This window comes from Tursiops truncatus, chromosome 10, assembly GCF_011762595.2.
Source record: "Tursiops truncatus isolate mTurTru1 chromosome 10, mTurTru1.mat.Y, whole genome shotgun sequence".
Taxonomy (NCBI): Eukaryota; Metazoa; Chordata; class Mammalia; order Artiodactyla; family Delphinidae; genus Tursiops; species Tursiops truncatus.
In genome coordinates this window covers 21,808,561-21,913,287 of record NC_047043.1, presented here as the reverse complement: position 1 = coordinate 21,913,287, position 104,727 = coordinate 21,808,561, and the positions used below count along the sequence as shown (strand labels likewise).

The 104,727-nt window shown below is 42.6% G+C and overlaps 7 protein-coding genes and 2 non-coding genes across 21 annotated transcripts; 3 read left to right on the top strand and 6 right to left on the bottom strand.

Moving 5' to 3' along the window:
- The first annotated feature begins 6,876 nt into the window (after window positions 1–6,876).
- On the top strand, window positions 6,877–19,299 carry ZSCAN31 (zinc finger and SCAN domain containing 31). 2 transcript variants are annotated; one of them, XM_033863601.2, is made up of 4 exons: window positions 6,877–6,995; window positions 15,317–15,790; window positions 16,602–16,752; window positions 17,272–19,299. In XM_033863601.2, exons 2-4 carry the CDS (start codon window positions 15,410–15,412, stop codon window positions 18,045–18,047), a joined length of 1,308 nt encoding a protein of 435 aa, XP_033719492.1. In that variant the 5' UTR covers window positions 6,877–6,995; window positions 15,317–15,409; the 3' UTR covers window positions 18,048–19,299. The 2 variants fall into 2 exon arrangements, with proteins under 2 accessions (XP_033719492.1, XP_019800436.2); XM_019944877.3 differs by lacking the exon at window positions 6,877–6,995 and adding an exon at window positions 13,662–13,799.
- Window positions 19,300–26,498: 7,199 nt separating this feature from the next.
- Window positions 26,499–26,571, bottom strand: TRNAD-GUC (transfer RNA aspartic acid (anticodon GUC)). The gene has a single exon. It is a non-coding gene; the product is annotated as a tRNA-Asp (tRNA).
- Window positions 26,572–37,296: 10,725 nt separating this feature from the next.
- Window positions 37,297–57,242, bottom strand: PGBD1 (piggyBac transposable element derived 1). 7 transcript variants are annotated; one of them, XM_073810486.1, is made up of 9 exons: window positions 57,079–57,242; window positions 52,845–52,917; window positions 52,163–52,314; window positions 50,594–51,003; window positions 48,855–49,011; window positions 45,223–45,311; window positions 43,143–43,272; window positions 42,417–42,513; window positions 37,297–39,240 (listed from the first exon to the last, which is right to left on the bottom strand). In XM_073810486.1, exons 4-9 carry the CDS (start codon window positions 50,987–50,989, stop codon window positions 37,683–37,685), a joined length of 2,427 nt encoding a protein of 808 aa, XP_073666587.1. In that variant the 5' UTR covers window positions 50,990–51,003; window positions 52,163–52,314; window positions 52,845–52,917; window positions 57,079–57,242; the 3' UTR covers window positions 37,297–37,682. The 7 variants fall into 7 exon arrangements, with proteins under 7 accessions (XP_073666587.1, XP_033719476.1, XP_019800411.2 ...); XM_033863585.2 differs by lacking the exons at window positions 52,163–52,314; window positions 57,079–57,242 and adding an exon at window positions 52,503–52,647 and having other exon boundaries at window positions 52,845–53,482; XM_019944852.3 differs by lacking the exon at window positions 52,163–52,314 and having other exon boundaries at window positions 37,298–39,240; window positions 56,244–57,241.
- On the bottom strand, window positions 53,635–67,580 carry ZSCAN26 (zinc finger and SCAN domain containing 26). The gene is made up of 4 exons (XM_019944876.3): window positions 67,442–67,580; window positions 62,052–62,537; window positions 61,619–61,736; window positions 53,635–58,184 (listed from the first exon to the last, which is right to left on the bottom strand). Exons 2-4 carry the CDS (start codon window positions 62,469–62,471, stop codon window positions 57,283–57,285), a joined length of 1,440 nt encoding a protein of 479 aa, XP_019800435.1. The 5' UTR covers window positions 62,472–62,537; window positions 67,442–67,580; the 3' UTR covers window positions 53,635–57,282.
- LOC109551479 (protein BEX3-like) lies at window positions 63,611–67,449 on the top strand. Its single transcript, XM_019944844.3, has 3 exons — window positions 63,611–63,622; window positions 64,364–65,968; window positions 66,333–67,449. Exons 1-2 carry the CDS (start codon window positions 63,611–63,613, stop codon window positions 64,685–64,687), a joined length of 336 nt encoding a protein of 111 aa, XP_019800403.2. The 3' UTR covers window positions 64,688–65,968; window positions 66,333–67,449.
- LOC117314008 (U7 small nuclear RNA) lies at window positions 65,404–65,465 on the top strand. The gene has a single exon (XR_004528699.1). It is a non-coding gene; the product is annotated as a U7 small nuclear RNA (small nuclear RNA).
- Window positions 67,581–71,749: 4,169 nt separating the features above from the next.
- On the bottom strand, window positions 71,750–73,132 carry LOC101336845 (NKAP-like protein). The gene is given in 4 exon segments (XM_073810496.1): window positions 71,750–71,813; window positions 71,815–72,152; window positions 72,154–72,867; window positions 72,869–73,132. Coding segments are annotated over 4 exon segments (1,365 nt in total). The 5' UTR covers window positions 73,118–73,132.
- A 1,247-nt stretch (window positions 73,133–74,379) lies between these two features.
- ZKSCAN4 (zinc finger with KRAB and SCAN domains 4) lies at window positions 74,380–93,097 on the bottom strand. Of its 3 annotated transcripts, XR_004528295.2 has the most exons (6): window positions 85,808–88,681; window positions 84,274–84,421; window positions 82,562–82,644; window positions 81,466–81,589; window positions 79,411–80,445; window positions 74,380–78,145 (listed from the first exon to the last, which is right to left on the bottom strand). XR_004528295.2 is itself a non-coding variant. In XM_073810494.1 (5 exons), the coding sequence occupies exons 1-5, from the start codon at window positions 93,027–93,029 to the stop codon at window positions 79,583–79,585; spliced, it is 1,227 nt and encodes a 408-aa protein (XP_073666595.1). In that variant the 5' UTR covers window positions 93,030–93,097; the 3' UTR covers window positions 74,380–79,582. The 3 variants fall into 3 exon arrangements, 2 of the variants coding, with proteins under 2 accessions (XP_073666595.1, XP_019800458.2); XM_073810494.1 differs by lacking the exon at window positions 85,808–88,681 and adding an exon at window positions 93,021–93,097 and having other exon boundaries at window positions 74,380–80,445; XM_019944899.3 differs by having other exon boundaries at window positions 74,380–80,445.
- Window positions 92,165–102,890, bottom strand: ZSCAN9 (zinc finger and SCAN domain containing 9). Of its 4 annotated transcripts, none has more exons than XM_019944878.3 (6): window positions 102,751–102,890; window positions 100,652–101,141; window positions 100,322–100,469; window positions 97,558–97,656; window positions 95,708–96,371; window positions 92,165–93,113 (listed from the first exon to the last, which is right to left on the bottom strand). In XM_019944878.3, exons 2-5 carry the CDS (start codon window positions 101,066–101,068, stop codon window positions 95,755–95,757), a joined length of 1,281 nt encoding a protein of 426 aa, XP_019800437.1. In that variant the 5' UTR covers window positions 101,069–101,141; window positions 102,751–102,890; the 3' UTR covers window positions 92,165–93,113; window positions 95,708–95,754. The 4 variants fall into 4 exon arrangements, with proteins under 4 accessions (XP_019800437.1, XP_019800438.1, XP_033719493.1 ...); XM_019944879.3 differs by having other exon boundaries at window positions 97,570–97,656; XM_033863602.2 differs by having other exon boundaries at window positions 102,756–102,877.
- Between the last annotated feature and the right edge of the window lie 1,837 nt (window positions 102,891–104,727).

Here is a 104,727-nt window from a genome sequence, read left to right as displayed (position 1 = left end):
GCCTGAAGCTAAGAGACTTGAAATCACTTCTCAGTGTTACAGGGTGCAATAGATCCCAGTGGTCTTTTGGTGACCTTGGTCTTTTGGTCACTGGTTAGAAGGCTCTGGCTACACATCCTCTGAAGGAACATTCACAAGGACACAAAATAATGCGAAGAGGAAACAATCTCATAATACAGGCAAGAAGATGCCAGTAAAATCAACCCATTTTCTGTGATCCATGGGCTCCTTTCCAAGTGGTCCATGAACCTGGATGGAAAAAACTATTTTAATTTTTACTAGCCTCCAGGAGAAGTTTAGCATTTCCTTCCACTATAAATGGGAGCAAAAACCACAATATGGAATAAGCATATCCCAGACTTCGTCAGCAATAGAAGCTGCAGATGTTTTCACATCACATTACATTACCACCAGGCAAATATTGTCAGAGTCATTCGTGCTTAGAGCAACTTTGAAATTGCCAGTTATTAGGCCTGTCCCTAGGTCTTATTATTTAGTGCACCAATAAAAAAGCATATATAAATTTATCACAAATTTGTTTAATGTGATTCCTGGTGATATCATTAGCCCCATTTTACAAAGCAGTAAAATGAGGCACAGAGAGGTTAAGATGCTGGCCAAAAGTCACACAGCAAATAAGTGGCAGGAATAAGGCAGGAGTTGAACGAGGCAGTCTGACTCCAAAATCCAGGCTCTTGTCCAGTACCACAGAGTAATTTAAAGACCGTGGTACTGACCTGATCTCCAGGCAGAGCAAAAATGTAACGACTCCCATTTTCAAGGCTCGTCTGTGAAAGCAACCCAAGAATCCTGTCTTCAGATGCCCTGAGGCACGGACCCAGGCTCCCAGAAACAGCCCTAGACAAGAGATACGGGAGTGGGACCTAGGTGGGGAGCCCTACACCACAGCAGAGCACCCTTCGGTCGGTTCCACACAGCCTCTCCCAGGGTCTCTTCCAGGGACTGCAGGGGACTGGTGAGGAACGGGCTTCTCTACACACACAGGTAACACAGAAGAACAGTGGGTGTGCCAGAGGAGAGCCTGGAAAGGAGACCTAAACCTGCACTGGGGTGTGGGTGCCCAGCGGGCATACCCCGCTCACCCCACACTCACCACGTGTCCAAACTAGCAAACCACCGCTACCAGGCCTCTGTAGCTACCTCCACCTCCCAGACAGACACTCAGTCTTTTACTAGCTCCCTGCCCCATCAGTTCCCCTCCCCTCTGGCTACTGAAGAGGCTTTTAGTAAATGACTTTTTCAGTTGTAACAAAGGGAGGAAAGAAAGGTGCAGGTCTCTGTCTATAGTTTGCTACATTTGTGAATTGAAGTGTGAAATAAAATTCATACTTTATGGCAAGACAAGAAAAATTTTAACATAAAAAATTTTCTCTGCCCTTTGGCCTCCTCTCTCTCCTCCACTGTGCATTGTGTACCCGCATGATGCATCGACCAAAGCGGCTCAACCATATAGAGCAACGTTCTCCCAGCACCAAGACAACTCCTTAAAAGATAGCATTCCTTCTTAATCTTGTAAGGGACTGCAATGACTCATGACCCACTACTGGCTAGATTGTATAAACTGTCAATAATATGTCATTTAATGTACAGCCCTCTGTCTCAAACACTTACACGACTGCTTTGACCTATAATGGGAGAACAGTTCTTGGAGCTTTCTGAGAGGCTGTTCCCAGGTTATAATTCTCAGTTTGGCTCGAATAAAATTTCCCATTTCTTTCTTAGATCATCTGATTAATTTTTCATCGATTGTATAGTCAGAAAGAAACTCTGGAAAAACACATAAGAAAATTAATAATAGTGGTTGCCTGTAAGAGGTGAATGGTGTCAACTACAAACTGGCACTAGCCATCTACCTCTACAAGGATTAAATTATGACCTTCAACACCCCCTGAAAGGAGTTCAGGGTAGAGATCAGGAATGAGGCACTCTGGACTCTGGGGAAAACTGGCGGAACAAGTCTTCAGACAGTTAAATATTTTCAGGAGAAGATTTTACGAGCCCAATTCTTGCATCTCCTCATATCTAGAAAAGCACTAAAATCCTTCATGGTGACGTCTGCTCCTCATGACTAGTAGCAACCTTCTGCAAAAAGTATGTGCTTGATTGCATGTACTTCCTCTTCACCAAAATCACATATATATTGACCTTCCCCCCTACCTCTTTGGAGCAGTTTCTCAGAGCTATCTGAAATGCTGTCTCCCGGCCATTTTGCCCCAAATAAAACTTAACTCATGACTCTCATGTTGTGCATTTTTTTTTCCAGTCAACGATGGTTAGAAACTCAGTGAAAAGGAGGACAAGTGTGAGAAGAAGAGTGTTACTCTAAGTATTTTAAATATATTGTAAATTTTAGAGCTGATCATATTACCTAATTAAAACATTAATTATAAATATTGTTGACTGAGAGAAAAACACATAATGTAAAAGGTGTGAGTTAAGCTTTATTTAGGGACCTGAGGACTAGGGCCTGGGGAACCAGCCTCTCAGTAGTAGGGAAGGTAGAGGAGGAGCCAGTATATATGATTTCCCCCCCCCCCCGGGAAATACAAGTAGTCAACATACATTTTGGTAAAAGATCACTGCTAATCACGAAGAATAAGTGTCTCAAGTTAATGATTTTAGTGCTTTTCTATGCACAGGAAGATGCAAGAATCTGGGGGATCATTGAAATTCTTCCTTAGATTTGCATCTTAACTATCTAGGGGCTCCTTTATCCAAAGCCCAGAATCTTCATTCTGTGGGCAACTGCAGTGGGTTGTGACTTAACCCTTTGTATAACTGGATGATGAGCAACACTCCTTGTTCTTTTTTACAGTGCATGACTTTTATAAGGAACATGCTGAATTGTTTAAGGAGAAAGTCCAAGATAATTGAACACTCAAATTATGATGATTAATAAAAGAGTTTAGCAAGCTTGTAGAATTTTTAAAAATTCATATTCATAATTGCATGTCCCATCACCAGCACAAGTTAAAAATGTAATTTTTAAGACAGAAATTACAGGAGCAAAGAAATACAGTACTTGAATGGAAACATACATGTTTCCTTGGAGATATATACCATGGAGATACCGTGTCTCTGTATGGGAGAACTCAAACTCATAAAGTTGTTTGCTGCCTCTTCCATGACGTATGTTCTATGAAGGGCTTTAACTTGTAGTACAATGATCTTCAGACTTTCTGCTCACTCTCAAAATTCCATCCAGACGCCTTCCTCAGACCTCGTTTTTGATTTTTCAAACTTTTTCTTTCCACTCCCCCACAAACTAGCCATGACATTCATCATTGCCCTGAATGTATGTGACCTTATTTGGAGATAGAGTCACTGTAGATGTAATTAGTTAAGATGAAGTCATACTGGGGTACGTTTGGCCCCTAATCCAGTATGAGTAAAAGAGGGAAATTTGGACACAGAGACAAGCACACAGGAAGAACACCAGGAGAAGATGAAGGCAGAGATCAACAAGCCAAGGAATGCCAAAGACTGCCAGCAAACCACCACAAGCTAGGAGATATACTTGGAAGATTCTTCCCTCACCAGAAGAATCCAGAAGAAACCAACCCTGTTAGCACCTTGATCTGGGACCTCCACAACTGTGAGACAATATGTTTCTGTAGGTTAAGCCACCTAGTTTGTGGTATCATGCCTAGAAAACTAATATTCCTACTGTCAGCCCTGGTCTCCAGCAGACACTCACCACAGACCTCAGTGATGCTGGTACATCTTTCATCAGCATATTCTTATCAGTTTGGTTAATAGAGGATTCTTCATCAACCCCACAGAATGTAGTCAGCTTATGGGCTTTCTAGCTTTACGTGCTGTGTCCAGTCTGGCGCGCACACTTCTCTGAACTGTTTGATCCCTGCCTCCACTGTTTGCAGTAGCAGTTCTGCATTTCTACTTCACTTGCTGTGAACCTTTGCTCCTTTCCCCTAACATTCTATTGTGAACACCTTCAAACATTCAGAAAGTTTGAAAAATTTTACAGTGCATATGATATTTGTCCACAACTGAGATTCTACAATTATCATCTTACTATATTTGCTTTTCCACATCTCTATTCCCGTATTCATTTTTCTTAATATGTTTATATTTTCTTAATATATCAAAGTAAATTGCAAACATCAAGCAGTATACTTCCCCCTAAATATAATACTTCAGTGTGCATGTCATTAGCTAGATTTCAATATTTGTTTATAGCTCTTTTCTTCTGAGGTAAAATTATGTATAATAAAATATATTATTTTAATTGTACATTCTTTGAGTTTTCATAAATGCATGTTCCTGTGTAATCCAAACCTCTATCGAGGTTAGAAATAAGTCATTTTATCTGCAGTTTGGAAAGACATTTTGATATGATTTAAGGAACAAATGATAAATTTTGAAATAAAGATTATTTATTAAAGAACAGAGAAAATTCAAATTAAAAGGATGTAATGTGAGAAACAAAAGGAATAAAGATATTGAATGAAATAAACAGATTTTTGTTCTGATATAAAGAAGCAAGTTATAACAAACAAATTTCAGATTACATGAAAACAGTAATTCAATAAGAAGAAAGCTAAATATTAAATAAAATAATAAATCAGCTCTTGAATTGTTCAATAATCTAGTTAATGAAGAACAGTGTATCTCTGAACACGGTGAAAAGAGATTTAAATTTCTTGCACATTTGACATAAAATACTGACACTGACGATGTCTGCTACTGACAATGAGGACATCAAAACAATCTAGTTAATGTGTCATCGATATGAGATTCTCCGATTAGTCCTCAAAAAACTTAAAACATCCTAAAATCTTGTAGCTCAAAATTGAAAGAAATTTGGGCTTCCCTGGTGGTGCAGTGGTTGAGAATCTGCCTGCCAATGCAGGGCACACGGGTTCGAGCTCTGGTCGGGGAAGATCCCAGAATGCCACGGAGTAACTAGGCCCGTAAGCCACAACTACTGAGCCTGCGCCTCTGGAGCTTGCGCTCTGAAACACGAGAGGCCGCGACAGTGAGAGGCCCGCGTACCGCGATGAAGAGAGGCCCCCGCTTGCCACAACTAGAGAAAGCCCTCGCACAGAAACGAAGACCCAACACAGCCATAAATAAATAAATAAGCTTTCATTTAAAAAAAAGAAAGAAACTTGATAGAGGTTTACCCAAATAACAATTTAAAATGTTTTTTTAATTAATTAATTAAGTTTTGGCTGCGTTGGTTCTTCATTGCTGCATGCGGGCTTTTCTCTAGTTGTGGCGAGCAGGGACTACTCTTCGTTGCGGTGTGCGGGCTTCTCATTGCGGTGGCTTCTCTTGTTGTGGAGCACAGGCTCTAGGCGCGTTGGCTTCAGTAGTTGTGGCTCGCGGGCTTAGTTGCTCTGCGGCATGTGGGATCTTCCCGGACCAGGGCTCGAACCCATGTTCGCTGTATTGGCAGGCGGATTCTCAACCACTGCGCCACCAGGGAAGCCCTAAAACGTTTTTGATGAGTTATGCTAGAGGATAGATTTTGCTACATTATCTTTTCATTCTTTTTAGAAAAATTTAAATTACAAAATTAACATTAAAAGACAGTCTAAGACTATAAGGACACCAATTTAGGAGAAAATTATTATAGAAGTGCATCAGGCAGTTAATTAATAAAAATATTTTATTATTTTTCTGACTTTCATGTTTGTGATGCTTTTAAGACTTTAAAATTTGTAATATGTGATTTTCCATTCCAAATCTCCATTTTCATACCTATGTTTCACCCAAATTATATATATTAGATCTCGCACTGTCTGTATTTCTCTTTTAAGCTTCTTGAGGGTCAAGATCTGTGTTCATTATTATTATATCCAGTCCTTAGAGGAAACCCTTGGCACAAAGAATGCATTCAAAGAGAATTTGTTAAATGAATGGATAAAAAAATAAATTCAACTTCTTAACATATATTATCTATCCCCTTCTCTCCACTACTGTGGCTACTGCCTTGATTCAGGCCCTCACTATATCTACCCTGGATTCTTGCAGTTGTCTCCTAACTGGTCTACCTGCCTGTAATCTCAAATCCTTCCAGTCTACTCTCCACACTGCTGCCATTGTAACATTTCTAGGGACAAATCTGATCATTATCAGCCCAAACTCTCTGGTTAGGGATCCAGGAACAGTAACTGCAGGTGCCCCCTGCTGTATATTCTCTTCTCCAGCCATCGTGATTTGCCCAATTTTCTGGATGACCAAAGTATCTCACCCCATTTCTGATTTTATTCTTTTATTCCATCTCCGGAAATTCCTTTCTCTTGTTCTATTTCCCTTGTATTAAATACAAGGGCAAACTCCTACAGTTTCCTGATCTGCTCCATTAGTTTTCCTCTTTGGCCTAATACATACATTTATCTTCTAAATACTTACACGGCATTTACTATGGTCCAGGGACTATCCTAATCTATTTACAAACATTTACTTCATTTTTATTTCATTTCACATACAAATCAGCTGTATATAGTTACTTGTTTCTGTGCCCGTGTCTCCTTCTAGACTGCGATTCTAGAAAACAGAGGTTGAGAGTTAAAAATGAACAAACAAAAACCCCCAACCACAACTACCATCTCTCCTTTGTGGTGTCAAAGGGACCAGAGTTAGGAGAGCGCCTCAGGAAGCAATGGGCGGTAAGTACCAGACTAGAGGAACTATGAAGTCCCTTTCGGCCCTAACATTTTGCATTGCTATGACCATCTGATTCCCAGATGCCGGGAGCCACTCCGTACAGAAATCTCGCTGGGTTTCCCCGCCTCGGGCTGGATTTCTGGTTCCGAGCCTTGTAATGAGGCAGTCATAAAGTGCATCAACCTCCGGAGCTCCTAGAGAGAACAAGATCGCGGAAAGGGCTGCTCGGCTTCAGCAACGGGGCTCAGAACGATGACGCACTTCCGGCCTTTGTGGTTTGTGGGTTCTACGGGCGGTGCTGCCCTCGCCACGGATCCGAAGCTCCCGGGACCCCGAAGGTGAGTCCCAGGCCCCTCGTCCCGATCCTCCCGCCCCGGGAAGATTAAAGTCGGTGACTTGGGGGTAGACCGGGAGGGGACGTCTGCGTGGGCGTAGCCTTGTCATCCTCTCGCCGTCGCCTCGACACAGGGCTGATGCCCCAGTGGAGTAGAAGGAGGTCCCGCCCCTGCCCAGGCGGGGCTTTGTGGGCTTGAGCGGATGTGGGGAGGTGGAGATGGAGCGTCCGACTGGGAGCCTCGCTCTCTGTCAAAAGCCCGACTCCGTATATACCCATCACTTTTATTTAACAAGTGTTAACATTATACAGTATTTATCGGATCTATTTTTTCTTTAAATGTTTCGAAATAAATTACAAGCATCATGACTTGTCACCCCTAAATAGTTTCGTATGTGCATCTCTGAAAATTAAGGACATTTTACATACATAAATCATAACCCCAATATCAACACACCCAACTAAACCTAAGCGCATTCCCTAGTATTACCTGACACCTACTTCATATTCAGATTTCCCCTCGTTGTCCTACAAATGTTTTTTGCAGTTGGTTTGTACCAACTAGGATCCAATTAAAGACCATTCGAAGCATGTAGTTAAGTCTCTTAATTTAAAACAGTCCTATCCTTCCCCTACCTTCTTCCCATCCTATTGCCTGGTTGAAGGACTTGCCAGTCGTCCCGTAGAGTATCTTAATTTCCGGATTTGCCTATTGTGGTATTTAAGTTGTTCCTCTTTTCCTTGCCTTTGTGATCAGTTTTCCTTTGGAATTTATTTTGCGACACAGGTGGTTTATGATTTTCATTATCTCTTCGTTGTGCTGATATGCTAATATGCTGAAGTTAATAAGAAAAACGCTCGGGAATTCCCTGGCAGTCCAGTGTTTAGGACTCCGCGCTTCCATCGCAGGGGTCGCGGGTTCAATCCCTGGTCAGGGAACTAAGATTCCGCAAACCGCGGGGCCCTGCCGGGGAAAGAAAGGAAAACGCTCTTTACGCCACGTCATGTTTTAATTTTTTTAGTTCAATTAGGGAGATGAGAACACATCAAATTCTTCAATTGTATCACTCTTTTATCATGTATTTGCTGCCTGACACGTGATAGGCACTTAGTAAATATTTTTGAAGTGAATTCCTTTGCGGGTTACAGGTAATGCACTGAATTTAGGATGAGTTGTCCTACTTCCTCCAGGAGTGTACTTTATGCACATCTTCGAGATTATGGCTTTTATTTCATTCTATTATAATTTTATCTCCATGAGTTATAAACTCCTGTGTATACCCAGCTCTTAGCACAGCTCCATAAATATCTGTCCAAAGACTGAAGCACTTTTTTCAAACAAAAGTTAAGCTGTTTTGCCTTTCAGTTTTATTTTTCAAAGTTAAATTAATTTGATGAATACATTAACATTATACCTAAGTGGCAGTCTTTTGGATCCAGTTCAATAGCCTCCACCACCACGCTTTCAACTTTTGCCTTTTCTGCTTCCACTCTCTTGCCTCCACCTTCATTCCCTCAGCTCGCCTACCATACAGTAGCAGAGCTTCTTAAAACGTAAACCCAGTCTTGTCACTTACCTTCCTAAAAGCCTTCAGTGGCTTTTCAGTGTAATTAGAATTAAAAAATAAACTCCTATGCCCTGCATGATCTGCCTTATCTTACCAGCCTAATTTTCTTCTTTCTTTCTTTTTTTGCGGTATGCGGGCCTCTCACTGCTGTGGCCTCTCTCGTTGCGGAACACAGGCTCCGGACGCACAGGCTGAGCGGCCATGGCTCATGCGCCCAGCCGCTCCGCGGAATGTGGGATCTTCCCGGACTGGGGCACGAACCCGTGTCCCCTACATCGGCAGGCGGACTCTCAACCACTGCCCCACCAGGGAAGCCCCCAGCCTAATTTTTGCCACTCTCCTCTCACATGGCTGTAGGCACTCTGCCTCCTTTCATTGTTTTGACCACACCATGCCCTGCCTCAGGGCTTTTGAACGGGGCTCACTCCTTTTTGTTCTTAAGGGCTCACCTCTCACCATCCTATCTTAATAGGTCCTCCATTTATTTGATAACTCAGTGTCTTCCCCATTAGAATGAAAGCTCTAGCAACACAGAGACTGGTTCTCTTTGGAACACAGCCAGGAGGCAGGACAGCAGAGGAAATCAAATAGGAAATCTTTGGTTAATATAAATGGCACTAAATTTACTGACTGTGTTTTAAAAATACAAGAGTCTTAAACCATTTATAGAATTTAATTTCTTTCAGTTGTAGAACTGAAGTCCCTGGTAGAACCAAGGTCTCCCTTTCCTTGCTGGCTGCCACTGTGGGACTGGTCTCAGCTTCTTGAGGCTGCCTGCATTCCTTTACTGGTGGCTCCCTCCATCAGCAAGTCAGCAATTGTGTATCTAATCCTCATGCTTCAAATCTCTGACTTCGTCTTCTGCTACCAGCCAGAGAAAACTCTGCTGTTAAAGGAGTTATGTAGTAGGTTAGGCCCACCTAGAGATCTCCTAAGGTCAACTGATTGGTACCTTAATTACATCTTAATTACACCTTTTATCATGTAAACTAACAATCTTAAGTGACATGATGACAATCATAGAGGACGGAGATCATGTGGCGATCTTAGAATTCTGCCTACCACAGTTCCACTGTTTGTTTATCCTGCAGTTGATGGACATTTGGGTTGTTTTTAATTTGGAGCTATTTTGAATAAAGCTGCTCTGAACATTCCTGTAGTTTTAGCTTTTAGTGGACGAAAGCACTTGTTTCTTTGGGGTACATATCCGGGAGTGGAATTACTAGGTCATGGTGTACACATATGTTCAGCTTGTCAAAGAATGATGAGACCATCACTCAATATCTGAAATGAAAAGAGAGCTGGAGAGATCCTGACTAGGAACACCTCACTAGGTACAGAAGAGATTGCTGCTCTTACACAGGCATTTTGAGAAGCATGGAGTTCGGTGGGCTGACATCATCTCTGGGGGCTTGGTTTCATGGCACAAACTGTTGTTGATTAGTTGGCTCTCAGAGCTGTGTTTATTGGAACAAGTCATTACAGATTGGCTGATTTTCAAAAGCTATGGGTTGCCACTAATTGATGGACTTACAAAAACATGTTCTCTGAAGTGAATTGTTGATTGATTGAACAGACCAGTTCAGGGCTATTTTTTTAAATTAATTTTTATTGGAGTATAGTTGCTTTACAATGTTGTGTTAGTTTCTCCTGTGCAGCAAAATGAATCAGCTGTACGTATACATATATCCCCTCTTTTTTGGATTTCCTTCCCATTTAGGTCAGTTCTGGGCTACTTGATACCACAGCTGCAGAACTTTTTTTATTCTCAAGCTTTAAGAGATAGTTCTAAAGAATTTTCCAAAGTGGTTGTACCCATTAAACTATCATATTAATGTATGAGAGTTCCATTTGCTCCAATTCCTTGCTGATTTACCCTTAAATTATAAGATGTGTATTTACTTTTAGAATTTTTTAAAATGAGGTCTGTTCAGTATTTCTATTCTCCTGACAACAAGGGCCTTAATACACTCTTTCTACTGAACTGACCATCTACCACATCTTGTTATTATAAAGAATTTTAGTTTTATATTCTTCCCCTTTTGCGTAGTAAAACATTCTCATGTAAAAAAATGTAATAGGGGTTATCCATTGAAAAATTCCACATCATGCCTGCTCCCTCTGGGATGTTTCCCATCCCCAGAGACAGGTAATGTTGCTTGGGTATCCAATATATATATATTTTTTTTTCCCTTTTTTAAATACAACTGATAATATTTTTCACAGTGGTTCTTCACCATGCTTTTTTCACTAAATGTATCTTGCCAGTGCTTTCATATCTGTACATAAAGAGCTTCCTCATTTTTAAAAACTGCATAGTAGTAGTCCAATATATGGATTACTCTAATTTATTTAACCAGTCCCATATTGGTGGACATTTAGGTTGTTTCCAACCTTTTGCCTCACAAACAGTGCTACAGTAAATAACCTTTTATGTACATCATTTTACATGTGAATGAATATATTACTTTACAGGAGGTTTTTTTTCCATAATCATTTAAATTTATTGCCATGTTTTGTCAGTTTTTGGACTTATGTTGTTTCCTCTGTTTCATACCTTCTCTCTGAGTTCACTTTTGTTTGCTGAACTACATCCTTCAGTTACTCTCTTAGGAAGGGTTCGTGGGTTGTAAATGGCTTCAGTTTGCTCTATTTATTTATATTTGGCAGGGAGTAAATTCTGTGTTCACAGTCATTTCCCCACTCTGATTGCCTTCTGGACTCCATTAATGAGCACTTTGCTGTGTTTCCTTTGTAGGTAATCTGTCTCTTTTCCTCTGGCAGGTTTTAAGATTGTCTCTTTATCCTCAATAGGCTGCAGTTTCACTATATTATGTCTAGGTGTGCACTCTTGATCTGAGAAGTCAGGCCTTCATTTCTGGAAAATTCTTAATTTATTTTCTCAACTATTATTTCTCAGTCATTCACTACATTCTCATCTTCTGAAGCTCCTGTATATTAATGTTGTATTTTCTTAACATTTTATATATATAGTATATATATATATTTATTATATATGTGTATATATATGAAAGAGCAGTTAAGAAGATATATATATATATGAAATATTCTCTCTTTCTTCTTAACTGCTCTTTCATATTTTTTTTTTTTTTATTTTATTTTTTTTTTTTTTTTTTTTTTTTTTTGCTCTTTCATATTTTTCATCTCTGCTGCATTCAGAGTAAAGCCTTCAGTATTGTCTTAAAAATCACTATTGTTCTTCAGCTGTGTCCGTTCTGTTGTTTATCCTCTAATGCATTTTAAATGTCAAAGTTTTTTCTTAAATCCTAAAATTTCTCATTAGTCCTTTTTTATATCTACCCAATGTTGCATTGTTTGCCTGTTTTGGTTTCATTATCTCATGTATTTCTCAAAATCACTTATTTAAAAAACTCCTTGGACTATAAAATGAATTTTATAGTCCAAGTGAATTTCTATTCTGATTTGTTGATTATTTTTCTTAGGGTTAGAGTTATTCATGCATTTTGGAATTTAGTTTGTAGGTTTATTTTGTGTGGGCAGCTTTCTGTTTTAGATTTCTCTCTCTTCTTCATTCAGCATTATATTTATTATATTTAAGACCCTTTCTGGGACTTACACCCAGTGTTTGAGTGTTGCTGCCCCAAGAAGTTCTTAGGGCGGGCAGACCTAGTATGGGGCCAGCAGCTTCAGGGCTTAGTTACTGCAGATGAGACTGGTCCTGTCCCTTGGCCCCTGGGTCCATAGTTTCTGATAAAGCCGTAGCCTGAGTCAGTAGCCTACAGTCTTTTTTTTTTCCTATCCCCTTTCATGAGTGTGGAAGTCCACTGAAGCCTCTAGCATCAGAAAATATTTCTTCCAAGATTTTCAATTGTCTACTGAATTTGGCCTGTGAATTCAATGGTTTATTTTGTAGGGTCTATTTCCTTTATAAAAAGAGGATATTCAACTTATTAGTACTGCTTTGCTAATAATACCTGGTAGTTTTTTAATGTTTAGCAATTGCTATGGGCCAGGTACCATGCTAAGCTTTTTATATGCATTACCTTATATAATTATCACAGTTCTGTGAGAGGGGTGCTTTGGTCAGTCCCATTTTAGAGAGGCCACATGATTTGAACATTAGTCTCTACCTTGCAGTGCTTCTCTAAAGATGATTTTTAAAAACTCAGTCCATTCAGTTTATCAGAGGTGTATCAAGTACAAGAGGCGTCTGGGATCTGTAGCAGGTTGGGACATGGGTGGGAGAGGAGACAGGAAACAAGGGAGGACTAGCTGGTAACATAGGGTAACACATACAGATCCTGGGAGCAGTGGTGGCATAGGGGAGAATACGAAGAATGCATTTTCTCTGCCTTCTCCCTTCCCTGCCCTTGCCATGGCTTGATGAAAGGAAAAGGGACGTAGATAGGGAGAATTCACTTATTTATCCAGAAAACAGGGATAAAGACAGAGTTCATGGTGGCACAAGATCAGGAGGTAAATCCTAAGTCCACCAACTGTGGGGAGAGCAGCACAGCAAATGCAGAGGCTGCCCCACCTGGGGCTTTGGGTCTGTGAGGGGTTGCCTGTGGTACTCAAGAGAAAAACCTGATCACCATGGTTTCTCAGTAGCGTTCAGGTTCAGAGCCTATAGTCACAGAACAATTTTTGCCACATTTTTAGTAATAGTGGAATCCAATGTAAATTCATAAGAATTCTCAGGCTTACAAATCTTCCTGGACTGAAGATTCAACAAACCTGATACCCAGATGTTGCAGTAAGGAGTAAAAAATTAGGGTTGATGCTGGACGTGGACAAAGAATAAGACCCACAATCTTTGTAACGCTCTCTATTCTTAACACTACAACGTAAGTTGATGTGAATATTGTACTAAAGTCTGTCTCTCCCACTGCAAATCCCATAAAGGCAAGGACCAGGTCTGTTCCCTTTCACTGCTTTGACCTAAGTGCCCACACTATGCCAGGCATTTAGTAGGCACATGATATTTGAATGAATGGGATAAATACATTTTCCCCCAATAAAGTATAACTGAGAAACTTTTCTCAGTTCTCTCAGACCTTAATGATTCTATTAAAACAGGACTAAAGGGCTTCCCTGGTGGCGCGGTGGTTGAGAGTCCGCCTGCCGATGCAGGAGACGTGGGTTCGTGCCCCGGTCCGGGAAGATCCCACACGCCGCGGAGCGGCTGGGCTCGTGAGCCATGGCCGCTGAGCCTGCGCGTCCGGAGCCTGTGCTCCGCAACGGGAGAGGCCACAACGGTGAGAGGCCCGTGTACTGCAAAAAATAAACAAACAAAAAACAGGACTAAAGTCATATATAAAACTTAAATTCCACCGCTAAAGTAAACATTGTATCAGTGTAACCACCATTAAACCTGCCAACTTAAACTGCCACAACCCTACAGCATATTCTTACCATTTCCCTCCTGAATCTTACTCAATATGCCTTTAAAATACAGCTCTAACTCTATGACAGTGGAATAAAAACCTTGATGACCCTCGGTTTTCCATATCGTAAAGTCTAAACATCTTAGCCTGGAGTTCAGGGTTGTTCTCTATTCCGATGAAATGCATCTTTCCAACCTTATCTCTTGTCATGCATTTTCTCCCCACACGCTATACTCTGTAGTTCAGCCACCAGGACCCCCTGCCTGTCCTTAGAGTCACTGTGCCGTGTAACCTTAAATACCTTTGATTCTGTTGTTTGCTTGGACTGTCATGTTGAATCTCCTCCCATGACCCTTTCTCTGCCTGACAACTTTCTGTTCACTATTTTAGGCCTAATTCAAATGTACTTGCCCCTAAGCCACATTCTTTCACTGCTCCATACCCTGTCAGAATTATGTTTTTCCTGCTCATCACTCCCTAGATATTCTGTTGAAGCCTCTATATAGCACTCATCATTTGATATTATGGCTAGTTTTCTATGTCCTGTTCTTCCCCTAAAGCTACCATATATTGACTATGAGGCTTTTAAATCACTACAATTTATTTATTTGTTTATTTTCTTGGAATAAGTACTTTATTTGAAATGGCTCAACAATCAGAAAAAATACAGACAGTATTATTTTCCTTCCTGTCTTATTCTGAGTTACCTAGTTCCCTCCCCAGAGGCCACCCCTCTGTATTAGTTTTTCATTGGTGTAATAATGTGGTGTAACAATTACAAATCTTTGGCAGCATATAGCAATAAACATTTATTCAGCACATGAGTCTGGGGTTCAGCTGATAGGGGTAGGGCTTACTTGTATATCTGCAGTCAGCTGTGAATCCTCCAGGCAGCTCTGCAAATCTCAGCTAGGCTCACTTACATGTCTGGGGATTAGCTGGCAGTTAGCTGACCTAGGATGGTCTCATCTGCCCCTCTGGGGGTGATTTGGCTCTGTTCTGCATGTTTCTTATCATCTGAAAGCCAGCATATCCTCCTAATAATTATAGCAGGCAAGGGCAGGCAAGCCCAATCACACAAGTAGTTTTCAAGTCTAGCTTGTATCACACTTGCTAGTAACACACTGGCCAAGTCAAGTCACATGGCTGAGCCCAGAATCACAGTGGGAGGGCACAACAAAGTACATGTCTACAGGGAAGGGTGAAGAATTGGGGTCAGTAATGTATTCTGCCATATGCCTTTTCTTCCAATTTCTAAACGTACAGAAGTAAAATACTATGTATACCTTTTATTAACATAAATGATAGCATAATATTTATTGTTCTTATACTTTGTTTTTTTTCCCCATTACTTTTTAATTTCCATTAAGACATATTTTTCTCATCAGGTACATCCTCCTAAAGAAGGTTAAATCAGGGGATCTTAAATCAGTTACCCCTCTGCCTCAGGCTGGAGTGAGCCCTTCTAAATTAATCCCAGAATGGCTTCAACAGGGGAACAGGATGGACTTAAGATTGTGAAGGTGGAGGAAGACCCTATCTGGGACCAAGGAACCTACCTTAAGAAGAACAGCTTCTCTGGCCAGGAGGCCTCCCGCCAACTTTTTAGGCACTTTTGTTACCAAGAGACTCCTGGTCCCCGAGAAGCACTGAGCCGGCTCCGGGAACTCTGTCATCAGTGGCTGAGGCCAGACACACATACCAAGGAGCAAATCCTGGAGCTCCTGGTGCTGGAGCAGTTCCTGACCATCCTGCCCGAGGAGCTCCAGGCCTGGGTGCAGAAGCACCATCCCGAGAGTGGGGAGGAGGCGGTGGCTGCAGTTGAAGATCTGGAGCGAGAGCTAAGTGAGCCAGAGAACCAGGTGAGAGGAGGAAGATAGGCTCCTGGACACAGAATATTAAACGAAGGGTGAAGTTTGGTGACCCAGGTTGGTTGGCCATAGCCTCATGTATTAGTTCTCTGTTGCTGGGTAACAAGTTACCCGCCTCCCTAAGCTTTAATGGCTTGAAAAAACAAATATTATCTCCCAGTTTCTGAGTCAGGGTTTTGGGAGCCACTTAGGAGGACCTCTCATGAGGTTGCTGTGAAGATGTCAACCAAGACTGTAGTCCTCTGAAGACCTGACTACGGCTGGTGGACCCACTTCCAAGATGGCTCACTCCCATGGTTGTTGGTAGGGGGCCTCGGTTCTTCACTGGCTGTTGGCGGGAGGTCTTTACCATATGGGTTTCTCCTTAGGGCTCATTGAGTGTCCTCACAACATATCAGTTGGCTTCCCCAAGAGACAGACAGAGAAATAGAGAAAGAGAGAATAAGGATGAAACCACATCCTTTTTACTACTTGGTCTCAGAAGTTATATACCGTCACTTCTGCCTTACATTCTATTCAGTAGAAATGAGTCATTTTAAGTACAGCTCTCACTCAAGGAGAGAGGAGTTAATGGAAGGAGCATCAAAGAACTTATAAACATATTTTAAACCACCATATCACATTGGGCCACTCTTGTTCTCCCCCTTCTGCTTTTGGGTGTGGATTTAAACTCTGGGTCTTCCACTGTGCCATTGCTCTACAAAATGTCTCATATGGTTCCATATGATCTCTTTCATTGAGTATTAGCCTGGATTCCTCTAATCCTCCTCTTATGAACCCAAATATACCTACCTGCCTTCAGGCCCCAGACTGTGAATATGGACATTCTGAAGTGCTCTCAGGGGATGCAGTGCATTTGAAGGCCAAGCAGGAATCAACAGCTCTCCAGGTTCAGTCCATGGTGACACAGCTCAAATGTGAATCTTTTGGGTCCCACAAATTTGGAGAACAAGGTAAGGACTTTCACAGGTCCATTCAGGGGATCTCTGGTGGTTCAGTATAGGGTAGTAAAGACTGTGGACTCTGGCACCAAATTGCCTGGGTTGGAATTTAAGCACTGCCACTTAGAAGCTGTGTGACATCGGGCAGGTCAAGTAACCTTCCTGTGCCTTCAGTTTATGCATTTGTAAAAACGGAGATAATCATAGTATGGAGTCAAAGAGTCATTTGAAGATTTAATAAATTAGTATACATAAAACACTTAGAACAGTTCCTGCTTCCTAGTAAGCATTCCACAGTGCCTGCTTGAGCACATCCTCTCTGGAAGCCTCGCCTTCTCTGGGTGACCCCCTCCAGCCATTTCAGCAGGTGCTGATGACCCCTTACTCTGTTGGTCTCAATATCTCCATTTAGGTCTTCTTTGGATTCCTAGAATATGTGTGCTTGATATGGATTTTCCTGTTCCCCATCCTGTGGTTATACTCTTTCATAAAAGAAAGAGATGACATTGTTTGATCTATTTATTATTCTAGATGGTGAAACTGTACTTGAAAACCAGGATTTGGCATCGAAACAAGAAGTCTTAAAAGAAATGGGACATTTTGAGAATAGCAGACTCCAAAGAGATGTTCCTTTAGATTCTAAGTACAGAGAAACTTGTAAACGTGAGAGCAAGGTAGAAAAGCAGAGGGGACATCCCACTGGAGAGAGACGTCACAGGTGCAATGAATGTGGGAAAAGCTTTACTCAGAGTTCAGTTCTCATTCAGCACCAGAGAATCCACACTGGGGAGAAGCCATATGAATGTGAAGAATGTGGAAAGACCTTCAGCCAGAGGTCAGGCCTGGTTGAACATCAGCGGAGCCACTCTGGAGAGAAACCCTATCAATGTAAGGATTGTGGGAAAGCCTTCAGTGCCAGCAATGGCCTCATTAGACACAGAAGGATCCACACAGGGGAAAAACCATATGAATGTGAAGAGTGTGGGAGAGCCTTCCGCCTGAGCTCATACCTTGTTCAGCATCAGAGGATACACACTGGAGAGAAGCGCTATCGCTGTAACGAGTGTGGTAAAGCCTTCAGCCAGAATGCGGGGCTTTTCCAGCACCTCCGAATCCACACTGGTGAGAAACCCTATCAATGCAGTCAGTGTAGTAAAAGCTTTAGTAGGCGAACACTCCTTATAAAACATCAGAGAAGCCACACTGGAGAGAGACCGTATGAGTGTGATGAGTGTGGAAAAGCCTTCAGTCATCATTGCAACCTCATTAGGCATTTTAGAATCCATACTGTTGCCAAACTGGACTAATCCCATGAACCACCAGGGCCCCTAAATGAGGTGATCTTGGAAAGTAAGATTTTCAAGTGGCTAATTTTGCTCTTGTGAAATTTATTTTGCTTTGGAGTGTGTGGCTTTTCTGCAGACCAAGTGCTGCTGTCTCCTGGGTGGATGACTGTTGGCAGTTGCTTGGCAACCTCCTTCTTCCCTATCCGTTGGTTTATTTCTAACAATTTCTCTTAAAGGGACCAAATCTTACCTGGAGATAAATTGGTATGGATGGGCCGTTATTGAGTAATATTTAATATTGAATAACTCTAAATGACTAGCAATTGTGTATACTTTTTTTTTAAGATTGGGTACATTCAAAAGATATTCAGAGATGAGCCTTTTTTTTTTGTAAAAGTGACATTTTAAACACAATTAAGATTTGGGGGAATAAGAGTCATTCCCATTCCCATAGGAAATCATTGCCACAGTCTCCCCAGGGATTTAATGGATGATTTCTTTGTTGCTTTCATCGGAATGGGTGGCAAACTCATTTATTAAGCAGCATTACCCATGGTGTGAAACCTATAGATTTGATGGTTTAGAAATCCATGTCCCATTTTGATATCTAACTCCAAATTCCCAGTGCAGGTCATTACCATATTAAGGTTTCCATTTTTGTTATAAACAACGAATAAGATGATACTTTAAAACCTTTGCAGTGTGCCGGTTTTATTCATAGCCTTTTCTGCCACTGCCTTTTGAAGGCTAGTCAGCAACTTGGAGGGCCATTGCGAGCAGCATCATTGAGACTCTATCAAGAAAAGGAGCCTCTGACCTCGGGCAGATTGCTGCTTAACTGGGGAGTCCAGCTTTCTCAGGCCATTTACTGTCAGGGTTAAACACACAAATCTGGCACCACACTGTGTAGGTTCATTACCTGCCTTTCCATCTGTGAGCTATGTGACTTCAGGCAGTTTAATTAAATGCCCCTATGCTACAGTCTCCCTGTCTGTAAGATAGGGGATAAGAGTACCTTTCTCATAGGGAACATAAGAATAAATTAATACAAACTTGTAAAGCACTGAAAACATAACTCTCAATAAACGTGCACTATGATTTACATAAAGAAATAATACCATCTAATGAATGTAGGTGGAATTGTAAGTATCATGCTTGAACGAAATAGAATGTTAAACGCCTCTGCTGACAGTCTCATTATACTTTTCTCCACAGTCAAAATCTGAATCAGAATTTCAAAAGAAAGGAAATAAAAGTTCAACCTAAAATATACTGTACTAAATATGTCTTCAAAGTCTATTTTTAAAAAGTTAAAGAAGTCTATATATGTGTGCATATATGTATATGCATATGTATATACATTTGGTTTTCCTTATAGCTTAGGGACCATAACAACAACCAAAAAACTCTAAAATTCCTTGACCCTTTCATTTGTAAATAGAACAGTGGCTAAATGCAGACTACCTAGAATAGTGCTTATTGAATTTGTTTTGTTTTGTTTTGTTTTTTGGCTGCACTGCGTGACATGTGCGATCTTAGTTCCCCAGCCAGGAATCAAACCCGTGCACCCTTCAGTGGAAGTATGGAGTCTTAACCACTGGACCACCAGGGAAGGCCCTAGAATAGTGCTTACTGAATTTTAGAGTATCTACAAATCACCCGAGATCTTGTTAAAATACAGATTCTAATTCAGAAGGTAGCCCAGGAATCTGCATTTTCAGTACGTTCCCAGTGATGCTGATGCTGTTGGTTCATGGAACACACTTTGAGTATCAAGGCCCCAGACAGTCCTGATGGTCCTTGTAATCAGTTAGAGGTGCCAGCAAATCCATTTCCTTCCCATCCTTCTTCCACCTGCAACCTCTGCCTCAGCATGTTGCCCCTATACCTGTGCTCCCCACTGCCTACCCCACCCTCAGAGGAGTGAGATGCCCCAGAAGTGCAATGGGCAGGTGGGCTGAGGTGGGTTTGGGAAACCAGGCAGTGTTCTCTCCTCTAGCATAGGCAGATTCAGCCAAATCTTTATCTGGGAAGTCTAAGCAATTCCTGTAAACGTTTGCTTTAGGAAAAAGCCGCTACTACAGAGCTTCTGCTCTGCCTCCTCCCTCCCCTTCACGTGAGCTCCCAGGGTGAGGGGAAAGCAGCTGTTGCATGTTTAGAGCACAGTGCAGACCTGCAGTCCTCCCTGTGCTCCCTGAGCATCTCAGGACACAGGGACAAAGTCTCAGCCGCCGTGTCCTTATCTAGGCTGCTACTACAGACCACACTCACCTTCAACCCTGAATTTCAGTTTGGTCTCTCTGAGACTCCAACCCCAGTGCTCAGACAGCCCCTTCCTCTCTCACCTACCCAGAAAGGCAAAGAAAAGCTCACAGAGGAGAAAGCAGTCACAAAAGAGGCCCAAGGAGTAAAGGAGAAAAGCAAAGGGGAGGAGAGGCCTCGAGACGGGAAGGGAGAGACGGGGGAGAAGAGAGGGCCTGATAGGGTAAGCCTGCAGCAAAGAGAAAGTTGAAGGGAGAATTTGGGAATGTTGCAGGTTTTTTTCAGTTTCTCTTTCATCAATCTAGACCAAAGTGTTGTAGGCGCTGATACCACTCCCCTCCATTCAGTCTCATTGACAGTGTCATGAAGGATTTTCAGTGCCTGTGATCAGCGGAGCACCTAGAGAAGAAGGGAAGTTCAGGCAGTGAACAGGGCACTCAGCCACTCGGCAGGGGTTTGGGACACAGCAGAGAACCCTGCCTGAGAAAAACAGTAAGTATAATACGTAAACGATATAGTGTAATATATAGGTGATACAGTGCTTTGGAAACAGAAGAAAGTGGAGCAGGTTAAAGGAGTGAGGTTTCATTATCTAGGGTGGTCAGGGGCGGCTTCCTTAAGAGGCATTTGAGCTAAGATACAGAGCAGATGAGGGAGTCAGCTCAGTGCTACCTGGGAGGGTAATCCAGGAAGTGGGACCAGCTGGTGAAAAGGCCTCAAGGTATAGACTAAAAAGCTTTCCCATGGGGTTTCTCAGATGCTCCTCACAATCACCCAGAGAAGAGCAAGGCGTGGGTATTTACCATTCACACTTACAGTTGAGTAAACTGAGCTTGGTGACATGAAGTGATTGCCCAACGTCGCATGCCTGGGAGGTGACAGTTGTCTGTATTTGAGACTGACTCTCTGTCTAGTGCTCTTTCCTATTAAGCATCCAGAAACTTTGTTTCCCTACCTGGAAAGTTATTATTCTTCCTTATCTAGAAAACATAGGTGTTGCCACATAACTAGTTGTCAAGTAATTATTTTGTGTGACTAGCTGTGTCCTGAAAGTATTGGGAGAGGGGGTGGTGCACATACCCTTTTGGTGCACAAGAGGAAGAAATGGAGAGACTCCTGGAGGTCAGGTGATGTTAATGTGGGGTGGGAGACACGGGGCGTGAGGGTGGCCAGGTGCAGGCACTCCGCAGGCAGCTAGAGCCTGATGGGAAGGAAGGGCGGGGAAAGCCGCGGGGTGGGAGATTGAGTGTCTTGGTAGCAGGGCGCTGCTGTGGTTTGTCCCTGTCCACTAGTGTTGCTGTGGACGAGTTACTTCACCTCTCTGTGCCCAAGTGGAAAGACAAGAAGGCCAGGCGGGTGTGTGGAGCTCTCAGGGGTAAGGCAATGCAGGCGACCCTTTCTCTGGGTCTCTCGGTGCTGCTCCTCAGATGGCCAAATGAAATTCACTTGTGGGGCAAGTCGGGGGCAGGATGGGGTGGGGCTACGAAATGGAAGGGAAGAGCCAGGCTTGTATGGAACAGGAACAGGAGGTCCCAGGATTTGGGGGCAGCGGGGGAAGGGGGACAGTTTCCTATTGGCCTCTTTGCACTGGATGGGCCCAAAGCGTGGAGGCCGACAACATGAAACAGCTTCCGAGCGGCCTAAAGAGACAGCGGAAGTGTCAGCCTAGCGGAGCGGAGAGAGGGTCCGCGGTGCTCCTTCGGCCCAAGTCCCAAGGCCCCACCGGCGTTTCAAGAGTCTCGGTCGCGGGTCGGCCGGGTTCAGGTGAGTCCCTGGGCGAGCGGGATGGGCGGGGGCGGTGCATCGGGCTCCAGGCTAAAATCCAGGAAAGAGGGCGCGCAGTGCGGGTTGCGCCAAGAACGAAGGCCGGCCTTCCAGGAATAGATATACCACGACTACTAATAGATACTTCTGTAGCGCTCACCACGAGCCTGGCACTGTTCTAATCGCTTAACAGGTAGTAACTCATTTAATCGTCAAAAAATGGTCTGTATACGGGAATTCTCTGGCGGTCCAGTGGTTAGGACTCCGCACTTTCACTGCCGAAGGCCTGGGTTCAATCCCTGGTCGGGAAACTAAAATCCCGCAAACCAAGGGGCGTGGCCCCCCCCCCCAAAATCTATATGATTATTATCAACTCCATGTTAAAGAGGGTGAAACTGAGGCACGGAGAGGTAAGGTCACACAGCTTGAAGGCCCCCTTTGTGCTCTTGACCCCATTTCAGTAAGAAGCTATAAAGTATTACATCAGTGCTGTCAAGGCTGTACTGGATTCCGTTTTAACTGCTACCCTATTTAGAATTGAGAGCCCCGTTTCTTTAGCAGTTCTACTGATAGACATTGAGGTTGTGTCCTGTTTTCACTATTAGGAACAACACTGCAGTGCCAGGTCGTGCACTTGCTTCCTTGAGCACAAGTGTTAAGTGCAGAACCATAGCATATGCACATGTTTTAAAAGCTTTTTTTTTTTTTAATTACAAAGAATTTAAAACGTTGACAAAGACTGAAAGAATAATATAATGAACCCTTACATGCTCACCCACCTTCAACAGTTAGCAGCTCTTGACCAGTCTTGTATCATGTGTGTCCCCATCCACCCACTCCCTTCCCTTGTTATTTTGAAGCAAAAACATACTGTTTTACCTGTAAATATTCCAGTATGTATCTCTAACAAATACTTTTTAAAACATAGGCATAATACCTTTATCTCATAAAAGCTTAATAGTTATTCCTTATGTCATTACATATCCAGTAAGTGCTTACATTCCAATTTTTATTATCGTATATATATGTTTAGTTAAATATATATCATATATCATATATATATGTTATATATGTATCATATATGTATATATGTATGTATCATATATCATATATATGTATATATCATATGTATCATATATCATATATCATATATATATATGTTAAATATATATATCATATATCATATATATATATGTTCAACTAAATGTTTAGTTGAATCAGGTTCCCCATTATGTCTACAAAATGTGTTTGACTGGTAGGTCTTGTCTATTTTTTTGTTTGTTTTTGGCTGCGTTGGGTCTTGGTTGCTACCAGCGGGCTTTCTCTAGCTGCGGCGGGCGGGGCTACTCTTTGTTGCGGTGGGTGGGCTTATTGCGGTGGCTTCTCTTGTTGTGGAGCACGGGCTCTAGACGCGCAGGCTTCACTAGTTGCGGCGTGTGGGCTCGGTAGTTGTGGCTCGCGGGCTTAGTTGCTTCACGGCATGTGGGATCTTCCCGGATCAGGGCTCGAACCTGTGTCCCCTGCATTGGCAGGCGGATTCTTAACCACTGCGCCACCAGGGAAATCCCTCTTGTCTCTTTTAATTGGATTTCTGCTCCATTTCTTTCTTCCCATTGCATTGTATTTCCTGGGCATGGGGGTTGTTTATCCTGTAGTTGCCCCCCAGTATGCATTTTGATAAATGCTTCCCTGTAGTGTACTTTCACACCTTTCTCTGTTTCTACTTCCTGGGAGTTGGTAGTTCAGTCTGAAGGCTTGAACGTATTCAGGTTCAGCCTTTCTGGCAAGACCACTTAATCCTGGTGTCACTTTCTTCCATCAAGAAAGAATGTCTGGTTTCTCTTTGTGATGTTAGCAACCACTGATGAATAGTGTCTCTATCCACTAATTCATAATTGGTGGCAAAATCACAATATTCTAATTATATCATTCCTTCTTTATTCACTCGAAGAATACTTTTTTTTTTTGGCTGCGTGGCCTGGCTTGCGGGAGTTTTCAGTTCCCGAACCAGTGATCGAACCCGGGACCTTGGCAGGGAAAGCACAGAGTCCTAACCACTGGACCGTCAGGGAATTCCCTAGAAGAATACATTTATTAAAAGAAACTTTTTCTTATCATCTATTTGGTTACCAAGTGTTATAATTCACATGGAAAAGGCAGGATAAATCCTTGATTGTTTCCTTTTATTTACCAGTTTTCAGGATAGTTAGTTGGTGACCAATCCAGTTTTTTAAAATAAGAGTAATTATGAATTCATGGATGTAAACATCCTTAAAGTGTTTCAATCCACTGCTGTCATTATCTTTACTGATGCTCAAATTTTCCCATCTTCAAGTGGGAAGTTCTTCAAGTTGGCTTCTGACATTAGACCCTCATAGTCAGGAACTTCCTTGCTTTATGGTGACAAGATGTTTCAGGCTTATGTCATATAATTCCTGCCTCAGATCTGTATTCAGCCATTTCTCCAAGGAGCCTTGGTTTCTTCTTGGGGAAACAGAATTTCAAGACCACAAATTGGATGCCAGGGGATGTTCACTGTTTCTAAGCCTTTTTAGTAGAAAGACCTAAGGCATCTATATTTTATTGATACTTCCAATTAAAATTCAGGACTATAGGGTGTTTACTTCTCTTACATTTGTATCTACTTTTGTGTTAGTTATTTCTATTTCAAAACTTAGTAGTTTAAAACAACACACATTATCTCATAGTTTTCATGTGTCAGGAATCCAGGTATGGCTCAACTGGGTCCTCTGCTTCAGAGTCTCTCAAGACTGAAATCAAGGTGTTAAACAGGGCTAGTGTCTCATCAGAAGGCTTGACTGGGGAAGGATCTGCTTCCAAGTTCACGTGGTTGTTGACAGGATTCTGTTCCTTGAGGGTTCTTGGACTGAGGGCCTTATTTACTCAGTTACTTGCTGGCTGTTGACAAGAGGGCCATGTAGGCCTCTTTAACATGACTGCCTTTATATACTTTAAAATTTTTATTGAAGTATAGTTGATTTATAATGTGTTAATTTTTGCTGTACAGCAAAGTGATTCGGTTATATATATATATATTCTTTTTCATATTCTTTTCCATTATGCTTTATCAGAGGATATTGAATATAGTTCCCTGTGCTATAAATAGGACTTTGTTTCTGGGTTGTTGTTGTTTATTGTTTTATTTTTATTTATTTATTTTTAGATTTCAGTTCCTATGGATTTTTAAAAAATTTTTATTTTATATTGGAGTATAGTTGATTAACAATGTTGTGTTGGTTTTAGGTGTACAGCAATGTGATTCAGTTATACATATACATGTATCTATTCTTTTTCAAATTCTTTTCCCATTTAGTTTATTACAGAGTATTGAGCAGAGTTCCTTTTGCTATATGGTAGGTCCTTGTTGGTTATTTTAAATATAACAGTGTGTACATGTATATCTCCAAACTCCCAGTCTATCCTTCCCCCCCACCCATCCCCCCAGTAACCATAAGTTCATTCTCTAAGTCTGTGACTCTATTTCCGTTTTATAAATGAGTTCATATGTATCAATTTTTTTTTAGATTCTGCATATCAGTGATATCGTATGATGTTTGTTTTTCTCTGACTTCACTTAGTATGATAATCTACAAGTCTATCCATGTTGCTGCAAATGGCATTATTTCATTCTCTTTAATGGCTGAGTAATATTCCATTGTATATATGTACCACATCTTGTTTATCCATCCATCTGTTGATGGACATTTAGGTTGTTTCCATGACCTGACTATTGTAAATAGTGCTGCAATGAACACTGGGGTGCATGTATCCTTTTGAACCATGTTTTTCTCCAGATATATGCCCAGGATTGGGATTGCAGGATCATATGATAGTTCTATTTTTAGTTTCTTAAGGAACCTCCATACTGTTCTCCACAGTAGCTGTACCAATTTACATTCCCACCAACAGCATAGGAGGGTTCCCTTTTCTCCACACCCTCTCCAGCATTTATTGTTTGTAGACTTTTTGATGATGGCCATTCTGACTGGTGTGAGGTGATATCTCATAGTTTTTTGGGTTTTTTTTCTGGCCATGCTGTGCAGCTTGCAGGATCTTAGTTCCCCAACCAGGGATGGAACCCGGGCCCCCAGCATTGGAAGCACGGAGTCCTAACCACTGGACCACCAGGGAATTCCCTCATTGTAGTTTCTTTTTTTTTTTTAATATTTATTTATTTATTTGGCTATGCTGGGTCTTAGTTGCGGTACATGGGATCTTTTTTAGTTGTGGCATGTGGGATCTTTAGCTGCAGCATGCAAACTCTTAGTTGCAGCATGTGGGATCTAGTTCCCTGACCAGCGATCGAACCCTGGCCCCCTGCATTGGGAGCATGGAGTCCCAGACACTGGATCAAAGGGAAGTCCCTCTCATTGTAGTTTTTTGTTTATTTTGTTTTGTTTTGCCGTGCAGCCTGCAGGATCTTAGTTCCCCAACCAGGGATTGAACCTGGGCCCTCAGCAGTGACAGCGTGTAGTCCTAACCACTGGACCACCAGGGAATTCCCTCATTGTAGTTTTGATTTGCATTTCTCTAATAATTAGCGATGTTGAGCATCTTTTCAGGTACCCCTTGGCCATCTGTATGTCTTCTTTGGAGAAATGTCTATTTAGGTCTTTTGCCATTTTTTGATTGGGTTGTTGTTTATTTTTTCATATTGAGGCACATGAGCTGTTTGTAAATTTTAGAGATTAATCCCTTGTCTGTCACACTGTTTGCAAATATTTTCTCCCATTCTGTGGGTTGTCATTTCATTTTGTTTATGATTTCCTTTGCTATACACAAGCTTTTGAGTTTAATTAGGTCCCATTTGTTTATTTTTGGTTTTATTTCCATTACTCTAGGAGATGGATCAAAAAAGATATTGCTTTGATTTATATGAAAGAGTGCTCTGCTTATGTTTTCCTCTAAGAGTTTTACAGTATCCAGTCTTACATTTAGGTCTTTAACCCATTTTGAGTTTATTTTTGTCTATGGTGTTTAAGAATGTTCTAATTTTATTTTTTTACATATAGCTGTCCAGTTTTCTCAGAGCCATTTATTGAAGAGACTGACTTTTCTCCATTGTATAGTCTTGCCTCCTTTGTCATAGATTAATTGACCATAGGTGCATGGGTTTATTTCTGGGCTTTCTGTCCTGTTCCAGTGATCTATATTTCTGTTTTTGTGCCAGTACCATACTGTTTTGATGACTGTAGCTTTTTAGTGTAGTCTGAAGTCCGGGAGCTTGATTCCTCCAGCTCCATTTTTCTTTCTCAATATTGCTTTGGCTATTCGGGGTCTTTTGTGTCTCCATACAAATTTTAAGATTTTTTTGTTCTAGTTTTGTGAAAAATGCCATTGATAATTTGATAGGGATTGCACTGAATCTGTAGATTGCCTTGGATAGTAAAGTCATTTCGATAATACTGATTCTTCCAATCTAAGAACATGGTATATCTTTCCATCTATTTGTGTCATCTTCCATTTCTTTCATCAGCGTCTTATAGTTTTCGGAGTACAGGTCTTTTGCCTCCTTAGGTAGGTTTATTCCTAGGTATTTTATTCTTTTTGATGCGATGGCAAATGGGATTGTTTCTTTAATTTGTTTCTGAACTTTCATTGTTATTGTATAGAAATGCGACAGATTTCTGTGTATTAATTTTGTATCCTGCAACTTTACTGAATTCATTGATGAGCTCTAGCAGTTTTCTGGTAGCATCTTTAGGGTTTTCCATGTATAGTATCATGTCATCTGCAAACAGTGACAGTTTTTGTTTTTTCTTTTTAATTTTATTATTATTTGGCTGCGTCGGGTCTAGTTGTGGCATGTGGGATCTTTGTTGTAGCATACAGGATCTTCGTTGCAGTATGCGGGATCTATTGTTGTGGTGCGTGGGCTTCTCTAGTTGCGGTGCGCAGGCTTCTCTCTGGTTGTGGTGCACAGGCTAAGTAGTTGTGGTGCATGGGCTCTCTAGTTGCAGCATGTGGGCTTCTCTCTAGTTGTGGCACGCGGGCTTCAGAGCATGCGGGCTCAGTAGTTGCAGTGTATGGGCTCACTAATTGTGGCATGTGGGCTCTATAGCACGTGAGCTTAGTTGCCCCGCAGCATGTGGGATCTTAGTTCCCTGACCAGGGATTGAACCTGCGTCTCCTGCATTGGAAGGCGGATTCTTAACCATGGGACCACCAGGGAAGTCCCAAATAGTGACAGTTTTACTTATTCTTTTCCAAATTGGAATTCCCTTTATTTCTTTTTCTTCTCTGCCATGGCTAGGACTGCCAAAACTATGTTGCATAATAGCATTGAGAGTGGACATCCTTGTCTTTTTCCTGATCTTAAAGGAAATGCTTTCACCTTTTCACTGTTGAGTATGATGTTAGCTGTAGGTTTATCATTTATGGCCTTAATTATGTTGAGGTATGTTCACTGTATGCCCACTTTCTGGAGAGTTTTTGTCATAATTGGATGTTGAATTTTGTCAAAAGCTTTTTCTGCATCTATTGAATGATCATATAGTTTTTATTCTTCAATTTGTTGATGTGGTGTATCACACTGATTGATTTGCAGATACTGAAAAATCCTTGCATCCCTAGGATATGTCCCAGTTGGTCATGGCGTATGATCCATTTGAAGTATTGTTGGATTCAGTTTGCTAGTATTTTGTTGAGCATTTTTGCATCTATGTTCATCAGTGATATTAGCCTGTAATTTTCTTTTTTTCCTTCCTTCCTTCCTTTGGTATCCTTTTCTGGTTTTGATATCAGGGTGATGGTGGCCTCATAGAATGAGTTTGGGAGTGTTCCTTCCTCTGCAATTTTTGGGAATAGTTTCAGAAGGATAGGTGTTAACTCTTCTCTAAATGTTTGATAGGATTCACCTGTGAAGACATCTGGTCCTGGACTTTTGTTTGTTAGGAGTTTTTTTTTTTTTAATTTATTTTTGGCTGCATTGGGTCTTCGTTGTTGTGCGTGGGCTTTCTCTAGTTGCAGTGAGCAGGGCTACTCTTCCTTGCAGTGCACAGGCTTCTAGTTGCGGTGGTTTCTCTTGTTGTGGAGCATGGGGTCTAGGTGCGCAGGCTTCAGTAGTTGTAGCATGTGGGCTCAGCAGTTGTGGCTCATGGGCTCTAGAGTGCAGGCTTAGTAGTTGTGGTGCATGGGCTTAGTTGCTCCATGGCCTGTGGGATCTTCCTGGACCAGGGCTCGAACCTGTGTCCCCTGCATTGGCAGGTGGAACCCCAACCACTGCACCACCAGGGAAACCCCTGTTAGGAGTTTTTAAATCATATTTTCAACTTCAGTACTTGTGATTGGTCTGTTCATATTTTCCATTTCTTCTCTTCATATTTTCCGTTTTTTCCTGGTTCAGTCTTGGGAGATTGTACCTTTCTAAAAAATTGTTCATTTCTTCTACGTTTTCCATTTTATCAGCATACAGTTGCTTGTAGTAGTCTCTCGTGATCCTTTGTATTCCTCTGGTGTCCATTGTTGTAACTTCTCCTTTTTCATTTCTAATTTTATTGAGTTGAGCCCCCTCTCTCTTTTTCTTGTTGAGTCTGGATAAAGGTTTATCCATTTTGTTTATCTTTTCAAAGAACCCAGCTTTTAGTTTCATTGATCTTTTGTGTTGTTTTCTTCATCTCTATTTCATTTATTTCTGCTCTAAGCTTTATGGTTTCTTTCCTTCTACTAACTTTGGGGTTTGTTTGTTGTTCTTTCTCTAGTTCCTTTAGGTGTAAGTTTAGGTTATTTATTTGAGATTTGTCTTGTTTCTTGAGGTAAGATTGTATTGCTATATATTTCCCTTTTAGAACTGCTTTTGCTGCATCCAGAAGGTTTTGGATCATCATGCTTTCATTTTCATTTGTCTCTAGGTATGTTTTTATTTCCTCTTTGATTTCTTCAGTGATCCATTGGTTGGTTAGTAACATATTGTTTAGCCCCCACATGTTTGTGTTTTTTAGTTATTTTCCTATAGTTGATTTCTAGTCTCATTACATTGTAGTCAGAAAAGTTGCTTGATATGATTTCAATTTTCTTAAATTTACTGAGGCTGTCTTTGTGGCCCAGCATGTGATCAATCCTGGAGAATGTTTAGGTGCACTTGAGAAGAACGTGTATTCTGCTGCTTTTGGATGGAATGCTCTATAAATATCAATTAAGTCCATCTGATCTAATGTGTTATTTAAGGCCTGTGTTTCCTTATTGATTTTCTGTCTGGATGATCTGTTCATGATGAAAGTGGGGTGTTAAACTCCCCACTGTTATTGTGTTTCTGTCTATTTCTCCTTTTATGGCTGTTGGTATTTGCCTTATCTATTGAGGTGCTTCTATGTTGGGTGCATATATATTTACAATTGTTACATCTTCTTCTTGGATTGCTCCCTTGATCATTATGTAGTGTCCTTCTTTGTCTCTTGTAACAGTCTTTATTCTAAAGTCTATTTTGGGGACTTCCCTGGAGGTCCAATGGTTAAAACTCCACACTTCCATTGCAGGGGTCATGGGTTTAATCCCTGGTTGGGCATCTAAGATCCCGCATGCTGCATGGTGCGGCCAAAAAAAAGAAGCCCGTTTTGTCTGATATGAGTATTGTTACTCCAGCTTTCTTTTGATTTCCATTTGTATGGAATTCCTTTTTCCATCTGCCCACTTTCAGTCTGTATGTATCGCTAGATCTGAAGTGGGTCTCTTATACAGAACATATATATGGGTCTTGTTTTTTTAATCCATTCAGTGAGTCTGTTTCTTTTGGCTGGAGCATTTAATCCGCTTGCATTTAAGGTAATTACCAATATATATGTTTGTATGGCCATTTTGGATTTGCTTTTATAGGTGGTTTTTTTTCCCCTTCCTCTTTTGTTCTCTTCTCTTGTGATTTGATGACTAACTTTAGTGTTGTGTTTGGATTCCTTTTTCTTTTTTGTGTGTGTATCTATAGTAGATTTTTGTTCATGGTTACAATGAGGTTTTGGTATAGCAGACTATATATAAACAAGATTGTTTTAAGTTGCTGGTCTTTTAATTTCAAATGCATTTCTAATATCCTGCATTTGTGCTCTCCTCTTCTCACAGATGCTGGTTTTGATGTCATATTTGTGTGCAGATGATTTCCACCTTTACTGTATGTTTGCCTTTACCAGTGAGCTTTTCTATTCATAATTTTCTTGTTTCTAGTGGTGGCCTTTTCTTTTCTGCCTAGAGAAGTTCCTTTAGCATTTGCTGCAAACCTGGTCTGGTGGTGCTGAATTCTCTTAGCTTTTGCTTGTCTGTAAATCTTTTGATTTCTCTGTCAAATCTGAATTAGAGCCTTGCTGGGTACAGTATTCTTGGTTGTAGGTTCTTCTTCCCTTTCATCACTTTAAATATATTGTGCCATTCCCTTCTGGCCTGCAGAGATACTGCTGAGAAATCAGCTGATAACCTTATGGGAGTTCCCTTGTGTGTTATTTGTTGCTTTTCCCTCATTGCTTTTAATTTTTTTTCTTAGTCTTTAATTTTTGTCAATTTGATTACTATGTGTCTCAGCATGTTCCTCCTTGGGTTTATCCTGCCTGGGACTCTCTGCACTTCCTGGACTCGGGTGACTGTTTCCTTTTCCATGTTGAGGAAGTTTTCAGCTATTATCTCTTCAAATATTTTCTCAGATCCTTTCTCTCTCTCTTCTCCCTCTGGGACCCCTGTAATGTGAATGTTGGCACATTTAATGTTGTCCCAGAGTTCTCTCATACTGTTCTTATTTCTTTTCATTCTTTTTTCTTTATTCTGTTCCATGGAAGTGATTTCCACCATTGTCTTCCAGCTCACTTATCTGTTCTTCTGCCTCAGTTGTCCTGCTATTGATTCCTTCTAGTGTATTTTTCATTTCAGTTATTGTATTGTTCACCTCTGTTTGTTCATTCTTTAGTTCTTATAGGTCTTTGTTAAACATTTCTTGTATCTTCTTGATCTGTGCCTCCATTCTGTTTTGAGATCTTGGCTCATCTTTACTCTCATTATTCTGAATTCTTTTTCAGGTAGATTGCCTATCTCCAATTCACTTAGTTTTTCTTCTTGGGTTTTTATCTTGGTCCTTCATCTGGGACATATTCCTCTGCCATCTCATTTTGTCTAACTTTCTGTGATTGTGATTTCCATTCTGCAGGATTGTAGTTCTTCTTGCTTCTGCTCTCTGCTCCCTGGTGGATGAGGCTGTCTAAGAGGCTTGTGCAGGCTTCCTGGTGGGAGGGACTGGTTCCTGCCCACTGGTATGTGGAGCTGGGTCTTGTACCTCTGGTGGGCAGGGCCCTGCCAGGGAGTGTGTTTATCAGGAATCTGTGTGCTCAGGAAGACTTTAAGCAGCCCGTCTACTGATGGCTGGGGTTGTGTTCTCGCCCTGTTGGTTGTCTGGCCTGAGGCATCCCATCACTGGAGCCTACAGGCTGTTGGGTGGGGCCACATCTTGGTGAGAAGATGGTGCCCTCCAGGTGGGCTCATACCAATGAGTACTCCCTAGAACTGCTGCCACCAGTGTCCCTGTCCCTGCAGTGAGCCACAGCTACCCCCTGCCTCTTCAGGAGACCCTCCAATACTAGCAGGTTAAGTCTGGCCCAGTCTTTTATGAGGTCACCGCTTTTTCCCCTGGATCCTGGTGCACACAAGACCCTGTGTGTGCCCTCTAAGAGTGGACTTTCTGTTTTCCCCAGTCCTGTGGAATTCCTGTGATCAAACCCCACTGGCTTTCAAAGCCAGATTCTCTGGGGGCTCCTCCTCCCATTGCCAGACCCCCAGGCTGGGGAGCCTGATGTGAGGCTCAGAGGTTTCACTCCTGTGGGAGAACTTCTGTGGTATAATTAGTTTCCAGTTTGTGGGTCGCCTACCCGGCATGCATGGGACTTGATTTTATCATGATTGTACCCCTCCTACTGTCTTGTTGTGGCTTCTTCTTTATCTTTGGACGTAGGGTATCTTTTTTGTAGGTTCCAGCATTTTTTTGTTGATGGTTGTTCAGTAGTTAGTTGTAATTTTGGTGTTTATGTAAGAGGTGAGCTCACGTCCTTCTACTCTGCTGTCTTGTCTCCCAGTCAAGATTAGGTTTTCCCCACAACTGAGTTGCAGAGTTTTGAGGACATTGTTGTTTATCTGTTCTATACATAATAGTCTGCATCTGCTAATCCCAAACTCCCAATACTTCCCTCCATCCCTCCTCCCGCAACCACAAGTCTGTTCTGTATATCTGTGTGTCTGTTTCTGTTTTGTAGATACGTTCATTTGTGTTGTATTTTAGATTCCATATATAAGTGATATCATATGGTATTTGTCTTTCTCTTTCTGACTTACTACACTTAGTATGATAATTTCTAGGTCCACGTTGCTGCAAATGGCATTATTTCATTTTTATGGCTCAGTAATATTCCATTGTATATATATACACCACATCTTCTTTTTCCATTCATCTGTTGATGGACATTTAAGCTATTTCCATGTTTTGGCTCTTGTAGTAGTGCTACTATGAACATAGGGGTACATGTATCTTTTTGAATTATAGTTTTGTTTGGATATATGCCCAGGAGTGGGATTGCTGTATCATATGGCAACTCTAGTTTTTTGAGGAACCTCCCTACTGTTTTCCATAGTGGCTGCTCCAATTTACATTCCCACTAACAGTGTAGGAGGGTTCCCTTTTCTCCACACCCTCTCCAGCATTTGTTATTTGTAGACTTTTTAATGATGGCCATTCTGACTGGTGTGAGGTGGTACCTCATTGTAGTTTTGATTTGTATTTCTCTGGTAATTAGTGATGATGAGCACTTTTTCGTGTGCCTTTTGACTATCTGTATGCTTTGGAGATATGTCTATTCAGATCTTTGGCCCATTTTTTGATTGGGTTGTTTGGGCTTTTGTTGTGGTTGTGTTATTTAGTTGTATGAGCTGTTTGTATATTTTGGAAATTAAGCCCTTATCGGTCACATCATTTGCAAATATTTTTCTCCCAGTCCATAAGTTGTCATTTCGTTTTGTTTAAAACATGATTGCTTGCTTCATCTAAATCCCCAGAGAAGAGCATCAGCTATCAAGCAAAAATCACAGTTTAGCAAAATAATTTTTAGCCTATTCACAGAGGTTACATCCCCTCAACATTACTGTATTCTATTGGTTAGAAGCAAGCTATTTAAAGGGGGTGAGGGATTATATAAGGCTTTGAATACTGGGAACTGCGATCATTGGAGGACATCTTACAGCCTGCCTACCACACTTTTCTCCCATGTCAAGAATTCTAGTTACCAAGGACAGTGGGATGATAAAATTAAAATATCACATCGGGCTTCCCTGGTGGCGCAGTGGTTGAGAGTCCACCTGCCGATGCAGGGGACACGGGCTCATGCCCTGGTCTGGGAAGATCCCACATGCCGCGGAGCGGCTGGGCCTGTGAGCCGTGGCCACTGAGCCTGCGCGTCCGGAGCCTGTGCTCCGCAACAGGAGAGGCCACAACAGTGAGAGGCCCGCATACCGCAAAAAAAAAAAAGACATCATTTATGCATTTAAAATTTTAATAGATACTAAAGTAACTCCAGATTGGCTTTGCCAGTTTACATCCCATATCCCATATCCTTGCCAATATTAATCAAACTTTTAAATAGTTGCCAATCTCTTAGGTGTGTAATGGTGTGTTGTTTTTATTTTTAATCTCCAAATACTAATAGAATTATGATCTTTTTATATGCTTATTGGCCATTTGCATTTCTTCCTTTTTGAATTCCTTATTCATATCCTTTGTCCAGCTTCTTTTTGGGCTTTTTAACTTTTCCTTATTGATTGGCAGAAATTCTTTATAGTCTGTATATTAACCCCTTAATTAATATGGATTAGTTAATCCATATTAATATGTGTGTGCAGTTATGTGTGTATATACACACACACACGTGTCATTAAAAAAATAGGACTACCTCTGAAGCCAAGATGCTAAATTGGAGTCCTGCTGAATCCCAGGCTCCAGGCAGAGTGAACCTGCTACTGAATTATCTGGACTATCTGGAGAAGCAAGAGAAGTCCCAGTTGTGGCCATGCCAGTTCCCTCCAGAACAAAAAAGGGCTACAGGAACCAAGGTGGAGAAAAACAGCTTCACATAGAATCAGGAATCTAGCCTGCTAGGAAAGAGTCCTTTACACCAGGAAATCTGCAGATAGCACTTCTGCTACCAGGATTTCCTTGGGCCTTGGCTCTGAGCCATCTCTGCGAGATCTGGAAGTAACAAAGACCCAACCCCTCCCTCCTCCCAGTAGCAGTGACTTCACCAAGATATGTTTATGTCCTCACATGTAAATTTTGGAGGGAGGCAATTTCCAGGGCTCTATTCCAGCCTTTAGGGAACCAGGTTCCTTCTAGCTTATTACTCCATCACTTCCTGAGCAGGTACTGGTGTGTATAGAGCACCTGGGCCAGTTCTGCTCTAGTCTTCCCTGTGCTATACAGTAGGACCTTGTTGTTTACCTACTTTATATACAGTAGTGTGTATCTGCTAATCCCAAACTCCTAATTTACCCCTTCCCCACCCTCTCCCCTTTGGTAACCATAAGTTTTCTCTATCTATGTTTCTGTTCTGTAAATAAGTTTATTTGTAGCCTATTTTAGATTCCACTTATAAGTGATATCATATTTGTCTTTTTCGGTGTGACTTACTTCACTTAGTATGATAATCTCTAGGTCCATCCATGTTGCTGCAAATGGCATTATTTCATTCTTTTTTATGGCTGAGTAGTATTTCATTGTATATATGTACCACATCTTCTTCGCCATGCATCTGTCAATAGACATTTAGGTTGCTTCTGTGTCTTGGCTATTATAAATAGTGCTGCTATGAATACTGGGGTGCATGTATCTTTTCGAATTAGTTTTTTCTCCAAATATATCCCCAGGAGTGGGATTGCTAGATCATATGGTAGCTATATTTTTAGTTTTTCTAAGGAATCTCCATACTGTTCTCCACAGTGGCTGCACCAATTTACATTCCCACCAACAGTGCAGGAGGGCTCCCTTTTCCCCACATCCTCTCCAACATTTGTTATTTGTAGACTTTTTAATGATGGCCATTCTGACTGGTGTGAGGTGATACCTCATTGTAGTTTTGATTTGCATTTCTCTAATAATTAGCAATGTTGAGCATCTTTTTATTGTAGTTTTGATTTGCATTTCTCTAATAGCAATGTTGAGCATCTTTTCATGTGCCTTTTGGCCATCTGTATGTCGTCTTTGGAGAAATGTCTATTTAGGTCTTCTCATTTTTTGATTGGGTTTTTTGTTGTTATTGATTTGTATGAGCTGTTTGTCTATTTTGGAAATTAAGCCCTTGTCACATCATTTGCAAATATTTTCTCCCTGTCCATAAGTTGTCTTTTTGCCTTATTGTTCCCTTTGCTGTGCAAAAGCTTGTAAGTTTGATTAGGTCCCATTTGTTTATTTTTGCTTTTATTTCTATTGCCTTGGGAAACTGACCTAAGAAAACATGGCTATGATTTACGTCAGAGAATGTTCTGCCTAGGTCCTCTTCTAGAAGTTTTATGGTGTCATGCCTTATATTTAAGTCTTTAAGCCATTTTATTTTTGTGTATGGTGTGAGGGTGTGTTCTAACTTCATTGATTTACATGCAGTTGTCCAACTCTTCCATCACCACTTGCTGGAGAGTGTCTTTTCTCCATTGTATATTCTTGCCTCCTTTGTCGAAGATTAACTGACCATAGGTGTAGGTTTATTTCTGGACTTTCTGTTCTGTTCCATTGATGCATGTGTCTGCTTTTGCGCCAGTATGACACTGTTTTGATTACTGTAGCTTTGTAGTATTGTCTGAAGTCTGGGAGGGTTATGCCTCCAACTTTGTTTTTTTTCCTCAGCATTGCTTTGGTAATTCTGGGTCTTTTATGATTCCATATAAATTTTAGGTTTATTTATTCTAGTTCTGTGAAAAGTGTTAATGGGTAATTTGATAGGGATGGCATTAAATTCTGCCTGCATTTTAAAATGGCATTCCCGGGGCTTCCCTCGTGGTGCAGTGGTTAAGAATCCACCTGCCAATGCAGGTGACACAGGTTCAAGCCCTGGTCTGGGAAGATCCCACATGCTGTGGAGCAACTAAGCCCATGTGCCACAACTACTGAAGCCTGTGTGCCTAGAGCCCGTGCTCCACAACAAGAGAAGCCACCGCAATGAGAAGCCCACACACCATAATGAAGAGTAGCTCCCACTCGCCGCAACTAGAGCAAGTCCCTGCACAGCAACGAAGACCCAACGCAGCCAAAAAAAGAAAAAAAAAAGGCATTCCCCAGAGAAAACTACCAGGAAAAAAAGAAAAGGAGGCAGGATTTCATTCTTTAAATGCACAAATTAATCAATTCAATTCAACTAATAAAGGAGTTCCCAAGTTTGATATCAAAATTAGACCTAGAAAAAGATACCAATAGATTTCAACATTTTTACAGATCATTAACATTGTTATAACAGTTTTTGAAACTCTACATAGATTTTTTAAAAGAAATATTAGTCATTTAATTAATAATTTCATTGTATACATACATCAGGTTTGTTTTGGGTACAATCTGATGTAGTTTTGATTTTTCTGTGTCTTACTAATGTCTGCATTGTATCTGTTTTACCTGCCTTAATCTGACATATTTGCATTATGTGCCAAGTAGAAATGGGCAACATCTCTCCGAAAATCCCCAAGTTCTAGAGAGGCACCTGGGTTACAGGCTCTGTGCAGGTGCCATGCATTGCTCATGGCTACATCAATCATGTAGCTCACCAAAACTGAGTACCATTTCTTGCCTCTTATTCTCACCCTATATTTGGAAATGATCTGTTCCATTTTAGCTACGCCTTCCCTGCATTCATCATACAGTTTCACTATGGAAGGCTGACTTATCTGAGGGATCTCCTTGTCATCGGCAAAACAACATATCTCATTGACTGGCTCTATGCCAACAGCGTTGGAGCACAGACTGATAATACCATCACCATGCCAATGACACAGAATTATCTCATCATTTTCTTCTACTCGGAAATCGAAATACCCCTTCTGCATTTTTTTCATATGTTCTGCACTCATCAGGGGACATTTTTCAGTCCTGTTCTCACGAATTGTTCCTGTTGCCCTCACCCCTTTCTTCTTCAAGGCTGACATCAATTTGACACTTGTAAAGAAGCTATCAAAACACAGGTGATAGGGATAGTGACCTCTCTCTAAAAGAACATCAGCAAAATTCATCACTAGATTTCCACCTAAACCAAGATCAAGATCCTTACCTGCCATCACAGTTGACTCTTCTTGATAGGGCTCAAACCAAACCAGATAACCCTGTGCGGTTGTACCACACCAGACTTTATAGCCAATTCTAATAGGTTTCCCATTCAGGAATTGGTCACTATCAAAGCACTCACACATTGTCTTATCAAAACAATAGTATTCTTCAAGGGGAGCGTACAGGAGAAAATTTTTATTCATTTGCTTTATGAGAGGCCTCAATTTTGTAAACTTATCATTTTGATCTAGGTGGCTATTATCTGCAAAATGCAGGTATGAGAAAATCAATTCAAATCTGTCCCTTCTGATTGAATCTCTAACCAGGTTCTGATCGGCATCAGACATTTCCCAATACATTCCCCTTTTGGGACGCCTCACAAGGCCACTCAAAAGCAGGACACCAAGCACACACCTCATTTCCTGAACTGTGACTTCCAAGTTGACATTTTTCTGAGAAGCATAATTATTGGTTTCACTGACAATCAAGTTGAATGTTTCATCATCAAAAAATAACTCAAAGAGCTCCACTGGGTTCAACTTTTCACTCTTGAGATTCAAAAGTCCAGAATCCAGTGCTGACCAGCTTGGAAAGTTGGGTTTAATGTCTCTTTTAGTCCAGTTCTTCTCTGGGACGCTTGACACCTTTGGTCTTTTTGGAGCAGGCTGAGTCTCAGGCTCGTCATCCTCTTCCACATCTGAATCACCAGAAAATGCGAGGCCTTGGAGCAGTTCACTCACTCGAGCTTTGTCTTTTTTTCTCCCTTTTCGGGTAATGTCTCCTGCAGCATATTCCAGGGATGAGATGTGCATCCGAGCCCACAAGTCAGCAGGGTGACGGTCCTTCAGAGTGTTCAAATGTGCAACTGTTCTTTCAGCAGGAACAGGGGTACTACAAGGGGCCTGGGGTACCCAATCTCTGGGAAAGAAAAAAGAACGTATGCTATAAAAATTCTGTCTCATTCACTGATACAGGATAAATCCACTGACGCCTAAGGATTCTTTTGTGGGGAATACTTCCTTCTCACTCCTCATGTTTCCATGGGGAAGGCTTTGGCCAGACTGAACATTTCTGGCCTCTTCCCACTTCCCACTCACTCCTCATGACTTAACTAATTGTTGAATCTGGGAGAAAGAACTGGGCTGTCCTCTTCAGAAGCCAGTTGCAGACATTCCATGTTCCTTTTTCCCCCAAGATGCATCAGGAAGGCCTATGCGCGGGGCCTATGCTGTCACTATGCGGCCACTTAGCTCTGCCTCTGAGTGGCTTTATCAGTCTAGCTTCTGTCAGTCATAAAGCAGAGGTTTCCAGAATCATCTGTTTTACTGCTGTGTCTCTATCAATTGGTTCTGAATTTGGACAAGGAAATGGGTTGTTATTTACTGAGCCCCCTCACCTCTCACAGAATTTCTGAACATGGAACAACTTAGCCTCCCCTAGTTCTGCATTCATCTGGTGGACGCACTGTTTCTGGGGAGAAACAAAAGAGAAACTCAAACTTATTGCCCTTGGACTGATTTTTATGCAGTTTTCAAGGAAATAAGCTGAAGTTACTAAGATGGAAATTATTATTTTACACAAACTTCTTTAATTCTAGAAATATGCATGTCATTTACAAATGTCCTGTTGGTACATTAAATTAGACCAATTTAAGAAGACGTAAGGGAGGAAAAAGCAGTGAAAAGAGTATGTTGTAATATAATTTACACTATATATACTTGTTTGCTTAGAGCATTTATCATCCTGGGTGTCTTTAATGTCTGCATGTATGATCCATTCAGTAGATCCATCTTAGAGTTCCCTGACATCTTCAACTTCAGGGGCCCTGCTTGAATCCTGTCACTACACTGAACTTTCCACTGGTGAAAACTGAACTCCAAGAGCTCACTCTGTAGCCAATTCCTTTTCACTCTAGCCTCCTTGCACTCTTGTCCCACAACACCTGTTCTTCCATCTCACTCTGTAGCCAATTCCTTTTCACTCTAGCCTCCTTGCACTCTTGTCCCACAACACCTGTTCTTCCATCTCACTCTGACTCCTCCGTTTCCTCCTGCTTTTACCTCCCTTCCTATTCTGTCTAGACCTCGTGATCCATCACCACCTTAGTCCTTCTCTTGCCAGGATCATCAATCACCCTGGCCCAGTGTCCTTCTGTAGTGGTGGGCCAGCAAAACTCAGCACCAGATCAACCCCATCCTTAGTCGTCTCTGTTCCTCACCCAGGAGAGAGTAGTGCCAGAGAAATCAAACAACGAGGTAGACTGACACTGCTAAATATGATGGTCTCCAAAACTCACCTAGTTACTCAACACTGCCCAGAAATCCTTCTCATGCCCTCTCGTCCCTTTCTTCCCTGTTCCCCACAACAGGTGTTTCATCACTCTTCTCAAAGCTACCAGTCTATCTCCAAACATGACTTCCTTTCCTACTCCAAAGAGGACCCAGAATTTTTCAAGCAGAAACTTGCTCTTTAAAATGATCCTCTGGGACGTCCCTAGTGGTCCAGCGGTTAAGACTCTGCAGTCCCAATGCAGGGGGGGCCCGGGTTCGATCCCTGGTCAGGGAACTAGATCCCGCATGCCGTAACTAAAAGATCCTGCATGCGGCAATGAAGATCCTGCATGCCGCAGCTAAGACCCAGCGCGGCTAAATAAATAAAATAATAAAATGATCTTCTGTGGCTCCTGTAACTCTTCTCTCCTAGTCTTCTCCTGTCCTCTCTAGGCATTTGCATTTTCTTTCTCTGCCTCTCTCTGATCCACCTCCTCTTTAGCTGGTAAATTCCTGCTTACTCATCAGGGCCTGTTTCAAATGTTACCTCTTCTGGGAGGTCTTCTCCAGTATCCAGATCTCTGTTGGGTCCTCTCCTGCAAGCTCTATCATAGCTACAGGGCACGTCATCATACTGCATTGTGTTCTGTGTTTTCTCATCTGCTGTACCCTCATGTGACTTATTGAAGGTAGGGTCTCTGTCTTATACATGACTGAATATGAGTGATAAAATGCTTGCTGAATGAGTGGGGAGGTTGCTGGGGGTGCGGTGGGGGGGTACACTCAGTCTCTGACATCATGATGGAACACCAAACCTAGAACATCCTACCCCTTCAGACTTCTTGTCACGTGAAACAGTAAGGTATCTTGATTCTCGGAGGCACTGTGAGTGATGGTTTCAGGTAAACGTACCTGACAGACACAACAGCAGGTTCCTATTCTCCAGTTACAACTCTGAGCTAAGTCACAGTGTTCTTTCTCTTACTTTAGTGCAGCTTGGCTCGGAGTTCACCAGCTTTATGAAAGATCTTACTTCTCTTCTTAGGCTTCAAGACATTTCTCTTTTAACTGAGATTTAGCTCCCTGTTTCCCTAAGATGAACAAATGTCAATAAGGAGAATCCTCATCCCCTGCCCTACTCTTCAGTGTAATTATCGCACGCTGTTTCCTTTTTCTTCTTTCCTCACGTCTCCAAGGAGTTAATGGCCTCACCAGAACCCAACCTTTGCTCATGATCCAGTCCCTCTCTTTCTGCTTTAGGAGCACCTATGCTAGACAGTCATTCCACAACCAACACTCATTAAGCACCCACTACTATCTTTAATTTGTCCTTTGTCATCAGCTACTCTCCTTTTAATCCTTGCTCAGGATTCTCCTAATGGAGGTCGAAGATACCCTACCTGTCTTCCCAAGTCCTCTTCCAGGTCTGATGATATTTCTTTCTTAACCATCATGGCAACAAACCTTACCTGCAGACCTCACTCTCTTGTCTAAATCCTCTGCTTCTCTATCTTCTTTTCTTTCTGGCTTCAGTATCTGTAGCCCCACAACATAAGGGAGCCAGGGGAAGAGTGATCAGGCAAGGTAAACTGAGTCAGAGAGGATTCTTGGAGGCAACCGTGTACCAAATAGAAGTTTTGTATAATTATGATATACTGACAGGTCACCTCCTTGGCGTGGGACCTCCTATGATCACAGAAGTGAGCATTACTCTTTCTGTATTATTCCAGGGAAGCAGGCTTTTACCAACTGGTTTCTCTAGTTTCATTTCAATTTCTTCTCACATCTATAGGATTTGTTCTACTTAGGACCATGGACACTCACCTGTTGGGTATTCCTGAGACCTCAGCACCTCGTTCCATTTCTTCAGAAGTTTCTTGCTTTGTGTTAAACAATCCATCTTTAGTTACAACTTCTTCAGCTAAAATAATATGTTAATAATTTAAATGTCATTTGTTGCCTGAATCTAGAAAAACAATCTCTAGGCTAAGGAATAGGATGTTCCAAATTAAAACAAACAAAAAATCAACAGGTGTACCAGGAGTGCAGTCACAACAGTCCTAAACATGTGGCAGAGTATGGGAAGATAATAAGAAAGGTCAATTTGCAGGGGAGAGTATCTAACAGGGCAAAGCATATTACATATGGACAGTAGTGCTCACAGAGAGTGAAGAAAACTTCCTCTGAGGTAAAGAAGGGATCAGGCAGAGGTGTTTGTGGAACTTTCAGGTATTAAGGGATGTCTGAAAATGACAAATTATATGGGACCCTTGAAAAGGGAAGAAAAAAGGGAGCAGAGGAGAAGATGTTGAGGGAATCATGATCAGAGAAGATAACAGCAAGAATCAGTAGTGAGTAGCAACAGAAGAAGATAAGGGGACTGGGCGGGATTCAAAATGGCAGGGGCTGAGAGAAGTGTGGAAGCAGAGGCCAGAAGAAGGGGAAGGAAGGGTGAGGGCATGTAGGAAATGTGGGTTCACAAGGGCCGAGTCAGGGTTAATGATGGGAAAGGTGAGCACAGCTGGGGACCAGCCAGAGGCCTGTCCTTACGCATCAGACTGATGTTTGTAACCTTCTCCTGAGCCGAGTTTCCACAGAGGTTCCTCTGGGCCAGACTCAGATGTGGCCACTGCTCTGGGACAAGGCCCTGGGCTGCTGCTTCCTCAGTCTTCACTGATGTCTAAAAAGGCAAAAAATGGCCTCTCAGTCTTCACTGTGGTAAGGATAAGGGGTCTAGGTGTGAAGGGTGTTGAATACCACACTGCAGACCAGTCGAACCAAGCCAACCAGCAGGGCCCTGCTCTCTCCGAAGGTCTACGGGACGACTGTCCTGCCTCTCTCAGCTTCTGGGGGTTGTCAGCAGTCCTGAGTGTTCCTTGGCTGGTAGATGCATCACTCCAGTCTCTGCCTCTGCCGTCACATGGCCTCCTCCCTGTGTGTCTCCCTGTCTTCACATGGCCTTCTTATAAGGACATCGACCGTCGGATGCTGGGCCCACCCTCCTCCAGTAGAACCTCACCTTAACTTGATTACATCTACAAAGAATCTATTTCTAAATCAGATCACAGTGATAGGTACCTGGGGTTAGGACTTCAATATATCTTTTCGGGACACAATACAAGCCATAACTTCATCTTAGGTCTACTTCAATTAATGTTATTTTTCTCTTTCTCTGGCTGGTCTTTCATTCGACTCAATGCTAGTTTCATTCTACTGTCCACCCACATCTCTGCCCTTTCATTTTCCTAGCCTTTTGATCTTCTTATTCCTCCTTAATTCAAACCTAATGATTACACATCAGTGCAAACGTTTAACTACTTTGTTATTTCTTGGTGTGATCATGTCCAAACATTTGCTTTTTTTTTTTTTTTTTTTTTTTTCAGTACGCGGGCCTCTCACTGTTGTGACTTCTCCCGTTGCAGAGCACAGGCTCCAGACGCGCAGGCTCAGCGGCCATGGCTCACAGGCCCAGCCGCTCCGCGGCATGTGGGACCTTCCCAGACCGGGGCATGAACCCACTTCCCCTGTATCGGCAGGCGGACTCTCAGCCACTGCGCCACCAGGGAAGCCCTACATTTTTGAAATACTTTTTTTTTTAATAAATTGCTTTTTGTTTCTCCATTATATAGCATTTTAGATAATTATATTGATTTAAATATACATATAGGTAAGTTTTACTTGCTATACATTTCTTTTCAAGAAGGTGAAGTATTTGTTAAGAACAGGAGGCACTGGGTCTGATAGGATTAAGAACAAATTAAAAGTCACAGAGTGGGGCTTCCCTGGTGGCGCAGTGGTTGGGAGTCCGCCTGCCGATGCGGGGGCTGCGGGTTCGTGCCCCGGTCTGGGAAGATCCCACATGCTGCGGAGCGGCTGGGCCCGTGAGCCATGGCTGCTGAGCCTGCGCGTCCGGAGCCTGTGCTGCACAGCAGGAGAGGCCACAACAGTGAGAGACCCACATACCACAAAAAAAAAAAAAAAGTCACAGAGTGAGGAAAGGACTCCATGAAGACCCTGTTCTTGAGGAAACTGACTCAGCAGCAGAGGACTTAAATAGGAGACTTAAATATTTTTTAACTAAATGACTAGGAAAATGATTGGACCACTAAGAGAATAAGGGGGAAAAAAAACCAAGAGTCTATTTTGTGAAGATGTGAAGTTTTTGCCTTGGATACACAGAATTTCCATTATCATCACCAAATATTAATTGGGTATGTGCAGAACACTGGGACTATAAGGTAACATGAGGAAGAGTACTGCCTCTCAGACTGGGGAGAGAAACCAGAGACCCCCTCAAAAGATAAAACATCAGTCACTGAGCATCAGATGAGTAGAGGCACTTTCTGAAACCAAGGGCCTAACTCTGCCCCTTATTCTCATACCTTGAGATCTGATGTGCCTCCTACATACGGTATGGAATGAGGCCACTGCATAATCTATGTGATCTATGTGAGCTCCCCGGATGAGGCATAAGTGGTCTGTGATATTCTGTGACAAGGTGAAGGCAGAGGGACGGTGCCACCTGGAAGGCTCCAGGGTGAGCAGTGTGAGCCGAGAAAAGGGCAGGGACAGGTGGTCGAGGGAAGCAGGGCTGCGACTGAGGTTCGCATAGCCCGGGCACCGTGCTCACCTGGGACCTGGCTGAGTTAAACCCCGGTACTGCTGCCTGGTCTCTGGGATTCTCTTCCTGGGGAGGGGCTGGTCCCTGGGGAGCAGGCCCTGTGGAAGGAGGAGACAAGAGTCCTGAATGAGACACAATGGCTTTTAGGAGAGAGCCCTTTGTGGGCGACCCAGACCCCAACTCTTCTTATGTTTGTTAAACATCCAGGAACTAAGATACAGATCTTACGCTAGAACATCATATCTGCTTTCATTCTTTCAGAATTCTAAAACTTTAGGGTCCCTACCCACAAAATAAGTGGTGTTTATGAACTCATGAGGTGCTCTACAGTGATGCACTTTCACATTCATAAAGAAAAATTAGAAATCATTGATGAAAATAAGGAGAGGGAAGGCAGAACTTGGTGATAAAGGAAACATTAACCAGAGAACAAAGAAGAAAGAAAAGAAGTGGAGAACAGAGAGAGAAGGCAAAGGGGAAACAGGAAAGCAGATAAGAGGAAGATGAAAAGAGAAAATAAAGATACAAAAAATAGAGTTGATAGTGGGGGAGGCAACGTATGGGGGGAGGCAGGGGGTAGATGGGAAATCTCTGTACCTTTCTTCCAATTTTGCTTAACATAAAACTGCTCTAAAAAAATAAAGTCATACATGTACACCTGAAACTAACACAACATTGTAAATCAACTGTACATCAGTAAAAAAAAGTCACACACACACAAAAACAGTCATACATACATACACAGAAGAGATGCTAACCCTGAGCTAGGAGAACTTTTGAGAATCTGCCACACTGGAAACTGTAACAATAATTCAGACAGTCATAATGATTGCAAGGTGCCAGGCACTGCACTGTTACTTAAAAAGATTCTTTCCAATTCCTTATCTGTACAATGGGGAGAACATAGTCTACTTTACAAGGTTAATGAAGATTGAGGTAACATAAAAACTCTCTGTAAAAGCCCTCTGTAAGTTGTAAGACCCCACACAAGGTAATGTATCATTATTTTTCAAGATGGCAACAATATAAGGAGCCCAAAATTACTAAATGAAGAGCACAGGGGATAATTCTAACCCAAAATATAACACAGAACATAGTACCACTTTTCCTTGCTCCAGACACAGTGGATCACTGTGTAATCTTTCTGTTGCTGTTGTTTCGTATCTAGAGCAAATAAGGCTTGCTAGGACAATAAAATAGCCTTGCCCCTGATTCACTGTTACTACCTTACCTCCCCACAACGCATATATGCCAAACAACCAACAGCTTAAAAAGCGCAGTGTAAAGCAGGTCTGCTGTCAGAGAAAGGGCTAAGCTGAGGAAGGGCAGGATGGCAAGAGAGAATGGAAGGGGGCAACGGTATAATGCAGTGAGGAAAGAGAGCAACAGCAATGGGAAATTTGAGAGAGCAAAGGTCAGATCAGACTCTGTGTTTGCCTCTTATAATCCTCCTGAGGTGGAAAAGCATTAGGGTTAAGCCTGGGAAGAAGGCGGAGGAATGTTTTCAAACATATTAAAGTTCACTACAAATACCACACTGATCTGTTGCTCTGTATCTCTGCCAAAGACAGAACAAGAGAAAATGGGCTTAAGTTGCAATGAATAAAATGATCTCAAGGTCTTTTCTACTTCTCCATCAACATATCGAAAATTTACCAATGTGTCTGACCCTAAGAATCGATCACATTTGAGCATTAAGAGACTGGCAAAAATAAAGTACTCAATAGTTTTCATTTTAAATCTAGTGTTCCACGACAGGTGAGAATGAAATACTATATACACACAAATAACACAGTCACTATAAATCATAGTTTTGATTTTAAAAAAGGGCTTCAGTGGCACCCAACTTTTTAATGATAAAGTCCAAACCTCCTGGCCCCAACTGACCTTCCCATTCCCCCCACCCACTCTTTCCCCTAAACAGACCCCACCATCCTGTCATGCTGGTTGACTTAGTACCCCATTGAAAATACTAGCAGGAGAGGAGGGAATGCAGGTAGCCTGGGAAACTGATCTTCAGTTCATTTGGTCGCAGGTATCCTGGAGAAATGTGCTTGGGTTATGACTAGTAAGCAGGGAGGCCCTTAGCCAGTCTCCAGAATATTTGGGAGGGCCTTAGAGGGTATAAAAAGCCCTTGAGAATGACAGGGTGTGCTTCCTAAAGGACAACAGAGCAACCTGATTACACACACCACAGCAGTGGCGCATCGCACGGGGACCTAGAGAACCAAAGAAGCCCCCCCTCCGCCCAGTAGATGCTGCTGGAGTCCAGTTCTGAGAGCCAGCTCATGCTCACACGAAAGAATCTTATATCCTATGACCGCTGTTATCTTTCTGTCAATTATCATCACCAATCTGACAAGTACCTCCATTCTTCATTACCCCCTCCCCCTCCACAGTCAAAGTGAGATGAAACTGATTTCAGCAGATGCATGTTCATCATCTCACAGGTAGATGGGAATACTCACCCTATGCCTGCTCCAATGCAAATCCTCATGTATCAAGGCTCAATGCAAGCTCATGACTCCAGGAAAGCTTTCCCAACCCCAGGGCCGTAAGGCTCCCTACCACGTCTAAACTTCTTCACGTAAAACATTTGGGCTTCATGTCATGGTGGTTTTTAATAACCAAAGAAATAAGACAGAACTATCAATCAAGTAAGTAGGGAAATATCAAGTTCTATTTATGCTCCAATGGGTAAATATCACAAGTAATCTGAGCCTCATACATTTTCTTTTATCTCCCTTGAATGTTTTTAAATCATTTATTATATGAACCATTTATTCTGCACTTAATATCAAAATATCAGTATTCACAGATCACCAATGTGGTGACTGTAAACCAATGTGGTAAATCATGAAGTTGTGTGTGTCATTTTGTATGCCTTTTCTAGGGAAGAGAGTTAATCCTTTTCAATAAATTCTGGGGGAAAATGATAGCATCCCTCACCACAAAGGTTAAAAAACATTGCACTACGGAGTTCTGAGGTCTCCTTTTTGAACGATCTGTATACTTCTGTGTGTTCTCAAACCATCTGCAAACTGCAGGCCGCAGACTTTGCCTTCTTTGCACGGCCTATCTTACTGCACACAGCTGAAATATAACCAGTAGCTGGGATGGATACGGAAAGTGAGAGAGCCGTGCACACAGGAGGGTACACTCCAAGTGCAGGAAGGAGAGAACCTGTTTAAACCTAAAGCTGTATGTAAATTACTGAAAGATTAGAAGCAGGGAGGCTACTGAAGAAAATGTTACCATGGGGAAAAGACAAATTTATGGAAAGCTACCAAGTAAATATTTAAAATATTCACAAGTGTAGAATTAGAAATGTGGAATAGAGATATATAGTAAAGAGAGAATCTTGGTCAGAAGGTCACGTGACTTAACTCTGCCTCTGTTGACCCTGGTCAAGTCACTTAAACTCTGAGTTTTGGTTTTCCTAACTATTAAGGGTGTTGGATAAGAATATCTTAGACTTCTAACATTTTACAATTCCAAATGTTTTTAAAAGTTTGCTTAGGTATAGGGCTAACAACAACAACAAAAAAACCCCACAGATAAACAAGCTTTACTTAGAAGGCCATGCACCTGCCAGCGGCCTGCTCCCAGTGTCCTTACTAAACTCACCCTCCGGCACTCACCACTCACTTCTTGGGCGACCTCTTGGTGGGGCTCTGGGGGTTCACACTTCAAGGTGGTTACCCCAGGCAGTAGCTGGGGCCTCTGACACCCCAAAGAGGTTCCTTGATATTCTGTCACCGGTAGGTGCATATCCTGTCCCTGAGTGTAGACAGAAGCCTGGGGACAAAAGGTTCACTTTGAAAAGGAGGGAGACACAAGAGGGAGGAGATATGGGGGTATATGTATACATATAGCTGATTCACTTTGTTATACAGCAGCAACTAACACAACATTGAAAAGCAATTATACTCCAATAAAGATATTAAAAAAGAAAAGAAAAGAAAAGGCATCCTGGTGGGAACTGGACCCAACAGCAGTTAGGGATATCCTCAAGGGAACACCAGAGAAGCTCCATTTAATCCTTAAGCAGCAGCAAGTAAGACAGAGTAGCAAGACAGAGACTTGCTTCACTCATTTGGCGAATATGGGCTGAATGCCTACTAAAAGCCAGGCTCTGTTCTATGTGCTGGGGATATAGTGCCAAAGAAGAGACACAAGACAGGCAAAAATCCCTGCCTAGAAAAACAAAACAAAAACCCAGATGGTTGCTTAACTAGTGGGTGGAAGTTCAATGAGAAATAGGATATGTACACTGTCTCAAAATGTCTCCCACAAATTTCTTATTAATTACAAAGGGGAAAATGGTAACTTTATAGTAGAGAAATCTGACAGATACCACCTTGACCTCATCAGTAATGGGACAATCCATCACCATGTGCCTCCTGATGTGATGCACTGAGGAGACCACAATGTCACTTCTGTGGTATTCTAGCCAAAATGCACAACCTGGGTCTTATCATGAGAAAATACAAGGCAAACCCAAATTGAGGGGCATTCCAAAAAATAACTGGTCTGTACTCTTCAAAAATGTCATTGTTGGGCTTCCCTGGTGGCGCAGTGGTTGAGAGTCCGCCTGCCGATGCAGGGGACATGGGTTCGTGCCCCGGTCCGGGAAGATCCCACATGCCGCGAAGCGGCTGGGCCCGTGAGCCATGGCTGCTGAGCCTGCGCGTCCAGAGCCTGTGCTCCGCAACCGGAGAGGCCACAGCAGTGAGAGGCCCGCGTACCGCAAAAAAAAAAAAAAAAAAAATGTCATTGTTATGACAAAGGAAGACTGAACAACCTTTCCAGATCTAAGAAGACTGAAGAGACGGCAACTAAATGTAATGTGTGATGCCAGCACATCCTGTATCCTGCATTGGGGCAAAATTGTCATAAAGAATCCTACTGGGCTATCATGGATGTATCTAAACAAGGACTACTGTTGAGGTGATAGTATCATAAAAATTTTAATTTCCCAAAACTTGATAGTATGTATTCTGGTTATACAAGAGAATATCTTTCTTCTTCAGAAATACACACTGAAGTGTTTAGAGATAAAGGGGTATGGTATCTCCAACTAACTCCAATCTCAAATGGTTCAAGAAAAAAAATGTGTGAGCCTGTGTGTGTGTGTGTGTACACATATATGTACATATACAGAGAGAGAGAGGGAGCATGTGCTCACACACGAGAGGGGCACATCCTGTAACAAGTGTTAACAACTGGTGAATCTGGGTGAAGAGTACACAGTAGTTCTCTGTACTACTCTCCCAAAACTTCTATAAGTTGTAAATTACTTCAAAGTAAAAAGTTAAAACTTAACAGACAAATGTTCGCCATTACATCTCCCAGGCCACCACGCACATTCTCTTCCCACCTGCTGTCCTGAGGCTCCTGTGTCTTTCTCTAGATTCTCCAGCACTGTCACTGCATCTTCCCCGCTCTCCAGAGGATACACCTGCACCCAGGCCTGGAGCTCCTGGGGCAGGATGGTCAGGAACTGCTCCAGCACCAGCAGCTCCAGGATCTGCTCCTTGGTGTGGGTCTCCGGCCGCAGCCATTGATGGCAAAGTTCTTGGAGCTGGGCCAGAGCCTCCCGGGGCCCGGTTACCTCCTGGTAGCAAAACCGCCGGAAGCGCAGGCGGCAAAGCTCCAGAGTGTGGGAGCTGCTGTCCTGTGAGCTGCACATCTGCTCCCATGTGGGATCTTCCTCCTTCACTTTCACAAGGCTGTCTCCATTCTCAGGAGCGGGGCCTGGCGAAGCTTCATCCATGTTGACCTTAAAGGCTAGAAAAAGGTTCACTTAGCTGAGGTCTATGCTCCAGAAATGTTTTTCCAAATGTACATCTGAAGCATAAGAATTGATCAGTAACATAAAAATTATAAGAGCTTCAAAACTCTATGTAACATACTTATATTTTTGTCCCCACTCTAAGTGATGCTCAAAAACTGAGCCTGCTTGTCAATATTATCAGTGAAATTAATGAGAAGTCTACCTTGAATCCTAAGGGAGCTGAGCCCAGAGGCAAGGGATGTAAGGTAAGGGACACCAGGGAAGAAGGGTTAACAATAAGAATGCTTGAGCAGCTTATACTTTAGATGGAGGGAAGGGATAATTTGATCCATGGAGGAGCCAGATGGCTGCCTTTATGGACAGATTAATATACCCTTAAAGTTCATCTATCTCTGCATATTTCTCACAGAATACTCCACCTTAAATGTAGGTGAGGTAGACTGTTTCCAAAGCCTCCATCCCCTAAAACCTGTTATGATGAGATTTTGTCACTTTTCTCATCATGAGGTGGAGTCTACTTTTCCTTCCCTTGAGTCTGTGCTGACCTGTGACTTGTTTTAACCAATAGAATATGGCAGAAATGACAATGTAAGAGGAAGTGCTCTTGTAGTGCCAGACACACAGCCATGAGACTTCCATGCTGTGAGAAAGCCCAAGCTAGCCATGCAGAGGTCACGTGGAAGAGAACCACGGAGCCCCAGCTGGGCCCAGTCCCCAGCTGATTGACCAGCAGCCACATGAGTAACTCCAGTAATACTGCCCAGTCAACCCATAGAATCATAAGAATAAGCTGAGGTTGTTTTAAGCCACTAAGTTTGGGGCTTTATTTTTTTATGTAACAATAGATAACAAACAGTAGAAACACTTCAACTTCTGTTTCTCTTCTCACCTGTTCCTTTTGTGATCTCAATCAAAATTCAATATGTCTCTATTCTAAGAACACTTTAATCTCTGTCTGGCTCTGACTTGCCTTTCGTATTCCAAACTCACATCTTGGGCCTCTCCTGCACTGTAATTTCAACACATCCCAAACTGAAATCAGAGTCCCCTCAAAGCTGCACTCACTCTGTATTTTCCAGTTTCTACTGGCATCACCACCACCTTCCATGCATTCAGGCTCAAAACCAGCTTACATATATTATATATAATCACCCTGAGTCCAGTCAATTCTTCCTCCACAACGCCTCTTGCAGCCACTCCTTCCTTTTTACTCCTGCTTTACGATTTACATTCACTATTACAATAATTTTCTGTGTGGTATTCCTGCCGCACCACACACTCCATCATCACTGGATTGATATTTCCTAAAGCACAATTCGAAACATATTCGACACACCTGTCCCACCAAAAAGCGGGTTGAACTAAATTCAAACTCCCCAGGATCTGATCTTAACTGAGTTTGACTTGTGTGTTTGTCACTCGATAAACATTTATCAAGCACGTCATTTTCCAAGCATAACGCTAACCCCATAATAAAAGACATAGACCCTACCTCCAAGAAAGCCATCGTCTTCCCAAATGCCTCGTAACACTGCCAGCCGATACTCAGATTTGTTCCACCAACCTTGTAGTTTACGGCCACGACCAGTCTTCTAACAGTATATTCCCAAGGCTCCGTGCAAATGCCACCCCCAAACCTAATGTACAGACAGTCTTCTGTCCTCTGAGCCACTCAGGTGGAGGGTGTTCCCATGGAAGTGAGCCCAAACCTGCCTCACCAACCCATTTCCCTCTCCAACCCGCATTACGGATCACACCCCGCACCACCGCCACCACCCCTGCCCCTTGAGGACAGGGGTTTATCTTTGCATGACCTCAGCGAGCCCAGGCTTACCTGGTATTCAACAAATACTGGCGGACGTCTTGCCGGAGGCACGTAGATGTACTGGGATGTCGGTAGCCGGGACCTGCGACGGGCCCAGAACGCATCTTACTGCGATTGCCCCCCAGCTCCTAGCGTTTGGCATATAGCGGGCACTCGGTAAGTGAGTGTCTAATTGCTGGTTAACGGACCAAAAGTTCAAGGAACATGCACAACGAAGACATGGCCGACCCAGTGAAAAGCCCCACCGGAGGGCGGAGGCCCGGCTCTCCACAGTCGGGATGAGCCAGTCGCCTGTCCCCGCAGGGCCCGGGCGTCTGCCGCTTCCGGCCGTCGGACCCGGGGTCAGATTTCCCCTCCTGCCGCGCGAGCAGCCGAACCTCAGCCCGGCCCGCTCCATGCCTCTCTAGGAATGCGGCCGCACGTCTCACTGGTGCGCTTGGCGGACCCCCGCAGCCCCCGCCCGCCCTGCTCAGTTGCTGAGTCCCCACCAGGCCATGGGGATGTTCCCAGCCTGCCCCTCATTTTTGCAATCATTTCAATTAAAAACCAACTCGATGATGAAGACAAAACTGAGTTTCTGTCTTTAGAGTCCTCACAGGCTGCTGGGGGAACAGATTAATAACGATTACAATACAGCAAGCAGCACAAATTTTAAAAACTTAAATATACAGATCATATATGTACAATTAAAACACAAGGTGCATAGAAACTATAAAATGAAAAGTATCCCACTCCCCATTTAACCATTGTTAATATTTTGTGTATATCTTCCCAGGACGCTAACAGCCACACAGTAGCGCTCATTAAACATCTGTTTAATAAGTATGTATTTTAAAACACCTCTGGCATCACAATGTAATTTTGCACCTTATCTTTTTCAGTTAAGAAAGCTTGGAGCTCTTTCCATACCACTTTATCTTTTAACAGCTAATTAGTATTCCATTGTATGGGTTAATTTACTTAACTATTCCTACTATATTTTTTCTTTGTTAAGTAGAGAACACCATTGAATATCTTTACATGGTTTTATGAGTGTATTTCTAGGGTAAATACTACACACTGAAATTTATTTGTCAAAGGGCATGTGCATTTAAATTTTGATATACAGCTCCCTTATTTAATTTTTCAGGGCACTGCTGTTTAAGAGTAAAAGGAGAATCTAATAGAATAATTCAGCCAAGGTGAACATGGCGGTTCAAAATCAGAATTAACATGTTACTTACCAACCAATTAACATGTGAAAAGACTTTCAATTTTGACAGTAAAACTATTCTTTAAAAACTCTTTAAAAAGCAAACCCAGGGGGCTTCCCTGGTGGCGCAGTGTTTGGGAGTCCGCCTGCCGATGCAGCGGATGCCGGTTCGTGCCCCGGTCTGGGAGGATCCCACGTACCGCGGAGCAGCTGGGCCTATGACCCATGGCCGCTGGGCCTGCGCGTCTGGAGTCTTGCTCCGCAACGGGAGAGGCCCGCGTACCGCAAAAAAAAAAAAAAAAAAAAGCAGACCCAGGGACCTCCCTGGTGGCGCAGTGGTTAAGAATCTGCCTGATAATGCAGGGGACCCGGAAGATCCCACATGCCTCGGAGCAACTAAGCCTGTGCTCCACAACTGCTGAGCCTGCGCTCTAGAGCCTGTGAGCCACAACTACTGAGACCACATGCCACAACTACTGAAGCCCATGTGCCTAGAACCCATGCTCTGCAACCAGAGAAGCCACCGCAATGAGAAGCCCGCACACCGCAAGGGCAACGAAGAGTAGCCCCCGCTCGCCACAACTAGAGAAAGCCCACGCGCAGCAACGAAGACCAACGCAGCCAATAAGTAATTAATTAATTAAAAAAAAAAAAAGACCCAAACAGAAATGGCTGACCAGTAGAAGATACTGCTGCAATACAGTTAGTCTTCCTGGACTTCTGCTCTCTGAAAAGATTTTTAACTGCCTTTTAGGGTGTCTAGGATGTCTTACATTGCAAGCAAAACCCCAGTCAAGATCTGTTATAACATTTGCCCTTTGTTCAACGTTTCTATAATTTTCAGGAATAAATAAGGAAAACATGTTATTTAAATATATCTGTATCCAAAATTTTGCCCAGGTGGTTATGGATCTGCCCCAGGGTACAGATGAGAACACCATTTCCTTTGGAACCATAAGGAAGAATTAGGTTAAGGTGTCAATGAACTTAGAATGCTTATAATACCTATACTATGGAATCATCATGAAAAGAGAAAGCCAAAATAAATTTTCCATATATTTAAGGTATATATCAATTGTTCATACTTTGAATCTTTTAATTATCTTTGCTTTTTAATGAGAATAATAAAGATATTCCATGTTCTTTCCTTAAACTGAACAGAATCAAATAGATTTAAACTATGACATGGAGCTAAATGTTTAGGTACAAACCTCAGCACACCCATCAAAACTCTTGGAAAATCCCTGTTATCAACTTAATTTTACTCATAAAGGCAGAATAAAGACACATACCTTTATGGTTTCCTAAGCAATGGAACATGACTGACTTTCCATGAAATTCTTTAATTTCTCAAAAAATTACAGCTGCTTCTCCTGCTGATTTGGTCCTCCTCCAGATAATGGTATTAACTGTTGCTCTGCTCAGCTTGCATCCACTCAGATCCGAGTGGGAAGTGGGCCAAAGACTCCTAAGTGCCAGGCACCTCCCCGGTGACGCAGTGCTTAAGAATCTGCCTGTCAATGCAGGGGACCCTGGTTTGATCCCTGGTCCAGGAAGATCCCACATGCCGTGGAGCAACTAAGCGCACGCCTAGAGCCCATGTTCCGCAGCAAGAGAAGCCACCACAATGAGAAGCTCACCACAACAAAGAGTAGCCCCCTCTCCTCAACTAGAGGAAGCCCGCGTGCAGCAATGGAAGACCCCACGCAGCCAAAAATAATAAAAAAAAATATCTATATAAAAGGCCCCCAAATGCCTATTTCAGCCTTCACTCTCCCCTTTACTCTTAGTGACAGAAGACTGATTTTCAGCTGGGCATTCTGCAACCCAGAATAAGACACACTTTCCAGCTTCCCTTTTCTAAGATTTGGCCTATGATACAACCGCTGAAGTGATTTACAGGAAGGCTGCTTAAAGGGAACTGACTGACCAGGAGGAGTCTCTTTTGTCCTTCTGCCTTTTGTCCACATTTTGCATGTGATGGCTGGAGCTTCAGCAGCCATCAAGGATGATGACCTTAAGGAATGATGGCATGAAAGGCAGAAGCTGGGTTCCCTAGTGATGTCATGAAACCACCTTACCAGTGCTGGACTGCTGTCTCTGGCCTTTTCTATTTAAGAGAAAAACGAACTTTTATTACATCATTCCCACTTTTTTTTGTTGTTTTTAAACTATACTCAGCTGAACAGAAACCTCAGCAAAATATGAGGACTCACCAGTCTTCCCACTCACGTGACAGAGTGAGAAGTACCCCAAGCAGCTACCACCAATCAGCAAGTGATGTTTATCATCCTGGTGATATATTCAGAAGTGGACTTCCCTAAGCTTAATATTCTTCATCATTACCATGACATTTTGGCATTCACAACATGAAGATCATGATCTCTTCCAAGCTGTTTTTCTGATTTGACTTTCAAGATTCCAGAACAAGCAGCATTTTAAAATTCTGTCCTCAGTATTAAAGGAAAAAAGTCCAATTTCTTTCCCCATTTTTTGAAGTTTCTATGCAGCAGCCACTATACTGACACTGGAGTTATGAAGTAAGACAGTTGCTACTTGGATTAATTCAGCCCAGTTCATTCAAATGGCTTATGAAATCTCTTCCATAGTCTAAATAAAACCTTACTCTCTAACTTGAATCAATGAGGTATTATGGCAGGGATGGGGCTGCGAAAGGTAAAATTAGATCATCTTTGCTTTCCAAAATGCTGATTGGGGGTAGGGAAGGAGAGGATAATGCTAGGGGCAGGCAGGGTAATAAAACCAGTGGGCGAAAATGTTTACCATTAACCTGTGCTTTAAGATACCTTTGAGTGTCATATATTTCCAAACGTCATTGGTTTTATTGTATAGGAGTCTGTTGCTGTAGCATATGCGAAAATATCAACCTGCTCTTTTTCTGTTTAAGCCTGTAAATCTGTGGACACTTGATTCATTGCTGACTTAAAGCCCTCACTCAATCATGAGGCTCTCTACTACTTGGAGATGCATAGCTATGCATTTAGCATGCTAAAGGCTCTGAGAAGTCCTGCAGTAAAGAATGCTATTTACCTTTGATCCCCCAGGGTCTAGGGTGAAAATTACTGTGGCCCAAAGCTGACAACAAGGAAAACGAAGGAAAGAGAGAGGAGGCAGATAGCCTCCAACTTGGTCCCCAAGAGTTCTCTGCCAGAGTTGGCTAGAGTGCCTTTCCTGAAGTGCCGGCTTGCTTGTTAATGTACTGTCTCTGATGGTCCGTAAGGAGAGGACACCTCATCAAGCCTGTTTGTCTTTGTGGTGATATCTCTGATGTTGAAAAAGACCTGACCTCTGTCTGAAGGCTTCTCCACATTCATTACACTCGTACGGTTTTTCCTCGTTGTGGATTCTCACGTGCTGAGTAAGGTGTGAGTTTAGTCGGAAGGCTTTCTGGCATATGGTACACTTGAAAGGTTTTTCTCCAGTGTGAATCCTGTGGTGTCGAATAAGGTCTGAGGTCAAACTGAAGGCTTTCCCACACTCGTTACACTGATGGCTTTTGGAGTGGCTGTGGATTCTCTGATGGTGGGTGAGGAGTAGGGCCTGACTAAAGGTTTTCCCACACTCCTTGCACTCACAGGGCTCCTCCTGACTGTGAATTCTCTGGTGTCGATTAAGGTGAGAGCTGCGCCGAAAGTTCTTTCCACAGTGGATACACAGGTAAGGTTTCTCTCCAGTATGGATTCTGAGATGTTCCAAAAGGCCTGCATTCTGGCTAAAGACTTTTTCACACTCCTTGCACTGATAAGGCTTCTCGCCAAGATGGATTTTCTGATGTCTGACAAGGTGTGAACTTCTCTGAAAGGTTTTCCCACACTCATGACACTGATGACCCTTCTCTCTAGAGTGGATTTTCTGATGTCCAGTAAGACTAGAACTCTGACACACTTCAGATTCACAGAGCTTTTCTCCCCTGTGTGAACCTTCATGCTTAATCAGGTCTGAGTGCTGGATGAACCCCTCCCCACATTCTGAGCATTTATAGTCAGTCTTCTCCTTGGCCTTGGCCTGCTGCCTATCCAAGTTAGAGTCCTCATAATAAGCCTCTTTGGGTTCAGATATTTTCCCAGATGATTCCACTCCTCCACAGGAGTCTGTCTCTACAACCAGCTTCCCATTCTCAATCCTTGTCTCCTCACCTGAAACATTAAATATATACCACCAGTTACTTGTTTTTTGGTGCTTAGGGAAAGGAATCTACAATTAGGAGGAAAAAAATTGAATCAAGCCATGTGTGCAAAGTGGAAATGTTGTGGGTGCTGGTGTTTGCATAGAACATACATGGAATGATACATAAGAAACTGTTTAACAGTGGCTGCCTTTGGGGGATTATGGTGAGAGGCAACTTATTTTAAATGGTTTGAGGTTTATCATGTGATACGCACATCTATACATACATACACACAAACAGAAATTAGCAAGCAAGCAAACTGTCATAAAGGGCATGGCTGTATGTTCTTGATAATGGCCTCATGTGGAAAATTAGAAAGCTAGGTCAACTGAGTACCCTGGGGCCAATAAGAAAGGGCTAGCACCAGAAATGAAGAAATAAACTGGAAATGAAGACATGCAGACGTGGTGCCAATTTTATCATGATTAACTGCGTAATCTTAGGTAATTCCTCTGGGCTCAGTCTCCTCACTAATAAATCAAAAACACTGGGCCACAAGGCCTTGAGGGTAACATGAAGTCCACAAAAATGTCTTAGCCTTTCCTGATCTCCTTGGATGGCAGTAACTGCTTTCCTGTGTGGTTCAATGGAGCTATTATATCTCAGTGCTGTAATAATTTGCTTATATGTCTGGAACATAAGACATATAAGCAAATTATAACAATGTGTGCTGAATAAAACCTTAGCTCAGACACACAGGGAAGAGGGTGAGAGGGAAGAGTAGATAGGATAAGTCTTTTAAGTCCAGGAGCCTGAAAGGGGATGCAAAGTCAGAATGAGAGAGGAAAAGGGGAGATGGATGGAGAAAACAGAAGAGGGAGCATCTAAGCAGCACTCATAACAAGCAAATGAGGGTTACCCCGTGTAAGCAAGATAAAGGCAGCAGATCATTTAATGAGTGAGAGTAGATGAGAAAGTGAAGGGTGTAGGAAGGAGACATCAGGGAAAGTAAAAGCACATGTGGGAGAGGGAAGATTAAAAACATGTACTATGTGTAAAGGCCTTTTGCAAGAGGATGAAGTAGGCTCCATGGGGGAGGGAGTGAGAGTTAAGGGATGAGAACAAGAGAAGTTCTTTTCCAGTGATTTTATAATGACATACACAACTAAAAGGGGAGGCAGGGGCCTCCAAAACTGAAAAACAACCTGAACTTGAATATAAAATAATAGGGCTTCCCTAGTGGCGCAGTGGTTAAGAATCTGCCTGCCAATGCAGGGGACATGGGTTTGAGTCCTGGTCCGGGAAGATCCCACATGCCATGGAGCAACTAAGCCCGTGCACCACAACTACTGAGCCTGCACTCTAGAGCCCACAAGCCACAACTACTGAGCCTGCACACCACAACTACTGAAGCCCGCGCACCTAGAGCCTGTGCTCCGCAACAAGAGAAGCCACCGCGATGAGAAGCCCGTGCACCGTAACGAAGAGTAGCCCCCACTCGCCACAACTAGAGAAAGCCCGCATGCTGCAACGAAGACCCAACGCAGCCAAAAGTAAATAAATAAATAAAAGAAGAATATAAAATAACATTTTCAACAGATCTAGAGGGTAAGGAACAGTTTCAAGAATCTACTATTGCTAAATCTACTTTTCATACTTAAACACCCATCACTGATTACACGGCATAAATTCATTTCTGCAAGGCTGTTTAGAAAAGGTAGGCCTCTCTCTTTCAGTGACTTTACTCAGAAAGCTTCCAGAAGAAGAGGACTTTTGAAGCAGACTCAGAAATTGAGCAGGGGGAGTAGGTAGTAGGTAAAAGGAGCCTTTAGAATTGAAATCAGCCATTCATCAAATAGACATTTACTGAAGGTCTACTCTAGTCCAGGGACAGTAGCAGACTCAGGAAACAAAACAAAGCCCATGCCCTTTTGGTCTGGTGGGAGAAAAAGAGAAGTAAACCAGCAACTCTAATATAATACGATCAGTTCCGTGGTAGGAGAAAACTTGGAGCTCTAGCAGCAGAGGTGGGGAAACTGATCCAGACTTGGAGAAATTAGGGAAGGACAAAGAAAGTGATATCTGAGCTAGGTCCTGAAGGATGAGGAGGAATTAGCCAGGGAGAGTGAGGAAAAAGTATTCCAGACAGAAGAGGAGCAAATGGGAAATGGAATTCAACTCAACATGAGGGGAACACACAGTGTGATCAGGTGGGACAAAGGGTGATTAATTAGCCCAATGTGTCTAGGACTGAGGGGTTTCCCAGCACATGCAACAGCTGGAGCTAAAAGTCGCAAGCAAATCGGAGCAAGCTGGTGATGCTAGTGGACATGGGGCTGCAAGGTCTGCAAATGCCAGAACATGCCGTGTGAGGCCTTTGTTAAAGGCTATTGGGAGTCACTGAAGGTGGTGGGTTGGTTTTTATTTTTTACTTTTTATTATGGAATTTTTCAAACATCAAAAAAAATTGAAAGAATAACATTACTTAGCTCACTGAAGGGCTTTAACGAGGAGAGCAACATTAATGAATGTGTTTAAATGACAGAGAATGAACAGGAGGTAATTTAACTTCAGTGGAAGCACTAAAATGACAGACAGTAAAACAAAAAGAGAAGCAGGGCTTGTATCAGACTGGAAAGAGGAGAAAATGAAAGGGATAGAAATTAGAAAGAGAAATTCAGAGTCAACGAAAATATGGTAGAGCAAAATAAAATAATTCAGGTAACATTTAGAAGTAAAAGACAGTAGTCGTTTACAGTAATTTGAATGTGGTAAGAAAAAATGAGTAATGAATCATGTGGCTGGAATTCTTTGCCTTGGGTAAGAAACTAGCACTCCTTTTTTAATTCACCCCGACAGTAATGGGGAGAAGAGGAAGGTGAACGTCTACACAGGAGAAGCATTCAGTTTTAACTGAACAAAAAAAAAACCCCAGGGCTTCCCTGGTGGCGCAGTGGTTGAGAGTCCGCCTGCCGATGCAGGGGACACGGGTTCGTGCCCCGGTCTGGGAAGATCCCACATGCCGCGGAGCGGCTGGGCCCGTGAGCTATGGCCGCTGAGCCTGCGCGTCCGGAGCCTGTGCTCCAGCAACAGGAGAGGCCACAACAGTGAGAGGCCCACGTACCGCAAAAACAAAACAAAACAAAAAACACCCAAACTAGAAACATCCAAAAACAGAAAGAAGGATTAGGGGAAAAGGAAATGTCTGGGGTGATGGAAACTTTTATATCTTGATTGTGGTGATCATTAGACAAGTACAATTATTTCATGTTTGTGAAAAGTCATTGGCCTGTACACTTACAAAGAGTGAATTTTACTGCATGTAATTTACACCTCAGTAAACCTGACTCAAAACAAGAATAAGACGCAAAATGCCAAGTGTGCTGAGCAGGGCCTTGGGTGCGGGGGGGACCATGAAGCCCACCACATCTCACATGCAGGAAGATGCAGTCTACTTCTTACCCTTCTGTCTCTTGGGCTTGGGAATTTCACCCTCAGGCTGGACCTGCTGCTTCAGCACTGCTTTCAGAGGGGCCGTCTCCTCCACAAGCATTTTCTGTTTCTTTGCCTGGTTTGGGTCCTAGGGATGATTAGGTACACGTGGGTTTAGGAGGAAACTGCTGTTCAGAAAAACACTTCTATGTTAGAAAAGAGAGCGAAGAGAAACCACAGAAGGGCAAAGAAAAGAGGCTGGAGAAGCTGGAGCACATTCAGTTTCCTCCCACCAGAGACGGGTAAGGCTGAGGTAAGACCTTCAGCAATGAACAGCCAGACTGAAAAGAAAGCTTAGCTGAACCAAAGCTTAGCGATTCTCCCACTGGTGAGCTCATGGCCACCGCTCTGGCCAGAGGTCTCAATTCCTGCTTTCCTACAAAAGAGCACATCTGACCCTTACCACCTGTTGTTCTGTTCCTCTCAGTTCTGGCTGCAAATCCTCCAGTACAACAACCACATCTTCCCCACTCTCTGGGTGATGCTCCCGCACCCGGGCCTGCAGCTCCTCGGGCAGGATGGTCAGGAGCTGCTCCAGCACCAGCAGCTCCAGGATCTGCTCCTTGGTGTGGGCGTCGGGCCGCAGCCACTGTCGGCAGAGCTCCCGGAGCCGGCTCAGCGCTTCTCGAGGTCCTGTGGTCTCTTCATAGCGCAACTGCCTGAACTGTTTGCACAGTGGCTCCTGCCCGAGGCCTGCGCCGTTTCCTTGCAGCTTGGCCCCCTGTTCCCGAGGAGAGCGGTTATCCTCCTTCACTAAGTGAAGTCCCTCCTTCTTCAGATTCAGAGGAGCCGGGGAAGGAGTGGTTACCAATACTGTTGCCATCCCCAGCTTCAGACTGCTCTCTCTGTTCTGGAGAACTTTCTTTTGACTGCCTCCTCAGGGATACCTCTGAAAATGTAATAACAAGAATCACAGAAACAGTAATAGTATAGTAGTAGTAATGATAATAACAACAATAGCAACACCCCTTTGTTGGGTTTATACATTTCCAATAATTACTATCCTTTTTTTTTTTCTCTCTGAAACAACCATACAAAATGAGAAGACTCTGTTTTACAGAAGACTACCAGCTAACATAGCAGGAATAACAGATTTGAAAAAATCACCATTTTGTAGCCCTTGAGGAAATAACTGTTTCAATCAAGGACCACAAATGGGTGAAATCATTGGGTGACAGGAGTAGGGGGAAAGGACAAGCTTATAGTCTCAGAGAATCACCACACTGATTGCTTATGAATTACAAGGGGAAGAGTGGAGCTATCTGGCAGTCACAAACTTAATCAAATGAAACCTAGTAACACCAACAGCAAGACAACTGAGCTTGTGCCTTATCACTTAGGTAGCATTTTTACTAAAAGTGTTTAACATGAATCTAACAATGAGGAAACTTTCAGATAAATCCAGAATGTCCAGAATGCAGCTTCTCTACAATAGGCATGTACTCTTCCAAACAATCAATATCGTGAAAATAAAAAGAAGGTGTGGGGAAGGTATTTTTCTAGATTAAAGAGATACAGCAAAATGCAATGTGTGAAATTTGCTCTTAAGTTAAAAAAAAGATACAAATATGTTTTGAAGAATTCAGAAATCTGAATATGAATAATATATATATATGCAAACTATGGCCCAGCCGACCAAATAGGGCCCAAAGGCTGTTTTTGTACATAAAACTTTACTGGAATACAGCCAAACCCATTTGTTTAGATAGTGTTTACATCTGCTTTCACAATACACTGCAGGACTGAGTACTTGAACAATGGCGCACTGACCCCTGTGTAGTCAAAAATCCGTATACTACTTACTATTTCTGCCTCAAACACAAAAGGAACTGGTAGATGACCAAGGGTAGGAAGCTGAAACAGCTTGGATAGGATCAGGATTCAAACTCTAGTTCTTTTGACTCCACATATTGTGATCTCTAATCAAACACAAACTTTTCCCCACACTTAAAGATCTATAAAATGAAAACACAGGTATTGATACTATTGATATATTTATTGAAAAAATCCGCACATAAGTGGACCCATGCAGTTCAAACCCTTCTGTTCAAGGGTCAACTGTAGTTGCCATAGAGATCGTATCACCTGCAAAGCTCAAAACATTTACCATCTGGCCCTTTACAGAAAAAGTGTGTAGATCTTAAGAGTTTTCTCAGGTGGTCACGTAAGAGAATATCCTTATTCTCAGGAGATGGTACTAAAACTTATTTTCAAATGTTTTGGGGAGGGGGGATTATGGGGGGCGGTGTGTGGAGAGAGAGAGAGAACACAAATGTAGCAGGAAGTTCACAGCTGCTGCTATATGAGGGGTATATTGTATTAATTATACTACTCTTTCAAATTTTCAGTAGATTTGAAAATTCTCCAAATGTTGAGAGGGGAAAAAAGACACAAAATGAGTAAAACTGCTTGTAGGTTCATTAATTAAAGCCAGTTTCAGAATTAACTAAAAGAATATATGGATATTCATAACTCATCTCATTTACAGATTGTCTACAATGTGCCAGACTCTCTTAGTTGCTGAGACACAGAGATAAAAGAACTCCTTGGCCTTTACAGCTCTCTGCTCTGTAAGAAATCTCAAGTGAATTAGCAGGTCAGAAAAGGCTTTCTGAAGCCCCCTGCCCCCACCCCGGCCCCTTGCAGGTCTGCGGGACTAAGCGTCTAGGAGGCGCACTCGTGGCAAGAATCAAGAGCAGGAGGCAGCGAGGATAGGTCCAGGAAAACGGAGAAGTGGAGCAGCCTGTGCAGAATGCAGAGCAAGACCGCCCTTTGGGAGGGGGCGAAGGCCACCAGCCAGCAGGAAATAATAGACAGGGACAGGCTCGCCGACTTGCCCCTAATTTCCCATGGGCCATACCCAAGAGGCAGGTCAACGATGGGATGGGTGGAGATGGAGATGATATGGAAATGTTCATGGAGATGAGAGAAATCAGGAGAAAACTTAGGGAGCTGCAGTTGAGGAACTGTCTGCGTATCCTTATGGGGGAGCTCTCTAATCACCATGACCATCATGATGAATTTTGCCTTATGCCTTGACTCCTGCCATTTTCCACGAGATTAATACTGTGATTCCCATTTTCATTCTCCTTTTCCTTACATTTTCCTGATATGCCTTTACTGATCCGTTTGCTGTGAACCTTATGTAATTTCCATGTGTCAGGTGGGTTCTGTGTTACCAGCTTCTCACTGGAGGTTGCCTGGGCACCCAATCTAAGTTTCTGTCAACAGTAGAGTTTCACCCATTTGCATGGGAAAATGTAAAGCTAATAAAGCAATTAAATAGCAAAAAAAAAAAAAAAAAGAAAGAAAAGGTTTTCTGGAGGTGAGTCCTTCTGACTCTTACAAGACAAGTGAAAGTTAGGCAAGAAAATCGGGAAAGGGTTTTTCAGACAGAAAAGTCTGAGCACAGAACTGTTGGAAAACCTCACATGTTCAGGGTAGTTGTTAGTTACGGCTGGGAAAAGGCTAAGTGGGCTGGAACCCTGGGAAACACCTACATGTAAGGAAGAGAAGTAAGAAGGAACAACTGCAGAGGTAGGAAAACAAGGATAGTAGTATCTAGAAGGCCAAGGGGATCTGTTTCTGTAAGTGTGGAGTGATGGAAAGAGCCTGGGCCTCAGACAGGCCTGGGTTCTAGTCTAGCTCTGTCACTTACACTGTTTGTTTACTCATTTGTAAAATGAAGGTAATATCTAATTCACAGAGATGTTTTGAGGTAAATGAGATAATAATTGTAAAGAATAGTAACTAAATAGTGGTACAGCTCTTTTAGAATTTGTTTAGCAGGTTTTCTGGTCCGCACTGGAACATCCCCCCACCCCCAGAAAAAGAATAGCAACTGACTGATTTATAACTGGAATTATAAAGAGGCAGTGTTCGAGAGTGAAATGTTATAGGAAGGTGCGTTCACCTACGAACTGACATATGCACTTAATTAAAAAACAAAGAGGTCATTGTGACCTCTGTGAAGGCAATTCTGGTCATGGGATAGGGAGGACAGTCACCTTGCCACAGGAGAATGAGAAAATGGCAAGAGTAAGCAAAAATTACTTTCAAAAAATAGGACATTGAAAGGAAGGAGAGAAATAGGACATAAGATAGGAGGGGGTAATGTAGAGGACAGGTATGTCTGTAAGTTCAATTACTATCTTTATGCTGATGACTTCTTTATTTTTCAGCCCAGATACATCAAGAGTGCCAGATCTATATTTCCTTCTGGCTATCTGGTTTCTGGATACCTTACAAAAGCCTTTCAAACCCAACATGTCAAAACTGAACTCAGAGAATTCCACCATCGTCCTTTGAAACAGGCTCTTGGTATGTGTAGAGTCAGCATTCTTGATTTTGACAACTCTTGAGTGACTCTAGAAATCAGTGACTAGTGTCTGCCAATTGCTGGCACACACTTCTGAACCAATATGCGTGAGGCTCAGTTAGTGGCTGTGGCCAGTTAGGTTCCAAATTCCAAATATATAACAGCTAGCTGAAAAATATCACCCAGCTGTTATATATTCCTGGATGTGTATTAGAGTAGCACTCCCAGCTGATATTTTTCTGTCAAAAATGGACTTATAATTCAAAAAGCCAATCCTGCTGCAGTTGACCCTTGAACAACACAAGTTTGAACTGCGCAGGTCCACTTATACTGATACATGGATTTTTTTTTTTTTCCAATAAATAGGCTGAATCTGCAGTTGGCTGAATCTGCGATGCGGCCTTGTGAATACAGAGGACTGACTGTAAAGTTATACTCAGATTTTCGACTGCACTGGGGGTAGGAGCCCTTAACCCCGGCATTGTTCAAGGGGCAATGGAACTCTTAATGAAACTGAAAAAAAAAGTCTGCGAAAGTAATGATTCTTAGACAGAAAATAAAAATGGTTAATTTTATGTGACAACTTGACTGGGCCACCGAGTACCCAGATATTTGGCCAAACATTACTCTCGTGTTTCTGTAAAGGCGTTTTTGGATGAGATTAACATTTAAATCAGTCGACTGAGTAAAGCAGATCGCTCTCATTAATGTGAGTGGGCTTCATCCAATCAGCTGAAGGCCATAATAGAGGAAAAAAAAAAAAAATGCTGACTTTCCCCTAGTAAGAGAGAATTCTCCCTGCCTGACAGCCTTCAAACTGGGACCGGCTTTTTTCCTGCCTTCCTACAGTCTGTTCTCATCATGAGTTCCCAGCTGTAGATGCTTTAAAACATGTCAGCTGTTTTTCCTTTGCTTAAAATTTTCCGACAACTCTTCACGCCAAGAAATGACCAAATTCCTTACACAATACAATGCTCACTTTTTCTACAGGCCTCCTCCCACCCCCCAATCTTTCTGATATCATCTTCTACACACTTCCCCCTTGTTCACTGCGCTCCAACCACGCTGGTCTCCCTGCTATTCCTCGAACATGTTAAGCAAGCTCCCGCTTTAGGGCCTTTGCACTTGCTGTTCCCCCCTGCTTAGAAAATTCGTACCCCCAAAGGCCACACAGATCTTTTAACCTCCCTCAGGTTTCTGCTCAAATGTTACCAAGGTTTACCTTTAATAGGTATTTAAAATTGAGCTCAGTGGATGAAAAATATGCAGCAGAAGGTTGTGCCCCAATAACTAGATCCACAGCATCATTCCCCTCCTAGGGCCCAGGATTGACACCTCTCGCCCGCCCCCGCCCCAAGTCCACACGGCCTCTCTGTCGGGTAAGGCTTCCCTGCACTTCCACCCTCAGGGAATCAGTTAATCCCCAGCCCACGGGCTGCAGTTCCTCCCCAAGCTGGGGCACAGTCACCACTCACCGCTCCAACGACCGGCAGGAAGGGCCAAACGCTGTCAAGCCCCGTCTTAGCTCTTTGCTGATCTCCGACTCTCGCTCCGCGGTTCACTTTAGCGTCGCTCTAGGACTGCGGGAGGACCGCGGCTCGATGGCCTTCTGCTCCCGCCTCGCAGGAGGCGGCCAAGCTCCCAACGGTTGGCTGAACGTTCTCCAAGCCCCGCAGCTGAGAGGGGCGTCCCGTTGTGCGCTTACTGTTTTTTCATTTTTTAAGCCGAAATTTATTTTATTCATGTAAAAAACGGGCCAGCTCACTTTACTGTTATCACAAGCAGCTGGCGTTCCACTTTGCTTACTCACGTAATTAAAACACGGACACATATATTACCATGTCTTCCCAATTTAAAAAGTCATCAAATACAGTGGAAAAAATAAATGTCGAAGTATTTTGAAGATTAAATTTAACAATGAACGTATATTTGTATTGAAGGGTTTAAGGTAATAAAAAATTCAGAATTGTTACAAAACGCAAGTTCGTGAGCTGGACGAACAGTGAGGCCAAACCAACCAAAACGTCGGAGTCTGGAACAGAGAAAGGTTTATTGCAGGACCAAGCAAGGAGAACGCGTGGTCCGTGCTCAAAACACCCCCAACTCGCCAAAGGTTTTCAGCAAAGCATTTTTTTTTAAAGCCAGGTGACGGTGGTCAAGCTCCTGCACACTTCTCTGATTGGTTGGTGTTGCGGTAACAAGGCGGTTAACATTATCAGTTCTTAGGCGCCTGTAGGTCTGGGGGCTCATGATCATCAAGTAGTTAATTTCTTCCATTTGGTGGTAATTTTAGCATCTGTAAAACAACTCAGGAAGAATGCATCAGATACTATTATCTATGTATCTATACTTCAGAGAGGAGCCACAGCAGAGGATATGGGGGAGGTGTCTGTCCTGGGGAGGCCCCATAGGGTCCTGCTCAGTTACAGTCTATTACTACGGGAGAGAATAATCAACGATTATTCTCTGCAATGTATGGGGGTGAGGGGGTGGTGCAGGGGATCATATATCACTACAAAAATAAATTCTGCAGAAGAAAACAAATATTCCCTCTCTTGCCCACCTCATCACAGACTGTATTTTTATAGTCTGTGAACAAAATAAACCCTTTAAAAAACCTGAACAAACTTTGGTTTCATCGATAATTTTGAAACAAATATCATACTAACCATGGTTTTATGACATAATTCATATTGTTTCCAGCCTGAAATTTTCGTAACAGGAAAGAAAAAAAAATTCTATCATCAGGAGAGTTATCTTCTCCTTGAGGGTCAGAGCTCGAAAATATCTTTTAAAAGTTAAAGTAGGGCTTCCCTGGTGGCACATGCCGCGGAGCGGCTGGGCCCGTGAGCCATGGCCTCTGAGCCGGCGCGTCCGGAGCCTGTTCTCCGCAACGGGAGAGGCCACAACAGTGAGAGGCCCGCGTACCGCAAAAAAAAAAAAAAAAAAAAAAAAAAAAAAAAATTTAAGTAAAATATATTTACTTAAAAGCTTTTCCTGGGTTTCCCTGGTGGCGCAGTGGTTGCGAGTCCGCCTGCCGATGCAGAAGACACGGGTTCGTGACGCGGTCCGCAACGATCCCACATGCCGCGGAGAGGCTGGGCCCGTGAGTCACGGCCGCTGAGCCTGCGCATCCGGAGCCTGTGCTGCGCAACGGGAGAGGCCACAACAGTGAGAGGCCCGCGTACCACACACAAAAAACAAACTTTTCCTTAGGCTAACAAATCTAGTCAATGCAAATATTTTACTAATTAGAAGTTAATATTCTGTCCTGAAGGGAAAACATACAACTGATTTTTCAAATTTATAAATTAGTGCTTTCCCCCCCCAAAATTATGCAAGGAGTAAACATAAATTTTAATTTTAAAAGGGAGTAAATGTATTCTAATTCATTTACCCGCTTTCAAACTCCCTACCATGGCTGGCTTCTTAAATGTCACTCATATTATCAAGGCTGAGATTATTGGCATTGCGTTGTTTATCCCATGAAAATAAATACACTTAATGTCGCTTGACAAACAAGAGTTTTTCAACAAAAATTCAAGGTGTGCATTTTTATGTAGTCTGTTTGTATCTTTTGGAAGGGGTAGAGGTAGAAAAGGTGAGAACAAATCAAAATGCAATTTTTACCAGGACAGAGCTACATTTCACTAATAATACGAATCAATTTTCGAACTTGAGATTTTCATTTTCCAGGATTATCCTCATTTTTGTAAACAAAACTGTCGTCTATATGTTTCCATCAGGTCCATTCATAGGATATTTAAAATAAAAGCTTCCTTTTCTATATGATCAGAGGCACTGTTGCATTACAGCCATGAGTTACAAGTATCCCAGTAGCATGTAAAATTCTTTGACGGCAGGGATCAAGCCTAACTTGCTGTTTGGTCTATCCCTAATATCTGCTATAGTGCCTAGCACATAGAAAGCACTTATAAATATCTTCCCTTTGATTCAATAATTCCACTTCTAGATGGCCATTTTTAGATGACCCAAAGGACTTTTGACCCAATAATTAATTCTATTTCTAGATGAGTATGATACAGATAATACTCTCATACATCCACAAAGATTTTCACTGCAAGTATTGTATAATACCAAAATACAGAAAACATCTTAAACATTGGATAAAACATGGTTCTTCCATACAATAGAATATTATAAAGTCATTAAAAAGAGATAGATTTACATGCATTGATATAAAATATCTCCAATATATATTGTTTAGTGAAAAAAGCAAGGTATAGATCCATCTGTATAGTGTGGTACGGTTTGTTTCTAAAAATGGAAATATACATATGTAACAAGGCGGCTTTCACCCAACTCTCTTTGGGGAAAATCTCAAGCTAGTGTGGTCCAGTGTCAATCAAGTCACATACTGGGGTAAAAGTGCCCTTCTACATCACTCTGCCCTGCCAGATTCTAGAACTGCACTCCTTCTCCTTCAGCTCTGTGGGGTTACCAGGGTCTGGAGCCTTGAAAAGGGGCTTATCCAAATTAGCTTGGTTAGCGCTGAAGTCTCAGAGTTCAGGAAGATGTCACTGGATGACAACAAAAGCCTTACCACAGAACATGAGTGGAGCTCACTCTAAAAGTCTTTTCCAGCATTGGTGCTAGCCAGTCTCTCAATGCTAACTCTCTTGCCCACCTGGTCCCACCTGATCTGATCTCCTTTTCATGAGCTCCTCCTTTATTCTCATTCTGTTCTTTCTCCTCCTAGTCTAGCTGGTGCCTAATCTCCTCTTTGGAATACTCAAGCACTCTGGATCGTTATCTTTTTTATGTCTATTTTTATGGATAAATCCTATCACCCCTTCAATCAGGTACTCGGCTTCTAAGTCAAAGCCAAGCTTTTCTTCAAGAAAACTTTGGCTTTCAGCACCTGTACTCTCTAGTCTATATTTAAAAAAAAATCATTCAAAACTGTAGTGGGCATTTGTTGGTTGCCTACCCCCCCTTCCCAACATTACTCTGATTTTCACTCAGGTATCCATTCCTTGCCCATGTAGCCCATTAGGGTGACAAAACCTGCAGATTCAGGAGTAGGCCATTCTATTTCCCTTGCAACAATTCCTTTTGTGAGGAAGGGCATGTGACCTAAGCTAATCTAATTAGGCTGCATCTCGTATTCTTGTTTGGAATGCCAGGACAAAAATGTTCTCTCTTCACAGGTGGACCAGGAAAATATATAACCAAACTCAGGAACTTTGGCAGCCTTTTCGTTATTTAAGGGAAACCAGCCTGAAGAGGAAAATGAGCCAATAAACCTCTACTTTTTAACTCAGTGTTAAATGGAAACCAGAAATATACACTCAATTGAATCCTTTGTTCTTTCTGGGGTTCTTCTGGTTCTCCCTGGGGTAAATGAACGGCTCCATGAGGCAATGAAGCCCTCAAAGAGAGAAAAGTCGGAGCAACAGGGAAAAAAACAAAAAACCCTTCAGGTTAACAGATCCAATTTTTAGCCTGCAACATACATGCTTGTATATACACAGAACTTATGGACAGATATAGAAGATTCCAAAAAGAGATTTCTTTGGGGAGAAGGATCAGGGGCTGGGGTAAAAGACTTACATTTTACTGACTTTCCTCCTGTAGTGTTTGAATATTTTTAAAAACGTGCACATTTTACTTTTAGAATTAAAAATAACAAAAAATAAATTGCTAAAGAGATCTCAAAAAGCAGTTTTTTCTTGAGGAACTTATAGTAGGTACAGCAGCATCATAAAGCCTTTTAATTTTGGTCAGATAAAATTCTTAAAAGTCCAGCTATAGAACAAAAGTTATTTGTCATCTTTCCTTTTTGTCTTTCGGTACACCATCTCTCTGAAACTAGCTAGAATCTTATTCTCTCTTCCGTCTTTCTTCTTGGTTAAAGGATGCAAGGGCTCTCTTCTCATCAGCACTATAGATCTGGTTCTCTTTACGCAGTCGCACAGCCTCCATTCTGCAATGCCTGCTACCACTCATAACATAACCTAAGCATTCAAAAGAAGCAATCTCTTCACTTCTCAGCCCAATTTCACCTCTTCGTGGGATACGCTTTCCAGCTTTTACATACTCAGCCATAGCTGCACCTTCACCTGGAAGCAGAGCATGGCCGTAGTTCAAAGGTTCCTCATCTTGAGAGGTGTGTATTATAGGTGCCTCTGGACCTATTAGAGCCATGTTATCTGCAATCTTTTGACTGCTCAATCCAGATATCTTCTGGCAACTCCCCTTCTGAATCCTTACAGCTTTTGACACTGGATTCTTTTTTAGTCTTCTTCGTCTTTTTCTTGGGCTTTTTAGCTCTGTGCTTCTTTTTCTTCTCTTTCTTGGCTTTTGTTGCTCTCTTTTTATCATCATCAGAGCTAGTGTCATAGTCTGAATTACTGTCGCTATTATCAGAATATTTCCTCTGTTTTCCTTTGGACTTTTTCTTTCTTTTCTTATTTTTTGAACTACTGGCCTTTTTCCTTTTTTCTTCGGAGCGGGAACGTGAACTGCTGTTCTTCTTAGTCTTTACCTCTTCATCCTCAACTGGGGTGTGTTCACCAGAATCTGGCTCAGGAAACTCTGGAGACAGCTCCCACACCTCAGGTGCTCCCAGCTCCCACACCTCAGGTGCTCCCAACTCCCCAGTCCTTTCTCTCTCTTTCAGCCTCCCCTGACGATAGCTCTCCTCCTCCTCCTTCTCATAGTCTTCCGCCCACTGCCTGTCGCCCGCATAGTGGTGGTGATGGTAGCGGTATCCGCCATAGTAGACAGAAGAGGACGAGAAAGCGTAGTTGCGGAGCCTGGTGGGCCGCTCCCGAGATCCAGAGCGGCTAAAGGTACAAGGAGCGCCGACGCCCGACCCACCCCACTGAGGCCTGAGGCCCTCGCGGCCGCGGGAGTGCGAGTGGGATTGGGAACGGCTGCCCCCACGGGGATGGTCTGGTCTGCGCGGAAGGCAGGCTCCCCGACGAGCTGCGTCGCCGTCTCCTAGAGGCTGGGGTGTCCTCGGGGTAGCGCGACCGGGACACTGGCACCATAAGCCGCGCTTTCACAAGGGCAGTTACTACAAAGACCGGGACTGACGGCGATCCCCGACCACGCAAGCGCTCTAGCAACGGTCCGGCGCACGACTTCCGGTTCCGGCGCTTGCCAGAAGAAAACCCAATCAGCATGTGGGCTGTGAGGCCACTGTTTTGGTTGAGGCTGCGTGATGGCCTCTTCGCAAGAGCGGATAAAAGGGGGCGTGGCCGCGCCTGTTGTCAGGATTTACATTCCCCATCCTGAGCCCCGTGGGAACGTAAAAAGAGGAATTCGCATCAATGAATCCCTCTACTGTTCAAACACTCCCTTCTCTACATGGTTACTTGCCGTTAAGCATCTTGATACCCTCTCTCCTATCATTCTCACTTCCGCCCTCTTTATCTTTACCCCTTGGTGAAGTTTCCCTACTTCTCACGCTCCTCTTGTTAACTCCTTAAAAAGGACCTTGTCCACCATCTTCATGGCAGAGATACGTTTACGTTTATTAATGACTACCAAATCCCACTTGGAAGCAAGACCCAGAACTTATTTTAAAATCAAAGCTTGAGCTCAGCCTGAGTTAAGTGAGGACTGGAGTCATGATTTGTATTCTTAAATTCGCAAAACACAGGGAAGCATCTAACCCAGGCTTGTAGATGTCTCCTTATCTAGTTGAGCTTTTCAGAAACTGTTGTTTGGGAACCACGTTCTGCAGACACTTTGTTCACTCTCTAAAATGGCAAACATTTCATGCAAGATTACTTCCCCTGGATCTTAAATGTGCATAGACATTACCGTCATCTTGGTTCTCTATAGTTAAGTTGACCTGCTCAGTTAGTTGACAGACTTGGAAAGTGACAGAAAAGTTAAGTCAGAACTTAGGAATGGTGCTTTCCTGATGCTAGGCGTCTAAATGAATAAAATGGAGAAATTAAATAGAACCAAATGAGGTCATTTGATCTAAGTAAAATTTTAGTAATGTGATTGAAGGAGACAAGGACTGGCATGGTGCCCTGCCATAAACTATGCTACCTTAGGAACTGGCAAATAGGAGGGAGTATTAAAAATGAATGGTCACATGTATGGTGAAAATATCACAATGGATAAAGTATTACAGATTCTCTGCAAGTAAAAATGTCATATTATATGTAAAAAAATATTCTTTTGGATAAAATTAAGCCACTTAGTATTAGATGGGGTTTTCAAATATTGATTGATTGATGGAATATCTCTTTCAGATAATATATGGGAAAATTAGTTTTAGAATATAGTTTTGTTCCTTAAGAAAACTATTATCTAGAACAGGGATTAGCAAACTTTTTCTGTAAAAGGCCAATAGTAAATATTTTAGACTTTGTGGACCAAGAGACAAAATTGAGGATATTACATACGCACTTATATAATAAGACAGAAAACAAATTTCCACACATGTTTATTAATGAAATATAATTATCTTATTCAAACTATAATAATTGAGTACAATTTTTCGTAATACAGGTCTTCTGATAGGAAGAATGAAAAAAATTTTTTGAGAAAATAACATTTTGCTTAATTGGAGTGCTGCCATTGTAGAGCAAAAGCAGCGCCATAGACAATATGATCACATTTATAAACTAACTCCAGAGTGAATTTTTCTAAAGATGACAGAGGCCCAAACATGGAGAGAGAGCTTTTCTCTACATTTCATTTTAAGGAGCTTTTTTTCCCATTAAGAAGGAATGTTACCTTTTAAGGAGTACCTTGTTGGTGCTAGAATGTTTCTCTTTATGGTTGAACAGGTATTTCTGCTGATGGGGAGGTTTGGTTGATGCATAATGCAGATACACAATGCACAGTAGAGGAAAGAGAGGAGGCCAAAGGGCAGAGAAAAAAAAAATTTTTTTTTCTTTTGGCCACACCACCTGGCATGAGGGATCTTAGTTCCCCGACCAGGGATCGAACCCAGGCCCCCTGCAGTGGAAATGCAGAGTCTTAACCACTGGACTGCCAGGGAAGTCCCCAGAGAAAATTTTTTATGTTTAAGTTTTCCTTGTCTTGCCATAAAATATGAATTTTATTTCACAAATAATACAAAAGAACAAGCTGGATCAATTTCCAGATTCACTCATTTAATAGGAACTCTGCTAGGGGCTAAGGATGCTCTGGTAAGCCTGTCATTTATCTCACACATATGTCTCAGCCCTTCTATACCCCCTGCTGTAGCGGGTCTGAAAGGCTACAAACTTCATTTCCGAGGATCCCAATGCTGATGGGCAGAATTGGTGAGGAACAGAGGGAAGAAAACGGTTAAAATTTTTAACACTTTAGTTAATACCTGAAACTATAGTTATTTTCTGACAGCTTGGAAATTATGCAATGTGTTAGCTGTTTAAGAATTTGCTCGGATGAAAGGAATAATCACATGGTTTATTACTATTATACAAATAAGTTACATTAGGGTTGTTCAGATTTTTTTTTTCCTAGACCCTTAAAAATCTTGAAGTACCTTAGAAATTTGAATAAAAATGGGAATTTGGAAAGTTGTGCAGAGGATTTTGGATGACAACCCAATTCCTAATAAACAAAATACATGGAACAGGCAGGAATATATCACAGTATTCAGCCATTAATTGGGAAAGGAGACCAGGAGCACTTGCTATGTTCAAATTCCAAGGTCTTAGATTGATGTGGTAAATAGAAAGGACTTGCTAATGCTACAGACAAAGTGAGAAATGTGGGTAGATGCAGAAATAAAAGGATATTTCTACAATAAAATGTTATGTTAACAAAAAAAGTCCACAGGAAAGTAGTCATCCCCAGATATTTCTGTAGCAGCAACTCCATTTAAAACGTACAAAACAGGTACCACATCTACAGAGCTGACTGAAAAAAAGTTCCTGCATTTGAATTCGTCAGACCCAATTTTAGCTATCACAAGGAGTAACAAAAGATAGACTAAAAAGTGTGTTTAGAGAAAAGTAGATAAGTTAAGTTTACTGAGTAAAGTTCTCATTATGAATAATTGAGATGGAACCACACAGATGATTTGGGACATCACTACAAGATAAGATCAACACTGTCACACGCTTGTGTCAGGACACTTTTTTTAGAGAGCCTTTACTATTAAACAATTGTCATTCCAATATATAGAGGTTTTGGCTAACAAAGTGTTTAACCTCCATTTCTCTATCAATATTAACATTTTCAGATTATTTATCCAGCACTTCTTATTTGTATGAGCAGATCCTCACAAGCCTGTCAGGTAAGTTGGCACTCCTACTATTTTTTTTCCCACTAAAGGAGGAGGAAGAGGGACTTCCCTGGTGGCGCAGTGGTTAAGAATCCGCCTGCCAATGAAGGGGACATGGGAAGATCCCACGTGCCCCGGAGCAACTAAGCCCGTGTGCTACAACTACTGAGCCTATGCTCTAGAGCCCGTGAGCCACTACTACTGAGCCCCTGCACCATAACTGAAGCCCAGGCGCCTAGAGCCCATGCTCTGCAACAAGAGAAGCCACCACGATGAGAAGCCCGTGCACCGCAACAAAGAGTAGCACCCGCTCACCCGCAAGTAGAGTAAGCCCGTGCGCAGCAACGAAGACCCAACGCAGCCGGAGAAGGAAAAGAAACAGAATCTTTTGCAGGAATACACACATCTTTACCGAAATTAAGAACCCATCTAGGAGGGCTATTCATCAAAAATCTCTTTTTCTACCCAAGTAGAAAAAATAGCTATAATTAGTTACTTATTAATGAAAAGGAAGAAGAAAGAAAATGGGGGATTTCAGCATTGTTTCAATTGGAGAAGTGGAGTATTGGATTGGTCAAAAACTTCCAAAACCCCAATGAACTTTTTGGCCAATCCAACAGAATGGCTAATTGACACTAAAATTCCTAAATACAATTTTTAAAAGCATGAAAAGTGACGTTTTATTCCACTTTATATACTGCTTATATCTAACTAAGCAGCTTATTCTATGGGGTCTAATTTCATCTGAAAATAATTTTTTTGACCATCCTTTTAAATAGGCTAGAGTTAAACCCATTTTATAATTCACTTACTTATAAACACACATTTGTTATATACAAAAGTGGGGTGTCTAAAAGACTATCAGCAAAGTAACTTTTTAATCTGAAATTATACAATAATGCCAGATAGTTTCCTAAATAATATTTTTATCATAAAATGTCAGTGGCTCCCCAGTGTTACTGAATAAAATTTCAACCCCTTGCTCTGGCATTGAAGGCCGCTACAATGTATGTATCTCTTCAAACTCGCCTTAGTTACTAAATTTGACAAATTCCTTTAGTCTTTTCAGCTAACATGTCACCCTGTCCATGCAATAGCACACAGCCAGAAGTAACCTTTCCCTCCTCTGAACTTCCACAGCATTCAGTTCACCACTCACAAGTTATTTACCATGGCACTGTCTTATTTTAATGTGCAAGTCTTATCAATATTACTGTACTGAAAGCTTAAGCCCAAGTATGTATGCATGTGTGTGTGTATGCTTTATCGCTTTCATTGTCAGGCATAGTAGGCACTCAAAAGTATTTTTCTATAATCTTTCCTTCCTCTACGGAGAAGTTTTTTAGGTTTGGAAGGAGCAGAAAGAGTGAAAGGAGGTGCAGTGGTCCTTTGTTGATCTCAATAAATTATACTTACTAAGTGTATAATATTTTCTGGTTTGTAAAAGGCTTTATATGTATCTCTTTACATGACATAAGAAACAAACACCAAAGAAAAATGAACAATGTTTAAGATCAGGGCTATTAGCAAATATTTAGGAAAAATGAAGATAAGGAGACAAGAGGAAATGGCTAGCTTTGCGGAGGTAACAAAAATACGGTTAATTTAAAAGGAAATTTTAAAAGGCTAGAAAAGATTAACTGGAGGACGTCTACAGGATTTTAGAACACTAAAGTTTTAAATTATACTGCAACAAGGGGATAATGAAGGCAATGAAAGATTGTAGGGAAATGATAAAGGAAGAGCCCCACCGTTTGCAAAGTCCCTAGTCAGCCAGGGGTACTTCAGAGCAGGAATCCAGCAAGGGTACTTGAGAACAGAAGAAAACGCTATGCTGGGGACGATTTCCTCAGAGGCAGAACCCATTCTTGTTAAAGCTGGAAGCTGGGGACGGGCACTCAGGCACCTACGAAGAAGGTAGCAGTCTCTGAAGAACTTAGCAGAAGGTGATCTGGGTGAAAACAGGAGATATCGTGAAATTCTTGAGAGTCTTGACTTCACAGGTTGATACTTTGAATGTTGTGGAATCGTTTTGGTCAGATACCCAGGACTCCCAATGTGATTCTGAAAAGATACATTTTCTCCTACTGCCCATACTTGGGTCTCTATCAACATTGGCTGCCTCTGACCCAATCTCCCTCTCCCCAACCACAGGGCAGTTTTAAAAACATGAACAATACTTGTTATAAACGTTTGGTGTGAATCCTCTGACCTGGAGGGAGTTGAAGCTTAGCTGGCATGAGCTTTCATGCACACTTGGCTTTAAGTTGGGAGAGAGGGATATGGATGGTGTCTTGGCATTTGGTTAGGCCCAAGATAACCGAAAGGTGAGAAACAAGCTGTTGAGGATCATAGGATTTTTTTTTTCTTAATTTTTAAATTTTTTTGGCTGCACAGCCTGTGGGATTTTAGTTCCCGAACTAAGAATTGAACCTGGCCCTCAGCAGTGGCAGTGTGAAGTCCTAACCACTGGACAGCCAGGGAATTCTCGCATCATAGGATTTTCATCAAGATTCATAATAGTTTTGATCTGACTTGATAAATTGATTTTTATTTACCTGAATGTGAAAGGTTTCCCCCTAAAGAGTAGCAAAATTAATATGAACTAATGTAGTTAATGTTGACTATAGACTGGAATTGTACAGATGGAGCAGTCTCACAATGTCTTAATGATAAAGAAGCTGTTTAAGGCATTCTTACTATAACTACTATGCTGGTGAAGAAATATGGATTCCTCCACCCCAACTCTGACAATCTTACATATTTGACAATAAATATACTAGAATCCGAATCTAGATAAATATTCTAGACCCAGAATCTAGAACCTCAGAGAATTAGACGAACACAAATGGCCTTAGATAGTCCTCAGAAATCTAGACAACATTAGATTTTCAGAGCTATGAAGGTCGTTTCACTGGTATATTTAATAAATGTTTATAGCACCTGTATGCAAGGCACAATGGGGGTATAAGACATCATTGATCCAACCAACTGGTGAGGAATTCATTATAGGCAAAATGAACAGTCAGAGCAGCAGCCCCCCAAATCAGAGCCATCCACCCAGGAGACGTCATAAAGTGCTGGCCGAGGGTGATTAATTAGCCAGTCTAGAAGCCCATTTAAGTCTAAAAGGTGAGAATCATTTCAGGTCTGACCTCTTCCAGACAACTCTCCCATAGCCTCTTATCAAACAAGTTGTTTTTTTTTTTCAATCACCTTCTAAGATGTAGAAGATAATTCATCTCAGCCAGTCTCTATTTTCTAACAAACACCTGATGACGTGTGGGAGTAAATAAAGCCCAGCTCACAATTTTCTAGTCAGCAAGGGCTCCAGGGTGGCTTCAGTTCAACGAGGAGTGAGCACCAACTCTGGCATATAAGACATGGGTCATGGAGACAGAATTTTTTTCCCAGCGTGGCTTCTCTGATGTTGAATAAGGTATGAAGTTCGGGTGAAGCCTTTTCCGCATGTATCACACTGATAGGGTTTCTCACCAGTGTGGATTTTTTGGTGCTCAATAAGGCTTCTATTCCTAGTGAAACTTCTCTCACACTCATTACATTTATAAGACACGGGAGCCTCAACATTTTCCCACTGGCTTTCCATCCTCCCCTGACTCTCCCAGGTCTCTCCACGGTCAGGATTCTGAACGTTTTTATCGCCGTGGATCCTCTGATGTCTCAGGAGATGTGAATTGCGCCTAAAGGCTTTGCCGCACACATTGCACTGGTATGGCTTCTCCCCAGTGTGGATCTTGCGATGTTCAAGGAGGCTGCAGCTCTGGCTAAAGGTTTTCCCGCAGTCATCACACTCGTAGGGCTTCTCCCCGGTGTGAGTTCTCTGGTGTTTGATAAGGTTTGAACTGTGACTGAAGACTTTGCCACATTCCTCACACTCATATGGTTTCTCCCCAGTGTGGACTCTCTGATGAATGACGAGGGCAGAGCTCCCGATGAAGGTCTTGCCACACTCCTCACATTCATAGGGTTTCTCCCCAGTGTGGATTCTCCTGTGCTTAGTCAGGCCTGAACTCTGAGCAAAAGTCTTCCCACATTCATGGCAATAGTGCCGCCTATTCCCTGCAGCACTTTTCTGCTTTCTTTGTAACCTGCCCTCCTGATCACCAGCTTCTGCACGTGCAGGAATCTGGCCAATGGCTTCACCCAGGTGGCATGGTATCTGCCCAGACTCTTGTCCTGGATGGTCCTCGTCTGGAGGCAGGTCCCTGATCTTCGTCTGCACTGCACCACCTGAACAACAAATGACCAGCAACTGTCAATTACGCCCTGCCACAGGGGAGAGCTTCGTGATGAATCCCAGGGAGGCAAGAATTATAGAGGTGTATACATGCCATGGATGAAGATTTAAGTATTAGAATAAAGATGGGAACAAAGGGGGAGAACAGGGGTGCTGGGGAGGGAGACCTGAGAATGAGAATGGGGCCATTGGAAGAAGGCTACAATCTGGGAATGGAGAGATTGGAGGGAAGGTGGTGAGGCCTGAAGACTGTGCTGGGGATAAATGCAGATGCTCTAAGTTCTAAGAAAGTAAGGCGGGGCCATGTGCTTAGGATTAGATACTAAAAGGGCTGAGCAGAAGGTGACAGTAAACAAGGCAAGTGAAAGGATTTCTAAAATGTTCTGTGAGAAACAGGGAAAGTAGGAACTCAGAACTCACTGACCACTGGAAGGTGCAGTCATCTCTGGCTGCACCCTAGGCAGAGGCAGGGTCTGCCAAATAAAACTGGCATCAGTGCTGGGAGATCTGAGCTGGAGCCCCCACTGTGCTGCCAGTGAGCTATGTGAACTCAGACAAGCCAGGCAATCTTGTGCGCCTCTGCACTGCACGCTCATCTCTAAGGCCAGGCTCTGCATTCAATCTCTGGCTCACTTCTAGCTCTCACTCAATGGTCCCATGGCCCACTTCCTGAAGAGATCCCTCAGCTCTCCTGCACTATCAGGGCTAGCAACAGGAAGGGAAGGGGAAGAAATCAGCATTTACTGAGCATCTACTATGAGCTGGACCTGTACTAAGGGCTGTACCTCCTTCATCCCACTTAAACTGAACTGACCAGGACACTGGCAGGACAGATAAAAAAGCAAGGCTCAGAAGGGTTAATAAACTAGTCACACAGCTGGTTAGTAGTTGGGATTCAGAAATGGTGATTCTAATTCCAAACATAATTCAAACAGTTTCTAACAGCCTAGTAGATTCTAATACACAAAGGAAGCCAGGAAACCTTATAAGAAATCAGTGCCCATTAGTCTTACCCAAGGAGATCAGGCTGCCACAGTTCTCCTGCCTTTCATCTCTGTAGAAGTTCACCTGAGATGAATCCAGCTGTGTCCATCCAGGAGTGAGGGTCAGGGCCACATCTTCCATTTTCAGCAGCCCCTGAAACAGTGAGTAATGCCATGTAATTCCTCTTGCCCAAAATCACTCCCAAAGCTGGGTACATGCAATGAAGGAGCATCCCCTTTACAGGAGCTCTTTACAAAAAAGCAAGTATGGCATATTTATGCCTACTTAACCCTATCTCTAATAACATCTCTGTCAAAAAAAATAACCATTAAAGGAAAGAAATACACACATTATCAGTACTTTCACATAAACATCTAAACAGTCCAGAAGGTGAAAGGTTTGGAAAAACAAGGGCCAGTGCAGTAAAAGGAGTGGAACCATATCCAAACTTTTCAAAATATTTGTGGTGTGCTTTGGCAAAGTGGGGATGGGGGCTTATTTGTATTAATGATTTTAAAATACAGTGAAATCTAGGTCTGAGGTGAGGAAAAACCAGGGAAAATAGGTTCTACGGAGCCTCAAATACTGAGATCTTCAAGCAGGACATGAAAGACTGGGTAAGAAATTAAAATCCAGGTTAAGTAAAGACTATTCAAATTGTAATATTAAATCTTAGACTAAAAGCACATGCCTTATCTGTTCCTTCAAGTTTAAGTTCCTAGAGGGCAGCGGGCATGACTCTATATCCCTCACTAGCAGCACAGTTTATGATACTTAAAAAAACAAAACTACATCACCATCACAACAAAATCTTCAGTTTGTATTTGCTAAATTTCCCTTGCTGAAGAGAAAATCTCCTTGATGAAGGAGCTGACCAAACAGATGGCTAGGAAGAGCAGGGAAGCACAGTCTCCAAGCTAGGAGTGAAACAGGAAAATCTTCTTAAGTGAATATCAAAATAATGACAGATGATGATTAGCAACCTTGGGATAAATGAGAATACTCAAACTCCATGTAGATCCAGGATGAGGGTGGAGGAGGCATGGAGAGAAAGGGATCTGATGGGAAGCCCATCAGCAGTGAAGGGTGCTGGGTGCTGGGGGAGGGACAGGGGTTCCACCTCACCTGGGACTCTGGGGCAAGCCTGGCGGCTACCACTTCATCTCCTCTGCAGCGCCCTCCAGAGGCAAGCCTAGGAACCTGGAGAACTAAGAAGGAAAGAAGCTCTGGATGAGATTGACCCTGACATTCAACCTCCCTGGCATTCAGCCTCAGTGAGCCGTGAAGTCCAAGTTCAAAAACTGCATAAATTCCCATAAAGAAGTTTATACAGTGTGTCTTTCCAAAATTCCTGATCCCTGCCAGCTCAAATCCTATGGCCTGAAGAGATGTGATGTACTCCACAGATGCACAAAACAATGGGCTGGATCCTTGGTAAGAAGTGGTAGCAACATAAAAACAAAACAAAGCATTCCATCTGAAGAGTCTTTAATCTTGAATTTTGCTGAGAGAGGGAATAAGAGGATTTCTGTGGTTTCTTTTTTTGGCCGCACCATGTGGCATGAGGAACTTCCCTGACCAGGGATTGAACCCGCACAACCTGCAGTGGAAGCACGGAGTCTTAAGCACTGGACCACCAGGGAAGTCCCAAGGATTTTCATTGTTGTTAAAATTTCTTTAGTAGCTCTTTGGGTGCTTTATTCTTTTCTTTCTTTTTTTTTTTTTTTTTTGGCTGCATTGGGTCTTCGTTGCTCTGAGCAGGCTTTCTCTAGTTGTGGCGAGCGGGGGCTACTCTTTGTTGCGGTGCACAGGCTTCTCATTGTGGTGGTTTCTCTTCTTGTAGAGCACGGGCTCTAGGCACATGGGCTTCAGTAGTTGTGGCACGCAGGCTCAGTTGCTCCACAGCATGTGGGATCTTCCCGGAGCAGGACTCGAACCCGTGTCCCCTGCATCAGCAGGTAGATTCTTAACCACTGTGCCACCAGGGAAGCCCTGGGTGCTTTATTCTTTAGTTCTGAAAGACTAAGAGGAGTCAGATAAGGCTGGGCCCAGAAAGGAGGAAATGGGAGTCTGCCTATATAGAACTTGCTCAGATTTGAGAGAAGTAAAGGGGAACTTTAGGTTTTCCTATGAAAGGTGAACTTTGCTGGAGGCAGTAAACAAGTTAGGTTAGACTAGGACCTCTGTTCAGAAATAAAGATTTCCTGTTGGCTGGTGTATCCCAGTGTTGTTTGTCTTGGAAATCTGCCCAGATGTTCACAGTATGTGGGGAACACTCGGGAACATAAAAGTTTCCTACTGAGTGATTTTCACCCTGTTCTAAGTGACAGGTTTAGAAGATTTATACTCTTTGGTTTGTAGAAATCCTACAATTCTGGAATATTCTGACTGGCTTTACATATTCTGCCTTATATTCCTCATAGCACTCACCAATATCTGAAATCATATTAATTTATTTGCTATTCTCCTTACTAGAATGTAAGTTCCATTGGAGGAAGAAATCTGTCCTACTGACAGTGCTATCCCTGGTACCTACAACACTGGCTACCACATAGGGAGCCTCCAGAAATATATGTTGAATGAATGGAGATCACTGTGTTGCTACAAAAATCAACTCTTTCCAAACACCAATTTTAATAAAGTCTTATTTACCATGTCTAGGTTTGGTTAGGAAAGCTTTCCACTATTGTTTGAAATTTCCCTATTAGTCTCAGTCTCAAAGTAAAGTAGATCTGCAAGGGGCATATAAGACACCCATCAATAGATCTTGTAGGTGATCCTTAAATAAAATTGGTTGGAGTCTGCAGAATTCATATTGCCCAGAAGATAATACTCACTTCTGTCTGGTAAGGAGTGGGATCCCAGAGATTCATGCTTGAGTGGAGCCTTTCTTGGCTGGAACTGGGTATTTCGTGACCTCTGAGCTGGTGTCAACACTGCCATCTTGCAACAGAACAGTTCTTGCCCCTGGTCACCACCTGGGACCTAGAAGTCATTCATTTATTTATTCATCAGACACTTCTATCACACTCTCTCTGTGCTAGTACTTTCTATTTCCCAGGCACTATTTCTAAGAGCTTCATGAATATTAAGTCACTTGATGTAGAGCACAACAACCTTATGAGCTAGGTACTTTTATTATCTGTATTTTTGTAATGGGGAAACTGAGGCACAATGTTTAAGCAACTTGCCCAAGGTCACCCAGGTAAAAGCAGAAATGTTAGGATGGGAGCTCAGGCAGAATGAATCTAGTGCCCACGCTCTTAAGCATTACTCTGTCCTCCCTCATTATATATATTTGTGCTTTTATGAAAACTCTTTGGGAATTGGGGCTAAATTCTCAGAGAATACTAATATGTTTTCTTATCTAAAAATGAAAATAATAATTTCTAGCTTATAGGGTTTTGGAGACCAGTAAATAAGATTGCAGTGTGTGAAATCACCTAACACAGGGCCTGGTACATGGTATGTCCTCATTAAATGAAGGTTTCCTTCCAGACATTTGTCATTAATTAATTTTCAAGTCACTTTCATAATAATTAGCTCATGTGCAGCTTAGAATTTCCCATATCTTCTGTAAAGAATGACGAGCCTGAAGCTGAGACTTGAGATGATTTTTCTCTATTACAGGGCTAAGGGGCACTAATGCCAACTCAAGAACCTTGGTCTCTGGGTCACGGGTTAGAAGTCTTTGGTCTGGTTATGTACATGCTGAAAGGAACACACAAGGACACAGAATACTGCAAAGGGAAAATAGACTCATACAACATTCAGGAAGGTGCAAGTAAAAATGAGCCCTGGGGTTTCTAACTTGTGGTCCACCGACTCCCTCCCACGTATTCCATGAATGTGAATAGGAAAAATAACTTTATTTTTACTAGCTTCTAAGCAAAATTTAGCATTTCCTTCAATTATGAATGGAAGCAACAAACCAAGGTGTTATAAGCAGTACACAGGAATCTGTCACCAACTGAAACTGCAGATGTTCTCATACCACATTACAATCAGGTAAATGTCAAAGTCATTCATCGCCACTTTGAAATTATACTAGTTATTAGGCCTGTCTCTAGATGTTAATATTTAGTGCATTAATTTTAAAAAGCACATATATAACTTTATAATACATTTAATGCTTTGCTAACTGTATTTCAATATAATTGAGTTCCTTTTAATCCTTTATATTTTCCCTTATGTATTTAAAAAATACTATTATGTGAAGGAGTCCAGGGACTTCACCTTACTGGCAAAGAGGTTCAGGTACAAAAAGAGACTGAGAACTTCTGGATCTTAAAGAAAAGCCCCTCACTCTGATCTGGAGATTTCAGGAAGAAACAGACCACAGCTTTCAGAGGCTAAACCTGTTCTCTCTACCTGCGGCATCGGCTCATCCAACTGCTTCTCCAAATACTCCAAGAGCACCACCACCTCCTCCCCGCTCTCCGGATGCTGCTTCCGCACCCAGCTCTGCAGGTCCCCCGGCAGGATGGTCAGGAACTGCTCCAGCACCAGCACTTCCAGGATCTGCTCCTTAGTGTGCACCTCTGGCCGCAGCCACAGTCGGCAGAGCTCCCGGAGCCGGCTCAGAGCCTCGCGGGGCCCCTCAGCCTCCGGGTAGCGGAAGCCTCGGAAGCGCTGGCGGGAGTGCTCGGAGCCCGGAGCTGGGCTGCTTGGGGCGACCGCCTCAGCAGCCAAGGCGGAGGCTTCCTCCTTCTCCACCTTCACGGTCAGGATCCCGGTCCGGTCCTCTGCAGACTGGGCGTCCAAGGCTGCGCTTTCCTTCGATTCTCTAGCCATCCTGGACCAAGGCAGTACTTGGGCCTCAGTCTAGCTGGGAGTTGTATTTCTTCGGAAAATTCTTGAAAGGTGGGAAATCACAATTATACTGTAAAACTGCAGTGGTCCCCTTCCGCGTGTCCAGGGGCCCAGGACACCCCTGGGGCGCAACTTCACAGATTGCCCCCTGTAGTCCGTGCCTTTGCAGCGTCCTCCTCTGCACCCCACCCCGAATCCCACAATAAGTAACCCCAAAGGATGTCTTGGTGGAATGAACAGATTCCAGATGCTGGAGAAAAATTGAGGATGGGGCACAGGAAGCCTCGGTGGGAATCAATGCCACTTCCCGGGCTCTCTAGGAAGCACCTCTCGGTGGTTGTCCCCGAGTTAACCCGTTAGCAACCACGCCCTTACCTCCACTCAAGGGAAGCAGTTAGGGGAAGGAGAAAAAAAGGATGACAGGCTCTGTATCATAAGAAATAAGACTAGATCTTTCAGTCCTGTAAGAATGCTGTTGTGCCCCCCCCCCATGCTCTGATGTAAAGCTTGACTACAGAGCTGGCATAAGATTGACACTAAAATTCAGTAGAAAGCAGAGCTTCCTCAGAGCACCAGGCAGGAGGACATGCCCTTTCTCTCAGAAACATCGAAGACCACATCACCAGGCACTTGCTTGGAGAAGCAGTGGCTGCCCCAGGCTCTTGCTCCACTCCAGCTGCCATTCTTCCTTCCCTTTCAAGGCTAAACTACTTGAAGGAAAGCCCTCCTATCTCTGACTCTAGTCCTCACCTTAACACACTGTAGGCGGCAAACTGCCAACAAAGACATTGAGATTGCTCCTGCAAAAGTAACTAGAGATTCTGTCCCTCTTCCCCTCCACACACAACAGCTACCACTTTCTATTTTCCATGGCTTCCTCTCAGGCAACCAGAATTTCCAGGCTTCCCACTATCAGAAACTCTCTAGTCCCTGGCATCAGGGACCATACTATATTGGGCTTTCATTCTTGTTTCTTTCCAGCCCTCATTTATGGTCTGGAATAGTGGTTAGATCCGCCGACTCTCAAGCCAAGTTTCCTGGGTATGTAATCTTGGCTGTACCACGTACTAGCTGGGTGACCTTGGTAAATTACTTATCCTCTCTGTGCCTGACTTACCCAATCTATAAATGGGGATAGTAACAGTAGATAGTGATGGAGGAAATTTTTGCCTGTTGAGGTATGGGGAAGTCATTCTGACTTATATGGTGTACATCTGTTCTAACCATTAAAAAAGAATGCATTTACCATATTGTTCACAATCTCCACTTTGAAGACAGAGATAAATCCCCCCCCAGCCTGCCCATGATGCCAATGCTATTACTCCTTCAAAGATAAGGGTCCCTTCCCAGACACCAAGGTCATGCTGACTCGCTGTGTATGTGCTAATCTGTCTCTTTTGAAACCTTGAAGGAATGCACCCGTCATGTTTGATATTTGTTCTTTGTTCTGACAAGATATGAAACTGTGGTTCGGGCATCCAAAATGGAACCGGGTAACCATTGTGCATGTGGTTTCAGAAATGTTCCTGCGTCACTGAGAACCTGAATTTTCTAAACTGTATCAAACTCAAGGACACTACCAGCTGTTCTCAAAACAATATCTGCTAGTAGCTGCCAGCTGCAACCTTAAGGTCTCAAGGTCTCCCCTTGTAACTATGTAACCCATTTTGGGCCCCAACCAACCCTTGCTTAGCAAGTACCCTTACTTCTTGCCAGCTCCAATCCTAATTTATTTATTTGGTTGTGTCAGGTCTTAGTTGTGGCATGTGGGATCTTTCGTTGTGGTGCATGTGCAGGCTCAGTAGTTGCAGCATGCAGGCTCTCTAGTTGTGGCACGTGGGCTCTAGAGCACGTGGGCTTAGATGCCCTGTGGCATGTGGGATCTTAGTTCCCCGACCAGGGATCGTACCCATGTCCCCTGCATTGGAAGGCAGATTCTTAAACACTGGACCACCAGGGAAGTCCCCTCCAATCCTAATTCTTGACAATTTGTGTACAAATTGTTTTTTGCCTACCTAAGCCCCCGCCCCCCATTTTGTAGTCTGACAGAACACAATTCAAGTGCTTCTTGAATCCATGTCTCTTGGGTTACAGTCCTCGGTTTGGCTCAAATAAAACTCCTTTCTATTATTATTATAGATGCTTATTGATTATTGCATTGATGAAAGGGATGTTGTGAGCATTAAGGTGAGTTTTTGTGTAAAGTGCTTAGAACAATGCCTGGCCTATAATAAATTAGGCCTACCCTAAAATGGAAGCCCCGAGATTCCTTTGAACCAGGCAGGATTAGATTTTAAGCCAGAAATGACTGCAAAGTTATTTTGGTGGACCAAGATGTCAGTAAGTCCCCTTTCTACCCAATGGAATACAAGTTTGGTAGAAGTTCATTAAATGGAAGAATACCATGCTGATACCTTCCTGAGTTATTTTGTTTGTTTGTTTTTATAAATTTATTTATTTATTTATTTTTGGCTGTGTTGGGTCTTTATTTCTGTGCGAGGTCTTTCTCCAGTTGTAGCGAGCGGGGGCCACTCTTCATCGCCGTGTGTGGGCCTCTCACTGTCGCGGCCTCTTGTTGAGGAGCACAGGCTCCAGACGCACAGGCTCAGTAGTTGTGGCTCACGGGCCCAGTTGCTCCGCGGCATGTGGGATCCTCCCAGACCAGGGCTCGAACCAGTGTCCCCTGCATCAGCAGGCAGACTCTCAACCACTGCGCCACAAGGGAAGCTCCCTTCCTGAGTTTTTATTCCCTAGTTTTTGTTCCCTCTTCAGTTCAAGGGATAACAAAGAGATAAAACTTAAGAAAATGAGAGATGTCAAGGCTGTTACAAAGGAAAACTACTAGAAAATATTCTTCTCTTGATGAGCTGCCACACTAGGTACAGGGCACTGCCATGAAGCATTGGCAAAATAAGTGAACCTGAATCTAGTTTCTAGATCCTAATGCCTTTGTATAGGTGAGATACAGAAGCAAGTTAAGCAGTTTTCAAACACCTCAGCACATTAGGATCACTGGGGAGCTTTTAAAACATCCTGATACCTTGGCTGAAACCGAAATCGATTAAATCAGAATGTCAGAGGGTGGGACTCAGGCATGAATGACTTTAAATATTTCCTAGGTGATTCCAGTATGCAGCTGAGTTTGAGAATTAATGAGTTAAATGATACTTAAAAGAAGTAATCAACCAAATCCAGAATGTGGGACATTCTATATTCTATAGAACAGAAGATTCAGGTTCTTCAACAAATAAATGGCATCTTTCAAAAGGGCAGGGGAGAAAGGGGAGCTGTCATATATTAAAAGAGACTGAATAGATATACCAACCAAATGCAACGGTAAACCTTATTTGGGCCCTAATCAGACCAAAACAACTGTAAAATGGCATATTTGAGACAACTGGGAAAACTATATCACAATGGCATTAAGGAATCACTACCAAGTTAGTTGCCATAATGATACTATGTTCATGTTAAGAAAAAAGTCCTCATTTGTTAGAAATTCATACTGAAATTTGTACTTGTGGGTGAACTGATATAAGGTCTAGATTTGCTTTGAAATACTCAGAAAGAAACAGAGGAAAAAAGAAAATGGTGCAAAGATGAGAGCTGTTGAAGTTGCATGAGAGGCAGAGGGGGGTTCATTGTAATATTCGCTTTACACTTATATATGTTTGAAATTTTCCATAGTAATTTTCTTTTAAATTAAACAAAATCCTACCTTCCTTCCAGAATAATTCCATCCAAAAGGTAGGGCCAAAGGAAGTGGGAGAGGAGGTGGCAGCCCAGCCCAGAGTGAATTCGGAGCCCCAGTGAGTGAGAAGAGTGTTCAGAGGGGTGAAGGGAGGAAGCTACAGCAGGAAAATTTACACTGATATATTACAACTACCTACTCCACAGACCCCATTCAAGTTTCACCAACGTAAGATCTGAGGTCTGAGCCCATGAGAGGAGCAAGACGACATGGGGAAATTGATTACACACAGGAAGGATTAATCAATTAAGTAAATATACAAGATATTGGGAGCCAGATTCCTCATGTCAGAAAAGGAGTTACAAACATGAAAAAGAGAAAGGCCGAAATGTATCCTGTGGTGTTGGATTGGAATTGAAGGTATCAGCGTGAACTCAATTCCCAATATCTACAGTTACTTATAGAAATAAATACAGATGTAGGCATGTAGGTGTATACGTGTATATACAGTATTTGATAAATAGCACTGCAATGTTTTGATATAAATGGAAAAAAAAATTTGGTTGACAAATAAAAAATTACTTCCAGTTGTTTAAAGACTTAAAAGTCAAAAAGGAAAACTTTCACACTTTTAGAAAGAAATTAGAAGCATTTTTTTATGCTCTTGAATAAAGCAAGATTTCTTTTAAAATACACAAACTGCACAAAATGTGAAGGAAAAATTTCGTAAATTTGACATCATTAAAATTTAAAACTACATCAAAAGATACTGGAAACAAGTAGAAACTACAAACAGAAGACTGACAGAAGATATTTGCAAGCCATATGATCAACAAGGATCAATATACAGACTATACAGAGAGCACTAACAAATAAACAAGAAAAAAGCCAACAATCAAACAGAATAATTGACAAGAACCATACACAGGCAATTCATAGATGTGGAATCTGGAATGACCAACAAACATAAGCAAAGATCCTTAACCTCATTATTTACTAAGAGAAGATAAATTTTAAGCCATTTCATACCCATACCTCAGCAAAATTTTGCAGAGCTTCAATAATATTTGCTAGTAAGAATGTGAAAATTTTTGAACTCTTGTACACAGCTGATGGGTGTGTAAGCCGGTATGCTCATCTTAAAAAGCAATGTCAGGGGCTTCCCTGGTGGCGCAGTGGTTGAAAGTCCACCTGCCGATGCAGGGGACACGGGTTTGTGACCCAGTCCGGGAAGATCCCATATGCCGCGGAGCGGCTGGGCCCGTGAGCCATGGCCGCTGAGCCTGCGCGTCCGGAGCCTGTGCTCCACAACAGGAGAGGCTACAACAGTGAGAGGCCCGCGTACAGCAAAAAAAAAAAAAAAAAAAGCAATGTCAGGGACTTCCCTGGTGGTCCAGTGGTTAAGACTTTGTGCTCCCAATGCCAGGGGCATGGGTTAGATCCCTGATCTAGAAACTAAGATCCCACATGGCACGGCCAAAAAAAAAAAAAACTATGTCAGTATATACTGTATAGTAAAGTTGAAAATGATATACACGTGGACTTAACAGCTTTAAATTATTTAACCTGTAGGAGTCTTGTACATGAACAATAATGTTAATTGAGTCACTTTTCTGAGCCAGACACTGTTTTAGATATTCAGGATACAACAGTAACAAAAAAAGAACAAAGACTTCTGCCCTCATGGAGTTTATATTCCAGTGGGGATTAACAAAAAAATAAACTATGAGAAGAATAAATACATAAATTTTAATAGGACGTCACGAGCACAATGTTTTAAAAAAAGGACTAAAAGAATAAAACAGAATTAGGACAAGACCCTGGTCATTTTTTTACCAGTCTATTCCTCAAGATTGTTTATGTAGCTGGTAATCTTGAAAGATGAGATAACACATCCCAGTGGTCAATTACCAGGCTTACTTACTGCTTGTTATAAAAGCTGAGGATTTCCTAAATTCAGGCTTCCCTGGATGCAGCATGGGCATGTTGTGTGTATAGCATCCACCTGAGCCCATCACGTCACCTCCTTGGGACTTGGGGGCAAGGGCAACTGATGTAAATACGATGATCTCATGCTGCTTGCTATCTATGAATAACAAGTGTTAGGCTTGCTATCTATAAGAAATGGGGTGGGAAAAAAAGAAAAAAAGTAAAAAAAAGATCAGGGCCTTATATCCTGGACCCATGCAACAAGACGTGTAGGAGCACAAAAGGCCCAAGGAGGACTGTCATGCCTAAGGGTTTTGAGAATTGGAGAAGAATAACAATTACAAGGACTTCTAAATAGTATGGCTATTTGGGGGGTGGGGAGGTGGGCGGGCATCGATGCATTGGAGAAACACAATGAAATTCTGAAGGCAAAATGTGAAAGGCATTGGGCCTCCTTAGAATCATATAAAATCCTTTGTTTCTGGCCCAGGAACTCGTATTTTATGCCAGATTCCATGAAACAATCACAGGCTAAATTAATTAGCTTGTTACTAGAGTAAAATGAAATCCCAGACCTCTAAAATCTGAGAAAATATGTCCAGCAGTCTTTGTCGATGTCCTTTTGCACGTATTTGTTCTTGGGTCAAAGACTCTGGTTATGCACACACATCTATCTCATGATTTGGAGCATTACTTATGAATTTTCCTTAGACATATATTCCCTTTCAGTATTATAGTGATAAAGCTTTGCATGCATAATGATTTTTTAATAATTCAAATTCCCTCAAGATATATACATATATTGGTATAGGAGGCCAGCACTCACTCTAGACACATTTTAACTCTTGCACTGCTTTTACCTCTTGAGGAACAGTCACCTGCTGCCAGACAAAATTAAAGGTATTACGGCTAATTTGTAGACTCCTTAAAAATATTTCAGTTTATTAACTCCTCCCCATGGTCACTTTTAAAGACCCCCTTGAAACTAAAAGATTCACTTCTCTGCTGAAACACAGAGAAATTTAGGGACTGCTCAAGTTCCCCGTCTAATTACTAGCAAAATTAGCACTAGAAGCTTTGTTACCCAGAGCTTCAGTTATCCAGTAAGATTTCTACCTATATTGTTTCTCATGAACAGTACCTCTCACCTACATTATTCATCAGCTGTTGTACAGGTAACAGTGGTGACTCTCCTGGCTTGGGTAGTCCACAGTCCCATGAATAAGACTGGAATTTCAGTCAGACCTAAGGAAACAGATTCAGGAAAGTAAATAACAGAAGTGGAGGAAGTTGGAAAGTGGCAAATGACATCAAGCACTTGATTAGGTACTGCCACTGTGAAAGGCTACAGCATGAGCTGTGATGAAAGCCAGCCTTTGATGTGATCTCAAAGAGAAGTCTAGTATATTCCTTCTCTCTCCATTTCTCTACCTTGCTCCCAAGGGGATTGGGCAAACCTGGAAACACTGCCTCAGATACCTGCATTTTCTCTACGAGTCAAAGAAAGTTTCCTAAGGGTGAACAGAATGTAGAAGACATCTAGGATTGCCCAAATTGTGGGTTGAGTTCTGAGTTAACTTCTTGCTATATGAGCTTCAGAGAATCTCCTGGTTACAGCCTTCATCTAGCTCATCTGATAGTAATACCTTTCTGTTCAACAATTAGTTCTATACCTTAAAAGTGCCCCCAAAGCATTGGCCTCTGATGCATTGGGTATCATCTTGTTAAATATTCAAGGGTAGGATGACCAGCAACTGGTCCGAGTGTGAGGATGTCATCCAGAATGTGAAAAGGAGGTAGAGACTGTGCTGGAGGATCTGGAGAGAGAACTTGGTGAACCAGGAGAGCAGATGAAAAGGTTGATGTGGGACTCTGTGTGTGTGTGTGTGTATGTGTGTGTGTGTGTGTGTGTGTGTGTGTGTGTGTATGATACAAAACAAAAGTGGGTGAGTCAGGGCTCTTTCTGAATAGGCTCCACCTCACCTATTTCTTGTCATTCCACCACCCCTCGAGCAGTGGTTCTTGACTTCATTTAGTTCTCCAACCCTTTTGAAAATATGATGGACATTATGGGTCCTCAGTGTATTAAAATTAATCACTACCATAGTAATGCCCTTTTGAATCTAAATGTTCTTAATTACTCATAGGTCCCAGCTGATCCTCTCGAGAAGGAAAGAAGGAGTTGTTACGTCTCCAAACAGATCAGGAATCCCTGAAATTTCACCTCTGGTCCCATAAGCCACAACCCCTTTAAGAGGCTGGTGAGGGGAAAGCCTGCCTCTGGGGGCTCACCTTTTCTAGAAAGCCTCAGCTGACTTCACAGGGAGGTGAGCCACTCTGCAGAAGTGAGAGTTTCAGGAAGTCAAATGGACAAGTATGAATTTTTGGTTTTTTAACACATGTTTTTTCTGGTTACACACATTTTTTAAAAAATTGATTGAATGCTAAATTTGTAATTACTCCTTAGTTTATAAGGACAGAGAGACCAGAATCACATGGTAAATAAAAGCATCTCCTGAATTGATTCTCTTTAAACTGTAATTTTTAAAAAATCTTGACTCCATTTTTGATGTTTGATCACTGACAGCTTTCAACCTCTATCTTCCCCTTCCCTTCTGCCCCACATCTGGGCAAGTTTATAAGAAATCCCAGTGCCTCCTCACTTGGCACCTGAAGGAAGTTCAAGCTATGCAAGCCCTTATCTATTTGTGCAATGAGAACTATTTCCTGGACCCATCCCCTAATCACGATAAAAACCAGGGCCACTAACTCTCACTCTCCTTATGCTACTCAAGCCAGTTCTGGACCAGCTTGGGTGCTGCCCTGCTATCTCCAGAGAGTTCCATGATGAGAGTAATAAATTTTTCATACATTCTTGTGTGTGTGCATGGCATCATCTCTAGTAACTGGGAAGCGGGGTCCATACCACCTCTGTAGGATCATCACATTCACAGTTCAAAGATAAGTAACACAGAATGTGAAAGGGCCATATAATCCCCATCCACCCTAGTTACCTAGTTATCCACCCTAGTTACTGAAGATGTGACGGGAAAGCACTAAGGGAATTTCAGGTGACTAAGCTCAAATGAGGGAATCTGAGAATACCAGTATGAAGCATGACACTGTAAACAGATTGGAATTTGGAGTCAAAAGCCAAGGGTTTAACTAAGAAGACCCGATGTGAGATGTTAACACTAGAGGAAGCTGGGTGAACGGTATATAAGCACTCTACCTATCTTTGCAACTTTGTTATAAGTCTAAAATTATTCCATAATTTAAAGTTACTAAAAATAAAAGTCCAGGGTTTAAGCCTTGGTGCTGAGGCTTGGGTTTTGTGAATCTTCAATTCCTCATCTGTAAAACAGGATAATGATGATACTCATTTCCCTGTGTGGTTGTTGTGAGGACCAACTGTGGTTAAGTAAGTGGAACCCAGCCAGTGCTGGTCACTATCCCAGGGGAGCATCACGCAGGTGTCAGAGGGAAGCAGTAGGCACAAAAGGTATTTACTATGCAGGTACTGGTCACGGGGAACACCAAAGACCCATTTACTGTAAAACATCAGCAGAGCTCTACGGGATCTTTAGGGGTTAAACACAGATACAGATCTTTCTGGCATGTTGGCTATAGCAGTGCCATTTATTACATTATTAGAAAAGTTTAGCAGCCTTCTCAAAGAGAATAAATAAGAGACATGGGGGCAGTAAGAACAGGAAGGCGCAAAGGAACCAAAGGGAAAGTAGCAGCTTCAAAAACCCAAACCTGCCTCTTTGAATGTCCCCAGACCAAAATACACTTAGTGGAGACAGGAAGAAAGGCGTTTTCTAGTCTCAACCTACCCCGCACGACTTGGCCAGTGATCTGGAAAACTTGCACACAGCTTGGATTAGACCAGCTCTGCCACCACGTGGATCTTCTGATGGCGGATGAGGTTGCAGTGGCGATTAAAGCTTTTCCCACATTTGTTGCAATGGTGAGGTCGCTCCCCTGTGTGGCTTCTCTGATGCTCGATGAGAAATGAACGCCGACCATAGCTCTTGTTGCACTGGCTGCACTGATAGGGCTTTTCTCCCTTGTGGATTCTCTGATGCTGGATGAGACCGGCACTCTGACTGAAGGCCTTCCCACACTCCTTACAGTGGTACCGTTTCTGAATATTGTGGATTCCTCGGTGATTAAAAAGACCCGAACTCCGACTGAAGGTTTTCCCACACTCATTACATTCGTAGGGTCTTTCTCCAGTGTGAACTCTTTGATGTCGAACAAGACCTGAGCTCTGAGCAAAGCTCTTCCCACATTCTTCACATCTGTGTGGTCCGGCTCCTAAGGGGTTTCCCCAGTGCCTCTCTACCCCACCCTTGCAGTCACCAACTTCTCTGTGTCGCGGATCCTGCTGTGATATCTCCCAGGTCTGTCCGTAAGACATTTTCCCATGTGGTTCCACTCTCTTAGGACAGTCTTTCCTTAGCACCAACTCTCTGTTCTCAGTCTTGGTCATTCCATCTGAAACAAAAAAGACCAGGTAAATGTCACTTGTTCCCTGAGCCTAGTGACAGGAGGGTCACTATGTGCACAGAAATGCAAGGTGCTTCTATTCTGATGTCACTCTATGTCATAGAGTAGGGAGGAGGTTAGAAGCAGAAGGGCCAGTGTGTTAACACCTTCTTCTAGGTAATGAGGGAGGTTTGCCCTCTTTGGAGAAATGCAGCTTGATCCACCCCAACATGGATGGGGCCTGGAGAGAATTTTTTTTATACTTCTTCACAGGAAGAGAAGGGTCAGGATCAGAGTGGCTTCTTTGGAGTCTTCCCTGAGAACTCCCTCCCCTCTGTGAGGCAGGGAGCCTCCAAGTGACCCTTTCCAAGGAAACTGACCTTATGTATACATTCATTCAGTCAGTCATTTATGGAACAAGCGCTGAGCTTCTCCTATTCTAGGTGCTTCAGGCAGTACTTCATGTTTCTAATCCATAACCATCCCAGGTGCATCCCCAGCACAAAGCCTTTGCTCTAGCGCCTCTCTCTTTCTGGAAAGCTCGGACCTCAGATAACAGCAACCCTCACTCTCTCACTTCCTTCAAGTTTTTGCTCAATTCTCACCCTAATTCTTCTATTTAAAACTACAATCTGTGTGCCCCATCCATAGCAGTCATAACCCCCTTAGGCAGTTCTATTTGTGCTTCATTCCATAACACCACCTCCTAACATATCATCTCCTTATTTATATGCTTATTGTCTCCCCCTTGCTACAATCTCATCTCCACGGAAACAGGATCTTTCTGGTTTATTCCCTGAGAAGCAAGCTTGGCACATAGTGGCTGATCAATAAATATTTGCTGAATGAATAAAAGAGAAAGGACTGAAATCAGCCCTACTACTATGGCCTCAATTGACTGGCCCAGGGACCAGCACTGAGGCAAAGGCTGCCTGTAGGACTGGTTCATGTTGGACAGTGTCCAACCAACCCAATTAGACCCTCTCTGCTTGGAAGAGTTGAAGGTGAGAATGGAGACAAACAGACCCAAACTGTCTAAACGCTAGAGAGCAGCTGCTGTGGAATTCTTAGGGTTCCCAAGGTGTGATTCCCACCTTGCAACCCAGAAAAGCCCAAGGAAAATTGCCCCCAACCCCCTCCTTTAATCAACATCTGGCTTTTTCTCCCACATCTAACTGCACTGTCCCTCACACACCTGGATAGGTACCTCTTAGGACTCCTGTGGGGTGAGACCATGGTTCTTCTCCTCCTTTTAGCTGGGAGATGACAACAGGTTTGCAAAACAGAAATGTGCCTGCAGAGAAGAAATGGGCCACAAGTGAGATCAGTACTGCTGTCCAAACTTCACATTTATATCTGAAATGCACAAAGGAACTGGATAGAATATAAAAACGAAGACATTTCTCACCTTTTAATAATTACCATTTATACAGCCTTCCATGACTTACAAAGCACTTTCACATACATTATCAAACTAATTCACCACAAACCCCCTGATGCTATTATCCCACTTCTTTAAAGAACTAGGAAAAAAAAAAAGAACTAGGAAAAAAATAAAAAGGCAGACAGACATATAGCTAGACAGACTCTATATTTAGAAAAAAGTCTGGAAAATGTACAGCAATTTGACAAGAGTGGTTACTCCTGGGGAGTTGGACTTAGAGGAGAACTTTTACTTTTTACTATGTAAACTTATGCATTATTTGTATTTTTTTTTTACTATCACTAAGAATTCTAAACGAAATTCAAACTCGGTGATATAAAGTAACTTTAAATGTTGCTTGGCTAAAAAACCAAACAGCTGGAACTTCGATTTGGTCCTTTTAATCCCAAATACTATGTTGCTTTACAAAATAAGCTTGTCCTAAATGTATAACACACACCTGCATTGATAGTCCTATAGGGAGAATTCTCTGATCTGTAGATGCTCTCTGGATACTCTCCTGTAGCCACTGTAGATGCTTAATAAATATTTGTTCAATGAATGAATGACTAGATGGATGGATGGGGGAACAGACTTACTCAGATGTACCCTGGAGGAAGGGTTCTCAGCAGGGTTCTAGGTGCAGTTTGGAAAGTAGAAGAAAGGAGAAAATAAATGGAAAATGAAAAATCCAAGTTCATGGGGAGAGGAGGAAGAAAGTAGCAAAGAAACTGACTGGAAAGATGCTCATAAAGGGGGAAAATGAAACCAGAAAGAATTTTAATAAGATGAAGTCATGGGAGTCAGAGGAAGGTCTGCAGTGTGCACAGAATTTACTCATCAAATATAATTTTAATTTAAATCAAGAGATGTGTTCCAAAATCCAAGATAACTGTATGATTGGTAGGATAAATGAAATGAATAGAAGCAGGAGGCAGAGCAGCAAGAAAAGCTGTGACTTGGATACATATGGAGGTAATGTGAAAATGAAAACAGGAAACCTCTGCTGTAGATGGGTTACCAGAAGGGTAACAAGTCAGAAAGAGGCTGTGACGTTATGTGTGGGAAATTAGACAGAATTTGGAGCCAAATTCTGCAGGGAGAGCTAGAATGGGAAGGCAGCTGACTCAGCCCCAAGTGCCCACTACTATACCCACTGGTGCCCAGTACTGACACCACTAAGGAGATTGCATACAAGGAAATGGCAAAGTCTATTCCACTGGATTTTCTCATCCAGTTTGCCACCTACTAAGCATATCTCATATCTTCTGACTGCAAATGTAAACCCAAATTGACAAGGGTGGCACTGGTAGTTTCTGATAAGAACAGTTACTATATATTAAGCACAATGCGTGCCAAGTGTTTTTCACAAATTGTTTGTATTCAACGCTCACAACAACCTTCTGAGGTACATTTTTGTTATAGACTGAACTGTGTTATCCCCACTGCAAATTCATATGTTGAAGCCCTGTTTTTGTTTATTTATTTGTTTAATTTTGGCTGCATTGGGTGTTCGATGCTGCACCCGGGTTTCTCTAGTTGTGGCAAACGGGGGCTACTCTTCGTTACGGTGCGCGGGCTTCTCATTGCGGTGGCTTCTCTTGTTGCGGAGCACGGGCTCTAGGAGCATGGGCTCAGTAGTTGTGGCTCGCGGGCTCTAGAGTGCAGGCTCAGTAGTTGTGGCACACGGGCTTAGTTGCTCCGCGGCATGTGGGATCTTCCCAGACCAGGGCTCGAACCCGTGTCTCCTGCACTGGCAGGTGGATTCTTAACCACTGCACCACCAGGGAAGCCCTGAAGCCCTGTTTTTGGAGATAAGGTCTTTAGGGAGATAATTAAGGTAATTAAAGGTGGGGCCACAATCCAATAGGACTGATGTTCTTAGAAGAAGAGGAAGAACTACCAGAGCGCTCTCTGACTCTCTGTCTCTCTCTCCCTCTCTCCACAGGCACATGCAGAGAGGAATGCCCATGTGAGGACACAGCAAGAAGGCCGCTCTCTACAATCCAGGAAGACAGGTCTCACCAGAAACCAACTCTGATCTTCAATTTCTAGCCTCCAGAACTATGAGAAAAAAACTTCTGTTGTTTAAGCCACCCAGTCTGTGATATTCTGTTACAGCAGCCTGAGCAGACTAAGACAATACTATTATTAACCCCATTTTGCAGATGAAGAAACCTTGATCAATCGGTTAAGTAACCTGCCCAGGTACAAGCAGCTTCCAAGGGGCAAAGCCATGATATGAACCTGTCTGTCAAACCTTGAAGCCCATTCTCTAAAGTTGTGCTCCACAGTGATTCCTAAAAGTCTTCCTAATGTACCATGTGCCAGCAGACAAGACAGCTTCCAGGATAGTACCCAGGGGAAGACTGCATGCAGAGGATTGGGACAAAGACAAGCACACTAGGCACTCGGAAGCACTGAACATTGCTGGTAAAGCGTCTTCTGACCCCCTGGTTTCCCAGCTCTGGTTTTTTGTTGGTTTGTACTTGACCAGGTGGGATATGTTCAACACCAGATAAATCCTGTCCCTCACCTGTCTTTCCGATACGGTGGGGCTCCTGAGCAGGGTCACATGTGAGCTGGGGCTCCTTAGGCTGGGACTGAAGGCCCAGTGACATCTGCTCTCCTAGAGACACTGTCTCTTTAGAGAGGACTTCTCGTCGGTGTCTGTAGGCTACCATCTAGAAATAAAGAGACAAGATGTGACTTCTGAAGAAATTAATTGTCTAAAGAAACATTTCCCAGAGAGAAGCAGAAAGCTGAGTCTCATTTAATCAGCAAAGTCAAGAGGATACAAAGCAGAGGACACAAAGGTCCTTGGTGACCTACATATACTCTTTCCCTGGCGAATCTCCCTTCCTACCTCATGTTGTGGTTCATCGAGCTCTCTCTCCAGATCCTCCAGCAGAATCACTGCCTCTTCCCCACTCTCTGGACAGTGCTCCTGCACCCAGCCCTGCACCTCCTTGGGCAGGATACACAGGAACTGCTCCAGCACCAGCAGGTCCAGAATCTGCTCCTTCGTGCTCACATGCGGCCTCAACCACTGGTAGCAAAGATCCCGGAGTTGGGTGAGAGCCTCCCTTGGTCCAGGGGTCTCCTGGTAGCAGAGCTGTCGAAAGCGCCTTCGGAAGATCTCCCTTGCCAGTGGATTATTGCGTTTCAGTCCGGATTCCTGCATTTGGAGGTGACTTTCTGCCTCTGCTTTCACTGTCAGTTCTTCCCAAACATCACGAGCTTCAACATCCAGGGATATAACCTCCTTGGAGTCTGTATTCATTTTGATCTTCAACAGCTTAAAAGGTACCCTCTAGCTGGAGCTATGTTTTAGAAACACCTTTGGAAGTTCCCTCCTAAGCAGTAAAAATCATTGTTTAGGTAGAAAAATGGCAATAGTTAATGACAAAAAACTGATAATATAAGCAACTGTCATACACCTAAAGCTCTTCACTGAAAGTAAAGTGACTTGGTAACCAAAGATGAGAATAGTGGAAAATATAAGGTCATAATGTACAAAAAGCATAGGTTTTCAAGTTACCCAGACCTAGGTTTTATTCCAGTTCTAACTTTTGCTAATTATTCGACCTTGTGCCAATTTCTTATCTTGTTTCAATCTCAGTTTTTTAATGTGAAAAAGAAATAGCAATAATACCATATGGAGTTCATGGAGGAATTAAGGGCCATACAGATCACTCAGAATGGTTAAAAAGTTCAGACTCACTGTATAAAAATCAAATTAGAGAAAGAATAAATGGAAATATTGCTCTTGCCTTTAAAAATAATTTTTTAAAATTTAGTTATTTGGCTGCGCTGGGTCTTATTTGCGGCACGGGGGATCATTTAGTTAGGGGGGGGCGGGATCTAGTTCCCTGACCAGGGATAGAACCCGGGCCCCTGGCATTGGGAACGTGGAGTCTTACCCACTGGACCACCAGGGAAGTCCCTGTTGTTCTTGTCTTTGACTAAATGAACTAACTTTTATTGAAATCTTTACTTGAGTTTTTAAAATTAATCTTCAAAACAACCATTAAGGCTGGTTTCATTTTTACTAAATTTACAGAAAGGAAAGCTTAGGTCGACTGCAAGTCCTGTGAGCTTTCCACACTGCTCTGCTGCTTCCTAAGAGTAACAGCCAACACTGTACAACAGTCTACAACATGCTTTCAGATACAAGACCACATTTAATCCTCACAATTACCCTCTGAGGTTTGATTACAATCACTATTTCACTAGATAAGATATGGGAGCCAGGGGAAGTTAAGTAAGTTTCTTAAGGTCAAATTCTTTGTGCGGACAGTTCTAAGAATCCACAGAAGCCCAAGAGAAAAGTGTGCTCATATCCAGGCAGTGTCTGAGACCCAGGAGGTCTGAGTGTCTCCAAAATGTCAGGAGTGCAGACCAGAAGCTGAATTCCAGCTTGACAGGCCCTGTGGCAGACAGCTAGGGAATCGGAATCCGGGGCTTAGGGGTGGGAGGAGAAGAGCAGGGAGCCCTGATTATGTACTTTTAATTTCTAGGCTCCCCAGGGATTTGTACGCACTCCAAGGTTTGAGAATCAATGAACTAAGGGAAAGGGAATCGGAAAATGTCACATTCTGCACTTGACAAGCAGTCATTCAACGCCCCTTCATCTGCTTTTAGAACCAAAGAGTGAGAGTGTATAGACACTGGCTCTCCACGAGGAAGGCTGCAGAAAGTCTTTACAAATTTGTCCTTAACTTCCTTGTCCCCGAGGATATTTCCCCAGACTCCAGGCGTTTCCTGCCCTGAGTCCTAATCCTGCTGCCGTTATTCACCGCAGTGAACCTCCCCGAGACCTCTCCCGCGTAACGTCCCCCCAGCCCGGGTGACGGATCGGCTCCAGGATCGCGGGGCACGACCCAGTGGCCCGGGGCCGAAGCTCACTTTCCACACCCCTTTCTCAGCCACACCCACCCAACCCCGGTTCCCGGGCCGACTCACCGGACCTGGAAAAGGTGAGGAGGTTGGGGGCTCCCGCCCCGACGCTGGGAGGACCGCGCCGGGAACAATGGCCCTGCGGGAAAGACGCCAGCCCGCCGCGGGGCCCACCGCGCACGGGCACTTCCGGCCGGTCTAGGATTCAGTGTCTCGTTTCCTACCTCCTACGCGTGCCTCACCTGGAACCAGCCGCCAATTTCCTGGGCGTCCGGTTCGATTTCAACTGTGAATCACATAATCAGAATTCGTTACGTGTGTGGACCCCAGATAGGTTTTAAACTGAAAACACAGATGAAGCACAAAACGTTAATTATTGAAAATGCTTATTTTTAACACATTTAAAAAATTAATACCTATGACTTTTTAAAAGGCTCAGACAATGCCAAATTTAATAAAGTAAAAGGTGAAATCCCATCCTGTCCCTCCTAAGCCTCAGTTCCCTGAGATAACCGCTGTCACCGTTAGCTTGGAATTTGCATGTATAATTCTCATCTCTGTCTCTCTCTCACGCACGTTAGATAGATAGATGGATAGACAGGCATTGAGCTATTTTACATTTAGCTTTTCCCCCATCACTTATTTTAACGTTTTCACGTCATGTATCCCAGACATCTTTATCAGTCAGGCAGGTCTAACTCATTTAGTGGCTGCATAATAATAGTACCTCAAGTACATGCCTGGCAATTTATTTGACCAGGCCCTTACATATTGATAGAGGTCTTCTTTCCTTCCTACTTTTCTTCCCTCCTTCCTTCCTTTTTTTTGTTTGTTTGGTTTGGTTTTGGTTTTATATGTTTGTTTGTTTGCTACAAAGTTGTCTGGATTCTTAGTAGTAATATAAAATCAGTCCAAAACCTATTAAATTACCTTTATTAGTATCAAAGAGCATAATTATAAGTACTGTTTGTCATTCATTAATTTTATTATGCCGAAAAGAATGGTGGTAATTCATAGATTATGTTTTGCTTTGTTTTAATGGAACCTCGTTGTTTATTTATTTTATCACAGTAATAAAAAAGCATCTTGTATGTTAATGGAGGTTCCATGATGCTTTTTTTTTTTTTTTTTTTTTTTTCGGTATGCGGGCCTCTCACTGTTGTGGCCTCTCCCGTTGGGGAGCATAGGCTCCGGACGCGCAGGCTCAGCGGCCATGGCTCATGGGCCCAGCCGTTCCGCGGCATGTGGGATCTTCCCAGACCGGGGCACGAGCCCGTCTCCCCTGCATCTGCAGGCAGACCCTCAACCACTGAGCCACCAGGGAAGCCCCCATGACGTATTTTAACTCCAAAACTGTAGCTGTGTAAATTTCTTTAGTTGTTTTACACAACCTAGCCATCTGAGGTCATTAAATAAGCTCAAGCTTCATCATTTACTTTAGCTTCTTCCAAATATCCAATAACTGTGTATTAAGAGCACCAGCATGAAGAAAACTTACCCCCAATCCTGATCACTTTCTCCAGCATACCTCACTTGCAAAGCCCTCAGTACAACTTTCCTAAAAACTATAAAATGGGAGTAAATGCTCAACTTCTCTTGGGCTTTAAATGTGTTATTCTCTTCCATTTTTGATGCCTATCTGTGACAAGTAAACACAGTTTTCATGCTCTCAAATGTCTCACTAACAGTTAATTAGGCTCTTTAACTGGCTTATGTGTGCTTGTTAAGTAGGTCAACTATAGGACTCAGGCCAGTTAGACTCTAGGGTCAAGTGGACAGCACATTGGACTTCCTTGTGGTCCAGAGAAAGACTGGCTCCCACTTGTCTGTTTGGAGGAAGATTCCCCTATAGCAGTACCTTGATGAGTGTCTTGGTACAGAAGGGATTATTTTTAACTTAGAATTGGGGCTTTCTACTCAAAATATTTAAAATGCCATTAGCTCAGAGACAAGAAGAAATGCTGACTACATGGCTTACTACAAAGATCGAGGGTCACCTGAATCTGGAAACAGGCATATTGGGATACTGACTCTACTGTGTGT

What these genes read in the sequence shown, in the direction of transcription:
- ZSCAN26 (XM_019944876.3), bottom strand. Translation starts at nt 62,471, where the DNA reads ATGGCAACAGTATTGGTAACCACTCCTTCCCCGGCTCCTCTGAATCTG. An exon ending in GAGGAACAGAACAACAGGTG is followed by an intron (nt 61,737 to 62,051) that starts GTAAGGGTCAGA and finishes AATCATCCCTAG; the next exon opens with GACCCAAACCAGGCAAAGAA. An exon ending in CAAGCCCAAGAGACAGAAGG is followed by an intron (nt 58,185 to 61,618) that starts GTAAGAAGTAGA and finishes TTAATGTTTCAG; the next exon opens with GTGAGGAGACAAGGATTGAG.
- PGBD1 (XM_073810486.1), bottom strand. Translation starts at nt 50,989, where the DNA reads ATGGATGAAGCTTCGCCAGGCCCCGCTCCTGAGAATGGAGACAGCCTT. An exon ending in GGTCGCCCAAGAAGTGAGTG is followed by an intron (nt 45,312 to 48,854) that starts GTGAGTGCCGGA and finishes CTCCTTCCACAG; the next exon opens with GGCCTGCTCCCCAGGGACCA. An exon ending in TACAAACATCAGTCTGATGC is followed by an intron (nt 42,514 to 43,142) that starts GTAAGGACAGGC and finishes ATATTATTTTAG; the next exon opens with CTGAAGAAGTTGTAACTAAA.
- ZSCAN9 (XM_019944878.3), bottom strand. Translation starts at nt 101,068, where the DNA reads ATGAATACAGACTCCAAGGAGGTTATATCCCTGGATGTTGAAGCTCGT. An exon ending in TCGATGAACCACAACATGAG is followed by an intron (nt 100,470 to 100,651) that starts GTAGGAAGGGAG and finishes CTTTATTTCTAG; the next exon opens with ATGGTAGCCTACAGACACCG. An exon ending in CCACCGTATCGGAAAGACAG is followed by an intron (nt 97,657 to 100,321) that starts GTGAGGGACAGG and finishes TCTTCTCTGCAG; the next exon opens with GCACATTTCTGTTTTGCAAA.
- ZSCAN31 (XM_033863601.2), top strand. Translation starts at nt 15,410, where the DNA reads ATGGCTTCAACAGGGGAACAGGATGGACTTAAGATTGTGAAGGTGGAG. An exon ending in TAAGTGAGCCAGAGAACCAG is followed by an intron (nt 15,791 to 16,601) that starts GTGAGAGGAGGA and finishes ACCTGCCTTCAG; the next exon opens with GCCCCAGACTGTGAATATGG. An exon ending in CCACAAATTTGGAGAACAAG is followed by an intron (nt 16,753 to 17,271) that starts GTAAGGACTTTC and finishes TTATTATTCTAG; the next exon opens with ATGGTGAAACTGTACTTGAA.
- ZKSCAN4 (XM_019944899.3), bottom strand. Translation starts at nt 86,230, where the DNA reads ATGGCTAGAGAATCGAAGGAAAGCGCAGCCTTGGACGCCCAGTCTGCA. An exon ending in TGGATGAGCCGATGCCGCAG is followed by an intron (nt 84,422 to 85,807) that starts GTAGAGAGAACA and finishes AATGACTTCTAG; the next exon opens with GTCCCAGGTGGTGACCAGGG. An exon ending in CCACTCCTTACCAGACAGAA is followed by an intron (nt 82,645 to 84,273) that starts GTGAGTATTATC and finishes TTTCCTTCTTAG; the next exon opens with TTCTCCAGGTTCCTAGGCTT.